We start from the raw sequence: 119,210 nt of genomic DNA, 5'->3' as shown, positions 1-119,210 counted from the left end.
CCCACCAGCTGTTATATTTTCCTTCAACCACTTTATCCATTTTCCCCAAAAACCTGACCTAATAAGAAAGTAGCTTAAATAAAACACGGTATACTTTAATCGGGAAGTGAGATCAGAGTATCGTTAATCGGAAAATTAACCTGTCATGACTGGAGTGTTTCTTTATGAAAAATGTCGCCGAAACCCTCTCGAGTTTGTTAGTTTTTGAACTGAACTAGCTATTAAAAATGTGAAAAGAATGTACTGATTTACGTGTAAAGGTTCTGTATTTCAAGAACGAGTTTATAGTGTGTTCGTTTGTAAAAAAAATCTATTACTAGTTTTTTCAAAGTTTGGGTTTAAATTTCAAAAGGCTTGGACAAGCTGTGCGTTGCTTTTATGTCACATATTTTGTAATTCACTTGTTAGGAACGTGTAACTTTATATTAGGCTGGTCCATGAAGCAAATATAAAAGAGTATGCCATAATGTGATTGTGCACTGTGACGAAACAAAGTGATATTATAAGTTAAAAGGTGTCGATAGATTATAAGCGCTTAAAAAGTTGCACATTAAAATGTGGACGTATTTGTAGTATGGGACTGCATGTTGTAAAATACAAAAGGGTAGTTTGTTACATCTCCCGCACTCCGTAAAGTGTTATGCATTATGTTAAAGGGCAATCCAGCTATGTCACCTTCCGCCCGGAGGACACGGTGGAACATACGCTTGCAGTCTGCCCTGCGTGGGCTGAGCACCGCCGTGTCCTCAGGGATGTGGTCGGCGACGGCGCCCTCTCGCGTCCGGCACTGATACAAGCCATGGTGCGGAGCGAGAGGGACTGGGATGCCGTCTCCTCCTTCTGCGAAGCAGTCATGCTAGCTAAGGAGGAGGCGGGGCGCGTGAGAGAACGAACCTTCCCACGCCCCAGCCGTCGCGAGAGACACTCCGGGCGTCGGGGATCGCGCAACGATCTCCGGCCACCGTAAGTGCGGGTCTGCGGACGGTGAGCAAGGGTAGCTCGCCGCCCGACCAGAACCAGACCCGTGCGTGCGGCGCGTCGCGTTCTGCGCGCGCCTCAAAGAGCCATCAGACCACCACAGATGGGGCCCAGTAGGGCTGATGCCTAATCCGAAGCTGCGGACTACCTAGCGGGTTTACCGGGGCTCCGGCTCGACGGGCAGGAGTAGGAACGGGGTGGTTTTTAGTCAGTAAGAGTCTGACACTCCCTCTCGCCTCGCCCAAGAGCGAGAGAAGTCACTGGATGATTTTTAACCCTCAAAAAAAAAAAAGCTATGACACCTTCTCTTTATATTTGCTTTATCAACTAGTCTTACAAAATATTAAAACAAGTTGGTTTTAGACGATGGTTTTAGCAAACTCATTCCTTTTCCATACGGAGCTCTAAAACGTTGAAAAGTATTACGTAGCACGATTTTCTTTTGTCACTTCTTAGAGTATGATTTTTTTTTATTGTGAGAATATTTTTGAAAGTCTCCGTTTAAATATAGTCTTTTACAAACTTTGTGATTAAAAGCTGTCACAAGAAAGGACACGTTTTTTCGTTTGTGAAAGCCGGAATCGCGTGATCAGGATTTATTCCCGTTTCAGCACTATCTCATCTGATGGGAAGCGATAATGTGGTCGATGTTGTTAAATTTTCATTAAATTCTTAACCCCCATTTTATAATGTTTAAAATTAAATCTTAACTTGATTATAATTTAACATTATAGTAGGAAATTAATTCATTACCGTACCTACAACTTAATATGTGTATAATTTATAATTTCAAAATAGAAACTACTTCAAATTGTATCTTACCTTTTCAGTTAAAATTAAATACCAGTTAATAATATTTATTTTGGTAATATTTCAATTATAATATCTAATTTAGGTAATATTTCAAGCTTTAACCATAAATAAGTTACGATTGGACCAATGACCCTCAGTATATTATATTTGGGTCGATGTTCACTTGTTTCCCAAAATATTTGCAGGGAAGGGACAGGGTCGCGCAAATATGTATTACTGACCTTGCAAGATATATTGTAGGCGTTGGCGTCGGTAAACCCTACATAGTTTGACTAAAAATACCTTCGTTATATTTGGGTATTTTCGTTCTAAAAATAGTTTTGGTCCCGAAATATAGTAGTGATTTTTTAATAAAAACTGTATAAAAATATAAACCTATTTGTGATTTGACTGACAGCTTTACCAAATAAAAAAAAACTGTTTTAAAATATAAAACATAACCTGTGATTTGACAGTTTCACCAAAAATTTGCACGAATCAAACAATCAATTATGTTTTGCCATTTCAGTAAGGTTACCAGAGGGGCAAATCCGAAAGGCTGGCAACGCTAGTATTAATTCTAGTTGATCCGAGCTGCGGACTACCTAGCGCGTTTACCGGGGCTCCGGCTCGAAAAGCAAGTGTAGAAATGGAGTAGTTTGTAAGAGTTTGACACTCCCTCTGAAGCCATTGGATGATCTTTCCCCCCTTAAAAAAGGTACTTAATCATGGGTGGCGGCCAACACTTACCAACAAGATCGGCGTACTTATTTGCTCGCGGCCGGCATTCTGAGGTAGACTTTCTTCACGTATAGCGTCTTACTATTAGACTTCTAATAACAAATTTCATTTAACCATAAGGGTGGCTTCCCACCAGATATCTGCTGTGTAGCCATGCTATGAAGATGTAATAGCTAAGCCGTGAAACTATGTGACTGATTTCACTTATACTAAGCTATGTAGCTATGCATATTCCTAGGACAGTAGGGAAGCCATCCATAGCACGCATCTTTCCATATAAAAAACATAGCTTACCTGAGTCTGTTTCCACCAAACGTATTCACAGCAACGTAGCATAGCACATCTCTGGTGAAAAAGCAGCCTAGCGCAGAATATTTTCACCCACATATATGTAAATATATTCACATATTGTGCTGAATTCAACAAATAAATTGCATTACACAAATTTTCATGACCTATGTCTGCTATTGGGAATTTAATGTGACGCAGTTACGAGACCTTAGACTTTAATGCAATAAGCTTAGACTCGTAAATGGGATTGCAAATAATATTATTCTAATTTGATCTTTCTTGAACATGTGCATTAAGAGTTTCATCAAAAAATTGTTTTGTATGAAATTTATGTTAAGAAATGGGTAAATGAAATTGGCTGAACTATGAAGATATTTATTTATTTAATCTTCTTCACACAAATAATAGTGAGTAGTGGACTATATGCCTTAAGGCATTCTATGACAGTCAACCACAGGGTAGTGTAGAAAAATGTACCGGTTGGTGCGAAACCAGAACACAAGCAATACATTGGTATTTGGCAGAAGGGAGTTGAAAATTGTGCCCAGTATAAAGGTAATAGGGGTCTATTCTGTTTGTTACATGGGACTAACAATATAATTGGTAAAAAGATGGTGTTACATAATAAATACGTGTTTTTCTGCTTTTTCTTTCATAAATGCACTAGGTTTGAGGCAAGCAAGTGTGGGAGAGCCATGCTTCGGCACGAATGGGTCAGCTCGACCGGAGTAATACCACGACCTTACAGAAAACTGACATGAAACAGCGCTTGCGTTATGTAAGTTTACTGGAGGCTCAATTACTCCCCTTCCCAATTTTCCCAATCCTCAATTCCCCAACAAACCTTAGGTTCCTCAAAAGGCTGGCAACGTACTTATAACGTCTCTGTTGTGTCGCGTATCTATAGGCGGCGGAAATTGCTTACTATCAGGTGATCCGTCTGCTCGTTTATCAGCTTATACCATAAAAAAGTACCTGTTAAAGTATACTCATTATTCCATAAAATTTAACGAAATAAAACCGAAGCTACGACAAAAACCACAACAGAAAAGTCGCATCGTTACCTCCAACAAAGTAATTAACTGCAATAATTAAATTTCAATAACATTGCGGACAAACAAACGATAATTAAGCCCAACCCATAACGTTAAATAAGAAAATAACAAATGTAAATCACAAATAATGCATTGAAAATTCAAATGAATATAATTTTCCTTTATTTCGTTACATAAATTAAGTGCTTCAGCGAACAATATTGGCAAATAGCCAGGGGAAGGTCAGCCACCATTGGCTCTCCCCGTTCACAGTATGGAAACAGTAGGCTTGTTCACAATATGCTAATAATATTATAAAAAAGATAAAGCATTTTGTTATTGAGATTGATTTTTAACCTCCTGTATAAGAGGGTAGATGATTAATTTTTATTTTAATGTCTGTCTGGTAGGTTATATTAAAACAAGTATTTTTTTTTTACGGAGACGAATATTTTCTGTGATATGTATATTGATTTGAAATATTGCGTGACGTCAGTTCTAGGTTTGTTTTATACGTAGAAATTACGTATTCGCTTCCACCAATTGTATTGTTATCTCTCATATTGACAAATAAGAAAAATACGCGTCTAATATATTTAATTATTTAACTAACAGACTAAATTGTTTTTTTTTTAATTTCCATACCCCGTAATTATCCTTATTATAACGTTATTTTGGCCCACCTTGTTCATAGAGTGACATTTAAAATTTGTAATACTAACATTAAGTATTGTCTACGTTTGATGGCCAAAAAGACAGTCAGTCAATCAGTCTTTAATATTATGGAGTACTATCTCTATCATAAAATTGAAAATATTAAGTAATAAAATAATACCCGTCACGCTATTTAAAAATAATTCATCAGTAACATCAAAGTTTAATGTTTCTTGCGGAAAAACAACTAATTTATATTTTCATTTTGTTTTAATTGTGTATGTATGCAAATTATTGTATCGAACATACATGGAAAAACAAGGAATAAACACGCAAATGGCAGCCATATTAACTTTGAATGTTTATGATTTTGTTATTCATGTTTATGCTAGTCTCATTTAGTATTTAATTTGAAGTAATAACTGTAGCAATTTATTTTCATAATCGCTGTTTTGTAAATATAGAAATGATAAAAACTAAATCGTGAACTTTTTATTAGAATGACTGGCGGGTTTACCGGGGCTCCGGTTCGAAAAGTAAGAGTAGGAACGGGGTGGTTTTTAGTTAGTAAAAGTCTGACACTCCCTTTCGGCTCACGAAAGGCGGCTGAAATCAGAAGAAGAAACTTTTTATCATACTTTTCTTTGCTTCAATTATTATTTGTTGACATTTAAAATTATTTTTCTGATAAAAATCAACACGACCCTTATTAATTTCGTTGAGAAACTTTCAAGTCATATTACAAACTAGCTTTTGCCCGCGACTTCGTTCGCGTGGAATAGTGACATCCGGCAAATTTTTGGTTTTAACCACATAGTTCCCGATCTCGCGGGATCTCTTCAAAAATGAGATGTGGAAGATATTCCAGGGAACTCTTCAAAAATCAACATAATGAGCTCTGCGTTTGAATTTAATAGATGTATACTAACTTAGGGCATTGAAAAAATAGTTTAAAAACGGACTTAAACTAACTTAAAACTAAAGAAAGCTACGAATTACGAATTTATAACAATTAAAAAAGAAACTATATTACAACCTATCCTCTATGCTATAATAACCAAGCTTAAAGTAAATAATTTAAAAGAAACGACTTAAATCTAATCTAATTAATTTATAAATTAGACATACAATTTTATTAAAAAAACTAACTACAGTAACTACTAATAATCGATATCAAACTAAACCTACGTTAAATAGTTTAACCAAAAAACCAGGAAAACCCAACAAATAAACTTATTAATTGACAAATACAACGAAACCAATTTAGAATATACGAAACAGCAGGACCTCTACAGACAAATAATCATACGACTGATAATACACCTTTTCCACGATAGTACCGAAGCGCTCGGCGGATACCCAACCAAATGAATGTAACGAAACCATAGCGCGATCTATTTCGATCCCAACGCCATCTATCGAGGATAAAGACAACTTGGATTATTAATTTATACTCCGTTCGGGCATTTTCTTTGTACTAAAAGTTTAATTATATTGATATTATTATTTTTTTCATACCTTTTTACTATTTATTTACTTTTTTTCGATGAATTAAAACAATAACATGAACCGAAGTCGTGTAACGATCGACATAGAATTATCTATACTCCGTTAGAGCATTTTCTTTGTACTAAATGTTTTATTATATTGATATTATTTTTTTCATACCTTTTTACTATTTATTTACTTTTTTTCGATGAATTAAAACAATAACATGAACCGAAGTCGTGTAACGATCGACATAGAATTATTTATAAATAATTTATTTCTTATTTTTATTTTTTGATTTTTGAAATAAAAATATATCTATGTCCTTTCTAAGGTTCTAAACTATATCTGTACCAAATTTCAACCAAATCCGTCAAATAGTTGCGGAGATTAATGGTATAAGCATAGAATGTTCGACGTGATTCTTTAATTTGACATAACTTTTTTATTTATGAACCGATTGACATGAAACAAACACTAAATGTAAATTTAAGCATCCCACAATATATTCGTGAAAACCGCATCCGACTCGGATCAGCCGTTTCTGAGATTAGCGCGCACAGACGAACAGACAAACAGACAAACAGACAAACAGACAAACAGACAAAAAAAAAGTTAATTACATTTTTGGGTTCGACATCGACATAACAATAACCCCTGCTATTTTTTTTATTTTTATTTTCAATGTACAGACAGCACTTTTCTACGATTTTATTATATGTATAGATGTTTGTTTATTTTTGTGAAAAGATTTTTACCAATTGTATAAAGTCGTAATAACAAGTTGAGGTAATTATGAAACGTCACGCCTTTTATCCCCAAGGGGGTAGGCAGAGGTGCACATTACGCCACATAATGCCGCTATACAATGTACACCCACATTTCACCATTTGTGTTATAAATCCCATGTAATAGGGGGTGAGCCTAGTTGAGGTAATTATGATATTGTGTAATAGTCGTTGTTGCAAGAATATTAAGTAATCAGAGTTCAAGTTGTAAGAATTGCGTGAAACTTCGCGCAATTCTCTTTTTTTGAGTTAATCCTGGAGTCGACCAATTTCAAGTCATCTTATGACCTCTAGACACAATTACAGTGTGTCTGAAAATAATAATTATGAAAGCAAACAGCTGTTCAGTAATAAATTTAATAATGTTATTAAGAACATTGTGAGTCATAATTTTATTAGAGTAGTACTTAGATTACTTTAATCATATTACAAATACATCTTTAGTTTTAGATAAATATGAATGACAAGATCGGTGCAGATTCGAAATATTTTAATTCGATTTTCTGCTAACAATTTTCCACATAAATATCAAATTCAATACTCAATTCTGTATTGCTTTCCACATGTAAAACTTATGTGGTTTTAGGTAGGACACAATGTGAACACTATCAGGTACGACCATATAGGTTTAGGAGAGAATAAACTTCTACATGACATTAAAATAATAAGTTATATCAAACGACACATACAATACGAATCAAATTAAGTTAAATTGGTAATACTATATGATAATAATATATCTTACTAAAAACAAATGTTCTATTTAGACTATATGTATGAAAATTTATTCATGGCCTATTGCTATTTCTATGATAAAATTTTAGAATTGGCTGATAAAATGACTTCTAAACACTCTATAATGAATAAAAAAAAACCAACGCAATATTTTGACGAAACACATTACTTTCTATTGCACTATGATAATTTAATTAAAAAATAAAAATAAAACTTTTCATGAAATAAGAACAAAATTGAATTCATTTAGGGTTTTAAACGATAGTTAGGCATAAAATGAATGATAACTGTTTCATGAATTTTTGTGTCGAAAAACTGGGTAATGGGTCGCTGTCAAACTTTTTGAGTTCGCACATACTTCAAATAAACTGAGTTTGCTTAATTTTTCAACCAATTAATGTGATTTTACTCTCCAATTATAGTATCTATTGTAACTACCATAAAAGAAAAAGGGGGTTCGAATAAAGTGTGAGACTAGATCCTAGAAGTTAAGTTAATTTATTTTAAGGAATATTCCTTTTTAATTTTTCGTAAGTTCTTAATAAAACTTATGATTATGCAAGTCAGAGCCCATTAGTAGCAACAGCTTACAATAGTCCACTACTTTAGACTATAAACGTCCTTAGCGTAAGTTATAACCGCTTCATTTCTCTGCACTACCCTATGGTTGACTGTTAGAGAATGCCTTAAGACATTAAGTCCGCCATTCACTGTTTTGTGATGAAGATTAAATAAATAAATAAATAAATAACCTTGGCTTGGTAAGGGGATTATGGATACACAGTAGGTAACGATCTAGACCTAAACCCTCATATTTATAAGTAAGACTTATGAAATTCAATTTGATTTACTTACGCCGAATACTCAAACGCTACTCAATTTTAAGTCGTACTTAAGTATCGTGCTATCTCTGTAATTTTTTAAAGAATTGATAGAGACAGAACTACATTTGAGTAGCGTTTGAGTATTCGTGCATTAGATAACCACAACGATTAATGTTACAAGAGAAAAGCTGTCAGCTTATGACACTGAACTGCAAGTAAAATGGAACACTAACTATATTACGTGGGTACATTAACTGGGCCGAGTTTGAGGGAGTTTACCACCCCTTTCCCCTCAACCCCCCAACAATATTAACCACAAACTAAACCCTTGATATTATTTGACAGTGGTCCAATTTAAATGCACATTGCTACTTATCCTTTAATTTCGTACTTTCGCTTTAAATTCCGCTCAAACTGACAGAAGCAACGGAGCGCAAAATAAGAAAACCGCACTCGCTTAGAACGACAATTTAAACGTTCACAACAATATTGTGATTGTATTTTTAATATTCAAATAAAATGCTAGATTACTTTTATACCTAGAAGACTGAACAAACACATATTGTCACGCCTTTAAAGGGGTAGGCAGAGGTGCACATTATGGCACGTAATACCACTGTACAATGAACACCCACTTTTTACCATTTATATTATAAGTCCCATGTAATAGGGGGTGAGCCTATTGCCATATACTGGACACAATTCCAGATTCCGTACTACTAATGAGAAATTTTCGAAAAACCGATCAACCATTAATACTTTGCCCGACCCGGGAATCGAACCCAAGACCCCTTGCCCGGCAGTCGCACTTGCGACCACTCGACCAACGAGGCAGTATTGTGATTGTATTCTTAATATTCAAATAAAAGGCAAGATTACTTTTCTACAAGAGAACTGAACTTTTGCATAATTCAAGAAGTAAGTCTGGCTCGGCTTGCGATAACAGACGATACGTATTTACGAGGAAATAGCGTTTGAAGTCTTCCACAAACGGGGCCATTTCTCGCTTATCTTCGCTTTTGCTTAGTTTGCAAGTGGCTGTCTTAGGTCTCACAACAAACTGTTAAGCTCTGGCCAGTACATTAGTTGCATCGCTTTGTGTGTCTGCTTTCTAGTATTCTGGTTTCTTATCAGTTTATGTATGTTTGTAGGAACTTATTTGACACGCTATGTGAAGCTCTATTATATACAATACTTGTCTCAAAACCTGTAAGCAATTATAAATTCGGACATACAAAATACTTTCATAGATATTAATATGGTACAGATATGTGCCCTTAGTATGAGTTTGTTTTGCGTTTAATGTAATCGAAAAGAAAACATGTTCAGGGCTCTGATTGGCTGGCTCGAATAAACCAACCAATCAGAGCGCCGAACGCGCTCTCTTAAAGCAAACGTACTAAGTGCTAAGTGTACTTACTATATACAAAACTTCTAACCAAAACTACTCTAGCCTCTTCTTACTTAATCAATTTCATTTGTACCTATGTATTATGTACGTCTGAATTGTGAACGTCTGGAATCTTGTGTTTATCTCAAACAGTCTTTTGAACAATCATACACAATGGAACAGACTTGTCCTAACCTTCACACCAGTGTAGATCTTCATTTAGATAAGAACGCCTGAAGACACTAAAGGATCTACTGAACAATACTAACCAGAATGAGCATTTAGGTAGGCCACGTAAACACTGGAACTGCTAGACTGAAACAGGGAGACGGATAAAAGTCACTTAAGAGATGAAGTAACCTTTACTATAGTTTTTGCTTGGATTATTTCGTCTTTAATGTGTTAAGATTTCTTTTTTTTATATTGTCTCGCTCGTATTCCCGAAGAGGTAGGCAGAGGTACAAATTATGGCACGTAATGTCACTGTACAATGTACACCCATTTTTCACAATTTATGTTATTAGTCCCATGTAATAGCGGTGGTGGTGGTAAGCCTATTGTCATATACCGGGCACATTTCCAGACCCCGTGCTACTACTGACAAATTTTCGAAAAACCGAAAATGCCCAGTAATACTTTGCTCGACCTGGGAATCGAACCCGAGACCCTATGTCTGGCAGTCGCACTTGCGACCATTCGACCAACGAGGCAGTCTTCAAAAATAGGGTAGATGACTAATTTTTATTTTAATGTCCGTCTTGTAGATTATTTTAAAATATTAGACACGTATTTTTTATTTTCTTACGGAAACAAATACTTTCGAAGATATATCCATTTGAAATATCGCGTGACGTCACTTTAGAGTACGTTTTATACTCTATAGTGACGTAGTTAGCTCCCACTCCTAAACTTTGATTCATTTTATCTAAGTATTGTTATCTTATATGACAAAATAAAAAAATACGTGTCTAATATTTTTTCATTACCTAACTGACGGACTAATTACATTTTTAATTTTCATACCCCGTCATCATCCCTATTCTTTTGTATAAATGAAAGTAGATAGATAGTCTGTAATTATCTTAAGGTTATTTTTAAGTAAAAATAGTATACATTTTCTCGAATATTTTTCTTGTAAATAACTTAATTTAATAAGATTTTAATAAAATTTGAAACGTAAGCTAAAAATTATAATAAGTAACATGGCTAGACTATTCCCAAAGGTATCAAAGCATATTTTGTTTCTTCATAAAATGGTTTTTGTACTACACCAATCAAACAAATCAAACTTATATTTCGAAATGATGTCCATGTATTAAATCATTGAGATGTCAATGATATCTAAATAAACATTACCTCCCAATAAAGCTGTGGCAGATATTTTTAGAACACTTTATATGTGTATCTAAGAAAAGTTGCATTAGTAGGTACTTACCATGTTTTAAGATCGCACCCCTTACTCTTGAAAAGCGTACCTCAACCTCCAGGCTACTATGACAGTTAGAGGGAAGAGGGCGAGAAGTTATTCATACTTTGCTAAATACCTCTAAAGCCTCTGGTTCCAAACTGTTATCGCCAAACTCACTCATTTCTCGTTTAGCCTTAAAATAAGCCTTATTGCCATCCGGATTTAGAGTAATCTTAGCGGTTAAATTGTCATTATCAATGAAATTTTCATAACAAACAACGGCAAATGGCTTTATAGATACCAGAGTCAGTTAAATGTCATTTTTGAAGCGTGTTCCGATTATCTTTACGGATAATGTGTTAATAGAGTATTCTTGTCTCGTATCGCCATGAATGGAATGGGGTAGCAATGCCGTGATAAAATGTTCGCGAGTCGATAGCAGCCCCATTGGATCCGCAGATGCGTTGGAAATATGGACTTCTTTTGTAGCGTCGATGCTGATAAATATTATCAAGTCGTTTCGAAATAATGCTGCCATTACCGTGTTCAAATATAAACACTTCCAAATGTTTGTCAAAATATAGCGGTTATCTTAATTAATATGTTTTTGAGATTATTCGCGTAGTTTTTTGACGAGGCTCTCGACTAATTTCAAGGCATACTAGAGGCTTATATTCATGAGCAGCATTCCACGCATAGTTCTGTGTTGATAGTAATACACGTGTTAAAGAGTGAATATGCTGTTAGAATATTTTTGCCAATGAAAATAATATAGGACATGATATTTATTTCTGTAAATTTTCGCTACAAAATGTTGTTTGCACATCAATGTCTTAAAATTAACCTAAAAAAAGTTGGCGTTCAGCTTAATTTTAAAACGGCCATCATGTTAAACTACATTCATTTCAAAGATAAAACCGATTAAATCTAACATAATGTTTAAAACTAAAAGTACAAACAAAACAGAAAGATGCAATTAATTAAGCGCCATAAAATCCCAGCTATTCAATCAGGGAATTGCTGAGGACATCGCCTTTATAAGGGAGCATAAAGGTTTTATTGATACTCCTATTTGTGAGTCAGATTCGCTGATGCCGAGTGAGTGAGGAATGGGAGTGATTAAAAATGTTTCACTAATTAATTGTGAAAGAATTTGTGAAGTAGGTAGATACGTATAACGAAGTGCGTATTTTTTCACCATTTGTACCAATTTTCAGCTATATGTGAATTTGTCGTGGGTCAAATGTCTAATTTGACCGAACTAACAGCGAGACTAAAAAAAACACGAAATAGTTTAGTCTTAGATTATAAATAAAAAGTTTTAATGGGTTGGTTGATCCACTACTGAAAATTATATCCAACTAATTTACTTATTGCCCATTCCAATAACCTATCTATCGGTAGATTTGCTTACCAGAGATAGTTTTTTGACATAAGCTCCATACAAAATGTGTCAAAATTCTACGACTGGTAGGCAAATCTACCGATAGGTAGGTTATTGGAATTGGCCATTAGTTCTTTTACACGTTGAGTAAAAAGAATTGATAACAACAAAGCTCGTTTGTGATTTTCACCACACTTATGTCCTTATCTTATTCATCCTTAACTATTTAGATTTAAAATCATCTACTTTGATACGAAATCATGGTAGTCCAGTCTTTTATTATTACAACAACAAAACAAAAGCCCACACAAATTTCATTCAAAAATGACCATCAGCGCAGATAAACCTTAATCAAATGAATGAGCTCATTCAAATTCACAGCTCTCCAACCATACCAGGATCCCACAGTGGCAATAAAAACATCTATCATTTTGATTCACAAAAACATTCGAAGCACATCTCTACCTTCCTGTAACATGGATTAGTATTCGTTGCTCGTATTTATTCGCCAAGATATGGGCTTTTCCGTCATGGTAATGACGTGGTACGTGATGTCATAGAATAAAATACTTCTGTTTTAGACATCACCCTGTGGTAGCACAGAATTTGATATATTTAGCGGTGTTTGTCATGTGTTGGTGTAGTAAGGTGTGAAACAATGTTAGGCGTCTGCATAATGTAGGTAAATAGTTGTGGCAATTCGTTAGGGGAGTTTTTGGTGTTTTTCTAGTGGTATACATAGTTTAGCACTGGTGAAAATGGACTCAGCTAAGCAATCTCAAAGCATCTTCCTCGCACAGCTTCATAGCTTAGTATCGGTGAAAACGGTAGAGATAGTTTCACAGCTTAGCTATTACATCTTTGTAGCATAGCTACTTAGCACTTCTTTGGTGGAAATGTACCCTGGTACCATAAAATAATAGCTGTGGGTCAGATTAGACTGAAAGAAGCTCTTGAAAGTAGTCTTCATGCTTCTAACTTGATGATTGGCTACGACTCGTTATGAATTGTCATTTGGCATTTGGTTCACACACATACAAACCTATGTTTCTCTGTAGTATAAAAACAAATACTTAAATCAATATTTGCTGTTAGCGCCATAATAACTCTTTCTAAAATACCAGCTCCTACTTTTATAACTTAATCATAATTTTACTTCATTTTCTCAATTTTATGAAGTTCCTACGTTCGCATTGTAAGTAGCAGCAGTCTACTAATGACAATATAAAGTCTTTGAAAGTGCGAACGTTGCAATATTATTTGGCACCGTCCCAATGTTAGGAAGTGAGTTTTAATAAAATCTGCCTTGCACGTTGTTTTAGTCGGCAAAAGATAGACTTAGTTATGGGTGAAATGAAACTGGAATTATTTGAAAGAATCTTACTAAAATATTTTTTTTTATTATATAATAAGTGGACGGCGAAATAGGCGGCGGCGAAACACCAGAGGCTTTACAAGTACGTTGTTGGCTTTTTGAGGGTTAGGAATTTAATTGTTATTGGGGAATCAGGGATTGACAAGGGGGGTAATTGGGCCTCTAAGACTTTGCCCAATTTGGAAATCGAATCCAAGACCACTTGCCATCTCGTGCCATCTCGTGACCATTCTACAAACAAGGTAGTGTATTATTTCTCCATTTTAGATTCTATCTTCTTAGTTCATGATTATTGACAACCACTGGACCAAAGATATAGTTAATATACCTACTATTTTACACCTAAGTGTGTTTTTATGTAAGTTGTATGAAAATGTCACTCATTTATCTGCAACTGCTTTCTTAAAACAAGTAAAGTGCCTAAGTGTCTCAACTAGAATATCTTAAACAAAACTAAATGAAGGTTGTCATAGCCGTCGGGCGAAACTATTATTCTTTGAAAATGATAAATCGTTGAAACAAGACAAAATAATATAATATTGTTATACTCAGAATAATTTTTATAACAAATTATTTTTTCTAAAAAAGAAAGATAGACAATCTCGTTGACATTTACTTGAGAAACGTTTTATTTTTTTCTTTCGTTAATATTTTTTTCCCAGAGAAAAGAGATATTTTTTATTATAATTTTTTACAATCTTTAATTTTTAAAATTTATTTTATAAATTAAGCTACTTTCTAAGTACGCTACATACCTTTCGATGTAACTGTACAATGAATTTTAGGTGTGTAGAGCAAACAGTTGAACTCAATGAGGTTTTACCAAATTATATATACAAAATATCATTGGTTGAACTGAATAGCTTTAACTGAATGGAATCAAAAATAGATAAAACTGTACAGTTAATACTGTATAGCTAAATTGTAACTGTATTAGTTAATAGAATAATTTATTGCATGGTATTGTTGAGCTTTCATTTTAATCTACACTAAAATATAAAGCAGAAATATTTTTTTCGGGACTACTGGTTCGATTTGAATAATTATTTTTGAAGTGGATAGTCCATTTATTGGAAAAGGCTATATGCTATAAAACATTACGCTACGATCAAGCTGAGCGGGTGAAACTGCACGGACTAGATAGTTTATGACATAACTTGAGAAAGGTGAGCTTGAAAAAAAAGTGAAATAATAATTTTCACTACTCTTCTGCCTTCGTTTTATTTTCATTATCTCTGCCGTGAAAAATAAGACTAAAGTTATTATAATACTGAGAATTTTTCATCGAATATGATATTTTATTTTAATTGTGTGAATATTTAAAATAATACAAAAGGGATTTAATCATGTGTCATGACATGTGTTTATATACTAACAATGGCTTTGTTGTCTTAAATCTTAATTATTTTAAATACATTTAATTTATTTACTTAGTAAAGATAAGTTTTTCGACACCCAAAGTTAGTTTTTATTTCTTTTTAATTTCTTGCCAGGTACTTTTAAGTTGTAAATATTATTGTCATAGTTATTATTATACTTTAATTTCTATGTTTAGAAATTTTATTTGTAGGTATGTAACGAAGAAAAGAACTAGGTAAATAAATAATACACTCTATATTTTTCATACATATTTTTATTAAAAATCTTACTTTTATCACAATATTGCACACGTAATAATTAATATGTTCATTTCATGATACTTATATGATAATTATATTATTTTATATAATTATAATTTAATTATACTTAAAACAACAGTCAACAAAAGCACCGATATGTTCAAAAATTTTCATAAAATATTTAATTAACGCAGTCTGTGACGTATTTAAATTATTAAACAAACGAACGAAAAATAATGAGGATTATTTCTAATAAATAAATAAAATGTGATATTATATCGCATACTTTTTATTAAAATATTATTATAAAATTACTATTTAATTTTAAAAATTATACAATACAATTTAATTTAAACATTATAATTCATTAAAAATGTTTAAATACATAATCTTTTAATTATTACAATTATAATATATTGGTTCAACAAATAATTCTAATATGTTCGTCACAGATGTCGTAATAAAATATAACTATGACGCATTTAAAACTAATAATGTGAACATTTATTATCATTAACAATATATATATATAACAAAACAATAATTATATGCACGTATTATTATTATTATACTAATTAATGATATTTTGTTTAACCGACTAAACAATGTAAACATTAATTCCACTGTTTTTATTTAATAAATTAAACAATATAATCTCGTGTAATTATTGTTTTTATTAATAACATCCTCTTATTATTTTATTACTTACATCATTTTTATCTAGATTCTATTCTAAGATAGGTACATACATAATAATATCGTGAGAAGTATAAGTTAGTTTGATATGCAATGAGTTTAATGACATACCTATAAATTCAACATAAATTAATATTATTTATTTTTTATAAAAGTATAAATAAAAAAGATTATAGATTGTTGTGCACTTAGCGAAGTAATTATAGCTATATTTACAAGATCGTGCGATTACATGAGACTTAGCGCCTGTCTCACTGTCCGTCACTAGCGTATAATATTTTTTGCCCTAATGAAATATAATCTATATTAAAAAATCCAACTTTACAGGGGACGCAAAATGCACTCCGGCGCTTCAAAATAAAGAGTTTGACTGATGAAGCACGTTATTCTGATCATTTTGGTATAACCAACTCATTAGCGACAAAATTTGACATAATTATAGAGCCCTCTTTCACAAAATAATACAGTATGGAAATCACTCATATATATTATGACTTAATTGAAACTACAAGTAGTACTCGTCTACTGAAGTATAACAAAAGTTAATTCTACGAAAACTCTGCAATAAAATAAATAATTAATTAAATAAAGTATTAAATTCTGAGTGAACAGCTCCATTTACCTTGACCACAGAAGAGCTGTAATATTGTAGATTGTCGAAGAATTGAAGACATATGGCCTGGCTGTTGCAATGCCGTATTTGCAAAGAGTGTTTAAATTAGCTCAAAGAGAAAAATACAATGGGCTTATTTCGTTCACGTTTCGTATATTGTCAGTCAAAATGAATACAATTATATGTGGTTAAAATTAAGCTATATGTGTTTTCTCCCTACTGTATAAATTGATAGTTTATACAAAATATATTCAAAATTTGGTACAAAGTAGTTGTGTTGGTCATGTTTAACTGAATAAGCTGAGATATGAACGGTGAGTGACAAAGAGAGTTGCGTTCTGGCTATTGTATTGTGAAGTATAGTCTTTGACTATAGAATTTCTGACTGTAACCCTTATTACGATAAACATATTGTAATTCACAGAAAAATAAACACACAACATAAACTATCTGATTGACATCTACTTGGTGTGAATCTAATATGCACACATAACATTACACACATAGGTACTATTGATAAAACTTGGATATTTAGTAACATCAGTTAATATATAGGTATACCCAACAGTAGCAATCCAGATACTGTGAAACAGGCGCTTAGAAACAGACAGATACAAAAGTACTTCTACAAAGTTGTATTAGTAAGTTAGAAGTTGTACCAATTTCTTAGAATAAAACAAATTACACTACTTCAAAGAATAATGACTGTCAAACAACAAACGCGTTCTACTTTATTCTTGTTTTTTTTTTCATTGATAGCAAGTTTTATAATGATTAAGATGTTTTGTGACGAAGTAAATAATTTTGCTCGTTAAGAATAGTGTCACGAATCTGTCACGAGAATTGGAATCTAAAGATTTGTGAAATGAAAATTGTTTTATTTTTTGTCATTAGAAGATCTTTAATGGATGATTGTGTAAGCGAAAACTAACTAGACTTGAAATACAATTACATACTTTCCTTTTTTTAAGGTTCGTTTACAAATATGTCACTTATTCGTTCTGCTATAAAATGTACTAATTTCAAATTCAATTCTACTAATATAAGTTTGTTACTATAAAATAACACTGATATGTATTATTCCAAAACAAATCAATGAATTTGAATGATATCAATTTCAATGAAATAAATCTATACAATAATAAACCTGATATGTAGATTCAGTAATCATTGTGCCAATAGTATCGTATCTGCCAATGGCCTTATAACCAAAGCCTTAACCAACACTTTAGTAGGCTAACGTTAGATGGTTGGGTCAAGGGCCTGATGCAGAATAAATTGTTCGGAAATTCTTCTCTTTTGAGCCCTGATTTCCAGTAGCTAGGATTATTCCGGTTACTGGTGGGCTACTGTTTTTATATTTTTAAATGTGTTTCTTTTATCTTTAAATATTAGAAAATGTATTATACAAGTAAGAGAATTAAATATTAAAAAATGTATTATACGAGTACTGTACTCGTAAATAAATATGACAGTATAACCTGATATTTTCAGATTTGAAATAAACCATAAAATTGTAAATGATATTTCACAACAAGATATCAATATGATTACTTTATTACCTAAAATAAATGTACAGATCTTAAAGATAGGACTATTTTGATATTTTGTGAATAAAGTAAATAATTTTAGAAAAGTGATAGTGCTTTTAAGTGATATGAAGAGATAGTTCGTGATATGTAATCATCTAGAGAAGTGATTAGGAAGACAGACAGTGTCCAAAAGATCATAGAATAGTATAAATATTATATGTATATGCACCGTGACATTTATGTCGTTTTCCTCTCACGGTAAAATAACTTGCCATAAGGAGTACTTTCGATGTATAAACTAAAGACAAAAAATAACTAACGATGTATTGTTTTAGTTTACAAAATAAATATATAAGGTGACTGGTAATTAGTGTATGATATTTAAACATATGATTGTACTCATTAATAAAATCAACTTTCCCAAAGAAATATTTTTTGTATACTCATTAGTTTTATTTTTATCACTATAACAAAATAACAAAATTTCATTAGCACGTGCGTACTATTCCAAAATACCTACTAGTACAGGTCACTGATTACCAGTCACCCTATATATTCATTGAATTACATACATGAGATACAAGATGTATCTTATTAGTCACTATGAGCCGTGATGTTTTGATATTGTACCTACTATGAGTTCGTATGGGCTTCCGAAGTTAGTTTTGTTTTTCCAATGGTTCATCGGATATTTTTTGCATTAAACATTTTATTTCTTTCTAAAACTAATTTTATTACTGAGACAAAACCGTTTTACTGTGGGACAAAAACAATATAAATTTCATGGTACATAACAAAAAGTAATATCCCAAATACAATTATTGATAAAGTTTTACTTAATTGTTAAATATAATAATAACTAAATTCCAAAAAACCTTATTTCACAAGAAATAATAATAAAGTTAGCAGAACAATTTGAATAGCAGCAGTTCCATCATATTGTGCTGTGTAAAATTATTTGATCTTTTAGGCCATAGCTAACTAAAACTTGTATAACAAATTCATAAATATTAATGAAAACATTGAAGTAATTCAAGTATGAAATTGAATTTTCTTGGAACCATCAACTTATTAAAAGTCAAAGTGAAATAATTTCTGCTTCAATTCGGTTCAATCCTTGGAAACCGACTGCCTATTTATATATATGTATATTATATATATTCTACAAGTTATATATTATAACTGTATATTTATTTTATATAATTTTGTACAATGTATATACACTCTCACTAATGGTCCTTTTACCCAAAGATCCTTGGACGGTTCAAACTTCATTTAAGGATCTCACACCAGTTCTGGATGAGCAAGAATTAATTTTTAGTATAATACATAACAGTAACAATTCATGTTGATTAAACTTTGGGGGTCTAAGGTTAAAACGAATTCGTGGGGCGTTTGGAAAAGGTATTCGATGGGCGAACTTAATAAGACAACCATTTACCTATTTGGGCTTTTAAATAGAATGTTATGTGTATATTTATTTGTGGATGTTGATTCAAATTACCCTTTTTAACGGGCTTGGTATTAAAGTAAATCAAGGTTATCAATGATATTTCTAGGCTTTATATTCTCTCCCTTTGAGTTTTCTAGTCCATCAATTATCATTACTAAGTATTCCATCGCATTGAGAAGACATAACCAAAACTCATGTGGGAAGACCGTGGTCGAAGGCCTATACCGAAGTACAGATAAAATGCAAGAAACAATATTTCTCTTATAAATAACAAAATTTTTCAACAAACATAGGTACCGACAATTTCAAAAGAGATCCTGAAACACCGTTACATAACGATAGCCAAAGGTATATAAAATATAGTGATCGATATTGAACTCCAGTGAATATTTAAGAGTGTTCCAGACAAAAGGCGGTTGCCGACCGGAACGAGGGCGTTAATGGGGCAGGACGTTCTTTTGGTCCCAAGCCGGCCCACGGCGTATCTCGTTAGACTACCTAACGTGTTTCATAATAAAACGGAAAAAATGCCAGCTTTTTGCCCGAGGTAAATACTCTGTATTACGAAAATTCATCCCTGTATGAAGCATTAGGTGCCATTACCCTCTTTTATAATGTTTGTGACATTTTTGTCATGTTTGCTGCGATGCTAAAACGAACATTGCATTACAATTTAGCTTTGAGATAGCTCATAAACTTGAACACAGTTTTTCAGTAGTTTCAAAGTGACTTAAGTAAATTTTCTGTCACACATTGCGTGTCTGTGTATTTCAAACTGATTAAATATTGATATGAGAAGCGAGACTACGGTTGTTAAATTTTTAATACAAATCGGACATCGATGTCGGACAGAAATAATAAAAGAATTCAGTAAAATCTCGAGACTGGTGCTGACAAGGGACTTTGTTCGAAATTGCCAAGGATAAGAAATCCGTAAAGTGCAGTTTCTCGTTAGTTGAGCGCACTATTTTTCCTTGTTCCTTATTAGATGCAGTTGTAAGCAATCCTTTTCTATTGTCCGATAGAGTTCTTCCATCGAATAAGCCACAGAAATAATTATAGAAAGGTTCTTTGAGGACACAATTAGGACCGCGACCCAAAGGACCACAAATAGACCCCGTATTTAAACACCAATTCTTGCTATCCAGACCTTTCAAATCGATTTCCCTATGTCGTCTAATTAGGTCACCTTATGTCTTCATATCGTGTGCTGAGAGCTACCAACAGGGACGCTAGTAGCAGACTCAAATAACTTGTTGTTGTTTTTACACCGCTTTGTAGCTCTGCGAGACTTGATCCTGTGGACAAAACATATGATTAGCATTTTGTAATTAGGTACTTGTATGTTGGTATTAATCGTTCTGTTATTTCGATGTACCTGTGTGTGTCTATTGTCAAATTCAATGTTTTGTTTAACGAGAACTATATTTAATAAAATGACATGAACTTAAGACTAAAGAATAATAAAAACTAAAACAAATATATGTTTTGTTTGGTTTGATTCTAGATTTACACAAAAACCTACTTCAAAATTAAAAATAAGTATTTTGACTTTTGCTACCAACTATTCATTGAATCAGGCTTCAACCTGCTTTCTCAAGAATTGTATTTCTTGTACCTACATAGTTGTTCTATACTATACCAGTTAATGTTAATTGATACAGATTAACTTACATCTACGCTAAATAATGGAAAGCAATTATAAATCATACGAGATTCACAGTCTGCCTGATAGAAAACCAACAAATGGGCTATGGGCTATGGGCTTATTTGACAATCCATTGCGTTCATATAAAAAACGACCAGTCCCTATTCACAGTAAACACATAAGCATAAACCAACAATATAATTGATTTTCAACGTATTTATCGAAAACCGCATCGAGTATTTTATTAATGACATTCAATATAAATGAGCCGCTTAAACGGGGTCATTCATGAAATCAGCGTGTAATTAATTTATCGACGACTCATTTTACATTTTTGCTATTGTTCATTCAAAAGCTTATGGTTAAGTTATTATTGAGGTAATGTTACGTTCGTGGTTTATAAGCGGACCGTTGTGGACATAAAAAGAATTGGAATTCTTACAACAGTTTTTAATTTCTTTTTTTCTTTAATATAAAACGTGAATACTTCAAATATAGTAAAGAAACAAGAATTTGTGGATCACGTAAAAGATTGGCGTGTACGTGAATTTAAACTTGTGTACTTTGCCCAGTAACTGGTCGGTTTGATATACAGTCCGGCTATAATTGGGGTTCCCAATTGTTTCTTTTTCTTCTCTTCTCATTAATTTCGTTGCAGCATCCAAGACAGTCATTCATGTCCCTGGGACTCCAATGTTCCGGTGTTTTCATGATTGTATCTACTGTAGATCCTGGCTTACAGGAGTTGCAGCAATATGGGAGGTTGGGGCGGGATTACCCCATAAAAAAATTGGGGTTCTTGATCAAGAACCATATTTTTTACATTTTTGTTAAGCCTATTACTATTTTTTTTATGTGAACATCAGATTTTCTCTATAGTCGTGAGGTTTGTTCTCGTAAAAATGGTGGCTTTTTAATAGTTCTATATCAGTTGATCCTCTTAGTTATGACTAGACCTCTATAACACCTATTCATGCAATTAGTAGTACCTAACTAGAGACCCATCTGTGACTAAGTCTTTCGCTTAGAATAATATTTCCTAGCATAATATTGTGAAGTTAATACCAAAACATATAAGCAATTATACTAAAAAGACACTATACTGTGTAATTACTCTATTCAAAGAAACCAGACCAGCTCTATCGATCTATGAACAAGGAAACAATGTCATATATGAAACCACGTTTCATAGAAATTGCACAAACAACCAAACATCAAATATTAGCTATCTACTCAAATATTTGAATACGTAGCCTCACGATTGCAAATACGAGTGAGTTTATTACTGAGTAGAATTTGTTGGCTATTGTTTCATTTTGCAGCATGTTCATGCATATTTTTTTGTAGTTTAGTCATTTGTTGGTAGGTAAATCTAATTGAATTTCGATTAAAAATATTGGGTTTTTTCAACAGATGGTAAGCAATCGCCGCCGCCAATGGATACTCGAAACACGAGAGGTGTTGCAAGTGCGTTACCATTTAGGGGTTAGAAATTTAAGGGTTGTTGGGGATTTTTTACAGTTTGCCCATCATATTTCAAAAAACCTTACATTGTTTTAACCATTATGTGTACTTAGTATGTGAACTTTTGACTTTAGCAGTTTTTAGTACTTATTGTGTGATTTATACATGCATCAATTTTTGGTAGGTAAAAATATGACAAAGTTTGGTATTTTATTTTGAAAAACAGTTTACTACAAAATATATATTACCAACAGTAATTGTGGTAATTAATATTGAAGACACAAAATATTCCATGAGTATTATAATTACGTGGCTGTTCTGTGTGGCTTTTCGTATAATTTGTAACACTTCATTATTCTCATCTATCAAACTGCCTCGTTGGTCGGGTGGTTGCAAATGCGACAGTCGGGCAAGGGGTCTAGGGTTCGATTTCCGGATCGGGCAAAACATTACTAGGCTTTTTTCGGCATTTCGAAAATTTCTCAGTAGTAGCACGGAGTTTGGAATTGGTGCCCAGTATATGGTAATAGGCTCACCCCCTATTACATGGGACTTATAACAGAAGTGGTGAAAAGTGAGTGTACAGTGGTAATGTGCACCTCTGCCTACTTCTTTAGGGATAACAATGATAGTGTAACAGTTAATTATTCCTGGTTTAAAAATACAAGTAAAGAAACCAATTCAAAATAAGTATTTTAATTAAAAATAAATGCCAAATATCGCGTAGTAACAGGATATTTTAACAGTGTAATAAATACTACTTTGTTCTGGAAAAAGCATTTTTTGTACGCTTCGCTATTTTGGCCAAAGGAAATCAGGTGTCAGCGAACAAATGGACGACGTGTTGAACAGAGACAGGAGTTAAATCGATTCGGTTAATTGCCTCGGAAAGAATGCCGAAATGTTCCGGCATTCTGATCCGGACACCAATGACCCCCAAAGACCCCTTGTTAGTTTATTTGTTACAAAACAATACTTTTTGGTGAATGTTGTATTTACTGAATAAGGGAATAGATTTGATTGTGTCATGGTGGTATGGCATGTGGCTGATTCGAGTCATGTTCAGAGTTTTTGTTTTTATACCGAGAATAGGGATGGTGATAGGATATAAAAATAAAAAATCTAATAATTAGTTCGTCGGTTAGGTAATGAAAAAATATTAGACATGTATTTTTTTTTATTTTGTCATTTATAAGATAACAATACTTGGATAGAACGAATCCAATGTTTAGGAGTGGGAGCAAATACATCATAGAAGTGACGCCACCCGATATTTTAAATTAATATAATCTTTGAAAGTTTGTGTTTCCCTAAGATTACAAAAAATACGTCTCTAATGTTTTAAATACTCTATTTCATAAGGAGTAGAGTATATATTTACTAGCATCATTAATAAATTGGTCGAATTAGTTTTACAACATTTTCTACAAAGAAAATTACGCAGAAGCCCATTTAATTCCGAACTTTTTCTCGGTCCCAACAATTTCGGCGATCACTAGACAAATGTACTCGTAAAGAACATAATATATTTTTCCTCACAAAATAAACGACCTAATTCACTTTATCACATTTGATCACATAATAAACTAAAAGACCAATCCACCTTTTATTGTAAGCATTTATCTTAGAAGATAGTACTTTTACCTAATTTGATAAATAGAAAACTGAAAACCGTTTCTCTTGTACGTTGAGTAAAAGAACAAATAATATGAAGACTTCTTAACGTCAATTCTAATAAAAAGAGGGAGCACTCCGATACAATATGAACGCTAAATACAAAACATGTTGAACACAAACCTTTTTTTGAAGAGGAAAAGTATTTTGTTACATTTTATAGCAATATGTCGGTTGTTAAGCTGCGAGTATTAAGGACAAGGAAACGTTTGCATTTAATGAAAATGTTCGTATGTGTTATTTTCCTTTTTTTTTTTTGTAAGACAGTGAATGATATCTAGGTGATAATAGTGTAGAGGCTGAAAGCCAATAATAATGTTACTGTAATAAGCGTGGGAGAGCCACGCTTCCGCACGAATGGGCAGATGTGAAACAACGCTTGTTTTGTGTGGGCGAGTTTACCGGAAGCCTCTCCCCAACAACCCTTGAATACCTAACCCCCAAAAGGCCGGCAATGCTCTTATAACGCTTTATTGTAAGTACTAAGCAAATGGTCATACAAACAGCTTTCACAAACATACAAACGATATATTAAACTTGTAAATAAAATAATGTAATTTAAAAAACTAAAATACCCGACTGCGTTTCTTCATTATATGAAAATTAAAAAACCCTAAAACAAGAAAGTCATCGTAAAATTAAAGCAGTCGGGACCCATTCTAAATATGAAGAGTTAGTGAGGGCACATACGGCTTGCTTTCTAGAATGGGTCCCGACTGCTTTAATTTTACGATGACTTTCTTGTTTTAGGGTTTTTTAATTTTCATATAATGAAGAAACGCAGTCGGGTATTTTAGTTTTTTAAATTACATTATTTTATTTTACTTTCTTTTAGTTTTATTATTTTTATGTTTTGATAATTATAGGTATCTAGTGTCATTCTCACAGTAAATACGAATCAAACGACCCATATCAAGCTGAAATCCATCGAGTCGTTTAGGCTAGAGAGTGAACACTATTTGAATTTAGCGCCAAAAATCCGTCATTTAGTTTTTTTATTATTTTGATATATCCAGTGTCAATCTCACAGTAAATACGAATCTAACGACCCCTATCAAGCTGACATACATCGAATCGTTCCGGCTAGAGAGTGAGCAATATTAAAATTTGGCGCCAAAAATCCGCCATTTTGTTTTTTTTACTATTTTGATATATCCAGTGTCACTCTCACAGTAAATACGAATCCAACGACACCTCTCAAGCCAAAATCCGTCAAGCCGTTTAGGCTGTAGAGCGTGCCAAACAATTATACATACATACATACATACATACATACATACATACATACATACTCTCGAAAAACATAACCCTCCTTCTGGCGCAGTCGGGTAAATATACGCAAGGATCATAGATGATCATTCTGTTGTTATGATATATTTCAGTGAGATGGCGTTCCAAAGTGACTAAAGTATCACAAAGACGTGAGTTTGTATAAATAGAGAATTCCATTTTGGGAATAACATAGTTTTAATTTGAATCTGTGGCATAATCATTTGTTGTACTATTTTTTTTTTTTTTGAGGTGGGAAAATCATCCAATGACTTCTCCCGCCTTGGACGAAACAGAAGGGAGTGTCAGACTCTTACTGACTAAAAACCACCCCGATCTTACTCCTGCTTTTCGAGCCGGAGCCCCGGTAAACCCGCTAGGTAGTCCGCAGCTCCGGATCAGGCATCTGTCCTACTGGGTCCCATCTGTGGTAGCCTGATGGCTCTTTGAGCTTTGAGGTTGTACTATACTGGAGTCATATTTGCTAGTTACACGTGTGACCTCAAACTCACACGACTACGAATTTACCAGTCCATATCCTTGGATAAAAAGGGGCGTAACGTTCTATAATTATTCGCATAACTTAACAAAGTCGACCAAGTTTCTGTTTACAAGTAATTTAGTTAAATTACACCAGCCTTTATCTAGCTGAAAAAACATTCTCATTACCTTAAGTAAAGACACACTTCTCAGCAAATAAACGAGCCATTCTCCATTAAATTACCAACGACCATCTATCTGAGACGTGACGGATCATTAGTTGTGCGTAACGCATTTGTTTTACGACCCTATATATAAATTTAGTGATGTAAGTTGCTTGCGATTATATAATATTATTATTATTACAGAAATACTGATATTTTGCTAGAGAGGTTTAAAGTATGAATCATGAAAATATGCATTTCAATATTCACACAATTCAAGATAAGTCGTTCACAACCTCCCAAACCGCTGCAACTCTTGTGAACCAGGATACAACCATAAAAACACTGGAACACTGAGTCCAGGGCGTCTCAGGGACCGGAATAACTGTCGTGAATATTTGTCACTTACCATCAGGTGAGACCGCAACCTGTCTAGTTTTAGTTAAAAAGAAATCACCAATTGTTGAAAAATATTAAGCAACAGTCTAAACTACGCGTACTTAATTTTTTGGGGAGTAAACAGACAAAGTTTTGCTATAATTATTTTTATAATAAGTATCGTGTCGCGCAGCCTACAGAGAGTAAGCTGAGAGTAAACTGCGCGACGTCGCCGCGTCTGCGCACGCTGCTCATGATGAAGAGTCCCACTGTGACTCGAAACTAGTAGAGCTTTTCTCCATGAATGTACGTGAGTAAACCGTGATATTTAGTTAATACAATTTTGCTGACCCGATTATAGAACGTTAAATATTGTAGGTTCCATGAGTTTCAATAAAATTGAGCCACTGAATTGCACAGTTAAATTAAACTATGTATTTTTAGGTAGCGTGGGTATTTCATTAGCCGAGTAAATCTTAGAAAGGACCAATATAATTAGTTACCCGTATACTAAGTTTTCAAAAGTAAATAGATACCTATATTTGGAACTTCAATGACCTAGGATACCCTTTTGTATGTAAAAGTGTCTAGGATTTTGAATGCTTTGAATTTACCTAGGTTCGGCTATTGTGAAAGCTCATAGTACCGCGATGTTACCTCTCGTTACACACCATTTAAGATGGTATTACAAGATAAAGTACTGAGGCAAAGAAACTTCAAGGTGTAGTTGCTAGGGTGAGTCTTCACTGACGGAAAAGAGCAAGCGAAGATTGATTAAAATAGTTTAGTTTTTTTATCTATTTTGTGACCAAGTTTCTTTGTTGTGTTAGAAATAAAATAAAAAACATCAAGGTTCATAAATAATGTTTTATTAATTTATGAACATGTATAAAATGATATTATGGTTTCTAATCATTGAATTATTGTTATGTAATCAATTTCATCACGAAAAAAAATCTATCTTTTTCAATCCTGGAGAATATTTTGATGTAATCTCAATTTGTTTTTTATTCTAATATTATTATTACTTACGCTGCTAATAGCTTGATTTTTTTATAAGATGGAATAACTAAAATTTTCATTTATTTGATTTATTATTTTCTGCACTTTCTCGCTAAGCTCGTCACTGAAAACGCAGCCTTAAGTTAGTTGTGTACCGCTCTTATTACGTAGTTCTTTGTTCGTGAACTAGAGAAGACTAAAATTGTCGGTCTTTTAGGTTTTATTTTTATTCATATTACATTTTATGGGTTACAACTACAGCATGTGCAAAACACCTGTTTCCTCAGTTTTGTTATTTTAAGACTGAGGAGAAAGGAATATACTACTACTACTACTACTAGCACTTGCTTTTACTAGTAATTTTGCACGGCCGGAGTGGTTGAGTGACCAGCTGCTGTGCAACGTATCGCGCTTTCGGATCTCATATCAACCAGAAACTGGTATGGCATTTTCTGAGTAGAATGACTATTATTAGCCCAGAATCTGGAAGGTCGGCGATGTTTTACTCCCGTTCCTCGGAAAGCACGTAGGTATAACTGTTGGTCCTGCATCCGACCTCTATCTGGTCGTATCGGTCTGCGGGATCTATCTATCGAGTATCTGCTGTCACATCGAATTTAGAGAATGAAGGACACACTTGGGCTTGGGCACACACTTGTGCACTATAATATCTCATGTGTAGTGGACTAGTTTAGTTAGACTTGCCACCATGATCAAATCGATTAGGAGATTTATTTATTTATATTAGTTATATTAAACGAAATTTCTGAATTGAAGGACTTCATTTCGGTTCGTTTTACAGTTGTATAAATTATAATACGAAAATAAGTTCAAATATAGAGATATCAATATTAACACAAAAAAATATATAAAACACGAAGAACGAAACTAAAATAACAAATTACTGCGTATTTTGTTAAATTTTGTGACACATCTTTCATTTATTATGGATCCCTCTGAACTACTGACCCAGTTTATTGATATTAAGTAATATAGTATACTGGACAAAGTTAATTGTTGAACATTTTAATTTTAAAACATGATACTGTTGATGAAAATTGTAAAGTAGGATGACGTTTGGTGCTGCGGACTGCCTAGCGGGTTACTGGGACTCCGGCTCGAAAAGCAGGAGTAGGAACGGGGTGGTTTTTAGTCAGTAAGAATCTGACATCCCCTCTCGCCTCGCTCAAGGAGTACGAGTAAATAGAAGACATTGGATGAGTTGCTTCCTTAAAAAAAATATCTTACTTTGATTCAGGCAGAGCTATTTAGTATGTCTCTGAAGTCGTATACTTTCTTGATAAAATATATCTAGAGGCTATTTTGTCAACTATGATTTTTAGTACATAAATTTGTTACAAAGTGATCCAAAAATGTCCTAGACCCCTGACGCTGTAACATTTTTATTATCAAGGACTTTGCAATCTCCAATATCTTTAAAACTCTACTTACTTAATCCAAGAAACAGATCCACTAAGTATAATTTTACAAAGATATTTAAACATTCACCCAACGAAACAATCTTAAAAGAAATTATAACATGAACAAGCTTCCTAAACAAAGCAGATACCAGCTGTATATTAGACTGACTAAATGGCATGGTATTACCAACTTGCTGGTTATAAATGACAATCTTAATTACGTAGCACTAAGGTTGAATTTACATAGCATTAAAAAGGTCATTAAGCTTAGAATCCTACGTACTAATGACTTCGATGAACCATTTTCGTTGTACGTTTTTTGAGAACGAATAAAGTTTTAAATAATGCAGGGCGCGACATCTTCATTTGCGGTCTTGAATTTTAAATGTCAATTCGTTTTTGCTTTTAGCGCTCAGGTGTAGTTCTAGGTTGGTAAATTTAATTTTAGTAGACTTTGGTATTATTTTAATGATGGTAATATTCTGGTTTTAATACTTGGGAAAGTAGATGTTACTATGGATTTTACTCTTCATTACCAAAAGCCTCTTTACCGAATGCCTTTTGTTACATTTAAATTAAAGAATTTAGAAGTTTTAACTTTAAGGTAGGAACTGCTAGTGATATAAAGTGTGACTGTCAACCTAAAGTCCTTAGAACTGACCTCAAATTTCACATTTAACACGGCACAGCCTTTGAGCAATGCAAATGGCACACATAAAACTGGCAAAAACAACTTATCCAAATCACTTTTTGACGAAGTACACTTTAAATTCAAGGGCCTGCGGACTGCTCTGGCTCTAAAAACAGGAGTAGGAACGGGGTGGTTTTTAGTCAGTAAGAGTCTGACACTCCCTCTCGCCTTACCCAAGACAGGAGAAGTCATTGAATGTTATGTTCCCCTCAAAAAAAGGCAGATTTTCTTCATCATGTCAGAGTATTAACATGAGCTACATTGAAGAAAGACATAAGAGAAAGATGAGATACAGTAAGCAGCGAATACGTAGTAATATTATCCGTTTATATGCTCTAGTATTCAGCGAACATGAGCATAAAAATACTTTATGACTCAATCTAGGTACAGGTGCACTAAAACTGCAGAACGTGAAACCTTGTAGTTCTCATTTGTAAACGCGAATTCTGGTCTCAGATGGTGTTTTCTGTCTGTCTTAGTAGTAGGAGTGGGGGAAATAAATGGCTGCGATTGTTATCCTGTCGTCTTGTCTTTTACAAGGGAATAATGACTTTGATTCTAAGATACGAATTGTTAATTTGCAATGGAGACTGTTAGATTAAGATTTTTGAGCCAATGTAAAAAGTTTCAGATTCAAAGTATAGGTGTGGAAAAAGTGTAATTATATTTTTAATTCCCAAATATCTTAAAATCTCAAAAAGGAAAATCTGAAACTTACACACGAATATCTCTCATGAAATGAAAAACTCTTACTTGACCTTATTCGTCCTAAGAATTCTTTTTATCACAGTTTTTTTTTACCCGACTGCCAAGGAAGGGTTATGTTTTTCGCGCGTATCTTGTATGTATGAGCCTAATATTCTTTATTACCTCATTTCTTCGAAACGGCTTGATGGATTTCGACAATCAGGGCATCGTTGGATTCGTCTTAATTACCCAAGTGTTCTTAGATATGTGACGTAAAACAAAAACCAACATGGCGGCCGTGAGGCGCCCTAGATAGAAGTAAAAAAAAAAATTTTTTTTTTATTTTCTACAATATGGATATCAAATTAAAGAGCTCATCATGAGGATTCCAAAATGGTATATCACTTACATATAGAAAAAAAAATACTATGTGCAATTAGGTTATTTATTATCCAAACTAAATACTCGTATAGGTACTACGCGACGCGATTGACTAGCGGTTTCTGAACTGTCGTTTCGTGGCGCGGGTGAAATCTTGAGAAACACATAGCCGTATTATAACTAACTAAAAAGTGTTAAATAAAAATAAATAAATTAAAAAAATTAAAAAACCCGACTGCATAAAAAACACTTTAAATAAAAACTGAAAAGTAAAAAACAAGCTTAGTCTAAAAGTGTAGATAGCAATGCTATTACCACAAAATCTTATGCGAAACATAATTGAGTGTAACAGTCGGGACCCATTAAATAAACTAGACTAAAATCATTCAATATGGGTCCCGACTGTTGCACTCAATTATGTTTCGCATAAGATTTTGTGGTAATAGCATTGCTATCTACACTTTTAGACTAAGCTTGTTTTTTACTTTTCAGTTTTTATTTAAAGTGTTTTTTATGCAGTCGGGTTTTTTAATTTTTTTATTAACTTTTTGAAAAGCATTTTGAAAAATTGACCAAATTACCACAGTCCTTAGCAATTGTTTTAGGAACAAAATCGTTACTAAAGGATAGTTCGTAATCATTCAATATCTCTGAGTGCGGCAGTTAGTGTATTTATCTTAAAGAAAGGTGTTAAAAAGGCTCAGTCCAAGACTGAATATCATACGGAGAGACTAGCAAGGAACATTGTATATTTATTACATCATCTTCAATATTGCACTCGTAATATTGTCTTCCTGCCTTTAGCTAAGACGGCGCTTTACCCAACCTCGTTCGGAATAATTCGGGAGAAGGCAATTTGAACTCGGTTTCTGTATGCTTTGTGAGCCAAAATGGATAGCAAATTGTTATTACTATCAAAATATATTCAGATCTGATTCTAAATGTAATCTAAATTTTGTTATATCTTTATTATTTTTTATGGGATTGATCAGGAAACGTCCAAATCATCTAATGGTAAGCAATCGGCACTGTTTATGGCAACATCACAGAAGTTACTAATGCGTTACCGCAATTTTAAGAGTTTTATTGTTTAACCAGAAAACATTTTACAACCTACATTTATTATCTAGACCAAAAACATAGCACATAGCCCTAAAACAAACAAACAAACAAGATTATCTCAACTGTTTATAAATGCGCCTCAAAGGACCAATTGTGCCTTTTGAATTAATCCCATTTACTACAAAAAGTCGCATAAAGCCTATATTGTTTGGAACTCGACCAAATTCCTTGCAGCTAACTTGTACTTTATTTGTTTTATAGCCACTTTTGGCACAGGTGTCTAATCTTCTAAAATGTACATTCCAGTCGCCTTTTGTTAGAACGTTTTAGCTTGCCTGCGCGTTTCAGTATTCGATAATCTGACTTGTAAAGTGGATACTACGTTCATACCTGTTCCGATACAATATTTTCCTTGTACTTTTGCGTAGTGTTTAAATATTTAAACAGGAGAGTGTAAAACACCCCCACCATTTTCGTTAACAACATAAAATGCTTACAGAAATTCCGAAATTGATAAAGATACTTCTAATCTAATCTAATTCCCAACAAAACTCAAATTTCTAACCTTCCCAAAAGGCCGACAACGCACTTGGAACGCCTCTGTTGTTTCAGGTGTCCATAGACAGCGCCGATTGCTTACCATCAGATGATTTATCTTCTTTCTCGTTTACCAGTTTATCACCATAAAAAATACTTTGTTTGGCCTATAAATCAAATAGTCATCACTACTTTATTACTTATCGCAACTATCAAATTTACAACTTTAACATTTTCATGCAAATAAAGCGTTTTCATACGTAATGTGCCAAATCTGCGACTAACTTATTTTTAACGATTTGACTTATTTTATGGACCATTTTCGGAACAGGTGCGCAAAAGATTCAAGATGATCGGAGTCTAGTTATTACCAGATTTATGAAAACAAGTGCTAAAACGTAATAAGCCTAAAATATTTTTGCTTTACTATGTAGCAAATGATAAAATGGATGAATAAGTAAAATTGTCGTCTGATACTTTCTTTGAGAAATATTTAATACAATGTATTTAACTCGAATCGATTTAGAAATATTACTAGAGATAGTTAAGTGTTTGAGTGTGTATTTTTATTCCTATAGTAAGGTTAACGTCACATCAACATCGCGCCTTACTATCTCCGAAGGATAGGAAGGAAGGCAGAGATGCACATAACAGCACGTAATGCCACTATACAATGTACACCCACTTTTCACCATTTGTGTTATAAGTCCCATGTAAAAGGGGGTGAGCCTATTGCCATATACTGTGTACAATTCCAGACACCGTATCACTGAGAAATTTTCGAAAAACCGAAAAGAGCCCATCAATATTTTGCCCGACCCAGAAATCAAACCCGATACTCCTTGTCCGAGTCGCACTTGCGTCCACTCGACCAACGATACCAGCTATTTAAAAACAAAAGTCACTTAAAACTTTCCGACAACACTGAAAAGATTTTGTTGTTCGACAAATACTTTTCTACGTAGTTTTATAGTCCTTTTAGACCAGCTGTACTAACCTTGTAACACATGGACTCTTGTAGTCGCCTTCATTTGAACAGGTGATTCCAAGGAGCAGGTGTAGTTGCCGGCATCTTCCACCTTCAGACGGGCCACCTGAACAACGAATTTACACTTTACACACTTGGAAGAAGGTCCTTATTGCTAAAATTGGTTTGGGAGATTTTTATTTCGGTTGTAACATAAGATCACAAATGTTTTATCTTGCAAAGCTGGAGCATACCTAACGTAAACCTCTTTTCTTTAAGAGAATAAAATCTATACTGTGTGAATTAAAATTATAATAACTTTTTTTAAAGAATCATGGTATTATATTGAACTAACTGGATGTCATATATTATAACTTCAATTATTTTAAAGGGTATTATGTCTTTGCAACTATTGGTCAAATACTCAAACGTCACTCAATTTTAGGACGCTCCCAGAAATAGTTCTGTCACTACAAACTCTATATAAAATGAAAGAGAGGCAAGATATTTAAGTACAACTTAAAATTGAGTAGTGTTTCAGTATTCGGGCTTTAGTCACATTGTATGATTGCCTTCGTTAATTTCACCTTTTTTAATTTTCACGGTTGAAATGTTTCTAATTATTTTGAATTTTCTTTCTAAAATGTTCTTTATACAAACTGTAATTAAGTCTAGTTTTGTAAATATATGGATTCCAGACGTATGTACGACTAAACATTATTACTATGTAAATTAATTTTAAGAACACGCATATTTTATTACTTGGCGATATGTTTGGAAAACAGAAAATTGTAGCAATTTTGCGCAAGGTTATTTTCTGTTTGTTCTTAGAAAAAATATTTATTTTGCTAATAAAATGTACTAGGTATACAAATATAATACTCCGTAAAATAAGAGTGACTTAGAACAAAATAAAAAAATAATAGTATGGCATTGTTGTCGATTAAAAAGGTTGTCAAGCATACACCTCATGATTATGCGCCCCTGACGTGCCACGAAACTAATCTAGTAAGGGTACTAGATTTGTCCTCGTTGAAGTTTCGTTAGTTTGCATTACAACCCTTAACTTTCTGAATGTCATCCACGATTGTCAATTGTTTTTTTTAAGATACTTCACCCCCACATTAGGATTTTCTCCTGCGTCGTTCGTGGGTGCGTTTATAAAAGTACGAGTTAATCGAACCCGCTACACGTTGCACAACAGCTAGTTGCCTAGCCAACATGTAAACCGTGCTGTCGATATTGATATTTCCAAAAAAGAAGAATGAAATCTATTGTTTAGTAGTGGACGTTCGTGACAGGATCTCAGTTAATAGTCATGATGAGGTTTCAAAGATTCGAAGATGTTGCTTACATAAACTAACATGGTCACTAACACTACTATTAGAACTTGAAACGGGATATTTACCATGTTTATTTATATCTATGAGTTTCCGATATTTCGGCATCACGGATGAACTGATCATGAGGGCGCGTTCACATATAACGTCCGTTTTAACAGGATCCGTTTTAACGAATCCGTCGCTACTGGAGATAGTATTCACACAGCATTTATAGGATCCTTTTTAACGGATCTGTTGCTACTGGAGGTGATTCAGGGCGAGTTCACATAGAACGTCTATTTTTACAGGATCCATTACACCCCGTGCCAAGCCTGGCGCAGTTCGATCCGATAAATCGATCAGTATACTGGATCCGCTATACTGTATTATGTGTGTACTGGCTCATACAACTACATACGCTAATAACACATACGTTTTAACGGACCCGTAAAACGGATTGCTGTTATTTTGTCGAATCGGTATTTTTTACTGGATACGGAATACTGTATTATGTGTGTACTGGCTCATACAACTACATACGCTAATAACACACACGGACGACACAACGGACCTGTAAAACGGACGTTATATGTGAACGCGCCCTGACGTTTCAAGTTCTAATATTAATGTTACTTATAATTATTTATTTTTATAGTTCTTCATTTCGAAACATTCCGGTGATACTGATACCGACATATATACCAATTATTACGTAAGTGGAGTCTTACATAACTACGTGTTGTGTAAATTACGTAAAATAATGATCTTTGAAGGATGTGGTTTACCCCTGTATTCTGCTAATTATAAACATTTCTGAAATTCGCCATTTTCTTGGAAGCATGCCAGTGGTAGTTATGTTAATATATGTTTAAAAAATAAATTGTATGATAATATTATGAAGTCTAGTTTGACTAAAGTTTACTTCAGCAATAAACTTAGGTGTTCTAAGAATGTACAGATGGCTTAATTTAAGCATGATTGCTTAGTGAGTAGATCAATATCTTTGCTTGTTAACTAACAACTTTATTGATAGACAGACTAACGGAAAATCTATGTATTCTATTTTAACATTTCACAAATATCGATAGATCCTTTTCAAAAAGAACTTAAGGACTATACAATAATTTTAAGCCAACATCATTAACTTTATAGTTGCTTTGATATATTTTGGTTTATAAAAAAAATTGTTCATCGATAGACAAGATTCATGTTAATTCCAACATAATTATGTGCATAGATATTGAAATAAATACATACCGAACATACCTACACAACACATTAGAAATTAATATATTTTCTTGTAGGTATATACATATAAAAGAAAAAAAAAACCGACTTCAAAAAATAAATATTCCAAAACAAATTAATATGCACTAAAAAGTAAAAGAAATAATTGCGTATTTTTCAACAACTAAATAGATCAACTAACTTTACTAACTCATCACACACATTATAATGTAAGTAGGTACAATTATTGTTATTTCTGGAGTCGGTGTCAGCCAACTAAGATAGGTTTGTTATTTACCTATTATCACAACAAAACATTGCAGTTTTACACCAGTTGTAAGTAGGTACTCAACCACCACTCCGCCCGTGCCGTGCTAGTTGTTGGCGTTTCCTAGGCTGACACCGACTCCAAAAATAACAATAATTGTACCTACTTACATTATAATGTGTGTGATGAGTTAGTAAAGTTAGTTGATCTATTTAGTTGTTGAAAAATACGCAATTATTTCTTTTACTTTTTAGTGCATATTAATTTGTTTTGGAATATTTATTTTTTGAAGTCGGTTTTTTTTTGTTAAAATTGTTTTTTATTTCTTGATTTTTAGTGAATAACTTATTTGAGTATGGATCGACCTATTAAACGCGCTGCTCATATGAGACAGTGCCGTGTAAATGAATAATATTAATATCTATCCATATTGACGCATAATTACATTATTTTCAAATGTATATTAACCTGATACCCTTACTTATGATCTGCCGAGCCGACAGCTAACAGTAACCTGTTCATAAGCTACATACATAGTCAGTTGTCAAACACACAAACAGATTAGATACCCACATAGGTATACAGTCATGTAACTCAGACAGCACATCAAGCTACCCATCATTCTATACCAGATATGCTACTATCTGTCCTGAATTTTATGGCTACTGAGAAAGATAAGCTAGTATGCATCACTTCAACGCAAACGCGGAGCTCATTCTGCTCATTTTTAAGGAGTTCCCTGGATTATCTTCCACATTTATGGTCAGACTTTAAAAACAATTTTATGGGACCACACGGACATCGTATTCTTTCAAACACAAAAAGAATTTCTCAAATCGGTCTATAACTGACGGAGATATCGATTAACATACATAAAAAAAAAAAAAAAATACGGTCGAATTGAGAACCTCCTCCTTTTTTTGAAGTCGGTTAAAAAACACAACCTTATGAAATTCTTTCGCCCACATTTGATACAAATGGGAAGTAGCATTGAGCTCTATCTGACCTTTATTAATGCTGCGGTTTCTGGTATCAGTATCAGTTTCAATTGAACCTAAATATAGTATTTTCGATCATGGAACATAAGAAACTTGTAGAGATAATATGGCATGTGCAATGAAGTTGAACATGATTTTAGGAATGTACAGGTAATTGCTTATCTTCAGTAGCAGAGATCTTAAGGGTGCCCTTCCACCGGAGATGTAGATATGTACTATGTAGCTGTACGAGTAAGATGTGATAAGAAGATGCGCCACTGCAAAGTAGCTGTGTGAGGAAGATGCGCGGCTGAAGTGTGCGATATATCGATCGTAGGGAAACCATCCATAGCACGCATCCATAAAAACGACGGTAAAACAAAAACCTAGTCTATTAGGAATATCTTATACAGAACTGATAATGATAAAACTGTCAAAATACTAAATAATAAGAAGATTTGTAAAGGACTCAGCAAGTCGTAACATTTTATAGTAGTATTTTTTTAAGATAACGCTTTTAGTATTACCTGCCTTTCACGTAGGTAAGTAGCAAAGAATATTTAAGTCTCACTTATACTTTAGCCCGCAAATATATTGCGGCGATTTACACAAAACGGGAAGGTAGAATTACTGGAAAGTGTAGCTCGGGTCGGGTGCCAATGATAGCTGTTGGGATTTACGAAATTAATAGTTTCATTTGTATATTTCTGGTTTTAAAGTATTCTAGTATTTAAATTTGCAGAAACATTACTTTGAATTTTATTCCGGTACTCGAAAAGAAATAACGTCAACGCTTTACAAAACACAACATTAATGTACTTTTAGGTCTAATTGCATATCGAGGCTATTGACGTGGACAGTTGTCACAACTAGGACTTAAAAAGCAAACCAATGAAACAGTTCATCATAAAATATACACATACATCAACAGCCTTATAAGTGGCCACTGCTGACCAAAGGCCTCGTTTTGTACGGAGAAGGTTTGAGCAAGTATCACCACGCTTGCTTAATTGTTTGTCAGTGGTGTCTATATAATCTTAGAAAGTACAATATGACTAGGAAAAAGTAACATTGGTATACAAGAAACAGCAAAAAAAGATTTATTATTTTTATAATCCGCTGTATCTGTAACCACAACTTAACCGCCCCACTTTACTCACGCCTATCATACGGTAAATATCATGCGCTCTGTTATCTCCCCGACTATAAACGTTTACAAACGTAATTACTCTATTCCCCCAAGGGACGGACTAAGTAACCTCATTTAGTCAGTTCAACATGTTTTTTTAACCTTTTATTTGGAAAACACACTTGATGAAATGTAAATAAGCAATGAGATTTTCAAAAAGATAGGTACACCTTACTCACAGGCTTTTCGTAAATGGAAAATGGCCACGTCGAATTAACTAAGTTATTTTTTTACTGGCTTAGAATAGGTAAGAGGACTCTTTTCTCAGGGGTGTCGCGTTTCGTGACTAGATTTTTTGAGTTACGCACCACTTTTCGTACAGTGATGTAATAAATAAGAAAGTAAATAAAATAATAAAGTTGCTTCTTTTATAAAAACGAGAACTGACTTCAAAAACTTTGTGTATTACGTGCAGAACTTAAGGACAACGTTTTTATAAGATTTTTTTCTCTACGTAACACCCACATCGTTAGCTATGTTTGGTGATATACGCAGAAACATAATAATAAACTTATAATCACTACTATACTCGATAGAGAGATATCTATATAGAGGCACTCAATATAATAAACAATAAAAAGTATGCTGTTGGATTGTTATTAGACATGACAAAAGCCTATGACAAGGTTCAGTTCGATATATTATTAAATAAACTATATAACATTGGCATCCGCGGAAAAAGTTACGAATGGTTTACATCATACTTAAAAAACAGAGAACAAGTTGTAGAAATAGAACACTGCAATCATAAATCAAAAGAAATAGAATTAATACGATCCCAAAGCATACCTGTAAAAGCTTCCATACCACAAGGAAGTGTAATAGGGTGTCTGCTATTCCTTGTTTACATAAATAATCTCCCCAATTATATCAATGAGTCATGCGTATTATTCGCCGATGATATCTCTATTTTAACATCATGTGATAACAATATAAATTTAAATCAAAAACTTACTTCTATACTAGACACTACTACACACTGGATGAACGAACACAACCTAGAAATTAACTTCAACAAGACAAAAATAATAACCTTCCAACCCTCGACAAAAAATACCTATAACCCGACCACAATTTCGATTACCAATGGATCAAAATTAGACGAGCAGTAAATAAATTCACCCTTTGTAGGCCTTGACAATAGATTCACACGTAGATTGGAAATCGCACATTCAAAAAATAAGAACAAAATTGTCTAAGTTTTCTTACGCCCTCCGTGAAATCAAGAAGGTCAACAGACCTAAAAACGGCTATAGTAACGTATTACGCATACGCATTTGCGTGGCTCAAATATGGAGTTACTTTGTGGGGAACAGTACCGACGCACCTACACTATTCACTCTGCGAAGAAAATTATTAGAATATTAATGAAGGTTTCAAGGAAACAGATCATGGAAACCCCATTTTATAGACCTCAGAATATTAACCCTGCCTTGCCTCTACATACTCGAAATGTTCTAAATTTGTACGTAACTTTCCCCAATTCATTCCAAAAGAGGAGATATTCAAAATAGTTTTACACTCAGACATGAAAACAGACTAAACATACCCACTTCACGATTGAAAATGCACTCTTCTGGTACACATGTTATGTCCATTAAAATATACAACAAGCTTCCGGAAGACATAAAAAATATTGACAAAAATAATATATTTACTAATAAATTGAAACAATTGCTAATAACTAAAAGCTATTACACTATTGACGAGTACTTAAACGACAAATTTCAATAACAAATCTCTGACATAAAACAATAGGTGACATTTTTCATTTTATCATTCAACTTTAATTAGTAACTTGTTTTTATAACGTAAAAATACTATTAAAATGATTAGTATAATTATTATTATTAAAACCTCAAATTAAAAGAGAATTAAATTAATTTGAACCGTATTTTCGTATCCCCAGAGGCTAGGTTTGTCCAGTAATCGTTTCTGAGATTAGTTAAATGGAAATTTAATTATGATTAAATAGAAATGTTCTTTTTTGGTCATTTCAATTATGATATTTAGCTCTTAATCTGCCACTTCAAATGTATGTTGTAACCATTTTTGTCTGGGTAATTGAAATAAGACAACTATTGGAATTGTTTTATTCAATGTTTGTATGCACAATAGTTTGACCATTTTAACTATATCTTTCTGGCTCTGTCACCATACTTTTTTGCTCTAGTGATTTGCTATTTGTGCGAAGGTGTAAAAAGAAAAGAAAACATTATAAATACCTGCAAATGACTGGTCAAAGTCAATTGATCAGTTTCTATAAGCACTCCTCCTCGGATCTCATCCAGGGAGATAGTGCTGTTGCCTCGATACCAGTGCATCTCTGGAACTGCGTCACCGGGATGAAGATGGAGGATAGCACATTTGAGGGACAGAGTCTCTCCTGTCTCCAGAAATGCCTCTTTGCTCATCTTTATTGAAGGCGCTGTGGACAAATTAGTCGAAACCTGTTATTAATGCGCTATCAATGAGTTTACAGAATTAAAAGTTTAATAAAAAAAAAAGATACATTTAAAAACATAATGTTGAACAAGTTATTGCGTTTAGTCCATTACTCTCGGCCTCTAGATTTGCTCATTGGTGTCAAATTGGACAGTTAAATGTGATACTAGACTTACTATTTCAAGGGGATTTTAAAGAACCTCAAATTAAAAGAGAATAAATTAATTTGTATTTATCCCCAATGTAATTTTGAATCGATCATTTGGAAATTTTTTTAATAGAAATGTGCATCATTTTCATATATTGTGAATTTAATGATACGTAAAAATCTGTGAATGTGATAAGTAAAGTTGTTCTTTTATCTTCAGCTATGTAGTTGGCATTCATATCTTTCTGGCTCTTTCGCCATACTTATTTGCGCCAGTAATTTACTATTTGTGCAAAGGTGTAAAAAGAAAGATCTTTATAAATACCTGCAAATGACTGGTCAAAGTCAATTGATCAGTTTCTATAAGCACTCCTCCTCGGATCTCATCCAGGGAGACGGTGTTGTTGCCTCGATACCAGTGCATCTCTGGAACTGCATCACCAGGATGAAGATGGAGGATAGCACATTTGAGGGACAGAGTCTCTCCTGTCTCCAGAAATGCCTCTTTGCTCATCTTTATTGAAGGCGCTGTGGACAAATTGGTCGATATTAATGCGCTATCTCATTTAGTTATTGAATACAAACATAATTTAATAAAAAAAAAAACATTTAAAAACATAATGCAATTTATTGCGTTCATTATTAGATCAATTGGACAGTTAAATGTGATACTAGACTTACTATTTCAAGGGGATTTTAAAGAAGTTGGTATAATGAGTATTTATAATGTAATATTGAATCGATCATTTGTTTTTTTAATAGAATAGCATCATTTTTATATATTGTGAGTTTAATAATACTTAAAAATCTGTGAATGTGACTTGTACGTAAAGTTGTTTTTTTTTATCTTCAGCGTGTAGTTGTTCATGGATAAGAGCGATCGATCGATTGAAGTAAGAAGTTCCTTTAAATTCCCTAAAGAACGCTAACTTGAAAGTCTGTCACTCCGATATCTGATCCAGCAAGCAATTGTGTAGCCAAAAATAAGACATTTTAACTCAAAATATTCTGTTTCTTATTATAGTGAAAAATGGTGTCTGAAAAAAGAAATGAGAAAAATCTAATAATATCACAAGATATTATTAGATTTTTCTCATTTCTTTCATTTTTCTTAGGGTGCTTACATAATTTAAATGCTTTTTTAAATCAACAAAATCTTCACGGGTCGGTAACGATCGCTTCAGGTCTAATATTTCAATATAATATATGTTATCAGATGTAACTAATTTATAAGTAAGTGATTATACCTGCGCCGATCGATAACGACCCATGCAGATATGTAAGTTCCCTTAATCCGCAATCCATATTTGGTCTCCAAAAACATTTGATGGTTGTCTTCTAAATTGCACCACATCATTTTCTTAATAAGACACAATTTTCTACATTATGTTAAATTGAGAAACACTTACGATGAACAGTCAGCTGGTATCGCCTCAACATCGGAGGATGAGTTGAAACGTGGCAACAATAAACACCAGAATCTTGGACCTTCGCGTCTGCTAAAGCCAACTTCCAATTTTCACCAGCTAAATCTACCCTGTACCTGGAACAAAATGACCATGATATAAACTGTACTTGCTACTAAGTTTGTTGGGTTGATACAATTGGGTCCCACTAATTATTTTGGTTTTGTCAATCCGCATTGTGCAAACGTGGTGATTAATGCTCAAACTTTCTGTGTGAGAAGAGGCCTTTGGTCAGCAGTGGCCACTTATACATATAAGTGTTAATGTGGTGATGTGAAGTACTTTTGTAGTGAATTTGTAATTAGGGGTCGCCTTTGAAACACTAATTGTGGTCAGTTTTGACCTCTTTTCTACCTGGATGTTATATTTATATGTATCTTACTTGGTGGTGGTTTAAGATGCCCGATTTTCATGCATGAAGGCGCAGATTCGAAACTTACCAACGGCAAAGTACCAATGCGACTTTTTCATTCTAAGTTCTTGTTTTATGTACTTTCTAATATTATTTAGACACAACTGACTAAATAGTGAATAAAACATGTGAGGAAACCGGAGCTTATAATTTCTGGCGACTTATAAGCTATTGATGTGATGTGTGTGTCTTATTTAAACAATTATTTTGTATGGGATTTATATCTATAAATAAATGAGTCAAAATTTGGTTTGAGTATTAACAATTCATGTGTTAACTCATGTTTAATGATATATTGTATCTAAATATCTTACCTTCCGCTTGACAAAATTGAAAATCAACCAATCTAGTAGTTATAGTAGGTAGTAAATACAGGGTTGAGGTTTCATATTAATATAATGATAATTGGTTTGTGGTATACAGTAATAGGCAGTTTCTATTATATAGGTCTCTGGGGCGAACTAATTGGCTAAGGGTGGTGTACTAAAAAGGTATTCTATCTAGGAATCTAGGTACTCATTACAAAATAATGTTATTGTTCTTTGAACTATGTTAGGTGACAATGATGAAGGTCGTATTATGATCAATGTAGCCACAAGGGAGCTAGAAATAAATGTAAGAGTATAGGATTCAGTATTTGAAATCAAATAAAATCATCGTTCAAATTTTCGCTAAGGTAACCGCAAAACCAAATTTTCGAAAGTGGTAAAAAGATTGATAGGTATTAAAAAGTTAACTAATATCGTGAAAATTACCTACTATTTTTATTTGGATACGAAAATACGTATCCAGTGTGTGTGTGTGTGGTAAAAACAAAATAGATCGGACGTTGATTTGATTGAATCCTTGATAACAATGACCTTATAATATTATCTCTATATCAAATAACACTTCAACATCTAAGCAGAAATTAGAAAATACGTCTTCTTTAATATTAAACATACCTAATCTTATTTAATAATCTTGAAATTGTAATATAAGGAGCATAATCTCCGCGAATGGCTTCGTTCATTTGGTATATGATCCGACGTAGGTATAATGAAGATTATATTTCCTTGTAAAGGTTAAAGCTAGCGTTGTGAGGTCAAAGCCCGACAGAAAACCGACGTGAAACAACGCTTGCGTTGTGTTTTGTTGTGTGAGTGAGGTTAATGGGGGCAAAATTACCCCCTTCCCAATCTTTCCAATACCCGATTCTCCAACATCACTTAAATTCCTAACACTAAGAGGCCGGCAATGCACTTATTATATCTCTGATATTTTAAGTATCCAAGCGGCTTATTTCATATAAAAATGGAAGAGTCGGTAGGCTTACTTATTGCCATTGGAATAGAAGAACAATTACAAAATTATAAAATAGAAGGGGGTGGAAATTTAAGACTGATTCTATCTAAAAAATAGGTAAGGAATGCGAAAAAATCAAAGAAGCAGCCAATAATAAAACACTTATCACCATTTTACAAACCTTACCTAAAACAATATACATATGTGGGACTATTCTGACTACTTTATTAAGGTAGTTGCTGAAAGCGAGTAGTAAGGAGTATTATATTGGTATTTACCTAAAATCAGATGTGTGCGTGTCCAGATCTACTGTTAGAAGTTCCAGATTTTCATCTTCTGATACTCTTATCCAAGACACCTGGAAAAAATATCTTAATTACTCTCCCTGTTCTTTACTCATATAATATACTTATTGTTTATATACTAATCATTATTTTTAATCCTTAAACAAAAGTTGTAACAGTGTTCCAATTTTTAGGCAATTTAACTGTGGGACAGCCACGCTGCGTCTCGACTCAGCTTGACCGGAGTGATACCACAGCTTCACAGAAAACTGACGTGAAATGACGCTCGCATTGTGTTTCGTCGTGTGAGTGAGGTTACTGGAAGCCCAATTACCTGCACAATTTCTTCAATCCTCAAATCCCAAACAATTCTGAAATTTCTAACCCCAAAGGCCGTGCAACACTTTTCTAACGCCGCTGGTATTCATGAGCGGCGGCGATTGCTTACCATTAAGTAATCCGTCTCCTTGTATACCGATCAATCCTATAAAAATATCCCCCGTACAAAATCTATTACAAAAATATTGCTTACTGTTTTATCCCTTAGTGCAGTCACTTTACAGTCGAATATAACGGTTGAACCTGTGTCTGCGTCTATTATTGTATCTTCTGAAGCTTTCTCTTCAAATGATGGTGGACGAAATCTGAAACAAATTAAAACGTGTTTTAAAACCATTATGTTAGATACGAGTATTGCATTTCGTTATTATAGTAATTTATTATGGGTGAAGAAATTATTATTTTTTGTTTAATTCCGTTGTTGGATTTCAGTAGCTGAGTGTGTTTAATTTTTATTCAGTTTTATTTTACAAAAGGTTTGTCTTTGTTTGATCTCATTGATGGCAGATTTTAATAACCTATCTATCTGTAGATTCGCTTGCTAGAGATACAAATTTAAACATAATCTCCAGAGAAAATTGGCCACTCCAAAATTTACTCCAATAGAAATATCCAAAATAAATAACCGAAACTGCAATGCAAATATTTGATCAACAAAGACAAATTCGACTTTACAAAAATACTTGCGGACAGCCGATATCAAAACAAGATTAGGAAACGTTTAACTGACAAATGAACTTTATCTCCAACAGATGAGATAGTAATAAAGAGTGAAAGGGATGCTGATAAAATCGAAAAAACTCCTAACGAACGACAGATGATTTTTAGATTGGAATTTAATATCTACTGGCAAATTCTTTTTATCAGCCTTTGAAGTCTAGATTGGTGCATCCTTAGCGCTTTCTATCAGATCTAAGGCTTTAGTGTTCATGAATTCTTCTATTATTTAAAGTTAAAAGATAATTATGACTATCTTATTAGTGGAATATTTTCTATCTATAAAGTAAGTGCGATGTCCAAGCCAAGTTCTGTTTTCCAGGACGGAAAAAGTATAACGAAGATTTTTTTGTAATTTCTCAGAAATACCATGAATTATATTTTAATTTAATTGGGCCTCCCCTACCCGCCGTGGGATCAAAAAGTCGTGACATTAATGTTCTTGTTCCCTTATTTTTATTTTTTTATGCCTTTTTGGCATAAATCGCGAAATTTAAACGTGATTTATGCCAAAAAGGCATAAATCACCGAATAAACGTTTTTTTTACGGTATAAGCCGAACCACGGATCAGACGAGCAGACGGATCATCTGATGGTAAACAATCGCCATCGCCCATAGACACCCAAAATACCAGAGGCGTTACAAGTGCGTTTCCAGCCTTTTGGGGGTTAGCAATTTAAGGGTTGTTGGGGAATCAGAAATTGGGGAGATTGGAAAGAAGAGTCAATCGGATTCCGGTAACCTCACCCACACTCAAATAAAACACAACGCAAGCGTTATTTCACGTGGGTGTTCTGTGAGACCGTGACATCACTCCGGTCGGACCGACCCATTCGTGGCAAAGCATAGCTCTCAAACACTTGATAACAGATGTAACTACATCAGCTTCCATATTAAAGGTCTTCAATACTAAACCAGAATCAATATTTGTATGCAGAAATCACAAATTTCCATCGGATTTTGGCTTTAAACCAGATGTGTTTATCTCAGATGTAACATCGTTACGCTTAGGGGAAATACTCCTCTTGTTTGATGACATATTGTGTGTTTTGTTTGCCTTGCAAATCCCAATGCCGTTCCGTTATTATGTTTATTTGTATTGCGGTTTGGTATTTTGGATGTAGTAAGCTATTGGGATTGTCATGTGTCGTTTATGACAATGACGATGCGAACTTTGGTCTCTAAATAGAAATTAGATAGTAAATAAAAATGCGTTTATGAACAGTATGCTACTCGCATACTGTTCATAAACGCATTTTATATAGAGCATAGATTTAACTGTCTTACAATTTATACAACTGATACAGTTTTTTTATGGAATAAGGGGCAAACGAGCAGACGGGTCACCTGATGGTAAGCGATTAACGCTGCCTATGGACACCCGCAACACCAGAGGAGTTACAGGTGCGTTGCAAGCCTTTAAAAAAATCGTATTGTATTGGTTTGGAAATCGGCCGACGACAGCTCATTCCACAGTTTAGCTGTGCGAGGCAGAAAGTTTCGTGGGAAGCGCACAGTTCACCATGATAAGAAAAATATTGTGTGTCGTGTATTTTTTAATAATTTTCACATTACTAGAGTAGGAGGTTTCATTCATCAAATAAAAGCCACGATTCACAATTCCATGGTAATCACTAGAACTTTTGATGATTACCTGGAATTACTTAGAATTACCTTCTTGCAATTACTTAGAAAACAAGCAAGTCGAATTTAAACGAAATAATGCTTAAGCTTGTCTGTAGTTAAATAGTAGATTAGGCATTCAAAAGGTTCTTAACCAAACCGTCACGAAACATCAATAAGTTACTTAATTATGTTCCTTCTTAGTTATTCTAAGGTCAAATAAAGGGAATGAAGATCAGACCCCTATTTTAAACTCTATATAAATTCTGTTTAAGTTTGATGATTAAAATTCCGAATTAAGTTAGGAAACCTTCATTAAATTTAAAGGAATTAGCTGGCTTGGTTAGACTCGTGGAAATAAAAGTTCGTGGGCTTGTCGAGTTTCGATTATCCGTTTTCTTATCTTGTTGTTATATAGATGTAACGTCAACTGTTATGGTTAAACCACGTGTTTATAGATATTTCTGGATGTCTGATAGGTGCCATGTTGGTTAATAAAACAGACCCAGAACTGACTTATCGTTTTTGAGTCTTGAAACTAACTAAATAAAAATTATATTCAATTGTTAACAACAAAAACATTGCCCCACATTAGAATTTTCTCCTGTGGCATGAGTGCATTTACAAATATATGTACAATTTCACATGCACATGGCACCCAGACCCGAAGCAACAATTTGTGGATCGCACAAAGAGTCATTCCGTGCGGGAATCGACCTCGCTACACGTTGCACAGCAGCCAGTTGCCCAGACACCAACGCCAACCAAAATCAAATGAACTTGAACTTACATAAAAGAAAAGAGAAACAACTAATAAAGACTATCAAAACAAGGTACAGGTACACAGTAAAGTGAATTAACAGTGTAACAGAGACAAAAGTTCCATACGGCAAGAGATACAGTATTGCGCATCTATTTAAAATGTAAACGACAGTCAAGTAAGCCAGACTGTATAAACACTCTTGTTTTATCACTTTTGTTGTTGAATACACTCAGGTAATTACAAGGTGACGTACCCAAGTGCTGTTATATTGTCGTTCACGCACGTTCCAGTTTCGTTAGCTAATTAGGTTACTAGCCTAATATTTAGGATGGATAAATGGTATATCACAAATAATGGAATATCCTAAACTATTATTTTGAATTACTGTTTGCATTGAGGTAGTCTTTTCTAATGAAACGTGTTCTGATTACGATGGGGTTAGCTTTTTTTGGTACAATGTATTTTCATTTTTGAAATCTTTTAAAGCATTGACTGCTGAAAGAAAACTGTTGAAGGCATATCCTCTGCTAAGCGTCGGATTATCGTATTATACCCATAAGTATAACATGTTTAATACCTACTGTAAATTCTGTACACTGTCATTTGTTTCTTAGCATGTGAAATAAATGCTTTCTCTTTCTTTCCTTTATTGAATAATTTTTGATAGGTGATCATATCATATAGAAAATAGTTCGCATACACACAAAATAACTCAAGAAAACAACGCAAGTAGATATTATCATACAGAGAACGAAAATGATGACGTTAGCGTTCAACAAGAATGCAGCAAATTGGTGAAATTCTACCAATTATTTAGACGCTTCATGAGTTTCTGTCTCATCTTAATTTTGGCCATAATAACAGCTAGTTAGACATTTCCAAGTAAGTGTCATAATCTGTTTAATTAAAATTAAAAGTCGTCGTTAAATATCTTGTTGAAAATTGAGATAATCTTACTTAACGCTCCATAGGCTAATTGGAGTAATGACTAGAGGAAATACCTTTAAATAAGGCTATTTAAGTTTGTCTTCACCATAATTCAGGAATAAAGGCTTTTGCTTTTGAATAAGGTTCATATTTGAATAATGCTTATAGACTGTTCAAGGTCGTATTTGGTTAAAACAGGGATATAATATATAACGTAATTTTACGCCTTCCTTTCATTCTCATATTAGCATTTACCCGTTCTGTTAGGTTCCTATAATTCGTAGCGTTTTATAGCATGTAATCGTTGTCAATAAATGGACTATCCAACACAGAAATAATCTATCAATTCGGACCAGTAATTTCTAAGCGCGTTTAGATGTAGAGTACAAGTTTAAATGCACATTACACCCAGACTCGAAACAACAATTTGTCGATTACACGAATAGTGCCGGAATCGTAACCGCTACACGTTGCACGGCCGCCAATTGCCTTGCCATCGCACCAACCGTTCAGTCATGTATTTTATGAGTATACAAACACGTGCCACAGGCGTTTTTTTCTTTTCATTTCAAAGAACCTTATTTAACTTTATTCGTTATTAAACATACTGTTATTTCATAGGTGATAAAATTAAGAAAATATTCGTATGAGAAAATACATATCAAGAAACGAAAAAGAAAAAATGACTGACTCCGTTTCTTTGCTCCCAAGTATACATCTATCATGAATGTAAATATCGTATAGTCACGGAATATAATGCTTGTATTCTCTATAGGACTTGACAGAAGCATTCAATACGTGTCACGCCATTTATATTGTCAATCAGTAAAAGGTATACGTCTATCAAGACCATTGTGGGGGAAGCAACGTTTCCTTGTTGCCATAAAATCGATGGCAATCAGACGTCTATCGATTACAATAGCACTTTATCTTTAAAATGCTATCAAACTACTGAATAATAATGCTTTTCTACCAGAGATATTCTATGCTATGTTGGTTTGGATGCTTTTGGATTCCACTAATCATATTTATTGGTACACATAGCTTAACACTGGTGGAAACGGACTCAACTAAGCTACCTATGCCTTTTATATGGAATGAAAGGCTTTCCTGTAATAGATATATCACATACTAGAGCTTCGCATCTTCCTCGCACGGCTACATAGCTTAGTATCAGTGGAAATGGTCACATAGTTTCACAGGTTATCTATTACATCTTCGTAGCATAGTTAAATAGCACATCTCTGGTGGAAAAGTACCGTGACACAAAAATATGGAAAATAATGTTCTGTATATACATATACATAGGTACAATACTATGAATGCAAAATTTCCCAAATATAACTCAACTTCGGCCTAAAACAAAGAACAAATACCTATTAACATAAAACGACGTTATCTAAAGACGTAGCGAGATATACAAAGAATCTTTTCTCCATTCCCGAACTAAACAGCAAAGAAAAAGAATCCTGTAGATGGATAAAGGCGAAGTTATGATATTATACCGAGTCTAATTTACAAAAAGAAACAACCCTAACATATGTTAGGCCGAGACGCTTGTATATTTTTTACAAAAGAAAAAGTGTGACCCAGCGTGGCTCGTTTTATTCAAACTGGTAACTTTTGTATGGACGTGATTCGCTTTCAAATTACATGGATTCACTTCACACCGTCGTGTAACTAGACTTTATTTATTTTGTTTTACAATTTTAACTTGACTTCAAAAAAGGAGGTTCTCAGTTTGATATGTATGTATGTATGCCATTTGATCTGTATTTTTGTGCGTGACTATCTCTCGTTTGGCTGAATCGATATTGATGCGGTTTTCAGCATAGTATTTTTTAGACTTAGGAGAAGGTTTTAGGTATATTGCCTGAGTTGAAAATGGAGGTTTTCGCTTTAAATTTAGAATCAGTTATAATAATATAATATAATAATAGAATCAGTTAAAATAATATTAGAATCTGTTCATTTTTTTCAAATCATTTAGTAATGCTGATGTGACGTTGTATGGATACTAAAAAATAATAAATAATACCTAGTAGTTTTTAAATTTGAATCCAAAAAACTTACAGCAAATCAAAGATTTTCTTGTAATACCTTTCAAATAACATAAAAAATAAGCATCAGAGAAATAAGGAAAAATAAAATTGCCTATAAGTACAAGTTAAGAAAAATACTATTTCCGTTAGTCACGCTTTAACATGATAATGACTGCACCAAATCGAAAAATGCCTATTTTATTATGTTCCTTATTGTATGAAAGAAAATTTCGACAAAATTGGCTGCGAAATTCAGACTGAGACAAAGAGCATTCGGTGACTAATAGTTTTTTGTACCACATACTTATACAGGGTAAATACTATATTTTACTATGTCTAGTTAGAGTAATAACATAAGTTTTAGTCCAGAACTTAAGTTACAAAGGCTCGTGACAGTAATTTGAGATATGTGTGTAGACTTCAAGTAAATGCTGAAGTCCAACAGTGAGCTTCATCAAGTAGATAAGTTTGGGGCACATTGTAATATGTTAAGTTTAGTAATGTACTAAATGTACTAAAATTGGGCACTAGCTGGACCACTGAAGGGGGAGATATGAAATGAGGTTTGGGATTAATTTTATTTTTAGTACTAGTTGTTTGTTCTCCTGTTTCGCTTGCGTAATTGATGGAAAAATGTAGAATATATCAATCTTCAGCATCAAAACACAAAAAATACATTGTTATCAAATCGTGTCGTATCGTAAAATTGTTGTGTATGCATAAATAATGTACGAAAATTGGTTTATTTTAATAATAAAAAAATAATTACAAAACGTTATAATTTCTTATTTTTTGTTCTAAAATGTCTTTATTATTATGCTGATATCATTTTTGTTTTAATATATTTCATGGGATTTTTTAAGGAACTCAAGAGAGGAAAAGAGGACTTTTATAGAATAACTTTTTTACTGAATCAGTTTAACTGTACCGTAGAGATAAACAGTTAAATATCAAATACTCGCAGTTAAAATCTGCCATTCCAAAACAACATTTTATAACACACAGAGGATTCAAAACCTTAAGAGAATACTTGTCGTTGACTTAGAATCATAAAATTTGATAAAAAGCACAGTAGTAAAAGAAAAAAAAATACTTGACGCTAAAGTTTTAAATTTAAACTGTCTTGAATCTGATAATGATTATTCTTATGTTACAAAATATTTTACTTTATTAATATGGATGGATATAATGGATTTTTTTAATGAGACAAACCCGCCAACCACCTAATAACCGCTGCAACTCCTGTAAACCAGGATCTAACACTAGATGAAACAATGAATGTATAAAATTAATATAATTATTGCTATATTAAATTTGTTGTTTATCAAGAAGAAAAGATCAAAAGATCATATTCAACATAAAATCTTCAACAAGACGCTATCAACAAACACCTATTCAATCAAAAATTTTCACATCAGTAACCTCCCATTCCCTAATCAAAATTTCAACAACGTACTCATGAAAATGAATGCACAACATAATAAATAATCAGTAATATACAAAGCGAACCATTCACAAACACGTCCTATAACCATTCGTGCAAATGAAATACAAGTATCTAATTCTGACCGTAACCAGATTAGCTTCGGTGTAACAAAAGCCTTTGACTTGGAACTGAAAAGGATCTTCATTAAGGCGGACAAATGAGATACCGTTGGTCGATATTACCGAAATTAGTTTCAGTATTTAAGAGAACGTGTTCCTTCACACCGAATGATTTATTTGTTACGGTATAGTGATTTTGTGGGGTATTTATGAGTCGGGATTAATTTGGTTTTTTGTTAGTGGAAATTTTCCGTGGGTATATGTATTGCGGTTATTCTTTGGCTAATTAAGGTAAGATTTATACGAGGTCTGTGGTATAAGCCGCTTTTATTATATTTTTTACAAAACGACTTTCCGATCAAATTTGTTTTAGGGGGGAAAATCATTCAATAACTTCTCTAGCCTTGGACGAAACGACAGGGAATGTCAGACTCTTACTGACTAAAAACCACCCCGTTCCTATTCCTGCTTTTCGAGGCGGAGCCCATTAAACCCGCTAGGTAGTCCGCAGCTCCGGAACTGTTTTCTTTTACACAATGTTTGCCTACCAACCATGAAATGAAGTTTCAAATATCCATTACCAAAAAGTTCGTTTCGATTGAATAAGTATAGGTCAATGCAAGAGGTCATAAAATAAGGCTTACGATCAAACTAAATGGCTTATAAAAAAGCCATCAAAAGAATATTACTGCAATGTCTGATAGATTTAGTCTTCGATAAGCTCGTTTTACAGTAATCTTTTTAAGATGAGGCGTTCTTTTAGGTTATCCTAAAAAGATTACGATGTGGAGATTAAAATTTCTTTTTTGTTTTAAGGACATTATTTGTTACATAAAAGTACTTTACACATGCTCTAAAATAGCATTCTATTGAGCACGTAAAGCATGCTCGAAATGAGCCATGCTAATTCTGAGCGATATTCCAACACACATGCTACTAAGTAACAAGTGCTCATTTGAAGCATGATTTCGTGCTTAAAATGAGTGTGTCTAACAATATCTTAACTGTGCTCATACTTATTATTCTTTAGGGCCGTAGTCTTACTGAGGGTTGGCTTTTGGACTCGTCAATAGGAATAAATCTATACATACTAAATTATTGACAAATAGTGCATAATAATATTATGTACGACTAAGACCAGTAAGCAACAACAGGTCTGAAGCAAGAAGAGATGTCAATCATACTATAAGCAGTTTCTTTAATTCCACTCATTAATGACTTGTTGGAAGTAACCTGCTTTAAATAACTGCTACCGTTGTTACTAAATTTTCGCATTAAATCATTCTCTGCCATATACATATATCTTTGTATTAGGTAGTGAACATTTATATCTGCGCCACAAAATTCGTCAGCCATTCCAGTTTCATATTTTCCAAATATTTTATTCAGTACTCACATGAAATTTTAGTTGGCAAGCCTGTAAATCAAATTTCCACAGCTGTCAAAATAGTACGGTAGTGGAAATATTTTTCAACCTAAACATTTTTTTGATTTTGTTTTATTTTCCTAACAAAAATTGAGGTTAACTTTGATTTCTTAATCGTAAATATATTTTAAGTGCTTTATTTACAAAATAATAACTGATGACTGTAGATTGGTGCAGTGGCTGGGCAATCGGGTGCCACGCAATGTGTAGTGCTTTCGATTATCGCACGGAGCAACTAGCAACTTTGTGTCATCCACAAATTGTTATTTTCTGTCTGGGTGTCGCGTGCATGTAAACTTGTATGTTTGTAAACGCACCCATAACACAGGAGAAAATTCTAATGTGTAATTCATAGGTGTTGTGTAAAAACCCTATCTACTATCAACGCTATATACGTTATCAATACTGTCAGGTTTCAAACACCAATGAATACTTGATTTCGGTAACTCTATAATTTATTTCACACCATTTGTATTGAAAACCATGGCATCAATCCTGACAAGATCCATCTATTTGCTCAAATTGGTTCAATTCTGTTGGACAGTTTATGGGACCTCTAACTGCATATAAAATGTGCAAAATGGGGGTTCAAGTTACATTTTACACTGCAGATTACGAAGCGTCGTGGCCAAATTTTCTCATTAGATGTTCCATTTTGTTCTTATGATTTGCAAATGCAAATTTTCTGGGTCAAGGAAGAAGCATCTGAGAATGCAATTTAGTAAAAGATTTATGAATAGAATTGTAGATGAGTCACGATTTTAATTAAATTGTACGTTGCTGATTAAAAATTTTAATATTATGTAAAAGCCGTAAAAGGAGAAATTCGAAGAGACGATAGGGTTAATTTATGTTTCTTCCTGGATTTATTCCTTAGGTTAAAAAACAAAAACTTATTCTGTGAAATCATAATGAAATATTATTAATACTTCTTTAAGGATTTTCTACATTTTAACACGTAAAGAATAAAAAGCTATTTTAAAGGGGACCCGACCTTTATCATTAAAATAAATGACTTCTTCTGCTTTAGGTGAGGCCAGAGGGAGTATCAGAATCAGACTGACTAAAAACCACCCCGTCCCTACTTTTACTTTTCAAGACAGAGCTCTAGTAAGCTACTTGGCAGTTTGGCGTTATGAAAAATAAAAAAAAATAGTTCGTATTTTCGTTTATACCTTTTAAACACATTGAACACCGTGGTGGTCTCCGGTGACCGACGTTAGCGGAGGATTGGCCTTCATTCCATTAGTTTTCTATTGGCAGTCAAAGACTTAACTAAAACGAAAACCAAACGCTACTTACTTGTCATGAAAATGCTTATTGCTTGTAGCATACGCGTCGAATATATAGTTCAGCATGGGCGAGTCTACTTTCCCTTGCTTCATCTTCCTTGGCTTGCTGGTGACCCTGGGGTTTCGGAAGACTGTTGGTGGCGGCGTCATCATGGTGGAAGCTAGCGGATTACTCGGTTCCGTGGCCGGTGGACCTTGGGGAGATAATTTTGTGTATTAATACTTGAAATACTCATGTGTGTACGTGTATGTAGTACTAGGAGGTTATCTTTTTACAGAATAATCTTTATGAGAATTGGATCATGTCTATTGTTTTTTTTTTATAGTATAAGCCGGTAAACGAGTAGATGGATCACCTGATGGTAAGTAATTGCCGTCGCACATGGGTACTCGAAACACCAGAGGCGATACAAGTGTGTTGCTGGCCTTTTGGGCGTTAGGAATTTAAGGGTTGTTGGGGATCTTGGGATTGGGAAGGTTAGGAAGGGCAATTTAAGGGTAATTGGGTATCCAGTAACCTCACTCACACAACGCAAACGTTGCTTCACGTCGGTATTCTGTGAGGCCGTGGCATCACTTCGGTCGAGCCCGCCACTTCGTGCCAAAGCATAGCACACTTAGTATTCCTATTCCATGTGACAAGTAAGGTTATAATATAGTTTATTTATTACTTAAATGTGAAGTGTTTCTGAGAAACTTAGGCATAAAACCTTTAAAAATACTAGTAGATAAAATACGATCTTCAAAAACCGTTAAAGGGTTAAAACCTCTTTATTCATGAAAATGTTAACAAATGATATTAACCCTTGTTAATGTTAAAAAAGTTAACCGTCTGATGTTGAAAGGGACAAATTGAATGTCTTTTGCAAAACAAACTGATTTATTACTAAGAATGGTTTAGCTATGATATTTACGGAAAAAACGTTGACGGTTTAAACTTTTCGTTTAAATATTTTTAGGCTGACTGATAATATATCGTCGCACGATATTTAGTATGTCACACAATAGATTTAAAAAAAAAAATTATATATATTTGTTGGACGAACGGCTTACGATGATTTTTGATTAAGTCATTATAAATGCGGCTGTGGAATATAGGTATGTTTCTACATATTATTTATTTTTGAAATCCGATTATATTACTATTTTGTTAGCTTTGTGTGAAATCAAATAATGTGTGATTTTAATTCAATTTATAAAGAAGTTGTAAAGTAGTAAAATTATGTTTCAGCTTAGAGCTCAAATTCTGCGAACACACTCATTTGCTACTTCCACAGTACCTACTTCTTGGTGTTCATTCAAATAATTTTATCGTACAAATACAAATAACCTCACGCCTGTCTCCCATGGGGATAGGAAGAGACAGTGGACCGCCAATTGGTACGAATCTCACATACCTCTTTTGTAAGATATCTTTTGTTTGACCAACAGTCATCAGTCTTTTCATGCATGCTCGACGATTAAGGGTACTTTTAATTTGGCCCTTTTTTAATATATCGCCAATTTGGTCTCCACAGACGGCCCCATTCGTATCCGTCTTATATATTTCTTTCATAAATCAGTCCAGACCATCGTAACATTCCCTTTTCAATTCTTGTCACTACATCGTCTTTCAAGCCACACCTTTCTCTAATACCACATTTTTCACTCGATCACTCAATTTTAATATTATCTTCTGAACTCATTACAAGTGTTACAGCTGCTCATATTATAAAAAGCAATACTGACAACTTAAGACGACTATTACAATATAATAATTCAAGCCCAAAAATACAATATCCTCACACGAGTACATGCGAATAAGGCATATGTATAAATATACGCTACTTTACTGTTTACTGAGACAATAAATTCTTGCCAACGCAAGACGTAAGAAAAAGCCACGTAACACTGCTGGAAGATATAGAACCTTACAATTTTGTCGGTGGTACCACGCTTGTTGTGTTGTTCTACAGAGGAGGAAGACAGAAATGTAAAGAGTTGGTTTACAGTATATATCTATTTGTGATTAAAACATAGTAGAAAAACTAGAAAACGTTTAATTTTTTCAAACGTTGTTCCACACTAGGTATTTAATTCTGTGTCGTGGGTGTGTTTTCACTGACAATTTTACATATACAGGACATTCAGACTCGGATCAACAATTTATAGATCACACAAAGAGTTGCTCCTTGTGGAAGTAACGCCGTAATAAGTATGTGTTTGCTAAAGTCACGCAGTGTTATTGACTATTAGTCTTTATCCAATTTATTTTCAAATTATATATATTTTTCTAATTTGTACCACAAACTTATTCTGCTACATTCTATTAATCGAAGCAGAGCTTACGGCAATAGCTAAGACCTATCTATAATAACATACGTAAGTTCTAACTTCCATCACACGGACATTCAAATGCAACTGATGACCGTGAATCGTCACCAGCAACCATTACACAACTAGGCGACATTATTAATGGATATTAGAACAATGGAGGTATTAATATTATCACCGTGTCGCTGACAATGAGATTAATTAATCAGAATATTATTTCGTCATTACAGGACTTTGTTGGTTTAGTGTTTTGATGTCGGATGACAATCTTGGATTATAATGGGAGGTTTATAATTTATTTGTATAGGTAAATTGTCTATCTAAATGTTGAAGGTTATATTTGAGCTAAGTGGTTGGATTTGGTGCTGACAAGAATGTATTTTTGTAATAACGATCGCGGGACTTACTAAATTAACAAAAAATCACGCTTTTCTTTACCACGTAATTAATGGATAAAAGCTCTACTAGTTTAAAGTCAGAAAGAGACTCTTAGACGCGGCGACGTCATGCAGCCTATTTAGGCTTTTTTTTATGGGGAAAATCATCCAATGACTTCTCCCGACTTGGGTAAGGTGAGAGGGAGTGTCAGACTCTTACTGACTAAAAACCACCCCGTTCCTTCTCCTGCTTTTCGACCCGCAGCCCCGATAAACCCGCTTGGTAGTCCGCAGCTCCGGATCAGAGCCTATTTAGGCTAGGTGTGACTCGAAACTAGTGGAGGTTATCTCCATTAATTTATGTGAGTAAACCGTGATTTTTTTAGTTAATTCTGTCAAGAATGGTAGCTACTTAGAGCTGAATTAGGTCATGAAAAGTACATCTTTTGAATCACACGTTACTGATAGGATATAATATCTCCTTTGGCGTCATTAATAAAGGTTATCCGTCAGTTTTATCATTCACACGCCTGGTGTAATACGATTTAATAAATAGGTACATTACACTAAATGCAATTTACACTTCGATAATACCACTGAGAAATTCAAAGCCATTGATGAATTCAAGAATACCCAGCTCCTTGTGGTAATTATAAAACCGATATCAATGTCGATTTGAAAGCTCAAGATCACAATAGGCTCACCCCCTATTACATGGGACTTTAACACAAAATGGTGAAAAGCGGGTTTACATTGTATAGCGGCATCACGTGCCGTAATGTGCACCTCTGGCTACCCCTTCGGGGATAAAAGGCGTGAAGTTGTGTGTGTGTATGTCGATTTGAAGGGAATGTAATAATTACCTGTGACGTTAGCCAAGGGAGCGATGGCCCTCGTGAGCACCGCCATTAGCAGCACGATGCGGTGCATGCCGCCGCATCCTACCCGCTCAGCAGGCTCGCTGTGAACAAAAGTCAAGCTTAATTTATATGATCATAGGTATCATATCCGTAAAACAAAGAATTACACAATTGTGATTATGACCTTTAATTGGGTAGTTTCCTAGGTCAAAAATATTTTTTTTGTCATTTCAATATAATAAAATATCGCAAATAATCAAAGTAATCGCAATCGCAAGTAATCGTACTTTCATTCATTATTTTGACGATATACTTATTTATTTATTTTTTCTAGCTAATTTTAGAGAAGTAAGTATGCTATTTGACGCAAAAAAATTATGACGTCATAAGTTGCGATCTCCTACAAAAACAAAAGTAAAGCTTAATTTGTATGATCATAGGTATCATATTCTCTTAACAAAGAATTACACAGTTCTGATTATTAATTAAGCCTTTAAATATTAATCAGAAACTCCTATTACTCTTTTGAATCAGTGCTAATATGAATATCAATGGTATTTGGTAAAACAGCTTGAAGGTGGTTTCATGAAATACCACCATTTAAACTAATAAAAATAATCAATAAGGAGCCTTACAAGAATCTGCCATTACGTCAATTAAAATTTGAGGTAGTATTATGTATCTTACTTTCTTCCTTTTATATAAAAAAATCTACATAATGGTTGTGTTATGAAAGAGCTATCCCATTCACAGTCTCTGTCGATTCGTGAATGAAAACAACATGTGTGCCCAAATACGCATCGTGCGTATTTAAACTGTGGCAGATATTTTTAGAACACCTTCTATAAATAGCATGATTCCATTATTATGTATAATATTGCATATTATTTTTTTGTGGGGGGGAATTTATCCAATGCCTTCTTTTGCCTTGGGCGAGGCGAGAAGGAGTGTCAGACTCTTACTGACTAAAAACCTCCCTGTTCCTACTCCTGCTTTTCGAACCAGAGCCCCGGTAAAGCCGCTAGGTAAATATTGCATATTAGGTATATATTCTACCTCTGCAGGAGATAGGTAACACGTTTCCCGTCATTCAGTAGTTATCAGAGTATCGGTAGGTCATCCGATTGTCCCAGTTGCTCTAATTTGGCAGCTGTCTAACCCACGATGTATTTGTGTGTATGATGTGTGTGTTTTGCTACTAAACCTTGCATTACATTTATTTTATAATTGATTCAAGTATTTATTTATTTTTTAAATAAATTAGTTATAGTTTAAGTTAAAAAATATTTATTGGATTCTAAAGATTAGACCTCCGCCTCTACCTACCCCTTGGGTGATAAAAGGCGTGACGATACGAAATACAAATGGTTTCGCATTCAAAAGACAAAACGAAATAACCCTTGGGATCTAATGGGGATCTCTCGTTAAATTGGGTATTAACCTGTCAGAAAACTCAACGAAATAATTTAATTTCTTTACGGCGTATAAAATCTTAAAGGGTCTAATTGTTTGTGAAGTTCATCCCTAAATTAAGACCATCAATTAAGAATTTGAAGTTTTCCACATGAATTTCTAAAATGGTTGACGTTTTGTTTAGGCTTTAAGGGTTACCTAAAACGAGGTATCTCTAGGTCTTCGCTCATTAAAATTTTAGACTTCACTTAACGTAATTTGCTAATTGTTGTACCTTAATTAAGTCGATCATTGAATACTATGTTTTGACCTAATAATATTAAAAATACTTATAGGCTGCACGACGTCCGCAGAGTCCCTCTGTGACTTGAAACTAGTAGAGCTTTTCTCCATTAATTTACGTGAGTAAGCCGTGATTTTTAGTTAGTATCAAAATATTCAAAGTTGTAGTAGAATCATAAGATTGTTATCACCTGATGGTAAGCAATTGCCACCGCCCATGAACACCCGAAACACCAGAGGCGTTAATAGTGCGTCTGGCTTGGGAAGATTGGGAAGAAGGGTAATTGGGCCTCCGGTAACGTTATTCACATATAGAAACACAACGCAATATTTTTTTTTACGTCGGTTTTCTGTGAGGCCGTGATGCCTCTATATTAAGGGAATTGGAAAACAAGAGGGTATACAAGCAATAGATGTCTCTTAGCTGAAATAATGATGAAACATCAGTGACCTCTAACAATTCAATTTCAATTGATATTGAATTGTTAGGTTAATACCTATAGGGTATAAATCTGCTTATCAAAACTATCGTTGAATGCAATGTAAATAAAGCCTTGTTTTTCTCTAATTGTAATATCTTGGTCTAGTTAGTATTTACCATAAATCATTTGCATATAACGACTGAGTTAAGTTTTAGAAGTGGTTTGGAATTTGTGGCGAAGACAAGTTTAGGACTGTAATAGTTTGTTATTAAGGTTGAATTTCAGACGGCAAGTTTGTGACTTCAATTGGTTGGTTTTAAAGATAAAATGTTATGAGGTTTCTAGGTTTAAATTATTATTGTTTTCTATGTTATTGTTATATTTGTGTCGTTAATAATTAAATAAATTATAAGTAATTTTTATTAGTGATCATAACAGTTATAACATTATCATGCTAAATATTGTTATTAGAAGCACTTTAGTTTCGCCAGTTATGTTTAGAACAGCAAATGCTGTAAAAATATCAAACTTCGTAGTATTACAAGTTTTAAATTTCATGTTTTTATGGTGGAATTGGAGAATCGGTGATTGGGAAAATTGGGCAGAGAGGTAATTGGGCCTCTGGTAACCGCACTCGGTTATTTCACGTCGGTTTTCTGTGAACCCGTGGTATCACTCAGGTCGAGCCGGCCCATTCGTGCCGAGGCCTGGTTCTCCCACACTTAAATAATCTGATAGTTATGTTGAAAATAAGTAATACAATGACACATTTTGAGTTTATTTAATTTACATTGGGCTTCACACAAAATCAAATCAAATATCTAAATATTACTTAAAAATATCGCCAAAACACAAATCACTTTTGAAGTTCTTCTAACATACTAATCTTAAATGTAACTTATAACATAAGTAAACACTTAAGTTAAGTACTTGTGTGAAACTCCTTCAAAGTCGGTATATTCGCTGCCGATCCTATTAAAGAAAAACCACGGACTTGTTTATGTGTTGGTATCCAATAAATATCTTCGAGATACAGTCTTCCCACAACGGTAACTTGTAACGAAATCCCTTAGGAACCACCTAATCTAAGTTGTGAGGATCAAAACTTTTAATTACACGTCGAAGGAATTAGGAGGAACATTCATAATGTTAATGCTACCTGCTACTAATAAAGGTGAGTACTTATGTAAGTTACGTTAATTTTGTTCCTGTTTAAACCAGACGAGCAACTGGGAATGTGTATTTGAACCAAATTGATATTTTTCGGTTACTATATTATCACACTATCAGACTAATCACAATGTGAAAGTTCATTTGGATGTCCGTCAATTACGCTGAAACTGCAGAATGGATTTTGTTGTTGGTATATAGACGGGTTATATAGCTGACTTGGGTGATAGGATATTTTTTATCGCACAGGAACGATGCTGCCTCTGGCAGAAGCTATCACCCAAGTCAGCTCATACCCTGACTGTATACCAAATTTCATCAATATCCGTTTAGTAGTTTCAGCGTGATTGACGGACAAACATCCAGTGTGATCTTAAAGGAATATAAGTTTTTAGTTAAAAGTAAACAAAAATACACTAAATATTGCCCGTCTAGCATAACTCAACATAACAGAACTATGCATGTACGCAATTACCTTTATAATCCGCAGGGAACAGGATCACGCCCTCTTTGTTTAATTAATTCCAAGTTCTTATAATTATATTTATAGCTTTTCGTTGGTACTTTGATAGACTATGAGCGATTTGATGATTACACGTGTAGTGTTGAGTTAGTTATTTCTTAACTGTTTTATTTGTATTATAGTACATTTAATTATTTTTCTGTACTTATACAGGGTGACTGGTAATTAGTGAACGGTATTTAAACACGTGTTTGTACTCATGATTACAAACAACTTTCCCAAAGATACTATTTTTGTATACTCATTAGTTTTATTTTTATCACCATAACAGACAACAAAACTTCGCACGTGCGTGCTTTCGTATCGTCAACTGTTAGCAGAGCCGATTTTCTTTTGGCACAGTGTACAATCACATGTGGCATCTTCTCTTTGTACTTGCATCATTGTTAAAACTGCTCAGTTAAACCATAGCTCCATATATCCTAAATATTTCGTAAGGTATGTAACGTGCAATAAGGCATATTCAAAAACGAATCTTAAATAAATATACCTTACCTTTTCTACATCTATATAAATATTCTTCTATTCAATATGACAGGTTAAAAGTACAAACCGACAGTCTATAAGACTTTATATTTCACTCCCACGCCGATTTAAAAGGAAACCTGTCTATTATGTGAAAGGCTGTATCTACAAAACATTTTATGGGTGAGAGCGGACATCTTAGATACAAGTACGTTTGAGATATTTTTGGTTCAGGTCACCTGTTAACTGTCGATTCTTCCAATCGACAGCTGCTAAGTATTCTATAAAGGTTTTATCCTATCTATAAATGGAATTTGCACCTGGATTTACTGTTTTTATGTTGCTTATTTTATTTTTTTGTCAAGGAAAATGGAAGCTTTAAAATGTACTTAGCTATTGAGGAAAAATATTATGAAGTGTGGTATTCTTATCTCACTTCCCCAATCACGGATTCCCCAACAACCCTTAAACTCCTAATTCCCGAAAGGCCGGCAAAGTACTTGTAAAGCCTCTGATGTTTTGGGTGTAATGGGCAGCGGCAATTGCTTACCATGAGGTAATCCGTCTGCCCGTTTACCGCTTATAGCATAAAAACGACATGAATTAATAAGATATTAATTTGGAGACATGTAATTAAAAAAACACTGAACAAACAAATTTTCAGCTAAGTTTCACCTCAATCAAAGTGGAAATCAACAAAAAAAAATAAACAAAAATAATACCAAAACCAATTATCCTAAAAGCAAATACAGATTCAGGTGAGTGTTGCAATACGCAAATAAAAATAGGAACGTTTCAAAATTAAATTGTTTTCAACAGGACTGAGTAGCCGAAACGTAAATTAATATATGGCAACATTTTATAACTTTAGTGGCAACTTGCACTGGAAAATGTATGAAGTTTAAAAGCTCTTGGTTATACATTCGCGTTTCATTTAAACGTGAACGCAGTCGTGGTGTGTATGAGAAACTTTTGACTTGTTTTTAATGGAAAATAATGTGTTTTCTCTTCGTCTCCTATTGCTTTATTGTTTGTTTGCGTTTGAGAAATAGGAAAATCTGATGTGTTTTTTTTTTTATTCTTTTGAGGAGATTTACCAATAAGGCATACATGGTCTTCACGTAAATTATATTATTAGTTTCTTTTTTTATTGTATATAAACCGGTAAAAGAGCAGACGAATCACCTGATGGTAAGTAATTAATCGGTGCCGCACATGGACACCCGAAACATCGTAGTAGGAATTTAAGGGTTGTTGGGGAATCAATTATAAGTGGAGAGAAGAGTATAGAGAATTGGGCCTCCGATAACCTCACTCACACAACGTAAGCGTTGTTTCACGTCGGTTTTCTGTGAGGCCGTGCTATCACTCCGGTCGAGCCAGCCCGTTCGTGCCGAAGCACAGCTCTTCCACATTAGAAACAACACAACACACTTTGTGTTACATTTTGAATTATTTATTGGAAAAGTACTTTTATTAAAAATACATTTTGGATAATTTTATACAACCGCAGTTATAAACTATTCGCTATATTTTATGGTGACTACGAAATACCTAATCAAACAATCGTGACCTTTATTTCGTTTATCTTTAAGATCCAACAATATTCCGATTCCACGGAAATTAATTGCCGAAACTTGGACCTTTATTGGTTCGAGTTTTATTGATATTACAAGACTAAATAAACGTCAGTTTTGCTAACAAAATTGGGCTACCAATTTATCGAATAACTCTCGTTTACTGGTTACTTCTGTGGAGATGTTTGAAATTGTGAGTTGTAGGGTAAGCAGAATGTAATATTAATGTAATGAGTATATTAATTTGGTCTAATCTAACAATTATTTTCATTGAATTTTTGACTTTATACTAAAACAATTTTGGCAGAAAAGACTACTTAATTTGTACAAATTATTTCACCAGTTCCTTTTTTGTTTTACTTTTTATAGGATACCCGATAGGTATGAATAAACGAATCACGTAATGGTTACCACTGACACCAAAGGAGCTACAAATCCTTTGCTGCCCTTTTAAAACATATTTTCTTGAGAGTTTTTATTACAATGAAAGTAAAAACATTTCAATTCCTGTTCTGGCACTTAATAGCAAAAATTGATAAATTAAAAGTAACACCATTTTACAATATTTCTTTTACAATAATGGACTTAATAAACAAAAAAAAAGACTGGACTTAATAAACAAAATGTCAATAAACATCCTAAAAAAACGACCTAAATTGACTTACATCAAAAATCACCAAACGTACATTTATTAAACTACATATCCCAATAGAAAAAACCTCTCTATATTTATATTTTCCATGTTACAACCCTATTCACGTCGATCAGTCACCTTCGGGGGTCGGTCTCAATAAATTTTATCAAAACTTCATCCTTTCTCAAAGCGGGAATCAGGTTGACAGCTACCGAATTAAAAGGAAAGAAAATGTCTTAAAAAGTTACCGAGCAAATGTTGGACAGGTATAGTTGCATGCTTACTCAATTTAACTTTTGAAACGAATAAATCTTGCCACTCTCGATACATAGTGCAAGATTCTTTGAATTAAAACTTTGAATTCAATTTTTTTTTTTTTCTAAAAGTTGACTCAAATGTGTTTTGTAAATGCTTCGTGAATTGAGTACTTGCAAATATTGATTTTGAGCTCATTGTTTTAGGTTTTTTTCCGGGTTCGAAAGAAAATGTTATAAAATACTGTTCAGGATTTTCCATTTCTCAGTTTTAGCACAGAGTCTTGAATTATTCTTGGTGTATGTATATAACCCCTATTACACGAAACATGACTAGTGAAAAGTGGCGGTAACAGTGTCTATTGGTCTTTTAGCATTAAGATTTAGTTTTTTTTTTTTATAAATAGGTACTTAAAATATAGCTGATGATTAGTGTGATCAACCTATGTATAGTGGAGGACAGATCTACCTGATAATTTGAAAATTTTATTGCTTAAACCCAGCAAATTTATTAACCCCATAAATGTGTCATCAAATAGAAGCGATAAAGTTGTAGGTTAGTGACGCACCACACACACACACACGTGTAATCCCTTAGTCAGAGGTGCGTTTGATGACCTGCGCTTCATTTGTCAATTTAAGGTCTTGGGGCGGGGTTAGAGAGCAAATTTCATCATGTGCGAGCAAACTTTAAGTTAGTGGTGGTCAAGCGCATGTGACCACCATTGTACATACATTGTAGAAGTTTATAATACATCTATTATAAGTTTTTAAGTTCAGTTCATCCGTGATCATGGCGTTTGCAACAGTGCTGAAATATCGGAAACTCATAGATACAAATAAACATGGTAAATATCCCGTTTCAAGTTCTAACACCTCTATTCACATTTTATGGCAAAAAACCTCGACATTAAATTATGATAATGTCAACAAAACCGATGAAAATCAACGTGATACAATGGACACATTCACGTCCGTGACTGGTTGTGTGTACCAACACTTATACGTCTCATTTACTTTTATAATTGAAGGTTTCATTACGATTCTGGTGTCATGCCCGAAGCGTGACCTAACCCTTATTACACTAATGTGTTCGTAACGTTCAAAAAGGGTTCGCTTTCCCCAGTTTTTGCTGGACATTAAAACCTTTTTACTTTGTAGAACAATTAAAATGTAATGTAATTGTTTTAGATTTGGATTGAGATTTGGAGTTTGCTGTTTTTTTTTTTTTCGGAAATATTTTTGTTTGATGTTTTCTGACTGGAAGTTTTATTTTGCAACAAAATTTGAAACGGTACATACGTAGGTTTTTAAAACACAAAATATGTTCAACGTCACGCCTTTTATCAAGTTTTATACCCGAAGGGTGAAGCAGAGGTGCACATAATGGCACGTTATGCTACTGTACAATGTACACCCACTTTTCATCATTTGTGTTGTAAGTCCCATGATATAGAGGGTGCGTCTATTGCCATATACCGGGCGCATTTTCAGACTCCGTGTTATTATTGAGTAATTTTCGAAAAACCGAAAAAGGCCTAGGTAGTAATACTTTGCTCGACCCGGGAATCGAACCCGAGACTCCTTGCCCAGTAATTGCAATTGCGATCACTAGGCCAACGAGATACTTTTCAAAATACATATCGAAATACTTTCTGTTAACATTAAATTACGGTGTTTTTGTAAAGTAACCATAAAAAGGTTCATTCTGTATATCACTTTTTGAAAAAATGTTTTGTAACGTTAAACGATTGCTACATCAAATTCAGCAGATAGGTATATTTCAAGCCTAATGACTGTTTGTCTTTTTTCGCTGCAAGCTTCGAACGCGATGTCAACAAAGTCGTCAATCAATCTAGCTATTGAAAATGCATCGTCATAGGTTATTGAATCGCCAGCCCTATTTACAATTTTACAGTATTGGATTACACTAAAAACCTATCGATATCTTTAAGTTATCGGTAATAGGGATGATGACGGGGTATGAAAATAAAAAAACCAATTTACTCCGTCAGTTAGGTAATTAAAAAATATTGGACACGTTTTTTTTTATTTTGTCATATGAGATGTAGTACTTAGATAAAACGAATCAAAGTTTGGGGTAGTTTGGGGAACGGAGCAAATACATTTCTACGTATAAAATGTACCTAAAAGTGACGCAACGCGTTATTTCAAATCGGAATATCTTCGAAAGTATTTGTTTCGATAACAAAATAAGAACAAGTGTCTAATATTTTATTTACAAGACGGACTATAAAATAAAATTTTGTCATTTACCCTATTATTTAATGGTATATAGTAGTATGGTATACTTATACTGCTATTAGTCATTTATAGTTATACAAATTAACATCAATCTCAATTTTGTAAAACGAGTTATAAGTTTTTTTAATCGGGTCAATAAATGTTTTAGTCAGCTCAACGTAGAATTTAAAACTCAAACTCATATTTGCAACTAAAGGCCACTTAAATTCCAACCCTTTAATTCGAAACTGTTAAATAAATAAATGACACACAACATTAGTATGCAAATACTTTGCTTAGTTGGCGACAAAACTTTAGAAAAACATTTTTAATAAAGAACGAGATTTATCATAATATACATAAAATACTCGGAAGTGAAGTAAATAGAAACACATTATGAAATAAATCACTTAGCCCTGAGTTCATTAATTTTCATGAAGCCATTATTTTATGCTCATTTACGTAAATGGGTTCTTTGAATTACGGTTGAATAGTCTCTCTAGTTTTACTTACATTCGTGACTGAGAAGATACAGTAGTCACTTGCGCCTCTTGATAAATGATATTGGTTTGGAGCGATTCCGTTTTCTATGAATAAATTATTGATATTCCTAAGTTATGTTTTGCCACGTGTTGTTTGTGATTTTCTTAACTTAGATCCTTCATGCTATGAAATTGGTAGATATTACACAGAAAAGTCTTTAAAATTTATCATATAAGATTACAAAACTTAGAAAAACCGAATGAAAGTTTAACAAATATGTCATTTATACGTATAAAATGTTCCTACAAGTGACGTCACGCGAGATTTCAAAACAACATATCTTCAAAAGTATTTATTTACGTAAGAAAATAAAAAATACGTGTCTAATGCAAACGCACATTATTCTCAAGGGGATATTATTGGAGAAAATTAGAAAATATGATAATATGTATGTAAAGTAAAGTATTAGAACACAGTAATAGAAAATCCCAAAGTAATTATAATGTTGTTGGTAAAATAACTACACTGTTGAAATAAGACGGTTATTACGAAGTAGTTATTAAACAAAATGTAGGTCATGATACATTCATACTATTAAGTAACTAGAAACATTATTTAAATTGATTGTTCCAAGGAATTTGTTAATTATTCTAATTGTAGGTAGGTGTTACATTCAGCACGATAGGAATAGTAAATGTACTGAGTAAAGCTCTATAAAATATTCGATTTAGTATTCGATTCTTGATTTCGAATCGGAAACTTGTTCGTATATAGAAAGTTCTGGAAATAGAATTAGAAAAGTAAGGTTGGTGACTCGGTTAGTCCGGAACGTATGGGTTTTAAAGTAAAATCATTCTTATTGGAAAAATCGAGAACACAATACAATATAACACCTATAGCCCTTTACCTTTTTTAGGGGGGAAAATCATCTAATGACTTCTCCCGCCTTAGGTGAGACGCGAGGGAGTGTCAGATTGTTACTGACTAAAAACCACCCCGTACCTACTTTTCGAGCTGGAGCCCCGGTAAACATGCTAGGTCTAGGTATTCCGCAGCTCCGGATTAGGCAACATGCCTACTGGGCGATCTGTGGTGATAGCTTTTTAATGCATAGGACCAGGACAGGCTTTACCTATAATAGCATCACTTTCTGTGAAATTCCAGAAAATATTGAGAACTTGATAACATATTTTTTTATTTGAAAATCTGAGATTCCTTGTTTAGTAGTTGCATTTTTAATTACTCAACTAATGCTGCAGACCATAAAGAAGGCTATCAAAAAAAGAAAACAATCTAGATGTCTAGATAAAATAAAAAAACAGTAGCACTAGTAAGTAGTAAGTGAGAACAGCACTTTGTGTTAGATAGCGAGATTTTGTAACATTTTGTTATTTCTATTGTGCTTAGTAGAGCTCTTTTGATTTAAGTTTCTAGATAAAAAAGCCATTTTTAATAGTGCTATGGATACAAGAAAAAGAAACACCAAAATATAGATAGAAAGATAGAGAATAAAGAAAAATAGATGAATCTTTATTGTACACCATTAATAAAAAAGAATACATAAAAGAAACAATAATTAAAATAATGGCGCAAAGGCGGTCTTATTACTGATAGTGATGTCTACCAGATTATCTTTGGATAGACATAATATTGCAATAGAAATATTTACATATATACACTTAAATATACCATATACATTGTATATGTATAAATAAATGAAACTAGCTGATGGAGTTATAAAGAAGACAGATAGATAAAACTTGGGTGTCTTCAAGTACCGAGTGAACGTCGGCCACATCATCGCTTACCACAAGGCGAAATGGGGGCCAAAAAAAAGTGCGGGCCTTCGAACGGCGAGCAAGGGTAGCTCGCCGCCCGACCAGAACCAGAGCCGTGCGTGCGGCGTGCTGCGTTCTGCGCGCGCCTCAAAGAGCCATCAGACCACCACAGATGGGGCCCAGTAGGGCTGATGCTTAATCCGGAGCTTAAGCTTAACAGAGCGGATTTACCGGGGCTCCGGCTCGACAAGCAAGAGTAGGAACGGGGTGGTTTTTAGTCAGTAAGAGTCTGACACTCCCTCTCGCTTTGCCCTGGCGAGAGAAGTCATAGGATGATTTTCACCCCTGAAAAAAAAAGTATAATAAAGATAATGCACTTTAACCTATCCTTTGATCTGTAAAACTAATTGTAGGATAAAATAATGATTCATCCTAAACTATACAATTCAACACGACTCAATAAATCCAAAAGTACCTAGACAGACCAAAAAATACCTCTCCACCTAATTCTAGACACGTAATTTATAAAAACAACGCAGACGACAAACAAAACGCTCTTGTATTACGTCCATAATCGAAACCCATTTCTTTTATCTACACATCTTTTTCCAGTCCACTTACATTTGTCATCTTAAGACTACTTCACGCATGTAGCTTTTAGTCTCCAACATAAATTGTGACGTAAGTGTTAGTCTCTTGTCTGACAATTTGTTTCGTTCACACGACAACTGAACAAAGATATTTGCTATGTATATGGCAGTGACTAGTTTGGTACGTAAGGGTGTGATTTGTAATGTAGGTACTCAGATGGTCCTTAGAGACGCTTTGTTTTATAGTGTTCTACGTATAGTGGTGTTTAGGTTGATGAGGCTTGTGTTTGTAAGATAGCACCTAGCTTCACTAAAGGACAGATTGATGGACAATTCAATTCGACGTTTCAAAAGTGTCTAATTTAGGATTATAGGAATTGAAATAAATGCTTTGACTTTGAGTTTGAATAGTATGATTCGTGCATGTTTTTTTTTTTTGGTAATCATGTTACTATTTCTGTACTTTTGATATGGGGTAAAAAGGATCTTGAAGTACAGGGAAATAGGTGTATATAGAGCAGTAATCCGGACGTTGAAGTACAAAGAATAACCAAATAACTATCTCTGAATATACGGCATAATATTTATAACATATGGCATTTGTAACTAGGTATTTGTATTGTAAAAGATAATCTTAAGCAAATTATTTAAAGTAAGAAATTAAATTAAGAATATGTGCTTAAAACAAAACGTTTGGTGAGTTTTTGTCAATAAAATACCCCTTTTATAACAGTAAACCAAAAATTTCTGTATTTTCGATTATACAAATTAAAACAGCTGGGTGACTTTCATTACCTTTTCATTGCCAACTGTTTGTAGGTAAACATTCCTATCAGTTCACTAAAACCATTTGTCTTTTACCCACCCATAGCAATAACCATTACCTAACATCGGAACTGCCTTTTAGAGCTTGGATACAAATCGAACAGGTTTACACAAAGTGTTCCCAAATTTTTAATTTAGATAACGTTTCGCGGGTCCTTTAGACCCTTCGATGTTTGTAACCGAGTTGGAACTCAAGGGAAGGTGGAACCCTTTTAACTTCATTTATAAGAAATGGAACATCCCCCTCTGGGACTTAGTTTTGCATGACACTTGCTTTTACTTTTTTTTAACGTTTTTCTTCAGGTATTTGCTGTTTACTTTTAAATTGAAATTGCTTGGAAAGGTGCTGACAATTTCCTGTCCTTTTAAGATAACGAAATGGTTACTTGCGGTTGAAAAAATTGTGTGTTTCTTTGTGTTCTGATACAGAGAAAGTGTTAAGTAAATTGCCACATAAATAAGCACTTTAAATACGGATAATGACAAGGTATGAAAGTAAAAGATCTATTTAATCCGCCAAATCATTATGTATATTGTCAAAAGTTTTTGATCCCATAAATATTTTTTACATTTTACTAACCAAAGTAACTTATTTTGAACTAAAACAGTTGTTGTAAATTGTAAAACAGTTCGTGTGTTGTTTTCTATGTTAGCACTCAATTAATTTACTAAAGAGTCGACTTGATAATTAATTATAATAAATACACTAAAACAATTACTTTAATCATAAAACAATCAACTACATTTCACGTGAAAACTTCAGACGTAAAACCCAGTCAAAAGTGAAACATTAGCATAATAAAATTGTAAAACAGAAAGTAGAAATAATATTATTTAAAACATTTATGAACTAAGTATTCTAGCAACTCAATTCATTGAACCGTACAATTTACAAAAGTGAGACGCGAACGATAACGTCAATCAAGACTAATGAATCGTTGGTCGGTTACATGAAATTAACTTGAAATAATTTTCTTACTATTACACTGTGAAGGAAGAAATAGGCAATTTACTAATCAAAAGAGTGACTTTGCAACATTTGTTATAAAGTTAATGTAATTGGATTGTTAGGAAAATGTGTGTTAATTCTGCTCGGGTGACATTATAACTACAGTTGATAAAACAAAGACTTGGGTAGAGTGCTGTCAAAATGTCTGATGGTGAGAAACCTAAGAATTAACAAAATATAAAACGATAGTAATAATTTATTTATAGAGAGAGTATTGTGCGGAAGATTTTAGTTTGTAACAGTTTTATGACAATATTTTTTATTTCGTATGTATGTATTTAAATATACAAAACCCTGGTTTTGTTAATAAGTGGTGTTGTGCTGTTAATAAGTTAAATAAGATGAAGTATAGTAATACTTATTATACTTCATCTTCTAAAATAAGGCATATACTTAAATTTCAAAAAGAAACTTTAACTTTATTTTCTTTCAGAATATCTTGGTTTTTTATTTTCTACCATCTCAGTCATATTATAGGCCAGAAAAAATATATTTGCTCTAACGACCTCACTCAAAAGCAGTGCTGTATTAATATTTACTTTCCGTTTCTTATTTATGTCATATATAACATAAAATATTTACATTTTCTGGATAAGCGTTCATTATTTATTCATTCTTCATAATAATAAAGATACCAAACACAGAATTCGTGAGAACGGCACACGATATGAATATTAAAAAAAAAACTTTCGTAACGTCGTATTATAAGTACCTATACACATAATTTTCTGTGGCTGGAAGTATAATTATGTGGAGTTGTGCCTGGTAGGCCATATATTTAAGCAACCTAAAACTAAATAAAAGTCTAAGCTAACGGCCTCACAGAAAACCGACGTGAAACAACGCTTGCGTTGTGTTTCGTTGCGTGAGTGAGGTTACCGGAGGCCCAATTCTCCCATCCCAAACCCCAATTCCCCAACAACTCTTAAATTCCATCCCCCAAAAGGCCAGCAGCGCACTTGTAACGCCTCCGGTGATTCAAGTGTACATAGGTGACGGCGATTGCTTACCATCAGGTAATAAGTCTGCTTGTTTACAGTCTTCCATAAAAAAAGCTAAACGAAGCTAAACTTAATTTTCCAAATCAACAAATTCACAGGCTTAATATTGTCCTGACTCAACTTCAAACTTCGCAAAATAATTAAAAATACATTAATATTTCAACCGGCGTCGCCCCTTTCGTAATGTCTCTCCGAGATGACATAGCATTTCACTTCAAAAGTCCCTCTAATTTAAGACAACCACAAATCAGCTAAATAAGGTCGATCAGAAACGATTTTCAACATGGCTGCCTGCTAAAATTTCCTTTAACTCTGAGAGAATTTTGAGACGTTGTCATTTTGGTAATTATAATATCTCGCGTTCTGATTAGAGAGTTGTGGAAACTGCTGGATTGGATAGGCTGCGGTGAGAATACTGAGCTAATGTTAGCACTCACGCGCTACTGAAGACAAGGCTTTGAAGTCAAGCAACCTTCAACTGGGTGTGATAATTAATTTTCAATGAGTAATTATTGAAGTGTCTTTACATTGACTAATATGTAGAATTGTAGATATATGTATATACGACGATTCGGTTTCTATTTTGAGAGTTTGCAAAATAGAGAGTTTGGATTTTGTCACTTAATTTTACTTGTTTTTATCATAAAAATAAAATTACTTTTTTTGTAAGTTCTCTTCATAGGAATCTAATCTTCATCTTATCACTTTGGAATGAGTAAAAGCTTCACACATAGTGAACTGACCCACACGTTCAGAAGTACCTTCCTGGTCTATTTGCAATAAATTATATTGACTTTGATTTTGTTTTCGGCTTTAGACAAAAAATTTTATACCATTATTTTTTCTTCAGAACATGAGTGTATTATTAGAAAAATCGGTGTTGTGCCACAACATTTTCGATATGAACCTTATAGTATAAGTGCCAATGTGACAAAGATAGCCTATTAGATGGCTTTTCAAAATTTTGTATGTCATCTTCTATTCGTGTCATATTTCTGTCTTCTAAAGCAAGAACAACCCTACGTCTACTTAATACATACTTAGCTAGTATAAATTATTGACTAGTTCACCTGGTATTAATCCCTCAGTGCACTGTTTCAAACTTACACAACTTTGTGAATCGCTTACCGTAGCTAACTTTATGAACTGTGATTTACCACTTCAGTGAGCGCGATCCGGCTTTTTGCTTAGTAATTACTAATACTTAACTATGTATTGTGAGCTACTTTGATAGTTAACAATGCTGCTGATATTAATTAGTCTTTGGAAGATTTACTAACAATACAATAAATCAGTTTTTACTGCCTCGTTGTCCGAGTGGTTGCAAGTGCGCCTACCGGGCAAAGGGTCTCGGGTTCGATTTCCGGGTCGAGCGAAGTATTACTGTGCATTTTCGGTTTTTCGAAAACTTCTCAGTGGTAGCACGGAGTCTGGAATTGTGTCCAAGATATGGCAATAGGATCACCCCCAATTACATGGGACTTTTAACACAAATGGTGAAAAGTGGGTGTACATTGTATAGCGGCATTACGTGCCGTAATGTGCACCTCTGCCTACCCCTTCGGGTATGAAAGGCGTGATGTTGCCACGTTGTAGCTAACGCATATAAAGAAGTATTCTCATGTTTAACAGCGGATTAAACATTTACATACATATAGCCTATATGTATGTAAATGTTTAATCCGTAATTAAAGCTTTATTTTGTTCTTAGAAATGGCTTTAGAAATCATAATCCAATTTTATAAATTAAGTCATATATGTGTATATGACATGTGTCTAAAATATGTACCTACTCGTTAGGCTTTCAGTAGCACAATCCAATAAAATAATTTCAAATGTAAATTAAACTTGGATAAAAGATAATAATCTAATCAAATAAAATAAAGGCAAGTAAAACCTAATACAATATCTTTGACTGCACGGTTGGCGCGGTGGCTGGGTAACTGGCTGCCGTGCAACGTGTAGCGGGTTCGATTTCCGCCCCCAGGAACTCTGTGTGTGATCCACAGATTGTTGTTTCGAGTCTGGGTGTCATGTGCGTGTGAAATTGTATGTTTGTAAACGTAACCCACTACACAGGAGGAAAGCCTAATGTGGAGCAACGTATTTTTTTTTAAATCTAGTCTTAAATAATATCTCGTCCTAACTTTTCCGAAAACTATTTGCCACTCCATTGAGTTAAGGCAGACATTTTTTTGCATACTTTTTTACATATCAATAAAATTGCTAACTCAGCCGGCTTAGAGTATTAAATCAAGAGTGGTCGACCTTTTTTTTATAGTAGCGACGTATTTTATAAATAATGAATCAGCAGTATTTATTAAATACATCGTCGGATCTGCTGATATACATAATATTTTTTATTGAGCTATAAAATCAAAAGAACTACCATGTTTGGGCTAAAACACACAGCAGTTTTGGCACAAAATGAAGTTGTTTTTTAACTAGTCCTACTAGTAGGTACTCAAACTACTGTTTTCTTTCTCATGACTTTCATGCCTTTTTATCATATCAAGTTTTTTTTTTATGAAACACCCCGATAAACGAGCAGACGTGTCACCTGATAATAAGCAATCGCCGCCGCCTATGGACACTTGAAACACCAGTCATTCTTAAATTTTACAAATCAGCATCAAAAACTCACAAAACACTTTTAAAGACTTTACCTAATACCCGTAACAACAATGCCCCTAAAACGACGCACTGACCGATCACACGAAGAGTTGCTCCGTGTGGGAATTGAAACCGCTACACGTTGTGCGGCATCCAGTTATCCAGCTACCGTACCAACTGCCCAATGCAGTCAATATCTTAAAACTTACCCCAAAACCTCATACTCAACAATTTTCAATTAACTACTAGAATAACCCAAAAACTTCCCTCTTAACTTTAACAAAAACCAAAATAAATGTACACTACAATAAAATTATAACACAAACAAAACAAAATATTTTCCCTAGACATGAGGTCACACAGTACAATAAACGAGTACAATATCAATAAAGTGTCCAACAGAAAGCTAATTTTGAACGCCTAATATAATTACACCTTTTGGGCGAGGTTATGTGATGGGTGTGTTCTGTTCATATCATGCGATGACACAATGGCGGATAGTTCGGCGACAAATAAGCCACGTCACGTGAATTTTGTTAAAAGAGAACATAGCACATGGAGTGATAATCGTAAAAGTAGTGGTGGAAATGCTGTAGATAAAGTGATAAAGCAACGTTACGCCTTTTCCCTGAAGGGGTAGGCAGACTTTTGCAGCATTTGTGTTATAAGTCCCATGTAATAGGGGGTGAGCCTTTTGCCATATACTGGACACAATTCCAGACTCCGTGCTACTACTGTGAAATTTTCGAAAAACCGAAAATACCTCAGTAATACTTTGCACGACCGGGAATCGAACCCGAGTCCCCTTGTCCGGCAGTCGCACTTACGACCACTCGACCAACGAGGCAGTCAATATCATTACATGTTGGGTGTAAATGGGACAAAATATTGTTGAATATTGTTAAGTTCTATGTTTCCTAAAGATCCTTTATTTTTTTTTTATTTAACTTGCAATGTACAGTGGTAGTTATATGCGCCTGACCACTGCTCTTGAATTGACGAATGAAGCGGGGTAGCCTAACGACATCAAGCGCACCACTCACTGAGGTATTACACGTATTGCGGCACTAAACTGTGACGTAATTGCTTTTTTATTAGATAGTAATCATCTTATAAAAATCATCATCATTTATGGAGGATGGCTTAATGTGTTTGCTGGGTTCAAGCAATAATATTTTAAAATGATCAGGCGGATCTGTCCTCCGCTGTACGTGTAACTGTCACACAAACAAATATACTATACTGGATACTTCCGCGCGGTTTCACCCGCTCTGCTTGGCTCCTATTGGCCATAGCGTGATATTTTATAGCCTATAGCCTTCGCCGATAAATGCACTATTCAACACAAAAAGAATTATTCAAATCAGACCAGCAGTTCCTGAGATTAGAGCGTTCAAACAAACAAACAGTTCTTCAGCTTTATAATATTAGTATAGATTAGTATAGATTGTTATTATGATTGCCATAACAGGGAATTATACTGTATCTTTTGGTAGATATTCGTATTAGATCAAATCACTCTGATTATTTAGTACTCCGTGTCATCGCGATGGTTCGAACATCATGTTTACTTACATTCGGATTATTATTTACACATTGTACGAGTATATGGTGTGATATTGGGGGGGATTAACCATGAGGCACGGAGATACAGTTATTTACTATCAAGATTATACAATGTATTAAATACTACGAGCGATGAATACTGACTTTTGAAGGATCACAACTACAAAAAAAGGATATCTGTGAGTCGGTAAGTTCTTTAGTGAAGCTATTTGCTCGTTCCTAAGTGTAGACTCCATAGGTTACTCTTTTTCAATCAGATTCACAATAGAATTCTTGATTACATTGTTTCTATAATTATGTAAGAACAATTTAAAACCAAAGTAATATAGTAGTCTTCTTTTTCTCTGCTCTGTGATAGTAGTAGTATGTATAAATATTCAGTCAAAGAGATCAAAAAAGATAATAACATTAGGGACAATAAAATAACACAGTCTGAAGCTGACTAGTCACAGTTGACAGCGCTCGTTCACGAACATGACACGTACACCAGCACCGCCCAACTCATATTGATCAACGATATTGATAACCATTTGAATACTAGACTCATTCATAGTCCGTTTGATTTACTTGAGTGCTAATTACTTAATGTTACTGTAGGAAATAAACCGTCTTATGTTGAGAGCTAACACAACCGTCTCGTTACGCCCAAGGGAAGGCAAGATGCCAATTAGAAAGATTGGCCAGAGAACACTAAAATAGAAAGGAGTGAATGAAGCATAAGATACGAGGTTTAATCAAATGTAGAATGATTGTAACACAGACTTACAAATTAAGTATTGATACTTTCTGTATAGATGAATCAAATTTAAATGAGAATAAAAAATTTGATGGACAATTTTTGGATTATATAAATACGTTCGTACTCATTGAATTTTGATTATACACTTATTTTTTTGTATTCTCAGTTCCAACATATTTATTGGCTATTAAGTGCCTAGACTTTAGAAGGTTTTTTTTTAAAATAAAAACTTTGGAAAGCTTTCAGAAATGCTTGGAACTTCCTCTCGCCTCGCCTAAGGCGGAAGAATCTTTGGATGATTCTCCCCCCTTAAAAACGTTACCTACTTACTACGTTACTTATTGGCAGTAAATAACCCAGTCATATCAGCCATAAACCAGCAGAAATGTTTCTAGTTAAAATAAAGTACTAGTTCAATTATTTCATTATCAAAAAAGGGAAGACCTCTATAAATTAGTTGGTAAAAGCACTTTGGAGATTTGTTTCAATTACCATTATCAAATAAAAAAAAAACTATAAACGAAATAGAACTAACGTGAACAAGTCTAACAAATTGCGCCTAATTTTATTAAGTTCTAACTAGATTTATTCGGCTGTCTTCGTATATTGCCGAAGTTTTCCGAAGATAGCCGAATTCATAAATAATGGCGGATACAAACCGGTGTAAACGCAATGCAGTGCTTTGACTTAGGAAAAAGGTTTCATTGGAGATTGTAAAATAATTTGTTAGCATAAGTGGCCTCTAATTTTCATTTACTTTTTTATACCTTAGGCAATATTTTGTCGTAATGTGCACCTCAGCCTACCCCCTTCGGGAATAAAAGGCGTTGCACGTAATGTTTTTAAAAAATAGAATTAGTCCATGATTTTGTCAATACTTATAGGCATAAGACGGAGTAAAGTTTCGTAGTAAGTGATCATTACATCACGATACCGTATAAAAAATCATGACTTCAAACGACATTTCAAATCAATGTATCTAATGTTTTTAAATAATCTAGCAGAGGGATATTCAAAAAATATTAATTAGTATACTAATAACTAAAATAATCATTCACATACAAAGTTTATAAATTTTAATTCAATCTAAGAATCATTTCATCATTCCTTTTTTATTGCAGATATGTATGTATGTTTTACTACAGCCTGTGTTTTAAGACAACAATATCACATTTTACGATCTTGCTGTATTCAAGTAATTTACGTATTGCAAGAATAAAATACGTATAAATTCAGCACAATGCCGACAAAATTTTACGATTTGATAAATAATACTAAAATATTTTTTATGTAATAATAAGGCAAATTGTGTATTACACATCAATACATAAAATTATTGACAAATCAACTGACTACTGCGAAATTAATTTAAAACTCAAAGATTTTTAACATTAGTTATACAGCATGTAACAAAATACCCATATACATCAAGAAGCACTGAAGAATACAGTAAAATACGTTTAAAAAATTGGTACCAAATACTTGGTGTCGCATGGTTCTTGATTTTAAATCATCATACAAACGTATCACAACACTACAGGGGTCACTCGCTAATTACGAAATATTTCTTCTGTAAATCTGATCGCCTAGAGTACCTAATTTTGATATTCGGTTTCTGGAATTTTATGTATTGGAAAAAATCATAACTTCCTTCGAAAACATGAGTTTAAAAAACCTTTCCCGTATCGTTTGTTATGTTATCTAGAAACCGTGCACTTGTAAAAGTATACCCCCTTTTTGTTACACCGTGTATATGAATGAACTATCTGTCATTTGGATTAATCCAGGTATTTTGAATAAACTCATTAAAGAACAATTTTATTATCATTTGTATATACCAAGGATAAATAGCTATATTCACCAACAGTCTTTCTTGGATTGCAAAAACAAAATTATTCAAATTTTTGATGTCACTTTGATGATCAATTATTCACGCTTATACAGGGGTAGTTAAGATATATATGGGTAATTGGTAAGTCTGCCTACCTTTGAATATACCCCTGAGAGGATCCCGATATCGAAACTGTATACTAATGGATTTTCCTGATATATTGCCCTAGGGAAAATAGGATGACCTATTTTTTGCGGAAAATATTCAGGAACGAGGTAATTATTGAGGTGTTTATGTAATAAGACTGTTGCAGTGACTCGTGTAACGTCTGTTCATAATCGGAAAAAATTAAGACTTTGACTGTCTTAGTCAGAAACTTTTAATGATTACTTAAATTATCCCTTAATAAAGATTTTGTTCCGAAAACAATTGATAAGGACTTGGTTAAGTAACTATTAAATGACTTTGAGTATGGCATTAAGATTATTTATTAATTTAGTACCAATTCAAAAAGTCAGTATAAGGAATAGTTTATTTTTTTGAAAATTTTATTGTTTAATTCCTCCAGATATTTGTTGTTGCTTTAGTTGAATAGAATTCCATAATAAAAAGTCTGATACATTTTATGGAAAACTCACAAAAAATACTATAACTAACTCGACTTTTCGAAGAACTAAATGCAAATTACCGTATCTTCTTGTTTTATACAGTACGCGCTACATCCTTGAAATACTAAGAGATCTATCTCCGTTTTCATATATTATCGTTAATATTGAGTGACGAATCCCTTACATCGGAGCTAAGAGCAGGCTAATCAATCACTATATCTATGCAATGTTTGAAGTTATTTACAGTACAATGAAGTAACTATGGAAATTTTCTCTTAATCCAATTATGTATGTGTAAATACTACGTAACTTTGCTGAGCGGTTCCTTAATGTAGTTAGTAGTAATCTATTCTACAATTTTTAATGTAATTGTATCAATTTCGTGGTGGTCCGGAGGTTTAAGACATAGAAAGAAAGAAGAAAGAAAGAAGAAAGAAAGAAGAAAGAAAGAAGAAAGAAAGAAAAAACAGTTTATTTGCACCATTAAAAAAAGAAAAAAAAAACAATAAACATAAAATTAATAATTATGATAAAAAAAGAAAAACATAAAAGTCGCGGTGCAAAAACATCCGCTACTTATGCATAAGGTTCGAATCCTACAAACGACAAGTACTAATGTGACTATTTCCGAGTTATATGTACATATTTTCTAAGATTATTTACGGCGCATTCCAATAAACTACCGATCGGTAAATTTGCTTACGAGCCGTAGAATTTTGACATAAGCTCCATACAAAATGTGTCAAAATTCTACGGCTCGTAGGCACATCTACCGATCCGTAGTTTATTGGAATGCGCCGTTAGAGAACAACTGACAAACAGCGAAGGAAAGCATGCATCGTGAGGAAACCTAGGCTTATAACTTCTAATTATTATAAGTTTGAAATCGCCAACTTGCATTGAGCCAGCGTGGTGATTGATGCGTAAATCGTGACTAAGTATAAAAGTCTCTAAGTACGGCTATAAGATATTTATTCAATTTTGACTGTTATGTATGAGAATGTTAGTGTTAATAAGTAGGTACCCTAGTAACAAAGTATGTCAAGGTTTTTATTAAAACCTGTTGTAAAGTTTCAGTATTTTTATGAGCTACCTCGCTCAGGTGAAATTTTCAGGTCTCGTAATGTAAAAGTTACAAGATAATGTACTTCAGTGTAAATAGGATTCATAATTATGGCCCATTTACTTAAGCGTCTACTTTTTACAAATGTTTATAAAGAATTTCTAGATAAAGTCCAATTCTTTTTTTTTGTATTGGACTTAAAGTAATTTAACTTAACTGACTAATCTCGTTCACAAAAGTTTCACTTAATCTATGTCTATCATAAAATGTAGCATTGCAAATAAAAAATGTGGGATCTTGGGTTTGATTCCCGGGTCGGCCAAAATACTGCTGGGCATTCTTTGGATTTTTTTCGAATAATTTTCAGTAGTAGCACGGAGTCTGGAATCGTGTCCGGTATATGGCAATAAGCTCACTCCCTATTACATGGAACTTATAACACAAACGGTTAATAGTGGGTGTGTAGATGCTCTTCATACCCCTTCGGGGATCAAAGGCGTGACGTTATTGTTGTAACTAATTATTATATTTTTTTCTTGACTATTATACCACAATAGTGTTCTACTATCATTGATATTTTACCTTTTACCATTGTAGCCTATAAAGTGTTTACATTAATAATTATCATAAAATATCTCTCATTTGATAACATTATCGCCAACTACAAAAAAAAACTACAGACAATATTACAACAATATTCCCACTACACTACACTACACGATCATCCAAAAGATAACAAAGCAAAACTTAGGTGTATGAGAAATATGTTTACTAGAGGAAAACAGCCGGGTTGCCAGCCTTTGTTGAGCGAAGTGAAGTACAGTAATGAGGTGTCGGGTTTAGTAAACGCCATTATCTATAGTGTTGCCAAGCCACGGATGAATTTTATAGCTGGCAACAAAAGGACAGGTGTAAAGGAGATGGTTATTGTGTGTTGGTTCATTCACTGATACATAGAAACTTGTATTTTGCAACTTCCTAACGCAATCTCTGACTTGTATACATGGTAAATTTCTGTTATGTTTCGTCTAGTGCACACAAAATCAGTTGTTAACAGAGTATAAATTAAATTTGTTTTTGTCAAACATTAAATAAATCTTCTTAATTTACTAAAAACCAGGGTTTAGTCAAGTAAAGCGGAAACGTAGTCGCGCTCGTATGCGCACGTTGCTAATGATGAAGAGACTCTCTGTGACTCGAAACTAGTAGAGCTTTTCTCCAATATTATTATGTTAATTTAGTATGTCTCACGATAGTTATTAAAAAAAAAATTTCTTTATTTTTCATCCGTCACTATTGACGTAGCACAAATAGAAATTTATTTCAATAAATGTAAAGAACGGAATATTATATTAGCGAAAAAGTGTAAAAATAAACCTCTACTTATCTATTTGAGGAAAAGTTTATAATATCATATTATTTTATACAGGAAACAAGCACGCGTTGTTTGTGTTTAAAAAATATTACACAACAGTTAAATTTATACACCGTACTTCGCATGTTATTTCTCACGCATAAAATACAAACAAACCGCAAAGGTTTGCTTCTACGAAATTCCGGTAACGTTTCAACTCTCTCGACTTTATCAAGTAGTTTCACACGGAAATGTCGGGGTTGTCGGGCCCTAGTTACCCCGTGTGGCGAGATATAGCTGCAACAATTCAATCTGCCGACACTAGGAAAATTCGATTCTAGTTCAAAATCGGTTTTTATGTCGCGGTGTTTTTTGTGCCACTGTAGCGGTTGCAGGGTTTGATTTTAAGTTTATTTTTTAAAGCCACTAGTTCGATATTGTATCAATTTTAAGAAAGATATGATAAAAAAGAAAAAATAATAATAACCAACTTTCCCAATAAATCAAAAAAATCTCGTCTCAAGAAGTGAGGTAAACCAATTTTATACATGATAATAATATTCAATTTTTACTTCCATAAAATAATAACAACTCTCGATGAGTTTTCAATTTGTCTATTCCTTCTTCAATCTTCAAACTTTTTAATAATCTCGCTCCGAATTTCCTGCCCACCCGATTTTCAATATTCTTAAAAAAATCTTGAACATTTTTCATCTCATCAATAAGAAGAGACATCAAACAGAATCGTTTGACTTAATGCTTTCAGAATGAGATCATTTTCTAAATCAATTTTCAAACTTCAAGGTAAATCATAAAGGACCAGAAAATATTACACAAACGGAATATTAAGAACAAAAAGACCAAAATATTTACATACATGAGCGAAAAAGGACCAATTAATTTTGCTCACAAATTGTAATAATACGCCCTTTTTCAGCTTCAGTTTATACGGCAACTAATGTTTGCGCGTATAAATAGGATAAGAATGTCTATTATTACATAAAACAGACTTAGGTATTGCTAATGAAATTTTATATAATAAATATTAAGTCTAAATAACTTTATCTTAGTGCTGTAAAATCTGCATCGTGAATAATGTTATTATTTTAATGTCGCTAAATCAATGATCTAGTGTGGTTATTAAAGTATTATATTTGGTTAAAGTAATACAATCTAAGATCATTATATAACGTAACTTATTACGTCGATAAATTTGTACACATCAGGTATGTATTAGTAACATAAATATCTAAAGTACGGAAGCTAATACAAGTTGCGGTACTGTAAATCCATCTGTGTCACTGGCGTTGAAAAATTAAACTAAGTAGATTTATTTGAGACGTATATATTTCGAACATCAAAACGATTTTTGATACCTACGTAATCAATTATGTCCCCTTTGAGCATAGGCAGAGACAATGGTACAATTCTTACACGATTTTTGATATACTAAATAAATAATTTTAAATAATAAAAACCTGTGTTATAAAGTTAATCTTTTCACAGAAAGCGATCTCTTTCAACTAACTACCTTTGGGTGAAAAGAGGGCGTAACTCTTATCTCAGAAATTTAAAAGAAACTATTATCTCCCAAAACAGTTTGAAATCTCACGAAATTAATAGAAAAGCCCCCACACCAAAACCATTGAACAACGAAACAAAAAGCGAAAACTTTGCAAATAAACTTCCAAAAAAAAAAATAGTTTAGGGAAACAAAGAAAGGAAAGTGCCCTCGGAACCCACAAGAGATTATGAGCCAAAAGAAAAAAGGGAAATAAAGAAAAATGCCTTCAGAGTCACACGTCGGTAACTTATCCGGCATACTATCTTCCCTTTGTGAAACAAAGTCGGTGAGAACGGGGGACGAGGTACGGTGCGACGAACAAAATCTAATCCCGCGACATGGATGACAGAAGTCGTTGACACATCTATTTGGAACTACGTTTGTTACTAGTATTTCGTGTTCTGTTCCTGGGTTAGAATCACACCAAATTGACACTTGTGTATTGACACTTAAAGGGTGTTTTTCCATTGCGGTAAGTGTTAGATTAGTTTTAACGCCGGAATACTTAAACGCTAGTAGTCAATTTTAAGCTGTACTTAAATATCGTACTATCTCTGTCATTTTATAAAGAATTGGTAGTGACAATACTACATTTGAGAGCGTCTTAAAATTGAGTAGCATTTGAGTATTCGTGCATAAGTGCAGTAAAATTTAACGGAGTGTTTAAGAGCTTTTTGAATGATGTCTTGCTTAAATTTGTATTGTTTTGTAATAGAATAACCCAATAGAGTAGACATATAAGATTTAAAACACACTTACCTATTATCTCACATAGACTTACTATCATAGAATTTTAGTAATCCGAAAATTCAGTAATAATGAAGACCAATTGCTTATCAAATAAATAATCATTTTCGATGTTTTAGGTTTTAATTGAGAAACTTTTGAACAATTAATATTACACAGACAATTATCGACAATGACAGATGGACACGTGACACTCCCATCCCTCTTGCTTAAACCGACACCGCAGCACTGTCGCGCCTGGCGAATCTCAATTATGTTTCTGTTTGGCTCCGAAGTTAATTATTGTAATTTGGACAACGCTTATCAATGTCTGTTTTCATAACACCTTCATTTGTTATAAAGCAGTCAGTTTTAAATGCAACATTTTTTTCGGTATTTCGTAAATTTCTCAGTAGTAGCACGGAGTCTGAAATTGTGCTCAGTATATGGCATAGGCTCACCTCCTATTACATGGGACACAAACGGTGAAAAGTGGGTGTATATTGTATAGCGGCATTACGTGCCGTAATGTGTACCTCTGCCTACTCCTTTGGGGAAAAAAGGTGTGACGTAGTTTTGTTTTCAAATGGAACATTAGAGGACTAAGCTAACATTTTTCCAATATAAAAATGTTTATGAACTGAAATGGGTGATGTACTGAAAATTGGTGCCATAGTCTCTAGCCCTCATGTCCGGATCATTACAATCAGCTGAACGCTGGCCTTTTTTGTGCTATGAATTCAGTATAATATTTTTTATTTGTATTTTCCTATGTTACGGCGTAAAAAGTAAAAAGAGTAACGAATATAGTGTCTTGCGCGTTCTTCTCCATTTAAAGCTACACTTTGGAATGAGCACCTAGCTTTACTGACGGACAGATTGACAGACTACTATTTATTTATTTCTTTGTTGACGTTTCAAAAGTATACATGTGTTTATATGGTTTTATTGGAATAAATGATTTGACTTTGACTTTGAAAAAATTGGACCTTCTTCCTTTTGTTTTTTTTTCGTCTTTTAAATGATTTCCTTTATGTGTCTCATTGTCAAGGGCGACAGTCATCACAAAGTCTCCAAATTCGTTCTCCAGATCAGGCACACGGAGTTTGGAATCGTGCGTTTTAACGCGCCCTTCACGTATTAAACTTCAAACAATCTGATTACTATTCTTTCCACGTAAAGCAAGTCGATTATAGGTTTTTTCATTCTATTTGTAGTATATGTTGAGGCAGATTGCAGATACAGGTGATTTATTTCGTATGGAAGCTGTACCACTTTTGTATGGCTCTGGAACATTATTTATCGAGTTTAGATAGATCTGAATAAGAGTTACTTCTTTTCATTTGAAATGAACTTCCAAAAGAGAGTATTTAGAAAGATGCTGAATAATCGACACAATTTCTTTCGGTAAAATAGAACTGCGTTTAAAAATCCGACTTCCATAAATTAAAAAAAAAAAACTATTATTCATTGTACTGCAGGCAGTACAGAACAAAAGTACAAAGTCAATGAGTAGACACCTATGTCTCGACGGACTCGGTGTACATACATAGAAAAAAATACATACGTACTCCATTTTGAGAAGTCGCTTAAAAAGACGTGCCCCGTACTTTTGAAGAAAATTTGAAAGATAAAAAATACATTTGATTCTCGCGATAGTATCAACGCTATCTAGTAAAATAATGATAGTAAGTTTATACAGAATGTTTCAGAAAAAACCATTGAACAGAATTCGAGCTTCAAATTCCACAAATATTTCTCAACGATAATATTCATATATTGTAACCAAATTCAGAAGCCTCAACACAAACAAACTTGAACGGCATTACAAAACTCCACATAGCTAGTCCGGATTTACCACGAAATCTACATACCTTTCTACAAAGTGTTAGGATGTAAGCTGAACACAACAGATATAGTAACTTTCATCCACGAAACCACTGGAATTTGTTTTGAAATTGGCATTTCTACTCATCCAATGCTGTAGGTGTGGAACAAATTCCCCATGACAGTTTATCTTCTATTCCTATCTCATGTAGTTTATTGGAATCGAAGAAAATGTACTTTTCGTCACGAAAATGTTTTCACTCCGTTGGTTTTAGACGGGTGTGTACTGTGTTATGGGCAGACTGGAGCGGATTTTGGTGCCATGGGATTTTTATTGTCACTATTAGATGGATAGATTGTTGGGTAGTCGGATTGCCTTGCGTCGGATTTTCGATAGTTGTGGGGAGATGATTGAGCGAGTGTCCAAGTCAAAGTCAAATCAAAATTAAACTTAGATACTTTGGAAACGTCAATAAATAAAGAACTAAATAATAGTTTGTCAGTCTGTCCGTCTGTGATAGATGCTCGTACTGTGACGTGATAAGTACTGCCCCGTTATTGTCAATTAATGTAATAAGTACTACAAGATTATAGGAAAAAGTAAAATAGATTTTAGATTACTTATAATGCGATTTTTACTCCACAATAATTTTATTGTAATTAGAACAGTGTCTTACTGTTTTCGTTATTTAGGAAGCGTATATAATTAATTTTATAAATATCTTTTATCCCCGTATCAGTAACACGGACGGAAAAATTATATGAAAATTTCGAAATATACCAACGATTCTACGTTTCAACATGAAACGTGAGAAATTTTAATTAATCTGTAAAATGAAAAACCTTACCTCATTAACTATATGAGTTTTGGGCTACAATTCTATATCACATTCACACGACGAAATACACTTTACGAAATTTATGTTTTCATTTTACTAATAGCGTATACGGAGGCTCTGAATAGCTTTATGCAACACGTACGAAGTAAAACATCAGGTTACATGCTATTATGTCGAAAAAAGAATTCAATTTAAAAGTCGAGGCCGAGGGAGACGTAAGGTAATTCCAATTAGTGAAAAAGAATAAAACGCTGGCGTGTTTCCATGCTGGGTTTAAATAAAAGAAATACTCCATCTTGTACATGTATTTCGGTAGGGCTTTTTTGTATTTAATTGAACGGAACTCTTTTAATTATGTAAGTAATAAATCTTAGTTTGACATACCTATATTATATAATATATTAATATTCTTAAAGGAGGAAAACTGTTCTCAATAGTTTTATTACACTAAAACTAATGTATGAATACATACAACGCAACGTGACGACTTTTATCCCCGAAGGGGTAGGCAGTAGTGCACATTACGGCACGTAATGCCGCTATACAATGTATATCCACTTTTACCTATTTGTGTTATAAGTCCCATGTAACAGGGGAGAGACACAATTCCTGACTCCGTGTTAGTTACTACCCAGAAATTAAATCCCAATAATACTTTATCCAACCCGGGAATTGCACCCAAGACCCCTTGCCAGGCTGTCGCACTTGCGACCACTCGATCAACGAGATATTGTAACTAATAAAATAAACTGACTGCAGAATAATGTCTTCAATATATTTAAAGATACATAGCTATAGTTAAAGAGCTTCAAAACCTTTAATAAGAAGACAAAAGGCGATACAAAGTGAGACGACAAACTGGAGTTATCTTTTCAAAAGAAAACCGGTATGAAGATATAGACACAGTAAATTGGATGTCGGAGACCGCAAAGCAATTCCAATTAGTGGCAAAGAATGAAATGGTGGCGTGAACGGATATACTTTTTATTTTCTGCTAACGCTGCTACGTTTGGCTGGTGACGTTTCGTTTAACACCATTCTTCATCCACACGCAATTCCTACGGATTTTAGTTTGCAGTGTGTAATGATAGTTATTGGTTTGTATTTCGGTTTTGTTAAAAGAAACATGATAAAAGTATATGTGTATAAGACATGGTCTTGAGAATCAATATATTTACTTACTTTGCATGCCATAATGCACAATGATTAAAGGTAAGCGTCTACAGGCCCGCATCGCACGCATCGTACGCATCGCACGTAGGCATTGCTGATGCGCACGATGCGGATCAGTGGACGTAGTTGTATGAGTTTCTATACAAGACAAACTACAAACCGTGTGTGGTGCATGCGATGCGTACGATGCGGGCCCGTGGACGCGTACCTTAGATCTATCTTTTGTATAATAATATTTTTGGATAACCTGGGTATTGAATGGGATCGGACTCATCGAAACTTTGCCTTTACTCGGTAGTTACGCTGACGACAACTAAGCCAAAGATACAAAGTTACACGTATTATTGTATGTACTTTACATACATACATAACCTCACGCCTGTCTCTCAAGGTGGTAGGCAGAGACATGGAAAACGCCAATTGCTACGATTCTTACATACCTCTTTCGCTTCATCAACAGTCATCAGTCTTTTTTTTACTTTTATGTACTGCTTAGCTTACTTCAGCATCTTATAAATCAGAAGCATTTCTACTAAGATTATATTTAAAAAAACCAAGCGGTAACATTATTTCCGCATTGGCACAAAGAAATATTTTATTGTAAAAACTTCTAATTGTAAGTTGTTGGTGAAATGAAAATGGAAAAGATTTCTTAAGTTTCTTTATAATGAAGTGGCAGCAATGTTCTAGGATTTTTCTTCGAAACTTTTTGTACTAAATACTTTTCTATGGAGAAGTTTCTTTTTAATTAGACGACAAAGAAGGCGATCATTAAGTTTAATGTAAAAACTGAACTGTTCTTCCGATCTTTCTTTTCATCGCGGTTTTGTACTAAGCTTTGAAGAAACCTTTAAGTATTTTTGTAACAATAAATTGTTTTAAATCTTTATTATTGATTTGTTTCAATAACACTGAGAAAGCACTTTTGAATAGTATTATTAGTATGCAATTTTTACGTACAAAGACAGAACAACAAAATGTTTGTATGTGTATAATATGTATAACTCCTGAACGATTGTACTAAATGGGGTTTGTATGAATCTGAATAAACTTTCAATTTTTTCTCGAACATAACTTTGTAGTTCCCGATTAAGTCTCAATGTATAAAAATCAATCGCCGTTCGTTGGTCACACTAAAACTCGAAAATGGCTTGACCAATTTGGCTAATGTTGGTTTTTAATTATTAATGGAAATCCAGGAAAGGTTTAAAAGGTGAGAAAAATATGTTTGAGTCGGTACAAAGTTTTCCAGGCCAGCTAGTAGTTAATAGATTTATCATTAAGGTGAACAATGACAACTAAATACACTCACAGGCACATTTAACCGCCCACCTTAGAAATACGTCACCGCGTTAGTTTGCGATAAGGAATGTTTATCCCGATGGCTGTTATGTTTCAAGTGGCTACTTTGGCAATAAATTAAACACTCTGACCCTTGTTTTTTTTAGAAGTTCCTGCATTCAGATGCATTTTTGTAACTTAGTCGAAATTTTACATTCTCAGCGATCGGGTTAGTGTGAGTTTTAACCTGGTTATCCTGCTCTTTTTGGTGTGATTACATTTTACTTAACTTACTACACCCCCTTGATTATTGTAATCGAATAAAAGTGCCACTGGATGCAACTGGAGCTGCAAGAGCCGTAGCTTTTGCCGATGCTGGGTACAGCCAACGTCACAATGCTCGGATGCTTGGTGTACCTCGAATCACTGTGCGGGATGCTATCACACGCTTTTGGGAGACGGGTTCCTACACGTGGAGACCGGGACAAGACCGTCATTGATGCACATCGGCTCGGGACGATCGTTTCATTGTGAACAATGTATTGAGAAATCGCTTTACCACAGCTCCCGAGGTTAGAACTCGCCTATTTGAAGTGAGAAATGTCAGCGTAAGTGAACAGACGGTGAGCAGAGGGTTGGCAGAGAAGAACCTAACTGCGTTTCGTCCAGCACGCGCCCCATAATTGCTCACACAGCACCGTAGAGCGCGACTTCAATTTGCGCGAGAATACGCTAACTGGTCTACAGACCAATGGAAGGACGTTCTGTTTTCAGACAAAAGCTGAATAGCCCTATGAGGTCCAGATGGGCGTCAGCAAGTGTACAGATGACTAAATGTGAGTTTGCCTCGTGTACGATATTGGAAACTGTGGTTATCAGGGAGGTTCAATAATGATTTGAGGCGGCATCAGTTACGACGCTCGTACCGATCTTGTAGGGTTTGATAGGGGTAGTGTTATTGCACACAGGGATCAGGAAAAGGGTCTTCAAGACCATGTCGTGTCATTTGCACCATTTATTCGTGAAAATTTTCAATTAATGCACGTTAATGCACGAAGTTATGGCGCTAGAACAGTGACCCAGTACCTGGACGAGGTCGGTATACGAATATTACCGTGGCCAGCACGCAGTCCTGGGCTCAATCCAATTGAACACATCTGGGACAACCTTAAAAGACGAGTTTGAGCAAGGGTTGCTGCACCAACGACGATTGGGGAGCTCAAGATTGCTGCAGTTGAGGATTGGCACAACATCCCTCAATCAGACATCCAAGATGTCATTGATGGCGTTCCAAACCGACTGCAAGAAGTCATTAGAGCCAGAAGAGGTAACACCCAGTACTAAAAACCAATAAATGAGCCCAGAAACTGAAAAATAACAAATATTGTAAAACAACCGTTTTCTACAGAAATCTCTAAAAATGCTTTTTTTAAATTTAAGTGATGAATAAATGCGGATTTTAACATTACTTCACATTATTTAATTAACATAATATGTCTAGTTTTTAAAAAAAATATCAAACTTACCCAGATTTAATTAATGTATGAGAAAATCAAGAAAATCAAGGTGGGCGGTTAAATGTGCCTGTGAGTGTACATAGAACTACTATGTGAAATCAGATTGGACAAATATATTGTACCCATTCAAAGACATTGTTGCAAGAGACTCACTCCTTACTACATGAGTTACCTAACTGGTGACCAGTTTGTGTTACAATGTACTAAGTATGTGGACGTAGGTAGAATAGGCTAGTTTCCTACTAGTCAAATTCAATACTTTTTTAAACGTCAAGAACGATATTTTCTATGAATTTTGTACGAAATAGTATATTATGACGTCATCAGATTTTTACGTCAAATTGCAGACTTATTTCAGCTAGCAAAATCGAAAATTAAGTGTGATTATTTTTGAATATTTTATTGTACTGAAATGTCGAAATAATTTATTTTTGATCGAGGATACTGCCCAATTTATGCTGTGGCAATAACAATGTAAAAAGGGCTAGAGATTCGAACTACTCGTACAGTTCAGTTCCCAATTATTTGTGAGATATTGTATGTCCGGAACTCTAGAACACTAGTCCAACAGTTTGACCGATAAATTGGATATTGTACCGACTACCACGTAAATGATAAATGATAAATGATATTTATTTCTGTAAATAGATTATAAAATAACACTTTTACACGTCAATATTTCAAATAGCTAGATGAGGCCGGCATTTCCTATCCGACTACTCTGAGAAGAAATGCCGAAACAAACTCAGAGGTCATAGTCTCTTTTAAAGTCCAGACAAAATCAATTAAAGATGTCGGAGAACCGTGCAAGTTTATTCTGTAGTGGTCTTTTGAGGAAAGAACCACAGCAGTTTGAGCGGACCTGTTCAGATGGCAGCACGCATGTGTCAGTTTACAATCAGCTCAGCTGACGGCTGTTGCTGAATGATCCGACGAACAATACCTACCAAAAGAACATTTGGGTAGGCCACACAAATGCTCACACTGTCAGAATATAATTAACTAAAAGTGAAATGACTAGGCAAACTCTCACACGGTCCTCAAACTAACAATTTTAAAAATAATATGTGAAAACAAAAAAATATCGAATGATATTAATGTATATCATGTCAAATTGTATAAAAATGTAACTTGTGTTACAAACATGTCAACATGACCTGTGTGGACATTATAGCGGCTCACTCCCAAGCCTGACTATCATCTAAGTAGTCTTTAATTTTATAAAAAGCTTTACTATACAGTTTTTCTTTAATAACATTTTTAAATTTATTCAGGCTCAAACTTTGAATATCGCTGGGAATTTTATTGTAAAAGCGTATGCATTGACATCTGAACGAACCACTTATTTTCTTAAGTCTAGTAGTGGGAACAATATATTTGTTTTTACTTCTAGTGTTTATATTATGTATATCACAATACTTTTTGAATAAATTAATGTTTTTGTGAGCATACACTACATTTTCATAAATGTATTGAGAAGGAACAGTCAATATATTAATTTCTTTAAATAGTTCCCTAAGAGAGTGCCTCGGACTAAGATTATAAATTGATCGAATGGCTCTTTTCTGCAGCACAAAGACAGACTGAATGTCAGCAGCATTTCCCCACAGGAGGATACCATATGACATGATACTATGAAAATAACTAAAGTATACTAATCGCGCTGTATTTACATCGGTCAAAGAACATCGGGCATTTTTGTATGGGACACTTACCTACGGCGAACAAAAATAAAATTAGGTACGGTGGATAGGCAATTAAATCTAGTTCACAATGGTATAGTTCCCATATCTGTGGGTCGTGGCAATAAGGAGAAATTGGACATTTAAAAAATATTTATAAATGTTTTTGGGCAATAATTGAAGAGGAAAAAGGGAATCAAAAATAATTAAAACAACATATTTTTCTCTTAACTTTTGGCGAAGGACTGCGATGATGATGACGAAGGACTGCGATGTAGTAAGATAAGCTAGCTACCTGCGCGAGCGCAACATAATACCAGTTTTAAGACTATGGGCGAGAGTGAGAACGAAATATGCACATCAACTTGACGGATTTAGTCTGATTGGGTTTATAAAAATACCACGGAGTGATATTTTAACTTACTGAGCGGTCGTTTAGTAATTAGGAAAAATAGTCAACTTAAAATATCATTTTCATTTTACTAATTATTTCCATTTTCCCATTATTGTGAATCAAAATAACTACACAATATTAAATATGATTGCAAACACTATCATTTAAAAATATTTTGGTTTATGTTCGCGACTTTTAAAAAATCGGGTAAAAAACGCCCGATGTCCTTTCTAATTTTTTTAACGGCATATGCTGCAGAGCTGAGTCTTTTCGACAACTTATCTACGTGTGGAGCCCACTGTAGCTTAGCGTCCAGAGTTATACCTAAAAAGACAGTTGAATCTACAGGGTCCAACTCCTCGCCCTTGATTAGCACGCTGGTTTTCACATGTCTAACATTTGGTGTTGTGAATTTAATGCATTTAGTTTTTGATTCATTAAGTAATAAATTATTGGCACTAAACCAGCGTACTATTTTTGAGAGAGCACTATTTACATGATCACTGACTAATTGTCCACGTTTGAGTTTAAACAATAAAGATGTATCATCAGCAAACAGTACTATCCCATGGTTATCCTTCACAAGGTAAGGTAAATCATTAATATAAATAAGAAAGAGAAACGGGCCGAGAATTGACCCCTGCGGAACACCCATCCTAACAATAGACCCGGAGGAAACTTTTCCGTTAATGTCGACTCTCTGAATCCTATCACTCAAGTATGAAATAAGAAGATCCAGAGAGCTGCCCTGTATTCCATAATGGGATAGCTTCCTGATCAGTGTTTCATGAGAGACACAATCGAACGCCTTGGATAAGTCACAAAAAATACCCAATGCGTCGGCCGAGTCCTCCCATGCATCATAAATGTTATTAAGAAGTTCAACACCGGCATCAGTTGTTGAACGACCCCTTGTAAAACCAAACTGGTTTCCATGTAATAATTTATTTCTATTAAAGAATCTTTGCAACTGATATAGAATAATTTTTTCAAAAATTTTACTGAATGTAGGTAGTACTGAAATAGGTCTAAAGTTAGTAGGGTCAGAAGTACTACCCGATTTAAATAACGGAGTTATTTTACTATTCTTCATGAGATCAGGAAACACACCACGATCGACACAGTTATTAAAGATTAGAGCTAATACGGGTGCTACAATATCTATTACAGAGCCGGTAATGTACACAGAATTACCCCACAGATCTGCAGTCTTTTTCTTGTTCAAGGTATGGAACGTTTTGACAATATCTGTATAATCTATGTGTTCGAAAGAGAAGCCTAAATTGCAAGCTGCAACATTTTCTTTTAGTAAAGATTCTGCAACTGTGGGAGATGAGTTCAAAGACTTAGTAGTGGATACAGGAACGTCCGAAAAGAAGTTTTCAAATGCAGCTGCGACTTCTGCATCCGATTTAATTACATTATTATCAATTATAAGACTAAATTCACTACTCTTCTCTTTAGACCTCCCTGTTTCACTGTTAATAATACTCCAGGTCGCTTTAATTACATTGTCACTGTTTTTTATTTTAGAGCTCAAGTATAACGATTTTGCAATTGAGCAAACTTTTTTAAATAACTTAGAATATTTCTTTACATATTCACTAAATTCAGTTGTATTAATATATGTTTTCTCGTTATAAAGTTCATATAGGCGTTTCCTACTCTTATAGATGCCAGTAGTTGCCCATTGATTGAAAGACGCATTGCCATGAGCTGGTATGGTTTTAGGTGTGAAGGTGGACTTAAACTCGGTATGGTAAATGTTAAAAAATTCATCACACAAGTTATTAGAATTTTTATTCCTTAATAATAAAGGTATTTTGTTAGTGAGTTTAGATTTGAAAGTTTCAATGCGTCTTTCAGTCTTTGGGTTAACAATAATATGTGGTTTCAACACTTTATTTACTTTATTTGTTATTGAAATTAATTGTCCACAATGATCTGAATCAAGCAATGATATTATTTGTTTATTAGTTGGTACAATGTCAGTATAAATATTATCTAGGCAAGTGGCACTAGTAGGAGTTATCCTAGTGGGCTCCAGAAACAGGTTCGTGAGGTTAAATGAGGCAAATAAACTTACAATTTTTGTACTTAAACTAGAATTTTCTAACAAATTTACATTAAAATCGCCACAAGTAACGATGAAATCCAATACTAACTGGTTTACCAGAATATCCAGTGTTAATAAAGATAGATGGGCATTCTATAGCTTAATATTGTAATAATTGCGGTGATAGTTCTATTATGAAGATCACACAAAAAAAAATCATATGAACAAACATTTTTCATCCAAAAAACAGGATTATAGGATGTAACGTTATATTTTACTAGTTTTTGCTCACAGCATCGCCCGCGTATCGCGTTTATAATGTATAAAATTTCATCCCATTCGCTTCAGTCGTTTTTACGTGAAGGAGTAACAAACAGACATACAAACTTTCGCATTATTATTCAATATTAGTAGGATGTAGGTACTAAAAAATATTTAGATCATACTGTTCAATATCTTTTCCCACCTGAAAAAAAGAACTCGATTCAGTAAGTCTTGTTTTTAATTGACTTTTATGGTAATTAGAAAACTTTGAAACGATCCCTAAGCTACAGTATTACTTATCAATTCTAAAAGGAAAAAGATACAGACAAACTTTTCTTTTGAAAATGTTTTGACAATGTTACATCAACCTTATTAGATGTTTAATATCGAACAACTAGTGATTAACCGCCGTACTCAGAGTAATTTATTAGATAGTTACTTAACCCAGTCCTTAGCAATTGTTCTCGGAACAAAATTGTTACTAAGAAATGGTTTCAGTAATCATTAAATGTCTTTGAGTACGGCAATAACTAAATTGCAATGCTTAATAGAAAATTATACGTACATGTAAGACGCAGTGTTGGGATAAAAAGTAGTTCGAGTACTTTTTGCATAAAATTGTAACAATACGTACGTACCACATGGAATTTTGCAATGTAAGTAAAAATATGAACATCAGTTTACCAGTTAAGAATATTTATATAGGTATATATAAAAAATCAATTGTTGTTCGTTAACCTAGCTAAAACTCGAGAACAGCTGGACCGATTTGGCAAATTTTGGTCTTGATTTTTTCGGTTTATTCCTGTTACTATTTGATGTGGAACTCGTCTAGTAGCAAACCATGCTAGAGGCTCATATTCACTTTACTATTTGCGACAGGAGCAGTAAAATAATGTTTGAGGCGGTACAAAGTATGCCGGGTCAGCTAGTAAAGTATATGTATATGTATTTATACAACGTGTAACAAAATACGCGTATACATCAAGAAGCACTGAAGAATACAGGTTGAATAGAATCTCTACACAAAGTTTCAGCTTAAAATACGTTTAAAAAAATTGGTACCAAATACTTGGTGTCGTATGGTTCTTGATTTTAAATCATACAAACGTGTCACTACACAACAGGGGTCACTCACTAATTACGAAACATTTCTTCTGTAAATTTGATCGCCTAGTACCGATCTAATTTTGATTCGCATGAAAAATAAAAAATAATGTTGGAAAAACTCATAACTTCGTTCCATGAAAACATGAGTTTAAAAAACCCTTCCCGTATCGTTTGTTATGTTATCTAGAATCCGTGTAGTTGATATGCATACCCCCTTTTTGTTACACTGTGTATATTGTCTTGTAAGATTATCGTTCCAAATATTGGTCCTTGAATTATCTGAATATACGTGGGAAGGTATTCATTGTCATAAAGGTTAAGGGTTACGAAATATTCAAAATCTTTGACATTTGTAGTCATATTAGAATCGTATCATAATGTGAAAATGATGCCTGATAATGGTAATAATAGGTATAGTTCCACAATTCTATTATGTCTTTCGGAATAAATTATGTTGTAGCATTATAAGTTCATACCTTTTTGGTTAAAATGGTAGGTATAGAATCGTCGGCTTATTGTAAGAAGTTTATTTGTGACATCATATTCTGGATAAACGGTATTTTAGTTTGTATTACGTATTGTTTGGTTGTCGATTCGCCCATATTATCCTAAATGTAAAAATGTTGATGAAATTTTATTTAGCATTTTGTAGAATGTGTCAAAATATGTCCGCTATAGATATAAACGTTATGTGTTTTTTGCAGCGAAAAAAAAAGGGTCGCAAGCGAATTTTTAGGGTGTTTTGTCTATAAAAAGACATACTAACCAACCGTTCTGTATTATATTCTTCATATTGGTAACAGTTTAATACGAAGATGGATACTGAGTTTAGGAACCTAATTTAGATAGGTCGTAGTCCAGAAAACTTTGCAAACTACTGGTATAGATGGAACAGTTAAATAACGGGTCTCGAGTTAAAATTCCTGGTCGGCGAAAGTGTTATTGGAAAATTTTAAAAATTGTTCTACGTTATTTGGCCCCACGTTAATTACATCAAACATGTTAATTGAGCGTTAAATTGTATACACGTTAGTACTCCTCTGCCTAGCCTCATAAAGATTAAGAAGCTTGATATTTTGTCTTTAGCAACATTGTAAACTAATGTACAGTTTTTTCAACAAAAAGACACAACTGTCGAAATGTGCTTAATAAATAGCTTAATAGGTACCCTTACTTACCCCAATTGACGCGTAAAAATAGGTGTGATAGTCAATGTTATAGTAGAGTATGATAAACCACGATTTCAATGTTTTAACTGGGTGTGTCTACATTATGGCGTAGGCCTGTTTTTCGTTACTCTCTACTCTCTATCTACATTTTACACCCAAAATATTTTTTTTAAGAAATACAAAAATAAATACCAATAATTGATAATCAAGACTGATTATCAATTATCATCTTGAAATTCAAATCGAAAAAAAAATAATTGTTGTTTTTGAGTATTTTACGTTTTTTGTAGAAATCATTTTATAAATTTCAGTTAGCAATTCCAATGTAATTTTTGGTGCTTTTTGCCGTACTATTATTTTTTCCACGACCATCGTCTTATTTTATATTTGTGCCTATAAGCCTCTCTGATAGATTATCAAGTTTAGCACAAATTGTGTACTTCATTGTAACATCAATGTTGAAAACAAACCATTACCAAAATAAAATGATTATTCTGCCACTCATATAAAAGCAGCGTCCTTTTTGCTATAAATATAGCCAACACAATTCCTTAAACTCTTCTTAAAAAAGACTAACAAAAAAGGATAATCGGATCTTAAAAAAGAAAGAGTTCAAAGCGGTCCCCAATTTGTAAAACTTACAAGTTACGAAACGAAAAGGAAAATTAATAAAAGGGTATTTACCTAAACCGGGACACCCCGAAACGTTGTTCCGGGACACATCATTAAACAAGTATATTTCTTTCATCACTGTTTCATTTATTTAAACAAAACACAAGTCAACCACAACACTTGTTATTATATAATACTTTTTAATCCAGAAACACTGAACCTTTTATTTTTTTCATAGAATTATACCATCGCGTGTGTTGCATTCAAAAGTTTGAGGGACAAAATCGCCTCGTTCCCGCACACATCCGTCCAGCCCGAAAGCTGAAGCCGTACTGAAGATACGTCACCTCTTGGAGAAAAGTCGTTGCGATACGGACACGTTTTCATAAAGCGCCTTGTACACTGCTAGCTTTATAGCGATCATGTTAAACCATTTCTTTTAAATGCAGCAATGTATTTTGTTGGAAGTGATTATTTTTTACTAATATTAGGGTTTTTTAAATTGATTTTTATTTTGTTATACGTATAGAATTCAGCAAGACTCAGAGGTTTTCCCAGAGGCCTACAATATGGGGTTCCTCAAGAAGGGATTAAATAGGTTTCTTAAGGGTCGGCAAGGCACATGTAATGCCCCAAGTGTTGCGATCGTTCATAGGCCATCGTTACCACTTACCATCCAGGTAAAACATGGGCTTTTTACCAACGTCGTAGTATAAAAAAGTAACAAAACAAAACAGACATCATATCACATATTTAACCATTCCGCTTACCCAGGTTGAAAAGTTACTTGCGGAGTATATATATATTTTTTTATTTTGTACCAAGAGTCACTAATAATTATCATTCTCACCTAAAAGTGGTCACTACAAAAATTACTTTTCGAAAAATAAAAATAAAAATGGTTTACTTTAATATGCTACCAAGAAATATCGTTTAGATACATAGCATGGTTTCTGCTACATAAGTCGGATAGGTGCATTAGTGCCGGCTGGTTCTTTCAACCCATAAGCAATTTATGGTTGCCATATATCTTTACATAGGAGCTTGTATATATCACGTGGAATTTTCTCTCTACTTTCCTTACTTTTATAAGGCTTGTGTCTCGGTAGTTTATTTTGGATTAAGGAGATGGAAAATTAAGGAAAGTATTTATTTAATAGGGGCGCCGTATTTTTGTCACCAGATGGCGAAAATCGTGGTGGTCCCGATATATTATGCTCCTTAGAAACAACTTTTGAATTGGACTTTGAACATCATCGCTGATTGTTTATATTATAAGTGAGTGAGACATACTATATTAATGATAATATTTTTCGGGTTACTCATATTTTTGAGCAAATTCTGCGAAACAGCTCACGTTCGACAGTCCGTTGCTACTGACGCAAGTAGTAAAGTGAGTATGAGCCTCTAGTATGGCTTGAACCGGAGCTACGGACTACTTAGGGGGTTTACCGGGGCTCCGGTTCGTAAAGCAGGAGTATGAACGGAGTGGTTTCAAGTCAGTAACAGTCTGACACTACTATTCGCCTCGCCCATGGCGAGAGAAGCCATTGGATGATTTTCCCCCCTAAAAAAACCATGGCTTGAAACTAGTCGAGTTCCTCGTCAAATAGTTATGTGAGTAAGCCGAAAAACATACTAATCGTTGTTTTTCTTGTCGTCATCCCCACACACACACACATTTATTATATAAAGTAGATAACCAAGCTTAATAAAATAAATAGTCGGTAGCTTAATAAAAGAGATAGTCGGTGTAAATTTACGAGACATAAAGATATAGGATACGGGGCAAAAGGTGCTCAGTTTTACATAAATACTACCCATTCGTAATTCTCATTTATTTCACTACCCAATATAACTCCAGAGTAAATTCGATCTATTGAAGTAGATTTACCTTTTAATGAGAATTTGGAATTCGAATAATCCAATTACCTATACGGGTAAGATATTATTATGTAAGGTTGGTGAACAGTGGTTTCTGTACAAAGTATTATGAGTTCGATTTATGCATGAATTACAGTTTCTATTTTACTTAACTATGAAATGACAACTATGAAACTATGTGACCGTTTCCACCGATACTAAGCTAAGTAGCTGTGCGGGGAAGATGCGCAGCTCGAATATGCGATGTATCGATAGTAGGAAAGCTATAGCACGCATCTTTCCACTTAAAACACTTAGCTCAGGTGAGTGCGTTTTCAAAGCTTCCTCCCGTTTTCAAAGGTATTCCGCATACCTAGGCTTTACCTAGTTTACCGGGGCTTCGGCTCGAAAGCAGGAGTAGGAACGGGGTGGTTTTTAGTTAGTAAGAGTCTGACACGCCTCTCGGGTCGCACAAGGTGAGAAAAGTCATTCGATGATTTTTCCCCACTTAAAAATAAAGTTCATTTCCACCAGTGCTAAGCTGGGTGTGCCAATGAATATGATTGGTGGAAGCCAAACGCATCCACAGCAATGCAGCATAGCACATCTGTGGAAAATTACTCGAATACTTAATATAAAAAATTCTAACAGGTACTAAGTTTAAAGACAGCTTAAATTACGACGAAAATATTCACGTTATCCCTTTAATAATTTTGAAATAATTTTGATCGTCATCAGAGTTTTAATATTCTTAATTAAATGTGAAAACCTTGTATGCATAATTAATCAGTTAGGGTAGACGAGTTCAAGTTCACTCACTGAATCCTGATTGCACTTAGTTTATTGCTCAAAGTAATACAATTATTTAAATATACTTCAAGCACTTAAAAATTAACTAAATAATAACTAAAACTAAAATATTTACAACTTAAAAATATCTTAAAAGTAATTTTATTAAAAAGAAAAAAAGTAACGTAAGGCATTGAACATTGACAGAAGCGCCACCCCGAAACTTCAGCGGAAGGAAAAGGAACTATGCCTTTAAATAAATTGTGATTATATTCATAACTAGCTTTTGCCCGCGACTTCGTTCGCGTGGAATAGTGACTTCCGGCAAATTTTTGGTTTTAACCACAGAGTTCCCATAGCTATAGGCTGATGATGATGATGATGATGATGAGTTCCCGATCTCGCGGGATCTTTTCAAAAATGAGATGTGGAAGATATTCCAGGGAACTCTTCAAAAATCAACATAATGAGCTCTGCGTTTGATTTTAATAGATGTATACTCACTTAGGGCATTGAAAAAATAGTTTAAAAACGGACTTTAACTAAAGAAATATTATAATCTTTCCGAACTTAAGATGAAAACTAACTTAAAACTAAAGAAAGCTACGAATTACGAATTTATAACAATTAAAAAAGAAATTATATTAGAACCTTTTTTTTTTTTTTTTTGTAATGCGATGGAAATCCTCATGGACTTCCCACGCCGTGGGGACGACGGAGGGGTGTGCCGGACTCTTACCGGCTAAAACCACCGCGGTGTTCCTCCACTGCCTGTGGCCGTGATCCGGGCTGCCCTCACGGATTCACCGCACCCGGCAGGCTTCGACCTACCGCTACGTTTGCGGCAGGTCCCGCCACGTTAGCGGCCCTGGGAGGCTGCTTCCCTTCCTCGAGTAGCGCGCGTGGAACACTACGCTAACGCCTACTCTCGCCTATACAGCGGACGTCTGACTCCCCTAGTCAGTCGCCCGCAGGCCTCTCCTATGGAGGTCGTAGATCGGCTGCCGCCTCACGGCGCTGACGATTAGTGCGTCTACGGCGGGAGGGAAAAGATCTTGATTCCCTCTCCCTTTCAGCCGCTTCCTTTGCCAACATGACTTGTTCACAGAAGGAAGCGACTCCGTCCCATGCACTCTCACTGTCGACCATAGCTTGTATAACAGTCGACAGTGAGAGGTCTGAACCGCCGAGTACTGCAATGAGTTCACGGCGCGGCTCTGCCCATGCAGAACATTCTTCGAGTGTATGCTGCGCCGTGTCCTCCAAACCACCATCACAGTGATGACACACCGATGTCTGCTCCCGGCCTATGCGACGCAAGAACCTATCCTTTATGCTATAATAACCAAGCTTAAACTAAATAATTTAAAAGAAACGACTTAAATCTAATCTAATTAATTTATAAATTAGACTTACAATTTTATTAAAAAAAAACTAACTACAGTAACTACTAATAATCGATATCAAACTAAACCTACGTTAAAAAGTTTAACCAGAAAACCAGGAAAACCCAATAAATAAACTTATTAATTGACAAATACAACGAAACCAATTTAGAATATACGAAACAGCAGGACCACTACAGACAAATAATCATACGACTGATAATACACATTTTCTACAATAGTACCGAAGCGCTCGGCCGATACCCAACCAAATAATTGTAACAAAACCATAGCGCAATCTATTTCGATCCCAACGCCATCTATCGAGGATAAAGACAACTTGGATTATTTATTTATACTCCGTTCGGGCATTTTCTTTGTACTAAAAGTTTAATTATATTGATATAATTTTTTTCATACTCTTTTACTATTTGTTAACTTTTTTTCGATGAATTAAAATAATAACATGAACCGAAGTCGTGTAACGATCGACATAGAATTTTCTATACTCCGTTAGAGCGTTTTCTTTGTACTAAAAGTTGTATTATGTTATATTTTTCATTGCTTTTTACTATTTTGTAAAAACAAATTTCCAATGAATTAAAACAATAACATGAACTGAACAATTGTAATTACACCATTGCGCGATCAACGCCATCTATCTACGGAGTATAGGAACAGCCCGACATTGTTCAATTCCGTACTATAAGTACGAAATTGAACAATAGATGGCGCTGTATGTCCGGAATAAATTAATTTTTTATTTTTTTAATTTTTATATTATTTTATTTTTATTTTATTTTTATTTTATTTTTATTTCATTTTTTTTATTTTATTTTTATTTTATTTTATTTTTATTTTATTTTTATTTTTATTTTATTTTTATTTTATTTTTATTTTATTTTTATTTTATTTTATTTTTATTTTATTTTTATTTTATTTTTATTTTATTTTTATTTTATTTTTATTTTATTTTTATTTTTATTTTATTTTTATTTTATTTTTATTTTATTTTTATTTTATTTTTATTTTATTTTTATTTTATTTTTATTTTATTTTTATTTTATTTTATTTTATTTTTATTTTATTTTTATTTTATTTTTATTTTATTTTTATTTTATTTTTATTTTATTTTTATTTTATTTTTATTTTATTTTTATTTTATTTTTATTTTATTTTTATTTTATTTTTATTTTATTTTTATTTTATTTTTATTTTATTTTTATTTTATTTTTATTTTATTTTTATTTTTATTTTATTTTTATTTTATTTTTATTTTATTTTTATTTTTATTTTTATTTTTATTTTTATTTTTATTTTTATTTTTATTTTATTTTTATTTTATTTTTATTTTATTTTTATTTTTATTTTTATTTTTATTTTATTTTTATTTTTATTTTTATTTTTATTTTTATTTTTATTTTTATTTTTATTTTATTTTTATTTTTATTTTTATTTTTATTTTATTTTTATTTTATTTTTATTTTATTTTTTGATTTTTGAAATAAAAATATATCTATGTCCTTTCTAAGGTTCTAAACTATATCTGTACCAAATTTCAACCAAATCCGTCAAATAGTTGCGGAGATTAATGGTATAAGCATAGAATGTTCGACGTAATTCTTTAATTTGACATAACTTTTTTATTTATGAACCGATTGACATGAAACAAACACTAAATGTAAATTTAAGCATCCCACAATATATTCGTGAAAACCGCATCCAACTCGGATCAGCCGTTTCTGAGATTAGCGCGCACAGACGAACAGACAAACAGACAAACAGACAAACAGACAAACAGACAAACAGACAAACAGACAAAAAAAAAGTTAATTACATTTTTGGGTTCGACATCGACATAACAATAACCCCTGCTATTTTTTTTATTTTTATTTTCAATGTACAGACAGCACTTTTCTACGATTTTATTATATGTATAGATATAGATAAAATTATATACCAGAAAACGTATTCCTATTCGGTCACATTCAAAATTGAGCGAGGCGAGAGGGAGTGTCAGACTCTTAAAAATCACCCCATTCTTGATCCTGGTTTTCTAGCCGGAGACCTGGTAAAACTGTCCGCAGCTCCGAATCAAGCATCAGTTGGGAGTAGCCCCTACATTCAAAATTGGTACCTTTACGAATTCAAATTAATTTTAAACTTTATTTTTCTTATAAAAAAGTATTTACGTAATTAAGGAACAAATAAAACCTCATTCATTGAGCTCAAATTCTTGGCCACATAGATTTTAAAATATGAATGTTCTTTATTCGAAATTAGAATGGCATATTTTTTCAAATATCGCTGCGTCGAGCTGTCTTTAAGTTCGTTGTAAATCATCTTTTACGTTGAAATAATAAGTAAAAGTATCATATTATTGCATATTTCTATGTTAAAAGTGTATAATTTAGTTATTAACGTTGTTGGTTGAAAAGGTTTCTGAATTCAGTATCTCGTATAGGCGTTTTTTCGTTGCAAAATGTATTCGTTTTGTTGTGATTTGGTAATAAAAAACATTGCTGTAATAAAATTCGTGTCGTCTGTACTGTTCTTCCTATTCTTGTGGTGTTATTTCATTGCTGAAGAATGGCCATCACCTTTAGCCTTTTTGAATAGATATCATATATGGGATGTCTAGCCGCCTTGTTTGTCGTTCTGCATAATTTTACTAATTTCAGTCGAGTTTAATAACAAAAGAATTTTTCGTTCGTCAATATGGTGTTTTGGTTAATATCTTATTGTTATAAAAATGAATAGCAAAAAGTGATGCGTAGTTGTAGATAAGCTTAGATGTATGTTTGGTCTTGCTCTTCTCGACTGGATACCGCTGTCGTACGAATCTATGTGTAATAGGTATTAATTCTAAAAAACTTAATGTTAAAATTCGTATAAAGTATCTGTAAGCAAATAATTTTTAATTAGAAAATATCATATTGAAGTACGGTATCTGTATTTATACATATTATTAAAATAGGTACACAAAGTATCATGTAAGAAAAGTTGTCGTTTAAAAAAATCATTACTTGAAATTGATCGTTTTAAAGGTTCCATAAATTCTTTGACATGTTCAGTTATTTAGTTTATAAAGTCATAACACATGATACGTATAATGAAATTGATTTTCGTTGTCTTCTTATGTACCTACGTTATTTCTATTAAAGCGTAGGTCAAGGCAATTTGCCTATATAGTACCTACCACCAGGCATCTTCTCTTTAGCATACCGTTTCTATTGCGTACCAATTGCATCCAGACCTGAATTGCGATTGTGAAATTCTATTGTGGCACTAAAGTATTTGTAATCTAGCTTTAACCGCCGCTGTCCAATTCCAACACTGTGTTGCTATAAATTCTCAATGCATTGTATGGAAGCAGAATACAGTGTTGACACACCACGCTGTTGGAATACAGCAATTGAATCCCTGCTGTAATCAGAAATGGATTGCGACCTATCAGCTCCACGAAGCTTAGCGCCGGGTAAATACAATGGGTAATTGAGTGCGATGGATTTTATGTTTGTATTGTATTAAAAGTATTTCAGTAAATGAAACGTTCAGATTGGCTATCTGTTTAACGAAATCCGGGGTAACATGTTCCATATTAGTGATTTATTTGAAAGTAATAAAAGTAAGGTATTTTAGACATTATCGGGACTGCCTCGTACATCGTCGTGGAGTGGTCGCAAGTGCGACTGCCAGACAAGGGGTTTTGGGTTTCGATTCCCGGGTCGAGCAAAACACTATTGGGCTTTTTTCGGTTTTTCGGTTTTTTGAAAATTGACAATTTACAGTAGTAGCACGGAGTCTGAAATTATGCTCGGTATATGGCAATAAACTCAGTCCCTAATACATGGAACTTATAACACAAATAGTGAGAAGTGGGTGTACAATGTAGCAGCATTAGGTTCCGTAGCATGTACCTCTGTGTACCCCTTCGTGGATAAAAAGGCGTAACGTTGTATGTAATAAAAGTGAGATGATTTTAAGAACTCCAGTTAAAGCTAATTAACTCAACCTTGTAGCAACTTTTAACATAACGGCGATATATCTACGTAACATTAATATCCATATTTCCCACCAAAAACTACTTTTGACCTAACATTAATATCCTTATTTCCTATCAATTTTAATACACATATTCATCAATGTAATAGAAACTATCGTATACCTCTTTGTCTATACGTGCAATCAGTATCAGTAGTAACATAGTAGTCAATTCATTGGTCAAAACCTATATCATGCATCCCGATAATCCTCCACAAACATAACCAACCCATTAACTTGAATTCACTTTGGCCAACGACTATAAACAAAAGAGTTAATGAACAGTCGTCATTACTACAGCGATGATGCCCAAATTAATGTAGCCAGACAAACAGCAACGAAATCAGTAGTGACGTCAATTTAACGAGATTTATCAGGAAACTCATTACTGTTTATACTCGATGGGTATCCCGAATGTTAGCACGTGTTTACATATAAATGAATACGATAATGATCACCTCGGTCGATGAAGCTGGCTCGATTCAGTTGTTTTTTTTTTAATGCCCCACTCTAGGATTTTCTCCTGTGTCGTGGGTGCGTTTACAAACATACAAGTTCACATACACATGGCACCCAGAACATAACAATTTGTGGATTACATAAAGAATTGCTCCGTGTGGGATTCGAACCCGCTACACGTTGCACAGCAGCCAGTTGCCCAGCCACCGCGCCAACCGTGCAGTCAAAATTTTTATGACGGACAAGTTTTTTTGTGGAATAGGGTGCAAACGAGCCGACGGGTTATCTGATGGTAAGCGATCAGCGCCGCAACCCCAGAGGAGTCACAGGTACATTGCCGGCGTTTTAAAAAGGAATATGCTCTTTTCTTGAAGGTTTGAAAGTCATATCGGTTCGGAAATACCGCCGACAACAACTCATTCCAAAGTTTTGCTGTAAGTCTTCGTTTTATCTACTCACAGCAACCCGTTCGGCTTCCCATGGGTGGATAATATAATAGTGATAACGTAGCATTCAAATGGTGAAAGAATTTTTTTAATCTGCCAAGTAGGTACATACTTTTGGAGGTAATTCGTTACAAACATAGAAATATTTCCCATTTATGATAATAGTACAGATTTATACGTTGTTATTGACAAAATATGTATACAAAACTTGAAACTAAATTATTATTAAGTATTAGGTACCCATCGAGATTGTTTCCTATGGTAGGGGTGTAAAGTGAAATTAAATTTAAGTTGTCACTGCATGGCTTGTTGGCAGATTGTATACCGAGAGTTACTTCAATGTGTAAACTTGTTTTCGTACAAACTTAATGACTTCTCCCGTCTTTGTTCAACAACTTGCTTAATAAAGACCAAATGTTTCATTACTGGAATTAAGCTTATAAATCTCAACGTAAAGTCCACAATTTGCTAATTTAGGATTAAACATCGTTTACATTAAATGCATACCAAGGCTGCACTAAAGTATTTGGAATGGAATATTTCCACTGTTCCTGTCATATTAAAATCTTTATAATTGAAAACTTAAAAAAAGATTCGCGGTCTTGTCAAACTACATTAATTTTACGTTACAAAAAATAGATCGACTTGGCCGTCGCATTGGCGGGGGGTACTGCCGTGCCCCCAGATTGACTTGATTGCGAGAAAATTCAAGAGCGATGATTTATTGTGACTTTCAAAGTGGTTTAACACAAAAACAATATTGACCAGTTGGTTGCTTTTTGCATTTGGTGATGAAGCCTCATCCAAAATCACAATTCATCGCTGATTTGCTGAATTTCAACGTGGTCGTGTCAGGCTCAGTGATGATCTCCGTCAAGGTCGTCCAGAAACTGCAGTCACCCAAGAAACCGTTGATGTTGTATGTAAGCTGAATGAGGAAGATCGACATGAGACATACTGCGAAATTCAGGCAACTTTAGGCATTTGCATGAGTCAAATTCAAATAATCTTGCATGAAAAATTAGGTATAAAAAAAGTTGTTTTCGCGATGGATTTATATATGTATAAGGCACGTCAACAGAATAAAAACCAACATTAATGAAAAACAAGATAAAGAGACAAGATCATGTGCTTATGCCAATTACAGACATGCACCACATTCACAAATGGGACTTTAACACAAATGGTGAAATGGATACCGCATTTACTCTGTTTAGAGCAAAAAGCGGCTCGTGTTACTCGGTACGTCAGAACTCTCGAAAGATTCCAAGCAGGATCCTCAAATGCTGTATACAACATTGTATTAGGTGATGAATCCTGGATATACGCGTACGAAGCCGAAACAAAACACCATTCACGAGTTTGGCATGCTTTGGTATTTAGGGTCTTCTCTCCATAGGACTAGAGCTGCTTCATACATAAGTAAGATATAGGCGGCTTAGGGTGTAAATCATCACCCACCACAAATGCTCTACTGGAAGAAATTCCACAAATAACCGAGTTGATTCTGTAGATTGCTTGATTCGCTTCACTGGTGAACCTGCTTTAAAGCTCACTACTATGAGAGTATGATTAATTTTAATTAACAAAAAGTATGATACATAACTAAAAACTAAAATATTCATAATAATACAAAAATTAGCTTAAGGTATCGATAAAGTTATCCTCATCGTTGTCGTGATATAGGATGCCCAAAAGTCACTAGCAGCATTGTTGCGTTGAATGGCAATGCTTAATATTTGACCAAGGTAATAGCCAACCCTTGAATCACCTGAAGTGACAACTATCTTCTTTACAATATCTCTGTAAAGGAGACGTGCACTTAGACCCCATGGCCCTAAGTTTTCAATCTCAATCGGTGCGAAACCATCATTTCCATTCAGGCCCTTCCCAATCTTCCCCATCCCCGATTCCCGAACTACAACCCTTAAATTCCTAACTCCCAAAAAGCCGGCAACGCACTTGTAACGCCTCTGGTGTTTCAAATGTCCATGGGGGGCGGCGATTGCTTACCATAAGGTAATACGTCTGGCGTGTTTCATAAAAAAAATCAGGCTATTATATTGACTTTCACTGTGTATTATTTCTCTCTATTTAATTCTAATGTAGTATGTAATGTACTATGTAAAGTTTTAGTTAAGCTTAGCTTTACAATGTATTCAAGAAAGTAAGTACTATTTAATACATAGGTACAGCTTGTTTTCGCTAAGTCGTAGATTTAAAGCCTTCCTTTGTAACTTTTGTTCTAACAAAGCTTTTGCAAATGTGATAGTTTCATGTTCTTGCTTTGTGCTAGAATGCACGCACTTGACTACATTTTAAGTTTATTCTACTTTTAACTCGTTTGTGAAATTGTATAACGTCAACATAGGCCTAAGATGTTTACCTTTTTAGAAGGAGGCATCAAGTCGTTTCAGGTTTATCGATATTTTTCCATTTAATTGTTCCATGAATTAGTTTGTCATCCTTCTTTATCATTAGTTCTACTTTGAAGTTTCTGTAAAAAGCAGCAAACGAATGGAAAGTCGTTCCTTCTTAGGTGGCTTGTAGGAACGACTTCTTCTTTTTTCATCTTATCACATCTTAAAGGTAGATATTGTATACTATGTCATTTGCGTACTAGTGAATTTCATCAAATATTGACTAAAGCATTTGAGACGATTTCAATTGTGAATATTGTGCAACATGGTGGAGGTCACTGAACCCTAGATACAAACTATTCTTATCCGTGACTATCAAATTATAAAGAGACACAACGTCATTTTTATCAATGTTTGATATCAAAACACCTATCGCATACATGATTTTCTACAATAACGAGTCCACATTTGTTTATAAATGATAATGTGTATTTCTGTTCATATTTTTTTCATGACATGAATAAATGACCACTTTGAATTATTATTTCCAAATTTTAATTTTTAATACTACTTAAAATAACACAAAAACAATATTTAAATATAAAAAAACTAGCAAACCAGGCGAACTCCGTTTCGCCACATATCATTTTCCCTGTTTTCCTGCTTTTCTCTTGAAAATTTATCTGAATTTTCTTTGCTACAAACCACACGGAGCCCGAGACCTTTCCAACGAATGCAAAACGATGGAAATCGGTTCGTGCGTTCTGGAGTTATAGCGTCAGGAAGGAAAACCCGACTTATTTTTATATAATAGATAAGAGTATGTTCTAACATACCGGTGGTTATGGCTTCAAAGCTCCTGTCATTTGTCACTTGTCAGGTATCGCCACAATACTTCATAGTACAATATTTTGTGTTTAAAAGTACTGTAAATTGTAATTTATAAGTATCAAATTAAGGGTTTAAAAAGAGTTATCTTTCTAGGAGAGATACGCGTGTTTTTAGAGCATCTATCATGTCATTTGCTTGTCAATGTCCATTTTGTTGAAGTATTGACAATTTGATTTTGATTCATCTTGTTGTCTCTCTCTTTTATTGCGCCCAGTTTTAGATCTGTGTGTAAACGTTTCGGCCTTTTCATGTGTTATTAAATACATAGTAATCTATGGAAACCTTTTTATTATCGCCTAATAACCTATCAGCCTGATGTTATGAAGAAAAAATCCCTTTATGTTTAGATATAACGTCGTTTTACAATCAATCAAACAAGTCAATAGCGCTACCGAACTACACGCTGCGTCATTTAAATAAGATAAACGGGCAACTGGAAACCAAAATATCGGGTTTTGTTGGTCTACCACAAAAGCCGGTTTATCATCATAACGAACGAAATAACTTTGTAATCCAGTATTGTGCGTGTCAAAATAATTTGTCTATTTATATGCGCAAATTTAATTGAGTTTCCTGATACCTTTGCAATGTTTCTTTTAAGCATTTTCGTGCTTAAACTGAAATGGAAGTTTTGAATGTGATTTGAGAGTATTGGTTTGTTCTGCTAAGTATTTAATAAATAAATATTGGTATGTGAAGATTAAATGCAACATTTATGAATGTAGAAAAAGATTCCATAGTGTAGTCATTTAGTTGACCTGATAAGGTTTATTTGAAGGTGCGGTTTCAAAACCTTGAAATTACCGGTACGTTCAAGTTAAAGTGTGCTTTTAAGTTTATTGAAACATCACTAATATACGATGAACGAAAACATTGGAAGAGCTGGTCTTATCAATACAATTGTAAATAATTACGAGTAGTTTGAACTTACATCGTTAACTGCCTCGTTGATCGAGTGGTCGCAAGTGGGACTGTCGGACAAGGGGTCTCGGCTTCGATTCCCGGGTCGGGCAAAGTACTACTGGGCTTGTTTCGGATTTTCGAAAATTTCACGGAGTCTGGAATTGTGTCCAGCGTATGGCAATCGGCTCACCCTCTATTACATGGGACTTATAACATAAATGGTGCATGGTCTGAGAAAATGATTTTAATAGCAGTGGGACACATGTACAAGACTAATGATAAAGAAATATGTAATGTAATTTATTTTTAATCAAAATATACCTACGTAATACTATAATATACTAACTTATTAATGAAGGGTATAATTTTAATTAAATTTTCACCAAGGCCAGTGCCTACTAAAATTGAATAAACATGCTCTCTTCACCCCGCTAGGGATAACACATGAAATATGGCGCACTATAACTTAATTAAAGCCGTTAATATTTTCTACTAATCGTTACTTGTATGAGATATAAGAGTATTGGCATGTGTGTAATAACGTAACCTTTTTTTAACGTTGCCCCACACTAGGATTTTCTCCTGTGTCGTGGGTGCGTTTACAAACATACAAGTTCACATACACATGATACCCAGACCCGAAACAACAATTTGTGGATCACACAGAGTTGCTTCGTGCGGGAATCGAACCCGCTACACGTTTCGCGGCATCCGGTAACCCAGCCACCGCGCCAACCGCGAAAACTAGTTTCTTGGTTGCTCTTCATTTGAATCCATATTGACAGTCACGCTCGCCTTTCGGTGAGCTTAATCTTCAGGCAGCCACAGCTACCTTCCATCATTTGCCTTTCAAAATTTAACTACCATTAACACTATCAATAAATGCCATTTCTAGCGCAAAGTACAAGTGTAGACCTGCATCTTACTTAATCAGCTGATGAGTCACTTAGTTTGGTATCGTAGTAAAGACGATCTAACATGTTTAGTCAGATGTTCTAATCTAGCCTTTAATCAAGGCAAGGTGCTGCAATTTGGTTCATTATTTCAATCTTAATGGTATAGAAACATAAGTGAAAGCAGGTAGACTTCTTACTTTGTCGTTTATAATCTTGAGTTTTTTTTTAAGGTGGGAATATCATTAAATGACTTCTTTCGCCTTAGGCAAGGCGAGAGGGAATGCCAGATTCTTACTGACTAAAAAACACCGCGTTCCTACTCCTGCTTTTCAAGCCAGAGCCCCGGTAAACCCGTTAAGTTTGCAGTTCAATCATGAGCTATTAGAACTATCCCATAACCACTTACAAGTACGCATTATTTTTTTAATCCGTGCGCGATCCTCTTTTCTAAACGATTATTTTTTAAGAACCATTAAAGCTGCGTGCGTAATAGAAATACTCACAATATGCTTAAGGACATTTACAATTTATTTAATAAAAAAAATTATGGTCATATTTTTCACATTTACTTAGTTTTTGAGCGTATATTTTTCAGAATTATTTCATTATCTTGTGTCTTGGGCCAAGCTACGTTTCGGAAACGTACGGTACAGAACCGTTCGAAGCTGTCACCGATGCGCATCTTTTACGCCACAATTAACAAATTACGTCTGATTAGTTTGAGTATCTAGTACCTAATGTAGTAAACGTTATAATGTTTATCATTTCCCTAATATATATATTTATTTAAAATTCTCTAAAATTATATTTTTAAATATTACTTATAAAATACAAAACAAAATAACATTTAAAAATATAAAAATAGGAGCCGACCAGTAGTGAGAGCATGGTCCAAGATACGGGTGGTTAGGGCTCCAGATACAGAAACCTCCTCACAATACGTGCCCTTTCGAGGAGCACTGCCTTCTGCATCAGGTCCTTGATCCATCCGCCCAACGCCAGCCTCCTAATATAATAGCAAGATAATTATAATGTTTATCATGATAATTATCTTCGACGACTATATCGCTCACATATTGGCACATCTGCAAAAAATGCGAAATTGACTTTATATGGTTTACGTTTATAAAAGTGCATATTAATCTATTTATTTCCATATTCATCGAGAGAGGCCGTAAGTGTCATTATAACATTATTGTAGTTTCCCCCCTCACGCACGTAAAACAACGGTTCATTGGTTAGTTAACTAAAAACTAAACAATTCAGGTAAACTATGAAAACCGTAAATGTGCTAATATAATACTAGGTGTGCGATATGTTCTACAGCTACAAGTAATATCCTATTCAGATCTTTGTCTTGAGTTATGAGGCCAAAACGTCCTAGCCCTCAGTATTTTGCATTTTTGCCTGCAGTCTCATAGGTATGTATGAGCAAGTCTTAACCAAGTTAACGAACTTTGCAGGCTGCACAGACATTTAATTTCCTTGATTTCATTAAGGGAACATGAACCAGCATGAATCAGAACCAGTTTCGGTATAAGCATTAGGTTAGATAGAAAGCGGTGCTTATTTGAAATAATACTCCTTTGATTTGTATATTTATGTGGGATAGGATTCTTGAAATAAATAACTCTTCTTATAATTTTAATCTTTTATTTTACTGTGCTTCCGTCTTAACGTACAAATATGGCGTTCCCTCCCTTCTTCCATTCGCTTTCTTTCATCGTCTATATCCCTCTTTCTTTTTCTCGTCAATATGGACAACTTACTATAACTTAAAACTAAAAAAAAAAATTAAAAAAATCTCTCCTTTAGGCGTCGAAGTACTCGTCCGCATCACTGTCACTGGGGAACGTTCCCAGAAGACTGGTCGCATTGCCACGTTGAATGGCAATGCTTATCTTCTGCCCTGTGATTCAAGTATTTTTACTATTAATTACCTTTTATGGGGATGGGGCCGCTTATTCCCAGTCGGTGATATCTAATATATTTCGTTTATTGTATATCCTTAACTGTCATTGAATAAATTACAATAATCATCGGTATTTTAAATGTGAAAGTTTGTTGTTGTCGTCAATCACGCTGAAACCACTGAACGGATTTTGATGCAATTAATTGGTATACCAATAGGGTGTTAGCTGACGTTTGACCCTTTCTATCATTGGATGGTAGAATTTTTATCACACAGGAATGAGGGTGAAGCCGCTTACAGAAGCTAGTGACAAGTAAAATTGCTTCAATTTGAAATATGCCGGATGTGTTTTTCCTAAAAACTATTATAGTTTGAGATTCTTTGAAACAAAAATGGTAATAAGTCTTACATAACTACCTATCACTAATACCTAGGGAAGATTTAGTTTCAATTTAGTCCATTCTAATTCTAAATACTTATTTTTCTTATATTCAATGTATAAATCACTATTTATTATTTATTTATTTCATTTCCACACAGGTAACATTATTATAGACTAAGCCCCACAAAACCGTTGTAATGGTTTGACTGTGGGGTCGCTGAATCTCTAAGTTTCTAAATAAATATAGGTATTTAAGTACAAAATTTTAAATGTTGTAACACACTTGCTTAGCTTTAACTGATATATTTATAATAATCTGACTTAAAAGGAGTATTCTGATAATGGGAAACTGCTTATGTCATGTCCTGTCCGCTAACTAAGGCACCAGGTTCCGACGGCGTACTCGTGCCCACCGCTAACGAGACTCACATTCACTCCCATTCAAATTAAGCTTTTGACTGAAAAAAATTCGTCGCATTTAGGCCGTCTATAACCGACGATGTTAAATAAGTCGTATTCAGTCTTACTCATATTTTGAGGGATCAATTTGGTTTTGATTTTTGCTGTATATTAGTTGATGATCAGTGATGTAGTCAGTCAGTCAGTAGATGATCAGTAATGAAGTGAATATTTAAAATGACAATGCCACAATCTCTATAGAGCTTTGCCCCACCAAAAAATATAGTGTACAGGTATGCCAAATGTAGCATTCTATTGCTGTTCTATTAGTGATAACTAAAAACATGATTAAAAATCTTTAGACGTTGCGGTTTCTATATAAATCTAAGAACAAAATATTACATTTAGGTTAGGTACCAGTTTTGATTAATTGCAGTTATAATGGTAGAAATAACGAAATTAAGTGCTTGTTATTATTACAATGCTATCATAGGGTGTTTAGCTATGAAAGGCAGGAATGTCATCACCAATATCGCCTTTAGTAATCCTACTTTTAATTCATAGTCATAACGAAATAACAATGTAAACAGAACAGACAGAGCGAATGTCAAGTAATGACTTTTTGGACATAACTGACACACGCACGCCAAAGACGTTTCATTACATCTAATCACTAACGTTCAAACACGAAATAATAATTAGAATATGCATTCATTTCGTTTTGTTCCTTGTGCAAGCGTACTAAGAAACGCAGATGGTCGCGATAAATACAGGAAATAGGCCTTGGGTTTTTTAAATTATTTTTATTTCCTAATTTTTATCCGCAAGTTTATCGGAATAATAATTAAGTAACCAAGGGACTTATTTTCATTGCATAATTTTGATTAATTTACATTTCTTGTACATTGATGAAATTAAGTGGGGCAGGATCTGGCATTGTCATTTGTTGAAAATCGTAACGTCACGGAACGTAATATCATCCAACATAGTGCCTATTATCTACTGTGAAGGTACCTGAAACCACAATTCTGATTCTCACACTCCCACAACCATCAAATAAATGAATCGATATAAAATTATTTACAAGGCAAATTATTCCTAAATATAAACCTACACTACATCTCCTTTTTTCAGATTTTCTCTCTTTACCTCAATTCAAAAATTCTTTTTAAAAATGAATATTTATTTCCAAAAATATAAGCGCTCGGTATATTTATTTAGTCACAACGTTTTCAGTAGAACCTTACTAAATTGAAATTAAAATGAGCGTCTTAAGGCCCAAAAGCCTGGCTTTTAATTTGGTACCTAAAATTCTTTTAATTAAAGAACATTTTTAATGAATGTACCTGTATTGTTACGGCACAACGTGCTTTAAGAATTTCAATGTTAGTTTGTTTTTTTACTTAAAAGAGCTTGTTCTGTAGGCCATGTTTCACCAGATTTAGCTTTAAAAAATTTGGAATTAAAATAAGAGACTTATTTATTATTCATTTTCAAAATCTGCAGGATTTATTTGGTTACATAGTTATAAGCATGTTGTTTTACGAACATGACTAGAATTTTTGTTAGGTCTTATTTCCAAGAAATGTTAGTGTAGATAGATATCTTTGCAGGTGGTATATCGTAGGAGGCGTAGGTGTCGCAAGAGCTACAAAGGACATAGCTAGGCAACATTAATGCTTAACAGCTGTTGCATCTTATTTTTCTTTGACACAGAGAACCGCCTCACTAGCTCCCATTTTCAAGTGAGGCCTTTATTAAACGTACGTTTTTTTTTTTTAATTCTGTAAGATACCTATGTATTTGTAGAGACAAAAATTCAATTTGGATTATGAATTAGAATCAATGCACGATTTCGTACTGTCGGCCGTGGCACCATATCCATGAGACATCATTGTAGCAATCGTGTCAACACGACGGACTCAGCTAAACCACAGGCTAAACCTCCTTCAGCGACCTAACCGAACTATTCACTGTTATGACGTTGTCATCAATTGTTACAAGTGCAGTCGGTATCCAATAGATGGCGTTGTATCGTAATTAGGACCGCGGGACATTCTCTAGCCACCGTAAGTCTGCGGACGGTGAGCAAGGGTAGCTCGCCGCCCGACCAAAACCAGACCCTTGCGTGCGGCGCGTCGCGTTCTGCGCGCGCCTCAAAGAGCCATCAGACCACAAATGGGGCCCAGTAGGGCTGATGCCTGATCCGAAGCTGCGGACTACCTAGCGGGTTTACCGGAGCTCCGGCTCAAAAGCAGGAGTAGGAACGGGGTGGTTTTCACTTAGTAAGAGTCAGACATTCTCTCTCGCCTCGCCCAAGGCGGGGAAGCCATTGGCTCATTTTCCCCCCTCAAAAAAAAAGTGTGTTCCACTGCTATCAAAATAATTTTTTCAGTCTAAGAAAGGATGACCGTTATTCACCGTGCTTGCTTAAGGCTGGCAATTTCAACTACTCGTAATTATCCCGCCTCAAAAAAAAATTCATATTCAGGACCAATAGAAATCCTCCACATATTTATGAGTGATCCAATTTCTAATGACATTGTCTTACCATCACAACAACTCTAACCACAAGTAGGCCAGTGCAGATACCTCTTATAAAGGTAAAAAGTAAAAGAAATTTATAGTAGAATGAAACCTATTGGAAATGGAAGAGAATATGCTAAAAATGGAAAAAAATTAAAATTCCACTCCATCCGAGTTCGGGAAGTGGGGGGGAGGGAGGTTTTAAGAGGAAAAATCGGTTTATCGCAATTTTCGGCGAAACTACAAGTCCTATAAAAAAAGTTCAACGGCAAAGTTGTAGGTAATAAAAAGATCTACAACTTTTATATTTACACTTTTTTTGTATTACCTCAAAATTTTGTGAAAAAATCAAAAAACTACGATTTCGGTTTTTTATTGTTATCTTCGACAAAAATATTATTTTTTTAACGAAATTTTGTGAAAACGTGCC

At 33.9% G+C, this 119,210-nt stretch overlaps 1 protein-coding gene across 2 annotated transcripts; it reads right to left on the bottom strand.

Annotated features, from left to right (window-relative positions):
* Positions 1–16,061: 16,061 nt before the first annotated feature.
* LOC118277772 (leucine-rich repeats and immunoglobulin-like domains protein 1) lies at positions 16,062–99,841 on the bottom strand. Of its 2 annotated transcripts, none has more exons than XM_050700326.1 (9): positions 99,598–99,841; positions 58,871–58,968; positions 55,328–55,511; positions 45,175–45,286; positions 44,637–44,716; positions 42,606–42,739; positions 41,522–41,724; positions 33,651–33,747; positions 16,062–21,093 (listed from the first exon to the last, which is right to left on the bottom strand). In XM_050700326.1, the coding sequence occupies exons 2-9, from the start codon at positions 58,935–58,937 to the stop codon at positions 20,981–20,983; spliced, it is 990 nt and encodes a 329-aa protein (XP_050556283.1). In that variant the 5' UTR covers positions 58,938–58,968; positions 99,598–99,841; the 3' UTR covers positions 16,062–20,980. The 2 variants fall into 2 exon arrangements, with proteins under 2 accessions (XP_050556283.1, XP_035452572.1); XM_035596679.2 differs by lacking the exon at positions 41,522–41,724 and adding an exon at positions 40,829–41,031.
* Positions 99,842–119,210: the final 19,369 nt, after the last annotated feature.

The sequence above is a fragment of the Spodoptera frugiperda genome, chromosome 18, assembly GCF_023101765.2.
Source record: "Spodoptera frugiperda isolate SF20-4 chromosome 18, AGI-APGP_CSIRO_Sfru_2.0, whole genome shotgun sequence".
In the NCBI taxonomy this organism is placed as follows: domain Eukaryota; kingdom Metazoa; phylum Arthropoda; class Insecta; order Lepidoptera; family Noctuidae; genus Spodoptera; species Spodoptera frugiperda.
Note: the sequence above shows the minus strand (reverse complement) of the source record. Positions and strands in the feature narration are given on the sequence as shown.

Bases quoted from the DNA above. Each gene is read 5' to 3' on its own strand.
- LOC118277772 (XM_050700326.1), bottom strand. From the start codon at position 58,937: ATGCACCGCATCGTGCTGCTAATGGCGGTGCTCACGAGGGCCATCGCT. The intron at 44,717-45,174 runs GTAAGCAATATT...TATTTTTTCCAG, and splicing joins CTGCACTAAGGGATAAAACA to GTGTCTTGGATAAGAGTATC. The intron at 41,725-42,605 runs GTAAGTGTTTCT...ATTTGTCCACAG, and splicing joins ATACCAGCTGACTGTTCATC to CGCCTTCAATAAAGATGAGC.